Source organism: Bubalus kerabau, chromosome 15, assembly GCF_029407905.1.
Source record: "Bubalus kerabau isolate K-KA32 ecotype Philippines breed swamp buffalo chromosome 15, PCC_UOA_SB_1v2, whole genome shotgun sequence".
NCBI lineage: Eukaryota > Metazoa > Chordata > Mammalia > Artiodactyla > Bovidae > Bubalus > Bubalus kerabau.
The window spans coordinates 78,201,344-78,345,522 of NC_073638.1; the positions used below are offsets into that span (position 1 = coordinate 78,201,344).

Below are 144,179 nucleotides of genomic sequence, written 5' to 3' on the forward strand. Positions count from 1 at the left end.
GAAGTTTGAGCATTACTTTGCTAGCGTGTGAGATGAGTGCAATTGTGCGGTAGTTTGAACATTCTTTGGTGTTGCCTTTACGACTGGAATGAAAACTGAACCTTTTCCAGTCCTGTGGCCACTGCTGAGTTTTCCAAATTTTCTGGCATATTGAGTGCAGCCCTTTCACAGCATTATCTTTTAGGAATTGAAATAGCTCAGCTGTAATTCCATCCACCTCCACTAGCTTTGTTTGTAGTGATGCTTCCTAAGTCCCTCTTGACTTTGCATTCCAGGATGTCTGGCTCTATGTGAGTGATCACACCATCCTGGTTATCTGGGTCATGAAGATCTTTTTGTATAGTTCTTCTGTGTATTCTTGCCACCTCTTCATGATATCTTCTGCTTCTGTTAGGTCCATACCATTTGTGCCCTTTATTGAGCCCATCTTTGCATGAAATGTTCCCTTGGTATCTCTAATTTTCTTGAAGATTTCTAGTCTTACCCATTCTCTTGTTTTCCTCTATTTCTTTGCATTGATCACTGAGGAAGGCTTTCTTATCTCTCCTTGCTATTCTTTGGAACTCTGCATTCAGATGCTTATATTTTTCCTTTTCTCCTTTGCTTTTTGCTTCTCTTCTTTTCTCAGCTATTTGTAAGGCTTCCTCAGACAACCATTTTGCCTTTTTTCATTTCTTTTTCTTGGGGATGGTCTTGATCTCTGTCTCCTGTACAATGTCATGAACCTCTGTCCATAGTTCTTCAGGCATTCTATCAGACCTAATTCCTTGAATTTGTCACTTCCACAGTATAATTATAAGAGATTTGACTTAGGTCATACTTGGAATGGTCTAGTGGCTTTCCCTACTTTCTTCAATTTAAGTCTGAATTTGGCAATAAGGAGTTCATGATCTGAGCCACAGTCAGCTCCCGGTCTTGTTTTTGCTGACTGTATAGAGATTCTCTATCTTTGGCTGCAAAGAATATAATCAATCTGATTTTTGTATTGACCATCTGGTGATGTCCATGTGTAGAGTCATCTAGAAAGTAATTTTTAAAGTTAGTTTTCTCCAAAATTATTTGGAACAAAAAAAAGTATTTCTGAACAACTTTCAAACAAGGTTTGCCCTGAGCAGTTTGTTTTGGGACTTGTCCTTTAACGATATCCTTTTAGTAACAAAAAGTGGGGTTTTTGGTGGGGTGATTTCTAGATAGAATGTTGACTAGATGACTAAAGTTTCAGGGGGTAAGGTGTGGACTAGAAGAAGGCCATTTGCAGACTCCTATGTAAAAAGCAAGGGCAGATATTCCCGAGGGGTTTCGGGGAGGTGGGCAGTATATAGGAACTCTCTGTAGTAAAAAATTTCAATTTCTCGGTAAACCTAGAATGGTTCTCAAAATAAAGTTGCCTGGCCTTCCCTGGTGATCCAGTGGTTAAGAATCCACCTGCCAATGCAGGGGACGTGGGCTCGATGCCTGGTCTGGGAAGTCTCCACATGCCTCGGGACAACCACGCCCAAGTGCCACAACTACTGAGCCCGCGCACCCCAGAGCCCACGCTCTGCAGCAAGAGGAGCCCCCGCGGCGAGAAGCCCGTGTGCCCCCATGGGAGAGCAGCCCCGGCTCTCTGCACCTGGGGACAGCCCACGCACGGCAACAGAGGCCCAGTGCCGCCAACAACACACAAACAGATACATAACCTAAGAGTCGGCTGATTAAAAAAAGAGAGACACTGACACTGGGATTCTAACAGAATATGTTTCCATGTGGTTCTAATCTCTAGTCATCCAGGTAGTGGTGGTGGCTGAAAGGGTTTAAAAGTCATAACACAAAACATACTAGGAAACTTTCAACCCAACATAAAAGGAAACAGGTCAAAGCAGGAAGCCTGGCATGAACTGGAGTGACCCCAGCATGTTGACATGACAGGACGTAGTTGGCAGATGGTGCCTGGGGCCTGCCAAGGACAGAAAATCTAAAGTAGCTATTCACATGAGATTACGCAGTTAACCAATCAAAGGGAATAACTTGTGGGAGAAAAAGAATTTTAATCAATGGGTTAAAAAACTTACATAACCATGCTGAGCATAATATTATGCAACACTGACTTCCAGGTAATAACATGAGTTTTTTCCTCTGTGTGGGAACACCTCACCCTGAACAAACCTGATATACCGCAGCCTGACTGATCATTCGTTGCTAGAAGCTCTGGTGCAAGACTTTTTATTTAATATAGCAAACTCCCAGAGTACGTTTAAAATAGTCTGCTCTTTTAAAGCTTCTTTGCACATAATTTTAAAGAGAATATATAAACTGAGGTATATCTGTGTTGTAGTTTCATGAGCACGCACTTCAATTTCTGATAAGGGAAGCTTTTGGATACATCACAATAAAATTTCATTTCATGAAAAAATAATTTAAGTCGTGAGGTATGCGTCCTGAGATCCTACATGCAGTGTAAGCTCCTGGGGTCAGGTGCATGGTGCATGATGGACGCACAGCACAGAATGCAACACGTGGATGGAGCTCCTGAGCACACAAACGCCTTCGTTACAAAACGTGCCGAGCCCAGAACACAGCAAGGAAGTGCCTGTGTGGCGTGGCCCAGGCACTCTATGGGTAGGTGTATATGTGCAAGGATGGGTATGCCACGGCGGTCCTGTGGCTTCCCCTTATGCCAGGATATCTGTTCCCGGACCAGCTTGGCTTCACTGATGGAGCTGGCTCTTGGCTGGGGTTGGTGCTTCTCTTTGGATTGCAAGACACTGTAAATCCTGGCTTCTCTTTCTGTGCAAACAAGATAGAAGAGTTGAATCACTTTGTGCTGCAATTCCTAAAGCTGCAGTTAGAACTGGGGCTGCTGGTACAAGGAGTTAGAGAGAGGTAGTCGCATTTCTCCTCAAATACCAAAGTAGCCGACATTGTTACAGGGCAGGGGTGAATCAAGCATTCACCCTAGTCCCTGAGATGGCCAAAGAAAAGTCCACGGGTGATAGCTTAATTGCTCCGAGAAGCTCAGGGATTGCATTTTATAAGCTGTTTAGAAACCTTACACAAAGAAAGAGAACTTGACTTACAAGGTTGGAGACTGCCCAGAGTTTTTAAACTCTTCTCTGACATACCATGGAAGTCAAACGCCTACATCTCTGTTACAGAAACATTAAACTAGAAATTTAAAGAAAAATGGAGTAGAAGTAAAGGCTTGGATGGCATTCAGCTACTCTGCTGGGCTTAAATGAACCCCAATTTACATGTTAAGCCTCACCAGCATGTTTCAGTGGGGGGATTCGGCTTTAGCCACCTACATACATCTTGCAGTGGACGCTGTATGAGGAAAGGGGACAGTCATCACTTATCAGCGTGTCAGCACAGAATCCTCTTGGACTTGACTTGATCTCCACCTCTCTTTTCACTGTTCTGTTTCTGTGATATCATGGTGGTTGGACTATTTACTTTGTTACTCCTCCTAGAGGATCATGGCCTTAAGGGAGGGCTCATGTTATACAGCCGTCAGAGGGCCCCACATGGTCGGATCTTCATAAGATACTGATGGGTAAATAAGAGCATCATTCTCAGAATCCCCAAGCAGCAGACTTTGGAAGATGGCAGGGATCTGATCTTGAGAAAACCATCCAATCTCTACCTAGCGCACGTGTGCATACTAAATTCCTTGTCATGTCTGACTCTTTGCGACCCTATGGACTTTATCTGGCCCACCAGGCTCCTCTGTCCATGGGATTCTCCAGGCCAGAATATTGGAGTGGGTTGCCATGGCCTCCTCCAGGGGATCTTCCTGACCCAGGAATCGAACTCTCATCTCTTATGTCTCTTGCTTTGGCAGACAGATTCTTTACCACAAGCGCCATCTAGCCACAGTAATACGGTGGTCCTCAATTTTTGCTCCACCTGGACACATGTGAGTAGCACTTTCCCAGAGACATAGCCAGGGTTATTTGAGACCACGTGTTTTCCTGGTTCCTCTGCCTTTTCTAAATCCAACTTGAACATCTGGAAGTTCATGGTTCATGTACTATTGAAGCCTGGTTTGGAGAATTTTGAGCATTACTTTGCTAGTGTGTGAGATGAGTGCAATTGTGCAGTAGTTTGAATATTCTTTGGCATTGCCAGCTGGTTCACCAGCTCTATTTTTTTCTCCTCCTTCTAAGGAAGAATGGGGCTTCCCTGATGGCTCAGTGGTAAAGAACCCCCCTGGCAATATAGGAGACACAGGTTCGGTCCCTGGGTCAGGAAGATTTCCTGGAGCAGGAAATAGCAACCCACTCCAGTATTCTTGCCTGGGACATCCCATGGACAGAGAAGCCTCGAGGGTTACAGTGTATGGGGTCACAAAAGAGTTGGCTACAACTTAGCAACTAAACAAGGAAAGAATGCCCAGGTACAAATGAGCAAGAGAGATGTTATTATAGGGACAAATATGAATTCATTCAAACTTATTCTTCTAAAAAAGCGGGTCATTCACAAACCTCTGTACTGAACGGTCACTGTAACTGGATGTGAGACACCCCTCACACGTGATGGTCGCACCCCAATTTGTTGTTAACATCTCCTGGGTTGAGAATCGCTGCATTCACTACCACTTTTTACCTGAAGTGTTGCTGTGGAGCTACAAAACAATTAGCTGCCTAACAAGTGTTCACTGACACAAAATAAAATTTGCCATGGAAAGTGTTCAGCCCTGGGTGAGCTTCCCCAGTCCTGAGGTGCCTTGTGGGCTGTGCTCCGGGCTGGTCAGGTGTGTGCAGCCTGAGGAGGCAAACCACCTGAGATGTTCGCCTCAACAGAACAAATCCACAGAGACAACACTGTGTGGACTGTGGATCACCACCCCTCCAATCGTATAATACATTTGAAAAACAAAATCAATGTGGGCATATAGATACACACACACACACACACACACACACACACACACACATATATACACATATACATATATTAGGTGAAATACCTGTATTCTGTCTTTATTCTTAGTCAAAATCAAGGTGGTCATATCTGTTGGGTCCAGGGAGGTGCTTTTGCCTCTTCCGTTTAACTGGGACTAAAATAAAGGACCATATTCTCACTAAATTTTCCACTTGGACAAGTGTGTGATTGTATAAAACACACAGAGGACTTTTTATTCATGCATGTTGATTCATTATGGTTCTCTCACTTTGAAAAGAGAGGCAGAATGCAAATACAGTAATTCAAAGAAAAGAAGGGAACTAATACTTACTGAATGCCTACTATGTGCTGGGCACTTCACTCATGTGTTCATGTAGAATATTCTCAACAACCCCATGGTGTAGATAGTACAACACCAGCATTTTTGATGCAGGAACGGAGCCCCGGGGGGTTAAGAAACTCACAGAGGATGCCACAGTGGGGCTGGGATTTGAGCTGAAGGCAGCCTCCACAGCGTGCGCTCCTGCCGCTATCGCACCTGACGCCGAATGGCCCTCGATACTGAACGAAGAAGGCTGCGCTCTGCTCGGGCTCCGCGCTGTAACGTCGTGGGGCCTCGATCTATCCTCCTCACCCACGGCGCAGCGCTCCCCGCAAGGAAGGCCTCACGCACGCTGTTTGGCTACTACTGTACCCAAACCTACTTTATACATAGTAGAATCGCGGATTTTATAGCCACGCTCCAAAGCACTAAAAAGTCGGTTGGATCTGTCCCTTCTGTTTCCTATCGCATCCTACTCTGGACGCTAACTTCCTGCTTACTTGTTAAAACCCCCAGCAGACGCCAGGGTCCCTGAGGCAGGAGGGTGTTTGGTTCGATGCTGCCCTCCCGGCGTTCAGTAGGTGGCCTGCACGAAGTGTACACTTCAGTTTGTTGAATGGATGGACGCAGCGTCCAGCAGCCTGCTCTTACGATTTGGGTATAAAAATCACAATTCACCGATGCGTGATATCAGACTTCGACGGTGTCCAATGCAGAGCGGTGTCAGTGTCCCACCAATGCTCATGTCCCCCTGCTCCCAGCTGCACTGTCAGGGTGACAAGGGGCCACGGCATTCTTCGCCCTGAGGGGGAGATGCACTAATTGGAAAAATCTGAGCAACTGCGTGACAAAGACTAAAAACGGAACAGAGTAGACAGCCCCAAGCTTAAGCGCTTTCAGGAAAAAAAGTAAATCTTGGAGGTGATGGATGTGTTAATGAACTAAATGGTGACAATCCTTTCTCAATGTATATATGTGTGTGTGCGTGCGTGCATGTGTGTATAAAATCACATTGTACACTTTAAATATATTTCCAAAAAAATTTTTAATAACTTTTCTATGCGTGAGTTAAAAAAAAAAAGGCAAAAATAATACCTTATTCAATCTTGATTTTTCATATTTCATCATTGAAGAACTGGCATTCTCTGAAGTTCTGAAAAAGGCAGTAGGCTTTTGCAGAGTAGAAGGAAATCCTGCCCTTTCCTAGAAGGATTGCAAAGAGAACAGTTTTCAGTTGCTCTGTTATAATTAATCTACTCACAACAGACCCAATTCACCCAAGAGCGAATCTCCCGTCTCTGAAGGCCTTTTCATCTTTGGAGAGCAAGGGGTGTGGCGTGGGTGTGGCCGTGAGGAAGGAGGTGCCCAAGTGACCTTGGCCTGCACCAGGCCTGATCTCTCACCACCCAGCCACTCTGGACTGGCTCTTGCCACCACTTTTCCACCACTACCTCCTTCCTCTACAAATCCAGACTTGGTGGACTCCTGGACTTGCTGTGCTAGAGTCTAGTGTAAGGGCCAAGCTGAAGTATGCTCAGGGATGTCCAGAGGACCCACGTCAGTTGTGTCCAACTCTCTGCGACCCCATGGACTGCAGCACGCCAGGCCTCCCTGTCCATCCCCAACTCCCCGAAGTTTACTCAAACTCATGTCCATTGAGTTGGTGATGCTATCCAACCATCTCATCCTCTGTCATCCCTTCTCCTCCAACCCTCAATCTTTCCCAACATCAGGGTCTTTCTCAATGAGTCAGTTCTTTGCATCAGGTGGCCAAAGTTTTGGGGTTTCAGCTTCAGCATCAGTCCTTCCAATGAATGTTCAGGACTGATTTCCTTTAGGATGGACTGGTTGGATCTCCTTGCAGTCCAAGGGACTCTCAAGAGTCTTCTCCAACACCACAGTTCAAAAGCTTTTGCTTTTGAGGACCCAGGTAAGAGCTCTGAAATCCACATAGAAAACGCCCCCCCCCCCGTCCCATTTCCCATTCCCTTTCTGGTTTAGAGTAAACCTCAGCTCTTTCTTGCACCCACTGAGGAACACTCTAACCAGACAGCAGACGTAGGCATTCTTACTGGGGCATCTTCAGTCAACTTTGACTCCAGCATCAAAGTACGTCTCTGATACTGTTTGTTTCGCTGTTTTCTCGACTTAAGTGCCTTTTTTTTCTTCTTATACATCGTCTTCTTCTGATTCAACTATTTCAGAAAGTACAGAGAAATTAGCCATTGAAGGTTCCAGAGAGACACCCACCCATAGGGAGCACTCTTTTCACACAATGCTTAAGACAACATTGCTAACCCAGTATGTGGGCCCTCACAGAGTGTTGAGTTGTTGTTGGTTTGGAGAACCAAAAAACAGTTCAGTTACCTCATTACTAGGGACCCCTCCCCACTTAACACGCCAAATCCCCCTATTATAGATATACTGCCAAAGAGGCACCTTTACCAATAACCAAATGTCTGTGATATAAAATGAGAAAGCACATTACTTAAGGCAATATTGGCAAGTACAGACGATACTGATTACTAGCTGTGTGATCAACTGATACAGTTTGTTACCACAAGGTAGCTTTAATAGTTAAGCAAATGAAGCTTGGTACTAATTTTCCAGTTACCCATGGTGTGGTGAAGCTTATTCGGATGCTGCTGTTAAATCTAGCTGAAGAAATTGTAGGGTCTAGTCTGATATGGCTGGCTCATCTGACACAGCCTTAAATTCACCCTAGGATGAAGATATTTCTTAATGTAGCTAGGAAATCAAATGCATAATAAGCCACAACAAATATTTTGCTGTCTCTAAAGCTCTTATAATATCTATGTAAAAAAAAGTCTGTGACTAGACAGGGCAAAAATATCAATATACAGAAATATAGAAAACTACCAAAAAAAAAAAAAAGAAAACTACCTAAGACCATGTAAACAAAAACACTTTCCAACACTTTTAAAAATGTGTGTGTCGCTTTTAACAACCTCTACCTCTTAACATGGTTTTCACTTTAAGTTAAACATTTCCCCCTCACTTTTTGTTAATTTTGGAATACATGTGGAGTCCTCGCATTTTTCCTCCCTAGGTTTTAAAGAAGAAAGTTGCAAAGGACAAAAAGAAGGACTCCAGGGCAGGGTAACCAGTTAGGATGCTATTACTATATTTTCTGCAGATCTTAGGACAGTTGAAAATTCCTCCCAACTATTCAGTAGTGTCAGGCTTTTTCTTAGGCTGCTACTTCCTGGGTGTCAGAGTCTCTATAATCTCACCTCATCCGCTATGTTCAGTAGGTGAACAGGGAGGCCATCTGAGAGGGAGCTGTCAGAACCGCTGGTGCTGTTTCCAGAAGGAAAGGAAAAGGGAAAGACCTGTCATTAATTTCCAGGATGTGTAACACTGACCAGAATAGTGGCATGGGGTGAGGACACCTGGTCTGCTATTTGCCCGCAATGTGTATTTCAATTACTAAGAAATCAAGACAAGCACAACCATTCATTCATTGCGAACACCTCGGCATGCCAGGCAGTGCACCAGGCACAGGAAACAGAGATGACCCGTGTGGCAAAATAAATAGTGGCCAGCTGGACAAAGCTGCCCTTGGCAGTGATTGGGAGAGGCTGTGGGATTCTTAAGGAATCCCACAGAGAACAGCCCGAGAGAAGAGCAGGGGGCTGTGGTTTGTCTGAGAGCAGGGGCTCTTTCCAGTGTGCGATGCCCGTCTAGTCAGTACCAGCTCAGAGAGCAAGGATGTGACTAGTTACTCTTTAAGAATGCGTTGAAAATACAAAGAGATACATTTAATAACAAAAGATCTGTAGGTCACAGATTAGGAGCATTACTTTTAACACCCCAAATCCCCCTTGGAAAGCTTCAGATGAACGTCTAGGCTGATCTGAAGTCCCCCCGCAAACCGTCATCTCCCCCTTTCTTCACAGGCTGGGATGAATAAGGACTCAGAGAATGCATCCTCTTCATCATGTCCTCGGTTTCTGAGCCGCGTTCTATTTTCTCCTCTCCTGGGGTGTGGTTGGCGAGAACTGAAAGCTGTGCCCTGTGACACGTCCTCCGTATATGAAAAGCGTCTTAGGCACAAAACTCAGATCTCTTGGGAAAGGACAGCATCCCCAGCCGCTCTTCTGCTCAGCCCTTTCATTCTGTCCGTGCTCCTCTCCCTCCTGTCAGTGCACAATGAGGAGCCCTGCAGCAAAGCAGCGGGAAGGAAGCTCTCGCTTCTCATAATTCCCAGCTCCCTGTTCTCACAGGCTTTTCCAGTCTGAGCAGCAGCCTTTGAGGCCGCCAGATAATAGCCTCTAAAGTCCCTTTTGGAAATAACACAGAACATTAACAAAGGGGATAGAAGCGTGAGACGCGGTATGCCCCAGAAGATGTCTAAAATGACGTGTGTGCACACTGAGACACAGCCACACTGGGCCTGCACACACAGCCCGCTGTTCTGTGTGATGCCGGGAATGGACCGAGCCCCATGGAGGCTGGTGCTGAGGCTGGCAGACTGGATTCAATAATTCTTCACTAAATCCATCAGGGTATCCCTGCTGAGCATGTCAGGATGCAGCCAGGGTGCTTTTGAGTCAGTCCCCACTGGGCCCAATGCGCAGGAGTTGATATGCAGGGAGCGTTTTGTTTTTGAGACTGCAAGTGAAGAGGCCTTGGTGCAGGGGTCCTTGTGAGTCAGGCAGAGGCTTCTGGGAGAGTGCAAGAGGCGACATGGCGAGTGCGACGCCCTGCCTGGCCTGATGGTCTGGTTGTTACGGTTCCTAAAGAGACTGTTGGGAGACTGAGTCGGCAGAACTACTTTGGGGCCACAAATCAGGGCTCTCTAACCCTTTCCAGAGCCGAGAGGAGAGGCTAACAAGGACCAGGCACTTAATACCTAGTTGTTGAAAGAACAACGTGTACCTAAGTGTGCCATGATTTTATTCAATACTTTGCATCCGAGGTTCAAAACCAACACAACAGAGCAAGCAAGACAATAATTTAAAAAAATAGAACCTCTCTGGTTTTACTTTGAAATGAAGTTTGATACCTGGATTCAACATCAGACAAAGAGATGTCACTCCAGCTTCTTTCTAAATCCATATCTTGTCCAAGTTCCTTGAATTTCTTATGGATTTCCTGTTGTAAGAGCTCTTTAAGCTCTGCCAGACACTGCATGAACTATGGAATTGAAAAAAAAAAGCTATTCTTGATTATTCATTTATTTATTCATATACTAACTATGCTGAAAGGCACTTTGTTTATTGCTGGGAACACAGGGATGAGTAACTGTAACCTCTGCTACTACAGGCATGTTAACAGTAAGTTACATGGGCTGTGGGAACAGGCAAAAGCATTTGTAGGGAAGAATGTCAATGAATACTGCTTTAGCCATTCCCTTGGTTATAGTTAATAAACTTCTTGAACAATGCAAAGGTCGGATTTGCTTCATATTTTTGAGTAGCAAAGAAGGAAAAGTTAGAATGGGGTGGTTCAGATTTTGGCCTCTGGCAAATCTGATTTAATAGGCCCTATGCTGAGGTCAAATTCTCCTTTAAGTATTTTTTTATGGTACAGTTGCATCCAGAGTGGTGCATGTCACGTGTTCCCAGGGTGGACATTTCAGAGGGGGCATGAGAGATGAGTTAGGGACCATGAGTTCAGGCTCCCTTTTAAGAAGGCGAACAATAAAGGGAAATAGAAATAAGCTCCTGGAAAAACAAGGCCAAAGGAAGCCTCTGTTTGTGATTTAGGATGGGGGCAGCTTGAGAACATCTGCAGTTAAGAGGAAGAAGAAAAGGTAAAAAAAAACAGAAACAGGCCCAGAAAAGAGAAGAGGTGATTGATAAGGCAAGACCTCAGGGAGACCACGGGGGAGGCTGGCAGGTGCACTGAGGGCAGAGACGGTTTTGGAGAAGAGAAAGGACGCCTGATTTTCTGAGACAGGAGGGAGGGGAGCGAGCTCCGGTGCTGCCACAGGGAGGCCCAGGAGCGAGGGAGAGGCTGCATGGGAGGGGCGCTGCGGCCCCCACTCCCGGGGAAGGACGAGGGCTTACCGTTGGCCGGGAGTGTGCAGACTGAGGTTTCCTCACTGTCTTTGATTATAAAAACTTCAGAAAAATAGGAGGAGGAAAATAAAGATCACCTGTCACCCCACTGGGCTGACTTTGGACCCGTGTGACAACGATCCCAGTGACATCACCGCCTGTCTTGAGAGCCCATTTTTACCTTGGTTCGGTCAGGATCACAGAAATCGAGAAGGGTGTCACAGACGTGATAACCCAGGGACTTCAGATCCTCAGTGGTAAAATGAGTGTCTCTTTTATTGCCTGGGGACAAAAAAAATCCATAGGACTTCTTACTAAGTCTTCATGAGCAAATGCAAATCTAATTTATGAATAATATCTCATTAAAAACACCACCTCTGATTCTAGAATATTATGCTTCTGGTCAGGGTCTCTCTCTTAGTCCATTTCAGGAGAATCTTTGACAATGATCAAGTTTACATCATGATACCTAAATTACTGAGGTTTTACTTTGTGATAAACACTAGGCCAAATGCTTTATGAACACTATCTATCTCATTAGGTAGTACCTGTAATACAAGTACTAATATTATTGCCAGTTAAAGGAAATTCAAAGGGCTTCCCATGTGGCTCAGTGGTAAAGAACCTGCCTGCCAATGCAGAGCCGCAGGAGATGTGGCCTTGATCCCTGCGTCGGGGAGATCCCCTGGAGGAGGAAATGGCAACCCACTCTAGTATTCTTGTCTGGAGACTCCCATGGACAAGGGAGCCTGGCGGGCTACAGACCATGCAATCGCAAAGAGTCAGGCACAACTTGGGTGATTGAGCATGCACGCAAAGGAAACCCAAACTCAGGCCTGCTGTACTTCCAGGCCCTGAGCAACCGCTGTGCTGTACTGCCCCATCAGTATATTTCACACTCATATTTTGGGTTCTCAAATTTAGCATTAAAGCACAGACAAGAAAATCTTCTAGGTCAATTATCTCCCCAACATTCAAAGGGATTTCACCTTGCCAGTGCTTGGCTTGTCTTCCTCTTGCCATAATGGCCCGTGATCTACCAAAGACAGCTTACCCAGGGTGGACCCGCCAAACGTAGACTCCATGGTGTAGCTGTTGAGGATCCCCATCCGCCACATCACCACGCGTCCTGTTCCTTCTTTGCACTTTTGGACTTTAAAGTTACAACTGTGAAAAGAGAACTAAAGAGAAATCCAAACCCTCTGTTAATCATAAACTGGCAAATGTAAGATGTCTAAAATTCACTAATATGGTTAAAAAAAAATGGAAGTATCTATTAGTTTCTAACATATGCTCCATAAAATACCAAGGGGTGTCATAGATATTACAGATGAAAAAATGAGTTCTGCAGTCTTGTTGGTCAGGGAGATGAAGGTTTAATCCAATTAAACAGGCCTTCTCTGCAGGACCTCTCATTTAATGTGTTATTGTGGACTGTGACTCTCACTAGGGGAGAGAGTAGATTCTGATTTTTATTGCCTGTGAACTCTTCCTTTCCTTTCCCACCTTCCCCAGGGACATTCTGTAGGACTAGGGTTCCTTCAACACCTGTTTGGGAATGCTGGCTTACTTTAGTATTCAAGGCACCAGCCAGCCTGAGATTTATTTTCTACCCCTCCCCACCTTGAACCCTTGGATCTAGAACCCTTATCCTCTATCTGTGATTTGTGTATCCCTCACCCCTATAACCTCTGCCCAGACTCTCCCACCTCCTAACACTAATGTGGTCCTGGCTTGGAGTTCAATAGCCTCCATCGTATTTCATGATCACCCCCAACTCTTTTCCTCATTTGGAATTTGTAAACATATATTGGGTTGGCCAAAGAGTTTGTTCAAGTTTTAGATACTGGGTTCTGGATATGATTTCATTTGAAGAAAGAAAGAGATTCCTGGAAAAAATAAGAAGATTAAAAAAAGAAAAGAAAGAAAAGAGGCAGGGAGGGAAACAGGGCAGAAGGAATAAAAGCTTCCGTTTCCTTTTTTAACAAATAAGTCGCAGATATGAAATATTTGTCCTCTGTATATTTTTTCCAGCCACACTGCACAGCTTGTGGGGTCTTAGTTCCCTGACCAGGGATTGAACCCAGGCTACAGCAGGGAAAGAGCCAAGTCCTAAGCACTGGACCCCCAGGGGATTCCTTTGTCCTATACTTTTGTTTGATTTTTTTTCAGGCCTAATTATTTTTAAAGGGCCATTTTTATTCCTATTCTCTTTATTTTGGCTGGACCAGGAAGCATGCAGGATCCTAGTTCCTTGATCAGGGATCAAACCCTCACCCCCTGCAGTGGAAGTGTGGACTTTCAACCACAGGACCACAAGGGAAGTCCCTGTCTTATATCTTTATGTAAGAAAAATCTGTGCTATCATTTAAATACTTTTCTAAACCCAATCTAACGTCTTCTTTCCAATGCCAATTACACGTTGTGACTCTATTTCTGGTGTTGAAAACTGACTTTTAAATCAGCGCAGATACAACTGTCACAGAGCTATTACTCAACCAACCACTAAAGACTCTTAAGCTGTTTTTATGAGTCCTCTACTGCCTTACAGTCATTTGTGATCTTGTATTACATACATGTTTCTGTAGAGGCTCATATAACATGAGCGTTTTGTCTTTCAATTCCTTCTTCCATTGCCAGCCACAGGGTGGAAGATGGTAGAGAATTCTACCTACTATGAGTCTGAACTTACACCCAGGGCAAAGCAGCCAACAGCCATTTAAAAAAAAAAATCATCTTTATGGAGATATTATTCACATACCGTACAATTCACACATTTGAAGTGCACAATTCAGTGGCTTAAATATCTTCACAGAGTTGTGTAACCATTACCACAACCTAAGTTTAGAATATTTTCTTACCCCAAAAAGAAATCCAGGACACATCATTAGCTGTCACACACCCTGCCACCCTCGGCAATCACTCAACCACCTTCTGTCTCTACAGATTTGCCTTTTCTGAATGTTTCCTAGGACAGAATCATATAACATGTGGCCTTTTGTGTCTGGCTTCTTCACTTAGCATAATGTGTTCAAGGTTCATCTGAGTCCGGGTGTATCGCGGTTCAGTTCTTTTTACTGCCAAATAACATTCCATTGTGTGGACATACTACAGTTTTATTTATCTTTTCATTGGTTGATGAACACAGTGTTATTCTCAAAGCCACACTTTTATAAAGTCTTGAAGTCCAGCGCTCTGGGATTTACCCAAGATAATGAAGGGCAACAAAGTGGCAAATCAGACACTGCATACAGGAATGGATGAGTTATCCTCCTCCCTCAGTCAGTGGACAGGAAATTACCTTTCGTGCTTACCTTATCTGGTGCGTTTTTGCTTAACATTAAAGGAAAGACTCGCTCATGAAGCCAGAACTCGCGATTGGTGTTATTGCAACCATACAGGAAGATGTTATTCTTCCGGCTGTGGCCATGGAAATCACAATACAAGAGAACCTCCCTTTCTTCAAGAAGTCTATGGGGGGGTGCAAACACAGGACTTAGTCAGTATACAAAGGCATGAGAATAGTCAAGGATCCCTTGGAGTCTCTTCCTTAAGCATGTCTGTTGATACTTTCCCTCCCAAGAAAATTTCAGCCCGTAATGACCTTCAAAGGACCCCCAACCTCATCCCTGATGTAAACATGTCTCCAGCACTCCTTGCCCTGCCAGCCATGGAAAGCAGAGATGGGCAGGCCTTGTGGAAGGAGAGAAGAAAATCCACTGAAAGAAAACCCACCCTGGTGCCGACCTGTGGAAAGAGGGAGACAGGCAGAGAGGGGAAAGAACCAAAGGCAGCCTTGGTTTCTGACATTCCAGGGTTAGTTCCTCTAAGACTCAGCTCTTGTCTCTGGATGACCAGGACACCTATTCAATCTTCTAAACACAGTTACCTTCTCTGTGATGATGGTAAAAATGCCACACCTTTACAACATGCAGGGGACTGTGCTAAGTAGATAACATGGATTATCTCAGTTAAGCCTCACAGTAACCACCCAAGGCAGGTATTATTATCCCCACTCTACAGATAAGAAAACTGAGGCTTCCGTGGTCACAGAAGCAGTCAGTAGTAAAACCAGGTCTCAGACCCAGGCCTGCCCAACTCCAATATACACTCTGAGCCATTCTGCCTATCAACCCAAAGCTGCTCTCAGCCATTCACACAGATACGGTGAGAAGGTACGTGAGTCCACATATTTTTATGTGCTGCAATTTCAGGTCCAGTGAAATGGAAGCTTCTTTAAGGTGGGTGCTGTTATATCATTAGTCTTCAACTACTTTTACATTGGCTTAGAAAATGCAAATTGATTTATTATTCTTTCTTTATAAGAGGATAACAAGGAATTCTGGAGAAGGCAATGGCACCCCACTCCAGTACTTTTGCCTGGAAAATCCCATGGATGGAGGAGCCTGGTGGGCTGCAGTCCATGGGGTTGCTAAGAGTCGGACACGACTGAGCGACTTCACTTTCACTTTTCACTTTCATGCACTGGAGAAGGAAATGGCAACCCACTCCAGTGTTCTTGCCTGGAGAATCCCAGGGACGGCGGAGCCTGGTGGGCTGCCGTCTATGGGCTTGCACAGAGTCGGACACAACTGAAGCGACTTAGCAGCAGCAGCAGCAACAAGGAATTCAGACTCTGCAACCAGAGAACTAGCTGTACGACCTTGGGCAAGTCTCTTTACTTCTCTGGGCCTTAATTTCCTCATCCTATATAAAATGGGGACATCAACTGTGCCCATCTCACAGGGCGAATGTGAGACTCAATGGGGCATGTGGGAAGCACTGAGAATACTGCCTGTTGTACACAGGAACTGACGAATGGTTAGGTACTATTATTATTATTACACAAATCTCATCATGAAGACCTATGAACTCCCTGACTTTTGACCTTTTACATTCAATCATTTCACTTGTAAGTAAAACACCTCTAGTGAAATACTCCATGTTTAGTTTCAACCCAGAGATAAGACATGATTTAAAAATGTGAAAACTAACAAACCCACATGGCTGCAAAGAGAACATTACAGACTGTCCCCAAAACCATTCCTGACTCCTATGTCATTGGGAAAGAGCTCACACATTAGACAGAGCTGACAGTGTAAGACCAACGGACAGAAGCCTCACCTCTTGATCATATTCCTGGTGTGCCAGATGCAGGGGAAAGAGTCCTTCAGAATGGTCTTATAATGCCGGTTCAAGTCCCTTCCAGCCAGCGAACACCGATAATTCCCCACGATCACTCCGTCTGGATTTAACATGGGGACCACTTTGAAGATAAAGATATCTCTGAGGAGCTGAGCATCTGGGGAGTTGCTTAGGATGAAGTCCAAAAAGCCTTTCATAATCCAGGAGCCATTACTTTCTCCGGGGTGCACGCGGGCAGTCAAGACCACAGCTTTCTTCGCAGCTGCCTCTTGAGGGGTCCGGGCTGGGTTGGTGATGGTGAGCAGGTAGACGGTGTTTCCTGCTAGGCTCCTACACAAAGTCCGGAGCTTGCAGAACTGAGATCTGACGGGGCTGTTTGCCACCGACAGGAGGAAGCGCTGCAAGTCAGTGTAGGTGTATGGGTAGAAGTGTGCGAAGAAGCAAGTGTCCTGGTCATGCGGGAACCGAACGGTCCACGTGAGGCAGTACAAGGGCTGCTGTCCGTCATCCGCGGTGTTCCTGTAGTACCTGATTTCATTTCCTTCTCTCCTCCAGCCAATGCTGTGGGTGCTGGCATCCAACTGGGAGTACATGAGCGGCTTCATCCCTACAGTATAGAGGCTCTTGGGTTTTAGCAAGTTGACGATGGTGAAGCGATAGGTGACATCTTTTCTGGTGTTCTGAACTCGAAAATAAAACCACTGAGTGTGCTTATTTGTGTAGAGGTCAGTTCGCAAGGTGAGTTCATACTCAAAGGTGTTTCTGTAATAGAGAACACAGAAGCACATCTCTGTAACTCCACTCGCCCCTCACAAAACAAATACTGTTTTCTCCTGATAAAAACAGGTCTTACTGCAACAGAAAAGCCTGCTATATCAAACACTTATTTTCTATTTTCCCTAGTTTGCCAATTCATGGATCAGGCCAGCAGGAACTTGGGGAAAGAAAACTTCTTCGGAGTGGGACAGGAAGCACGTCGAGACCGACACTGCCGCGCAGCGTGGTGGGGAGCCCGTGAGCGCCTGGGTGCCTTCCAGGAGTGTCCGACGGCAGTTTCTAACTACTTCAGCAGCTCTCTCTGAAATGCGTGAACAGTAGTGAGGCCACAGCCAGTGCTGCCTGTGAGCTGCACTCTGGATATCATCTCTGTAGAGGAGGCCTGTAAGCCCTCTGTGCTGTCTTTATACCTGATCCTCACTTATTTGAAGATGAGGGGACATTTCTGGAAAGCGTTCACCTTGTTGAACTTGCAGAAGACAGAATACAAATGCCAGAGATCATGGAAGGATGCTCATCCACAAGCAAAACTCATGAAGTGTGGACTAAAATAGGATGTTCCTTCTGCCTCCATCTCATTGGCATTCCAGAGCTGGGAAACAGGCACTCTCACACACTGCTGATGGGGACTGAAATCATGTTGGGAGGACAGCTGGACAACAACTAGCATTACTGAAGTGATCAAACCCTGACCCAACAATGTTATGTCTAGGATTTGTCTCATAACACCACCAATACTTAAAAATACAAAGGCATAAGGGTATTCATTCATTAAGCCAAACACTGTAAACATCTTCATTTCCCATCAGTTGGGGAAAAAGGCGAATAAGATATAGAGTATCCATATGATAGGACAACATGAGCTATTAAAAATAAGGAGATGCATCTGTGGTGCGGCCATAAGAAAACATCTAAAACTTGTTAAGTGGAAAAAAGCAACATGCAAAACAGTATGTATTTAAAAAAACAAACAGTATGCATACTATTTTTAAAAAACATGTAATCTCTACATATTACATCTATCCACAGAGAAAAAAGTTAATGCATATACACAAAAATTAATACATATAAACAGTTGCTGCATCTGGGAGGTATGATTATAGGACTTCAACTTTTTATGTTAGGTATTTATTAAGGAGCTTCCTTGGTGGTTCAGCGGTAAAGAATCCACCTGCTAACATGAGAGATGTGGGTTTGATCCCTGGGTTGGGAAGATCCCTGAAGAAGGAAATGGCAACCCACTTCAGTCTTCTTGACTGGAGAATCCCATGGACAGAGGAGCCTGGCGGGCTAGTAACTAAACAACATTTTTATTAAGATTGTAAAAAGTTAATGAACAGAAACCCTAATTAAATAGAATTGGGAGACCAGAAGGGGGAGCTCTCAAGCCCTGCAATGATAGTGGAGCCCAATAGGAAGAACTCTTTCCTTCCTGGTAAGGATGCAGCCAATGAAAAGCTACGAACCTTTTGTTTACTAAAGCCTCCCAACTCCCTTCTCCTCTCAGCTACCTGTTCTCCCTCCCTTGCATTACAGGACTTTCGTGGCTCCCTGTGGCTGCAGACCCCGAACTGCAATTCTCTGTCGATCTTGAATAAGGGCATGTTTGCTGGAGAAATATCTAACAGTCTATTTCAGGTCCATAAAGCAAATTTCAAATGTGCACTAATTTCTTTTAGAAGTAGAAAAAACAGTTTGGATAATTTTTTTTTTTCTAGAGGAAAATATGAGTCACAATTATTTCATTCTTTTTCATTGTCCTCACAATCATCTCTCATCACTTTTCTCTTTTACAAACACACTCCTGACTCCTTAACATGATTCCTGAAGACACTTCTCAGTCATTTCAGTCATCATCCCTTTGGGAAATTCCTCTCTGTTACTCACACTCTGACAGCTTTCTGCAGGTTCCCACTCTCAAACCTTGATTCAAACAGCAGAGTATTATCTTCTGGTCCTTGTAAGGAGACAGAAAGTTCCTTGATAATTCCCCGTTTGCCTCCCACTCTGGAACTGGTAAAATAGCAATCTTCAGTGGGCACTGTGGATGAGATATATATATTTAGTCCAAGTTCCACTCAGAATCCATTTATCCAGTACATGTTTTGTTAAGCACTATTTTAGTTTAACAACAAGGAATATTTAAATAAGAAATGTCTATATTCTTAGTAGTCAACGGCTTTGCAAGTGAAGCAAGTAGTTATTTAATATTCATTGACTTTATACAATCTTGCATCACTTATATGGATAATTTCACTTTGCAATTATTTTTTACTATACTTGCGTTATGTTGTCAGACATTAGCAATATCTGCCAATCAACAGATGATTGACATCAACAAAGATCCTGACCATGGGGCAGGATGGATACATGCACTAAACAAATAGAAACATGTACAGGGCCTGCTTTTATAAGTAGATAATCTTTCATTAGTAGATAGATTCACATTATGACTTTTGCTTCTATATGCAATCTTGTCACTGTGGAGACTTAGAGAGTAAGTAATTTGGATAATAAATGAAAGCAAAAGAGAAAGTGAGTATAAAATGGGAGTAAAAGCACAGAGGAAGTAAAAGCAGAGAAAGCAGCAGAGTACGTATGATCCATTTAAGAGCTGGAGTCCCATGTTGTTCAATCTTTTCAAGGAACCATAATCAATGTACAGACCAGCAACCAGATGTCGTTAATAAAGGAATTTCAACATTTTCTTGAGCCTCTTAGGTAACATTAAAAATGATCCAATTCATAGCCCACAGTAACATATCTCAAAAACAAAACCTCTTTCTTATTTAACCCACAACATTCTTAGAGCACGTGGTTGCTCTAGGACTCCTAACTTGACAAACTCCCAGATTCTCCCTGGAGCCCCATCTTCTCAGTTTTCGTTTTCTTCATTCCTCCAGGAGGGTGGGCTTAACTCCACTTGATGAATCCAAAGGCAAGATCAAGACAGCTGCCGCAAATGTGTATTAACAGGACAATTCACAAAAGCTGCCGTATCGGGAGAATGAGCTCTCAGCCCCAGGGTTTCTCCCTCTGTAGAAATACGTCTGGATAGAACCAATGAGGCAGTGGGGATCCGTGGTCATCTGGTTTACTGGAAATGACTACAAGGTCACCGACAGGTAAAACAGGCTTATGATACCAAGAATTTCTTGAGGTCCTAGGAGCGATACATCCCCTATTATCACTCAAGTCAACTGACTTACAATCTCAGATTTTATTTAAAAAAATTTTTTTACGTGGACCGTTTTTAAAGTCCTTATTGAATTTGTTACAATATTTTTTTCTGTTTTCTGTTTTGGTGTTTTGGCTATGAAGCATGTGAGAGTTTAGCTCCCCAACCACAGATTGAAACTGCACACCCTACGTTGGAAGGAAAGTCTCAACCCTGGACTGCCTGGGAAGTCCCCTGATCTTAGATTTTAAAGTCTCCCAAAATCCTCCTCAGACGTTCCATAAGGTGGAGCTAGGTAGTTGCTTCATCTTTTCTACCTCACTGAATATAGTAAGTGTTGCCAAAACAGTGAGATGAGAGTCCAAAACCAAGGCAACTGGGAGTAGAGCGTGTATAACCACATCTCAGATGGACCCTCTCTGCTAAAATCCGCTCATTTTATTTTTCCTGTGGTAGGAATGTAAACCCATTGCAGCTTCCTCTTTACTATCTCTTGCTGTTTCTTAACCTTCCCCCCGCGATTTTATTAACTTACATTCCATTTCTACTAATTACACTTGGTACATATTCCTCTTCTAATAAAATTGACTTCTCTTCTGACCATTTCTATCTATTGATTCACAGCTCTTTTTTTTTTTTTTTTTTGTCCTCTGAGGCATTTTATTTGTATTATATCCCTAGAAAAAGAATCCAGGGATTTCCCCTCCTGTATGTTTTCGTCTTGCTTCTTCATGGTCCATGATGCCAGCTGAGGTTGTCAGTACAATGAAACCAAACTGACGGGATGGGAGCAGGTTATTCTGCCATTTTTCTAGATCTTTGAGTTGCACATCAAATCTAGGGCTGATCACTCCACACTTATTTAGCCTGCCTGTGAGGTTCACAACAATTTTCCCAGCCCTGTGATCATCAATGATTTCAAATTCGCCAATGTAACCATGCTTAATCATCACTGTTAGAAACCTGACGATGACTTTGGAGCACGGCCTAATAAGGACCTGCCGTTTGCCTCTCTTTTCAGCATTGTTGATACTCTTGAGAGCATCGGCCAGGACATTCATGCGCACCATTCTGGCAGCACGGAAAGATGGCGGAAAGGGCTGATTCACAGCTCTTTAACATGACATCTCCTTTCTGCCTTCAAGGTTACTATTACCATCTGCTTCACATCCTCCCTGGCACTTGTTACTGTCCCTACTGTTGTTATGGCTGTTTTAGTGAGTTTGAAGTTGATTCTTCCTTTCCATAAATATCCTTTTATCAATAAATATCCAGTATCAATAAAGGATATTGAACAGAGGAAATTCTCGGTTTCCAGTTTTCAGAATGCTATCATGAAAGGCTGGATTTTGTCAAATGCTTCTGCTGCACCGACTGAGATGACTGTGTAGTTTTTTCCCTCTTTGTTCTATTAATGTGGTTTGTCACATCAGTTTTCTTATGTTGAAACACCCTTGGCTTCCTGTAACAAGTCTCCCCTGGTCATGGTGTACAATCCTTTCAATATGCTGCTGAATTTGGTTTGCTGGTATTTGGTTGAGGATTTTTGCATTTATATTCATGAAGAATACTAATCTATAGTTTTCTCGTGATGCCTTTGTCTGGCTTTGAATACTGGCTTCAAAGGAAGAGGTAGGAAGTGTTTCCTCTTCTGTTTTCCGAGTTTTTGAAGAATTAGGGCTATTTCATCCTTAGATGTTTGGTACAATTCAAATAAATCCTGTTAAGCCATCTGCGCCAGGGATTTCTTCCCAGGAAGATTTTGAATTACTAATTCAATTTCTTTGTTATAATCTGTTCAGACTTTTTATTTCTTCCTGAGTCAGTTTTGATAATATGTGTTTTTTCCAGCAACTTTTCCTGTACGTCTGTGTTGCTTAATTTGCTAGCAGAAAGCTGTTAATAGCATTACTCTGTAATTGTTTTGATTTCTGTAGAGTTGATGGCTGTGTCCCCTTTCACTCCTAATTTTGATCATTTGTGTTCTCCTCTCCTTTTTCCTTGGTCGGTTTGGCTACAGTTTTGTCAGTTTTGTTGATGTTTCCAAAGAACCAACCCCTGGTTTGGTTTCCTATATTACTTTTCTATTTCACTGACTTCCATTTTTCTCTCTATTATTTCCTTCCTTTTGCCCACTTTAAAAAAATTATTTATCTACTTAGGGCTGTGCTGGACCTTTGTTGCTACACACGGCTCTCTCCAGCTGCGGTCACAGGGGCTGCTCTCCACTGCGGCGTGTGCGTCTCACTGCGTGGCTGCTCTCGTTGCGGTGCCTGGGCTCTAGACCACAGGCTCAGCACTTGCGGCTCGCAGGCTTAGTTATTCTGTGGCATGTGGGATCTTCCCGGACCGTCAAACCCATGTCCCCTGCATTGGTAGGCAGACTCTTAACCACTGGATCACCAGGGAGTCCCCTTTTGCTCACTTTGGACATAGTTTGCTCTTATTTTTCTAATTTATTATGGTGGAGGCTTAGGTAATTGATTTGGAATCTTTCTTCCTTTTAAATACAGGCATTTAAAGTCATAAACTGACCTTGCAGTGCTTTAGATACATCTCATAAATTCTGATATGTGGTTTTATTTTCAATCAGTTCAAAATATTTTTGAACACTTATGTTTTCTTTAGCCTGTGGGTTACTTAAGAGAAATGTGCTATTCAATTTGCAAATATTCGTAGATTTCCCAGATTTCATTTTGCTGTTGATTTCTAATTTAATTTTTCTGTGGTCAGAGAATATATTTTGTATGACTTCAATCCTTTTCAACATATTAAGACTTGCTTTATAACCTTATACATGGTATATCCTGGGGAATTTACCATGTACCCTTGAAAAGAATATGTATTTTGTTCTTGGGCACAGTGTCCAGCACATTTTTATAAAAGACATGAATTACACCAACAGGATGCCTGCAAATTAATGCAGGAGACTACAGCATAAACGCCAGTCATACACACAAACTACAAAGCACTCACTGTGGCAAAGCAGGTGAGAAAAGACGAGCAATTCCCCAAAGAGCCAAAGTCCGACTTTCAGGAAGAACAATAAGGAAGAAGAGATGAAAGGGACTCAGAACTATTAAGAAAAGGTTCTATATCATTTTTTAAAAAGTGATTACATATTTAAAACTGATCAGTTATGAATTTCAGGGCTACCACTCAGTTTACCACTAAACAATGGATTTTTGAAAATCGTTTTTATTATAGAAAATATGTTTATTGTACTTTGGTCATGACTAATTACTCACTGTTTGGTGTGATAACAATACCTGAATCTAACTGATAGACAACTGTGCCTTTTTCTTCTCCTACAATTTCTGGTATCTTCTCATTTCCTGTAGGTTGATAGAAATATTCTGGTTGAGGTGGAACCCACTCTGAAAGAAGACATTGAAAAAGCACAAAATAAGAAATAATATAAAAGGTACTTTATTAGAACTGATATAAAATAATAATAATGATTATTCAAATGGCTAGTCTGGTTGAATCAAATCAAATTCCAATCCTAAGTTTCCAGTGTGTTTGTAAATTAATTATACCTTGCTTCTTTCTATAAAGACTATGGAGAAATTTTTAACAAAAAGCATATACAACAGAAGTATAACACTTAAAAATAAGCTAGAAAGTTGGTGCAACAACTCTACAAAATGTGTCCCTGAGCTTCCAAGTCAGGACAATACGATCAGCTACATTTTTCTTATTACTGTAAAGGAACAAGTATACCAATTTCTCCAGAGGAAACAAGGTTTTTTCATTAGTACTACGTTCTGAAAGATTTCTCATATGGGACTTGGGCAGCTTCCTACCATTTTAAGTACAGGAGCCACTGATGAAAGCCAAGGGCATAGAAAGACACAACTTAAATTCAACAATACATAAAAGAATCATACACCATGATTAAGTGGGATTTATTCCAGTGTTGCAAGGATGGTTCAACATTCACAAATCAGCCAATGTGATACATGACAGTAACAAAATGAAGGATAAAAATTATATGATTATTTCAACACATGAAGAAAAAGCATCTGAACAAAATCCAACATCCTTTATGACAAAAATTCTCAGCAAAGGGGGTATAGATGGACCACCTCAAAATAATAAAAGCCATGAATTGACAAGCCCACAGCTAACATCATACTCAACAGTGAAAAGCTGAAAGCTTTTCCTTTAAGATCAGGAGCACTACAAGTATGCCTACTCTGATCACTTTATTCAACATAGTACTGGAAATCCTAGCCAGAGCAATCAGGCAAGAAAAAGAAATAAAAGCTCTTTAAACTGCAAAGGAAGAAGTACAACTACCACTGACATATATTATATATAGAAAACCCTAAAGACTCTATCAGAAAACTGTTAGAACTAATAACAAATTCAGAAAACTTGTTAGAACTAATAACAAATTTTGTATTTTTCAAAATACAAAATCAATACACAAAAATCTGTTGCATTTCTATACATGAATAATGAAAGAAAAGACAACATTCTCATTTACAACTGCATCAAAAAGAGTAAAATACCTATGAATAAATTTAAACATTAGTGTGACTTTTGACTTTGGGGAGTGTGTATCAGTTTCTCAGAGCTTAAGCATTTTCGAGTGAGCTAACAGATAGTGAATCTATCCTGCCTTGTACTTTACTATGCACAGAACTTAAAACTGTCATACAGACTATCAGAAGAGCGAGGCCATGACACATAAGTCACATTACCAATATGATGAATGCGCTCCTTGATGACCTCACATTCTATTGGCCACCTTGGAGCCTGTAGCAGCGTGCTGCCAGAGAAAAGAGCAAAGAGATCTCTGGGTTCTCTGAGATGCGGGTTTACTTCGCCAATGTCATCATAAAGAAGCTGTCTGCTCTTAACAAACGGTGAACTCAGCATAAGAGAATCTGCCAAAGGGAAAGGTAAGGAGTGAGCAGTTTCCTTTTCCTTTTGAGCAACAATTTTACTGCTCAACTGTAACAATTAAGGAATTTTAAGCATTGTATTAAAATATTATCACAGATATGCAATCCTATGACATCTTTCTCCTTCAAAGAGATTTAGTCCAGGCTGACAATATTGAAATTATAAAACGTTAAGCTAAAATTACCTTGTAGCTCAGTCGGTAAAGAATCTGCCTGCAGTGCAGGAGACCCGGGTTTTATCCCTGGGTTGGGAAGATCCCCTGGAGGAGGAAATGGCAACCCACTCCAGTATCCTTGCCTGGAAAATGTCATGGACAGAGGAGCCTGGTGAGCTGCAGTCCATGGGGTCCCAAAGAGTCGGGCAGGACTGAGCGACTAACACTAACACTTTTTTTTTTTTTTTTTTAATTTTATTTTATTTTTAAACTTTACATAACTGTATTAGATTTGCCAAGTATCAAAATGAATCCGCCACAGGTATACATGCTTAAGCTAAAATTCTGCTCTAATCTATAAAGTACTTACATGTAAAGGTTTAGAGTAAGTCAGAAGAAACTGTTTTGTCTTTTAAATCAAAGTTAATGGGTTGAAGACATTTCAACAGTGGGTTGGAAATAAAAGTTACTTAATGTATGCTATTTTTGTCTAGAGAGAGAGGCAAAAAAAAAAAAACCAAAAAACCCACAACTTTCAATTTGACCACCAGCATTTTAGAAAAGGACATAAAACTTTATTAACTACAATGTAACAATCTACAAACTGAATTTCAAGTTCTTGCTATAATCATTCAAAGGACAGAGACACTTACAAAACAGAGAGGATGGAGAGAGTAGAGGCAGAGAGGGGCAGGAGAGAGAGAAGAGCTCTTAGGAAATAAAGAAGAGGGAAAAGGGAGGAAAAGAAAGGTTTCAAGGAGAAAGGGCAGAGGAAGGAAATGGGAGGAAGAATGACGAGAAAGGGCAGGGGAAGGAAAGGCTCCAGGGGTGGCGCCTCCCAGCGCTGGTGGGCAGCAGGGAGAAGACACATTCCCACAAGGGAGTGTGCATTTTCTGGCCTGGAAGGACGTGCAGTACCTCTGCTCATAGCTCCTGTCTGTCTGCGCACAGTGGAAGGTAGACAGCTAGGCCCTGGAAAGAGGAAGGAAGAGGCCTGGTTTGTCCTACGGATCTTTCTTTCCTCTGTCCTTTCCCCCCATCCCTTCCGTCCCCCCACCTTTGGGTCCCTGCACTTCTATGTCTACACATTTCCCATACTGTTTAATGGGGGCAGTGGGGGAGGCAACAAACATGTGAAAAGATGGTAAACCTCTCAATCTCACTCAAAGAAATGTAAATCAGAATGACACAGAGATATCAGTTTTTAGCTAATTAAGAGAGGAAAAGCATTTACCTGTTTTACACTCACCCTGACAAGGGTTTAAGTAAACAACTACCCTCAGAACCTCAGGACAAAAAGGCAAATTTGGTGCAATCTTTCTGGAAAGCAAATTTGGCAGTGTCCAGTAAGACTTAGTGGCAGCCCACTCCAGTACTCTTGCCTGGAAAATCCTATGGGCGAAGGAGCCTGGTCGGCTGCAGTCCATGGGGTCGAGAAGAGTCGGACGCGACTGAGCGACTTCACTTTCACTTTTCACTTTCATGCATTGGAGAAGGAAATGGCAACCCACTCCAGTGTTCTTGCCTGGAGAATCCCGGGGACGGGGGAGCCTGGTGGGCTGCCGTCTATGGGGTCGCACAGAGTCGAGCACGACTGAAGTGACTTAGCAGCAGTAAGACTTAAAACACACTAACCCTTGATTCAGCAATCCCACTGCTAGGAATTACCTTATAGATTTTCTTACAAAAGCTCATCAGCATACATATGTAGAGATGCTCCCTGCAGTAATGCTCAAATAGTAAAAATGTGCAAACAACCAAAGCATCCATCAAAAGGGAAGTTAAAATAAGTATGACATATTAACGAGATGGAAAACTCATTAATAGATATTAATAAGTTGGTGCTCTTAAAAAGAGTGAGGTAGATATTTTTTTGTGCTCATAGGGAACGCGTATATTAAACAAAAAAAAAGCCAAAGTAAAGCTTGTGTAGAGGATCCTCTATGAGCAATCAGAAAGAAAAAATATCTAGATACTTGAGGGTATAATTTTTTTCCTGAAAAAAAAAAAGATTACAGTAGTGGCTATATTAAGGGTGGGGCTGGGAGAGCTCTTAATTTCCTTTTGTGTTTTTTTCTACCATTTGGATTTTCTAACCTTATATGTATATTTTCTTTTTCTCTCTCCTCTCCGCCCCCCCCCTGCTTTCTTTCTCCCCTTCTTTTTCCCTTTTTGAAACAAGTATATTGTAACTCATTCCTTTTTTACTTCTTTTGTACTTTTCTGGTTTAAAAAACAACACAATAAATGGTTTGCTACAAAGATAAAGAAAAATATCTTCCTCACTCCAATGACCAAAATGGGGGTGGGGGTTGGAAGATGTCAGGGTACCAATTATACTCTAAAATTCCTTTGCATTGTTGTGTTACTTCTGTAGCTGATTTTGCATTTTATGGTTTTATTACTATATGAAGACAGGCAACTGTTTCTTATTAATGTTATTTCAAGCATCAGAAACTGGGACAGGAGGGGACTGAAGGTGGGGGGTCAGCTGGCCCCTGCGCCACCCCACCCTGACAGTCTTCTTCGCTCATCCTTGGCCTTTCCACTCCCAGCCAGGAGCTCCGGGACGCAGAATGGAAGAGCCTTCTGAGCACAGGGATGAGCAAAAGTGTAAGACACATATTTGAACATGAAAACGGAACTGCTACATCAAAGGTTAAGTACCGTTAATATTTCCCTCCTATTGCCAAACTGCCGTCCTAAAATAGTCCGTCTAGGGGCTTCTCTGGTGGCTCAGTGGTAAAGGATCTGCCTGGCAATGCAGGAGACACAGCTTCCGTCCCTGATGTGGGAAGACCCCACATGCTGCAGAAAGAGCAAGCCTGTGTGCCACAACTATTGAGCCAGGGCTCTAGAGCCCGTGAACCACAACGACGTAAGCCCTCGCGCCCTAGAGCCCACACTCCGAAACAAGAGAAACCCCCACAATGAGAAGCCCACGCACCCCAACTAGAGTGTAGCCCCTGCTTGCCGCAACTAGAGAAAAGCCCGTGCAGCAGTGAAGATCCAGCACAGTCCAAAAGTTAATAATAATAGTCTCCGGCCATATCAGCCTGAAGACGCCGGATCTCATCTGATCTCGGAAGCTAAGCAGGGGCGGGCCTGCTTAGTAAAAAAAAAAAAATAATAATAATAATAATAATAAATAAAAAAATTTAAGTCTATCTATTCACATTCCTAACAGCAGCGTGGGAGGGTGTTCTACCATCTCCTGACCGCTACTAGGTATAATCATAAAAATATTTTTGCCCAAGTCTCATAATTTACAAAATGGTACTTTGACATACTGATTTGTATCTTTAGTTAGGGGTGAAATTGAGCATCTTTTCAAAAAGCTTCCTGACTGTGTTTGCTTTTCTATGAACTCCTTGCTCATGTCCTTTGTCCATCTTGTCTATTTGGTCATCGTTTACATATTGATTTGTAAGAGTTATTTTGTTAAGAAAATTAATCCCTGGACACGCCTGTGTGCTCAGTCGTGTCCAACTCTGCAACCCTAGGGCTGTAGCCCACCAGATTCCCGTGTCCCCGGGATTTCCCAGGCAAGAATACTGCAGTGGGTTGCCATTTCCTCCTCTAGGGGATCTGATCCAGGGGTCGAGCCCGCACCTCCTGAGTCTCCTGCACTAAGGCGGATTCTTCACCACTGAGCCGCCAGGGGAGCCCATGCTGCATGTTGCATTGGCTGTGTTTGCTTTTCTACCAACTCCTTGCTCATGCTCTTTGTCCATTTTTCTATTTGGTCATCTTTTGCTTATTGATTTGTAAGTTATTTTGTTAAGGAAATTAATCCTTTGACAATATTTCTCACGAAAAATTTTTTCAGTTATTTTTCTTTACTAATGGAACTTTTTCCTCAACATAAAGTTTTGCTGTAAAAATTATCAGTGTTATATTTTATAGCTTTTGGGTCTTGTATCATTCAAAGATTTTTAACCAGAAAAGGGATACAATCAGATTTGCACATAAAAAGAAAACAAAACAAAACAAAACACTGCTGTGTGGAAAGTGGATTGGAAGGGGGCATCATGGAACCAGAAACCAATGATGAGGCTGTTTCAATAGTGAGAGGATTGCCGCTGGGGTAGGGGAGGGGGTGTGGGAGGAAGGTTGTGCAGTAAAGGGAAGTGAATTGATGTTTGCTTGGATACGTATTGAGAGAGAAATTTAACTGCATTCCTACCCTCGGATTCTAGAAAAAACTTGTGGAATCCCTGTAAAAAATTGTTTTTGCTTAAGTTAGCTTGGATTGGTTTCCACCACTCCTATGCAAAGAGCCTTAATAAATATATCCATAAAAACTGCATGAAAAAAAATCAACATGTTACTCTTGACAGAAGAGTTTTAACAAATTTTCCAACAATTTGGAGGAAGACCATGCAGAATACACGGTACTTTAAACCTACAATCCAAAGCAGATCTACAGAATATTTTTTTGTTTTGTTATTTTTCTTTTCATTTAAAATTTTTCTTTTTTTTTTAAGATAAACATTTCTGAGTGATGTCAGAAACAGCGTTCAAGGGTGCTGCCCTGGCTTCTCCCACGTCAGGCCATGTTCTCCTCAACCTCAGGAGCAGGTGCTCAAGGGACTAAGCATTCTAGGGACATATGACACCGATTACTACTCACATAGACGCTTCTCCTTTTGCAAGCAGTCCGGTATCAAATCCTCTCTTTTTCCAAAAGAGCCATTCAACAGGTATCGAGGATTATTCTTCCAAATGCACTGGTGCGTAGCAGAGTTTGGTAAACTGCCTCTCTGAGCTAAGAACAGGCAGTTTAGTGAAAGATGCTGAAGGCTAGTTGGTCACATCCAATATTGAGGTCAACACTCAAACAATTACTACTAGCAAACTGCCTTCCAGTCACCACCTGCCAGACCACAGGCCTTTACAACCAATATAGCCCATTTTCCAAAGAGCTTTCGCGTTCCAATTTCTGTGAGTTAAACATAATTTTCTCCATTTCACGTTGAGGAGAAGACTTGAGAGGCATATGCTAAAGTAGAAAGGAAGGGCTGGGGAGGCAGGAAAAACCCAGCAGTTGTATGACCAAGTCAGGGTAAGTGCTCAGAGTGGAAGTGGAGCACTCAGGATAAGAGGTGCCTCGTCCTGAGGCATGTATACCTGTGGCGGATTCATTTTGATATTTGGCAAAACTAATACAATTATGTAAAGTTTAAAAATTAAATTAAATTTAAAAAAAGAGTAAGGTTAGCCAAGACACTTCTGAAAATGACAATATGGGACGACATTTCTTTCCAGATATCAAGACTATTTTAATGCCATGTCATGTCATTAAGAAAGGGTGGTAGTGGTTCAAGGACAGACAGACAGACCTCTGTATAAACGGACACTCAACAGAAGTGACAGAGCATATTAGTGGGGAAAGGAAGTACTTCCCATTAACGCTGCTCAAAAAATTCGTTATTAGTTTATCCAAGCACAACTCTCTCAGTTGATCCAACAATGTACTTCAATGACCCAGGAAAGGTGATGCTGGATTAGAACGAGATATTACCTTTATAGTAGCCATAGTACTGGAGGTGACGGTACATAAAGTCTTCATAGGGATCAGGAAGAGTCTGTGAAAGGACAAACCATCTCAATCAGGAAAATGTTTTCATAATAATCATTATTATAACAGCCTGTTAAAAGAGTGATACTGACTCTTAACAAAGGTACACAAGCATGGTCGCAGAGGACGCCACACCTGAGAACTTCTAAAAACAAACCATGTGAAAGACATTTGTGCACATGATTCTACCTTTGGGATCAAGATCTCTAGCCAGAAAAAGGTGCCAACAGAATATACCTTCTGAGCTAGTACTGGGTTTCTGGAGAGGAGTGGGTACCGACCTCCTGCTTCAGCTCTGGTTCCAATGCTGGGAACATGTTACTTCTGCATGGTATGCTGAAGACCAGTTAGTGACACCCAGCAACAGCCCCTGCCCAATTTCCAAAAGGGCAGTTGATTACATAGGAGGAGCTAAAATAAACCAGAGCAGGACAAATGAAGTCACCTGTCGACATCCACTCCCGTCCCCTCCCTCCGCTCCGCAGCTCCCACGCGGCACCCTCCCTCTAAACCAGGGCCCGCCATGAGGCCCGGGTGGGCACCTGAGGAATCTGGGAGGGTGGTTAGTCTTCCGACCTCCTCCTCCCGAGGCGCCAGGACCCCTGCCGGCTCCATGCTTCCTTTTCCGGGTTGAGGGGGATGCCCACCACCAGGACGCCGCTGGACAGTCAAAGAAAAGGGGAGGGGAGTCCGGAGGAGTCGTCTCGGGGAGGGTGGGAAAAGAAAGGTCAGGGGCTCCGAAAACTGAATTCAGGGGTCCGGGGTTTCCTGGTCAGGGAGAAGGTGGCGGAAGGCAGTTTCCCGGAGAGTCGAGCGATGGGGCGTAGAGATTTCCTGGGAGGCCAGGGGGAAGGGTGCTACCGCCTCGGCGCCCCGGACTGTTCGGGGCAGCAGGGGTTGGGCACGGAGCCGGCCGCGACAGAGGAGCGTGAGTGAGGCGGGGGGTAACCACCCGCAGGCAGAGGCCCCGCCGCGCACCCGGCCGAGGACGCCCTTGCGGAGCTCTCGCCAAGCCAGTTTTCCGCTGGGGCGCCGGTAGCCTAGCAACCGAGAACCGGAAGCGGGAAGGCGGGGCGGCTTGGCGCTTCCGGGAGCCAGGCCTTGCCTCCGAGGCTTGTGTGGGGAACCAGGGGAAAGTGGACGACTGCAGTACCAAGGCTTTGTTGTTACTCTTCACTACAGTATTGCAGCCCGGGTTGTTACTGTTACTCTTTTCATTAGAGTATTGCAGCCCGGACTCGGGGGATTAGAAATTGCATTGATGGGGGCTTCCTTGGCGGTCCTGGGAAGGAAATGGCAACCCATTCCAGCATTCTTGCCTATAGAATTCCATGGACAGAGGAGCCTGGCATGCTGCAGTCCATGGGGTCTCAAGAGTAAGACACGACTGAGTGACTAACACTTCCACTGTTCCTTTCCTTGGCGGTCCAGTGATTAAGAAGAGACCGCGCTTACATTGCAGGGTACAGGTGGGATCCCTGGTGGGTAGCTACGGCATGCTCCATGGGGCAGCCAAAAAAAAAAGTTTCTCAGCTTTAAGGAAACTGTTGGGTATTACTCAAAGGGAGCTGCTTCTCCTCTTCCACCTATTCCCTCCATCCCAGAGCTAGAATTGAAAAATTACCCTCTGCTTTGAAAAATACAAGAAACAAAGTAAAACCCACACTTTGACTATCAAATTGTCAGATTCAAAAAAATGCTTCTGGTCTGGCAGGATAGGGACAAAGGCACTTAGTTCCTGTCAACAATTCCTAGAAATCTGGTTAACTGTTAGGCAGTTAAAAGCAAAAGCTTTAATGACTAGTCAATAGCCTTTTTCCAGAAATGTGCTCTATGACAAGAAAAACAATGTATATACAAAATGGTCACCCCGATTTTTGTATAAATAAAAACCAACACACAAGTATATATGACACTGATTAGTTAGCTGCATATAAATATACTGGAATACAATTTTAACTACTGTTCTTTGGTTAACTTTACATGACTATGAGTTATATATAACTCTTGTAACTAGTGAGAGTATAAAGCACCTTTTTTTTCACACTATTAACCACATTTTGTCATTTCCAGGATTTAAGTAGGCTAAATACAAGCTAATATTATAGACCACAAGCTCCAAAACTTAAGTCACATCATATTTTCTGATACTAGAGTCCTGTTTTCTAACCCCATCCTCCCACCCTGCAACGGGCTCCAGATCCCGACACTCTTCTTTCTCCTAAGAGCTTCTCAATGTTTGCCTTACGCCTACGTGATTAGAAAAAACGACTGACTCAAAGTAAGTCTTGGTGACATCTTCATGGAGTAACAGGCAAAACAGGACCAAAAGGATAACCAATCAGAAGTATAAAAAAGGCTTTATTAGTGCATATATACAAATTTACAAGGTCAGAAACTGGAGAAATACAAACAGCTTTAAAACACAATTTGCTTTTTCTTCAGTTTAAAGTGACTTTTACCTGATTGTGATACAATATAAAGTACAGAACAGTAAACTGCTTTTTTAAATACTGGAATTTTATGGAGAATACATTCACATATAAATGGGAGGTGAACTCTGGACCAAGGCAGGACAATGGAGACACAGCAATACATCCAGTGGCTCGTTGCATTGACTCCCACGTGGGGGGGGGTCTCAAAGGCATGAACACTTGCTGCTGCCTATACTGAAATCTATATATGTCACCTGGTATGTGCAACGACTGAGCTATCTTTATCAGTTCTAGAATTTGTGAGAAACACTCTATAAATTTAGAGAGTGTGGCCGTCTGTTAGCACAACATGGATGAGTTTGTATACCTCAGCACTTTGGGGGTGGCAGACTAAGACAAGAGGTCAGAAGGAAATTCCTATAATCCCAGTTAAGCAAGGTAGAGTATAGAGCTGCCTTCTTAATTGCACTTGTTCTGAAGAAGTTAACGAGAGACAGTGTGCCACACTAGAAACTACAAGAGCCTCTATTAGGCAGGAAAATCCTTCCCTTCTCGTCAATGAGTCCTCTACAGAAGTGTCATGAGCCACACGTCCAGACTGATGATGTACCTAACATGCTGAGTTTGCCAGTGTGAGAATAAAGGCAGCCAGGTCAAATGGCTCAGCCACCTCACCTTTTGGCAAAACAGAATACATTTCACAAATGGGGGAATTTTGTATGCTCTTGCCCAGCAAATTCATATGCTCTCCCTCATAACATTTATAGTTTATTGGAAACAGTAAAACTGGTTAAGACTCTGAACATTAAAAAAAAAAAAGCACACAGTAACAAAAAAGTAAAAAACTATGTGTTTGGAGCCATTTTTCGTCTCTTCAGTCTTGCTCGCCAATCTTCAGGAAGGGCTTCAAAATTAGCATTTCTCTCTGCCATGCCACTGTGAAAACAGACAGATTACTTCACTGAAAAAAAAGAATGGAGCTGTTCATTTCCTAGCAAATAAAAACTGACTAAAGCTGAAAATTGGATCTATCGCATCTATCTTCATGACAAAGTTTCAAATTTTTCAGCTAAGTAACCAGAATAGTTTTCATCAAATTTCTTAATTGATAGGTCAACCACATACAAATACTCTGCTCTACAGCTGTATTTATATTTAAGTGCATATTTATTTTTATGTCTCCCTAGTAACCATTAAAGCTACACTGAAGGAAAATAACACATGCTTGTAGAAGTATTTCTTGGCTCCAAGGAGTTAGGAGTCTTTATCCTAGCTTTATTTACTTAACCTCTAAGAAGATATATTTAACCCTCAACATACCACCAGGGATGGGTAGACCTGATGTTTTTGAGATCCTCTTTCATTAGTTCTAATTAGCATTGATCTTCCACGGCTTATTCAAATTCAATTATTTAAAAAACTGATTAAAACTCAAGATTCACTAGGCGGGCTACAGTCTATGGGGTAGTGAAAGAGTCAGACACTATTTAGGGATTAAACAACAACAATATGCTATCTGTTCACAGGTAAACCATATAGTATGCTATGATTTAAAACAACAACAACAACAAAAACCAAACTCAAGATTCTTGGGAATTTCCTGGCTGTACAGTAGTCAGGACTCTCTGTGCTCTCACTGTGGAGGGCCCAGTCAGGGAACCAAGAGCCCACCAGCTGTGCAGCACAGCAAAGACAAAACAAAAACTCAGATTCTATCTTGCAATAACCAAAATGAGTGCATGAGACCCTTTTATAAATCTAAAATAAGATAAATTACAAGATCTTTGTGACTTCCCATCATCTTGAAATAGTTTACTATTTCATCACTGTAGGAATTAATGATTAATCAATTCCCAGCAACACTAAAAAGGACTAAATAGTAAGAAAACTCAAGAATAATGGAGTCATCTACAAGGATGATACACAAGTAAAACTAAATTATCATTAATACCATCCTGCAGTTTTCTTCCTGTGTTGCCCCAAATCCTGTGCATCACCTTTCAAGGAAGTAAAGTCTGGAGACAACATCTTCACAGTCTCCTCCGGGACAGCCCTCAATATTACATAATTCAGATGGATACAAAGAGATAGCGGCACTGTACATTCAAATTGTGATGGTAAAACTGGATAAGTAAAATTTCAGGCTACGAGTGTTAAGAAGATCATAATCCAGATGAATTTTCTTAAATTCAAGATTAATGAGTGAATATATGGGTCAAAAAGGAAATACAGTATTTGCATAAGTTTTCACGTTTTATGCTACTGTATGCTAAAACGTACTTGATCAAGTTTGTAAGTGGGACAAATGCTAAAAACAGGTGTGCAGTGGCTAGAGAGAAACGTATTTTAGGAACAAAGACTTCACTGGAATAACTATTCCAATTGGTGTTTATGGATCTAAAAATGAAAATGTTTTGAATTATGAAGCAAAGATGGCTATCCTTTCTCAATTTTTCTTTTTTGCCACACCATGGGGGAGATCTTTCCATGACCAGGGACTGAACTTGGGCCCTCAGCAGTGAAAGTGAAAAATCCTGACCATTGGACTGCCAGGGAATTCCTTCAAACACTTCCATAAGTATTGCATTTATGGATGTTGTTAAGTGCCAGAAGGAGCAGTGCTAGAACCTATCGGAGATGAACCTAAAATCTGGCATCACTACCAGTATGCTCCAGGTAATGCACCATAACTGAACAACTGGTTACACTAAAGGAATGTTGGTCATTTCAGTATGTGTACCTTCAAAAATCATGAAAATAAAGAATAAAAACTTAGGTTAGCTATATTTAAATCTTGTTAAATTAAAAATTGGTCTCTTGGAGCTACATGGTAAATGGGGATGACTATTTTCCCCTGTATGCTCAGGGTTAAGATAGCTCTTTGCCTAAGATGAACAATTAGTGGGAAGTAATGCTCAAAATTCTCCAAGCCAGGCTTCAGCAATACATGAACTGTGAACTTCCAAATGTTCAAGCTGGTTTTAGAAAAGGCAGAGGAACCAGAGATCAAATTGCCAATATCCGATGGATCATGGAAAAAGGAAGAGAGTTCCAGAAAAACATCTATTTCTGCTTTACTGACTATGCCAAAGCCTTTGACTGTGTGGATCACAATAAACTGTGGAAAATTCTTCAAGAGATGGGAATACCAGACCACCTGATCTGCCTCTTGAGAAATCTGTATGCAGGTCAGGAAGCAACAGTTAGAACTGGACATGGAACAACAGACTGGTTCCAAATAGGAAAAGGAGTATGTCAAGGCTGCAAATTGTCACCCTGCTTATTTAACTTCTAGGCAGAGTACATCATGAGAAATGCTGGGCTGGATGAAGCACAAGCTGGAATCAAGATTGCTGGGAGAAATATCAATAACCTCAGATATGCAGATGACACCACCCTTATGGCAGAAAGTGAAGAGGAACTCAAAAGCCTCTTGATGAAAGTGAAAGAGGAGAGTGAAAAAGTTGGCTTAAAGCTCAACATTCAGAAGACTAAGATCATGGCATCTGGTCCCATCACTTCATGGGAAATAGATGGGGAAACAGTGGAAACAGAGTCAGACTTTATTTTTGGGGCTCCAAAATCACTGCAGATGGTAACTGCAGCCATGAAATTAAAAGATGCTTACTCCTTGGAAGGAAAGTTATGACCAACCTAGATAGCATATTGAAAAGCAGAGACATTACTTTGCCAACAAAGGTCCGTCTAGTCAAGGCTATGGTTTTTCCAGTGGTCATGTATGGATGTGAGAGTTGGACTGTGAAGAAAGCTGAGTGCTGAAGAATTGATGCTTTTGAACTGTGGTGTTGGAGAAGACTCTTGAGAGTCCCTTGGACTGCAAGGAGATCCACCCAGTCCATTCTAAAGGAGATCAGTCCTGGGTGCTCTTTGGAAGGAATGATGCTAAAGCTGCAACTCCAATACTTTGGCCACCTCATGTGAAGAGCTGACTCATTGGAAAAGACTCTGAAGCTGGGAGGGATTGGGGGCAGGAGAAGGGGACGACAGAGGATGAGATGGCTGGATGGCATCACGGACTTGATGGACATGAGTTTGAGTGAACTCCAGGAGCTGGTGATGGACAGGGAGGCCTGGCGTGCTGCAATTCATGGGGTCGCAAAGAGTCAGACACGACTGAGAGACTGAACTGAACTGATTACAACTCTGATGTCTTTGAAAAAAGCTAGACTGTAATTTTTATAGGAAAAAAACATTTATATGAATTTAAAACTGCTTGGGGGTAAGTTTGTAAAGAAATCAGGGCTAAAAAAAAAAAAAAAAGAAATCAGGGCTATGACTTTAAGAACATGGGGGCTTCCGTGGTTGCTCAGTGATAAAGAATTCGCCTGCCAATGTAGATGATATGAGTTCAAAACCCTGAGCTGGGAAGATCCCACATGCTGCTGCAGAGCAACTAGGCCTGTGCACCACAACTACTGAGCTGTGCTCTAGAACCCGGGAGCTGCAGCTCCTGAGACCCATGTGCCCTGGAGCCCATGCTCTGCAATGAGAGAAGCCACTGCAAGGAGCTGCCCGTACACTGCAACCAGAGGGCAGCCCCTGCACTCTGCAACTAGAGAAACGCTCACGCAGCAGTGAGACCCAGCACGCCGTAAAGAAACAAAATAAAATAAAAACAAACACTTGAAGAATACAACAGTTCTACAAGTACAGCTGCAAGCAGTACAGCCTGCCCGTCTGAGAGCCCTCCTCTTTACCTGACCAGCTGCTGCTGCTTCCACTCTTCAATGCGCTTCTGTGCGGTCGACTCTCTGTCCTCTTCGCTGGAACTAGAGTTTTCCTCTTCATCTAACTCACGCTGGATACTCTGCCACTTCTTTACCAGAGACGGCATTTTGGTTTTACTTTTCTTTGCCTGTAACAAAGGTTAAAGGTCAGAAAGAATATAATACATAAAACAAGAGAACAAGTTCTTCACATGAGATCAAGATCTCTTCCTTAGTTCTAAGGAGTAAGTGAACTTCAAAATCAACCAAACACAAGTACCATTCTAAATTTTTGCCAAAAATTTCTACCAAGCTTGGTTAAAAACCTAAAAACTGTAAATGGGGTATTCTTTCTTTTAAAAAAGAAGAAGAAAAAAAAAACTATTTTAGTTGGAGGCTAATTACAACATTCTAAAGGAGATCAGTCCTGGGTGTTGTTTGGAAGGAATGATGCTAAAGCTGAAACTCCAGTACTTTGGCCACCTCATGTGAAGAGCTGACTCTTTGGAAAAGACTCTGATGCTGGGAGGGATTGGGGGCAGGAGGAGAAGGGGACGACAGAGGATGAGATGGCTGGATGGCATCACTGACTCGATGGACATGAGTTTGGGTAAACTCTGGGAGCTGGTGATGGACAGTGAGGCCTGGCGTGCTGCGATTCATGGGGTCGCAAAGAGTTGGACACGACTGAGCGACTGAACTGAACTGAACTGAATTACAACACTGTGATGGTTTTTTGCCATATGACAACATGAACTGGCCATAGGCATACATGTGTCCCCTGTCTGTAAATGGGGTATTTTACGAAATCAGGTCAGAAAAATTTCCTTTAGCCTTATTCTATGGAATTCAAAACTCTTGCCCTTATCTTCTCAGAATTACAATGTACCCTTTTATGAGTTTAAATGGATGTAGTGTTCCTATCAATTGAAACACAGTGCTGAGAAACAAATGATAACTTTTCTGGAAAAAGCCAACAGAGTCAAACACGACTACTAAATATGAAAAAAAAAAAAAAACAAAGAGGAATATTAAAACATTAATTATAAGATCAGTTCTAAGAGAAGATACTACTTACAATTCAATTTTCTCCTATTAGCTTACCTTCAGTTTCTAAATTGCCTATAATAAACACAGAATCTCACAGTTAAGGAAAAAAACCTTGTGATATTTGCTATATATACAATATGGCTTGCTCTATCATTACCTTCAGAGTTCTGATCAATGGCGCTCTAGCAAAGATGCCTTCTCTGACCAGACTATATGAAACAGTACTGCCTCCCAAAGCCCACTCACTTTCAGTCCTCTGACACTTTTTTCTTCATTGCATTTTTAAACGTTAAACATATATTTGCTTATCTGTTTCTGCAACCCAGTTGCCCCCTACCCTCTCCAAGCCCAACAGAAAAGCTCTACAAAAGCAGAGATTTTGATAGTTACTGAATATGAAGTTCTTAGAATGCTTGACAGATAGTATGTATTCAAAATAAACCTTCTAATATTTGTGATTAGTTCATTGAATTTAGAGAAATATTATATTAGACACTGATAAAAACTAATTTTCACCCCCTGTGTTTTTGAAGACTTGGCCACCAGGGAAGATCCTGGCCAAGTTACACTCTAAATACAACAAGCAGGCCCTCAAGCGGCAGGTATGAAGGAGTGCTGTGCTCTTACGAGGTCTACGTATAGTGGCCCAAACTGTTTTCCAAGCCTACAGTTAAAACAAACAGATTTCGTGATTAACCACCCGAAAGAGTTGAGAAAACAAGCTTATCTTTTCAGTCTTTTAAAATTACTTGCCTCCCTGGCTCAATACCCTATTCTGACTATCAATAACAGGTTTTTAACATTCTGGGGAAATGCCCGTGTACAATGCTTAAGCCTTCTGCTGCACACACCTTCCACATCCCATCCTGTTATTGCGCCTGTGGTCCAATCTGACCCACTGCACACACGCCCGTCCAGGAAGCTCCAAGCACAGCCTATTCTGGGTCAGAATGCAACCAACTGAGTAAGAAGTAACAAGAATTATTGTCGTAATGGTCACTATGAATAGAGGGCTCACTGCAGTACAACCTCTCGCCAGATTTCTGCAAATATGATTAGAAACAACATAGATCTAGGTAGAGTCATGGCGGTTTCATTTTGACTTCCATACGATTTTGTAAATTCAAAGTGTATTTGATTCCTATCTGTCATGGGAAAGTAAGTTATGCTTTAGAAGTTAGGCATTGTTTGTTACATTCAAAACCATGGATCCAGAGTTGCACTGGCTGTTTGAACACATTTTAAATAGGGGAACCTTGCAGTCAGAGGAAAAGATTAAATGGCTAGAATTCTTTTCTAGTAAACTGCATACAAAACCTGAGCAAAAAGATTGAAAAAATATATAGGTCTCAGATATTCTTGAAATCAGGTATTTCAAGTAAGCACATATCGTGCATTTTAAAAAATGGCCTGTCACACCAAAGAGATGCAACATTGCTTTCAAATAAGTCCATAAAAATGACATGTTAACATAGAATACTAGATTTTTGAAACTATTATTTAGGGACTTCCCTGATGGTCCAGTGGTTGGGAATCTGCTGTGCAATGCAGGGGATGCAGGTTTGATCCCACATGCTGTGGAGCAACCGGGCCCACGTGTCCCAACTACTGATGTCACGCGCCACAGTGCAGATCTCATGTGCCACAACTGAGACCCAACACAGCCAAAAAATAAGTAAACGTATTTTTAAAAAAACTATTATTTATATGACCGTAAGAGTATGATTGTCTAAAAAATTACTTGAACGAATGGAGGTGGAGATGATTATCTCTCTTGGAAGACTGAAGAAAGAGCGGCAAGGAAGGCTTCATAAGAGAAATGATTCCTGAGCACTGAACACTCTAACCTTGATTCCATAAAAATGAACAGTAGGGGGACCGGTAAACACAGACAAGGCATGTAGGTGGTCGACAGTACGCTGGCTCGGGAGAGCTGCATGGGGCACAGTGAGCTGGACAGCAATTCATTCAAGACACTATCCTGGCACTGTTGAGTTTTCAGAGCACTTCATTTCCAGATAATTTCTGGAACCATGGTACCAACTTGTCCAAGCGGGTCAATCCAGAAATACTCTATTTTTTGTGTAACTCAAACTTCTTCAAGAAGGTCCCTTGAACCATGTAAAGCAAAGAATTTGCCCCACTGACCCCTGGAGCAAAAGATGACAGCTGAGACAATGGAGTAGCAGCACTGGGAAGGGAAAAGCTGATGAGGAAGTTTCTTTAGGTGATTTAGGGAATTCAAAGGGTCTGTGAGGGTGATGTCAGAAAGCTGGCAGACTATGAAGCTCCAAGCTCTTGCTGATCCCATGAAAATATTATATAAACAAATAAGAAACGGACTAAGATGGTTTTGTGGGAACTCTAGAAACCAGTCAAAGCTCTGCAGCAACTAAGAGAACAGCCAATCGAGAAAAACCTGCACCAAGAGCAGCAGGAGATTCTGGGGCAGGTTTGCGTGCCCTCGTTCCACACTCTCCCCAGCATGGCTGGAACGAAATGGCCCAAGGCTCAGTTCCCTCACTCCAGATGGAAGGAAATGAGTGGGGTGTCTGAAATGTTCCAGACTGTGGTTGCCTTCAGGACTGGTTCAGTGTTGTCTGACTTCAAGGTCAGCTAGGAATGGTGGTATATGTTGGATCTCGGGTTAGAAGCCATGAAAGGTAGCGGCAGTCGCGGCCTGTGAAAACCACAGCGGGACAGATGTCATCTGGACAGTTGGGGGCAAATGCTTCTGTGCACAGGAATACAACAGAACATAAAAAGCTCATAGAAGAAGTGTGAAATCCTTAGGAAAATTAAAAGTAAATATACAAGAGGAAAGGAGGGAAAAAAAAAAACCAACCACATACAAGTCCACGTCCAGGGAACATATAGGCCTAGAAAAGGCCCGAAAAGATCTTGTACCTTCATGGTGGGCGCATTGATGAAGGATGCAAATGAAAGATGCTGAACATACTCACTCACTCGCTAAAGAAACAGAAATTAAAACCACAATGAGATACCACTTCATACCTGCCACAACTGGTATGGTAACCTTCAGAAAATGGCAAGTAACTAGTATTGGTGAGCCCTTGGAGATATTAGTGCCCCTCAACACTGCTGGTGGTAATGGAAAATGGCTCATTCACTGCAGGAAAATGGTTCCTCCAACAGTTATCAGAACTACCATATGCTCCTGCAATTTCACTTCTAAATACACACAGACACACACCCCCAAAAGAAACGGGAACAAGTACTCAACAGCAGAGAGAAAAAAAAAAACAGCAAAGAGGTATGAAACAACCCAAATGTCCATCAATGGATGGATGGATAAGCAAACTGTGGTACATACACACAACAGAAGGTTATTCAGCCATAAAAAGAACAAAGTATTGATGAAAGCTACAACATGGATGAACCCGGAAAACACTGTGCTAAGTGAAGGAAGCCAGACATGCACCACTGCAGCGTGGGTAACCTGGTGGAGATGGAAAGCTGACTGGTAGGCCCGAGGCCAAGGGAAGGGGTACTGAGGTGTGGCTGCGTAATGGGCGCAGGTGCTCTCCTTTGGAGTAATGAAAATGTTACATAACCAGCGAGGCTGGGTGGTTGCAGCACAGTGTGAATATACTAAATGCTACTGAATGTAAACTTTAAATATCACCTCAACAGAACAAAATTTTTAAATACAAATTTAAAGAGCTATGTACTCTACCTTATCTTTCTTTCCTTTTTTCGTCTTCTCAGGTGGTGGCATTTTGGGAGCTGGTGGTGGTGGTGGTGGAGGAGGAGGAGGTGGAGGAGGAGGAGGTTCAATAATGGCAGTGGTGGGCACAGCAGCTCGGGCCTGGACCGGCTGCAGCGTGGGAGCGGTCACTGCCAGCGGCACAGAACATTCAGCATAGCCCATAAGTGCAGGAGCCGACGCCAGGCCGAGGTAATTCGACTGCAGGTTCATTCCTCTGGCCTGATGACCCATTCCTGTTGCCGGATGGCTAACTGCTATTGCTTGGTGTCCAACTCCTGCAGTCTGGTGTCCAACCCCTGCCGCTTGTTGACCTAACATAGAAAATATAAAATGAAACAACTATAAAAAGGACATTGTGACAAAGCCAAAAACAAGAAAAGAAGGAAAAGGAAAGTGGGAGTCAGATTATCTACAAAGCGATTCTAATGTACCTTTCCCCTTTAGAAAAACCAAACCTAAAAAAAAAGTCACATTTTCTGGTGGCAAATTATGAATTTCTGAATGTTTCAGCATTAAGGTACTTAACATCGAAATCACTGTTATGTAAATGCACAAAGAAGAACCTGGAAGGATGCATGTAAACTATTAATAGTGGTTTTCAGTAACTGAAAGAAACAGCATATAAACAGTCTTTGCATAGAGAAGTCTTTAATTTATGACATCTAGTTCTGGAAACAAAGAAAATACACTGGGAGAAGGCAATGGCACCCCACTCCAGTACTCTTGCCTGGAGAATCCCATGGATGGAGGAGCCTGGTAGGCTGCAGTCCTCGGGGTCGCTGGGGGTCGGACACGACTGAGCGACCTTTCACTTTTCATGCATTGGAGCAGGAGGTGGCGGCCCACTCCAGTGTTCTTGTCTGGACAGGGATAGGGGAACCTGGTGGGCTTCCGTCTATGGGGTCGCACAGGGTCAGGCACGACTGAAGCGACTTAGCAGCAGCAGCAGTAGTCCCTGGCTGTGGCTCTTGTGACCCAGACAGCATTCCCGTTGACTTTCAGTGGAAATGTTCTCTATTACTCACCATATTTGTTGGCACTGATGCAGGTTTGACAACCACCCCCACCCCCCAGGGCATAAAGAGAGATGGAGTGTATGGTTGCCATACTTCTCTGTCAAAAAGACTGGGGCATAGAGATCTTTAAGTTGAGCTATTTTTTAAAGCTTTACTAAGGTATAATATCTCTGGCTTTCCTGATGGCTCAGCGGTAAAGAATCTGCATGCAGTGCAGGAGATGCAGGAGATACAGGAGGCCAGGGTTTGATCCCTGGGTTGGGAAGATCCCCTGGAAGAGGAAATGGCAACACACTAGAGTATTCTTGCCTGGAAAATTCCATGGACAGAGCAACCCCGCGGGCTACAGTCTGGGTCACAAAGGGTCAGATACGACTGAGCTATGAACACACACACACAATGTATAACTTACATTTGCTAAACCGAGTGTATTTAAAGTACAACTTGACAAGTTTTGACACAGGTGTGAACCTCTGAGACTATCACATAGTCCTGATAGTGACCATATCTGTCATGGTGTATTTACCTCATTTGTTCTATAATCTCCTTGCCTTTCTCACCTTTCCAAGTAACCACTGATTTACTTTCCTTAAAATAGATAACTTGCATTTTCTTGAATTGATATTATTGGAATCATATGCTATTTACCATATTTTTCTTTCCTTTATATATCATAATTACTTTGAGATTCATCAGTGATATATAGTGCTTTTTGTTTTTTGACTGACAAAAATATGACATTTTTCAATATGCCACGGTTAGTTTATCCATTCTCTTTATGGTTATTTGACTTGTTTCTAGAATTTGACTTCTGAAAATAAAGCTAGTATAAAAATTAAAAAAAAAACAAAAAACAAAGAAAATACACTGATGAAAACACACTTTAGCCACAGTGCTAACCTGTAGCTACAGCTGACTGGCTGTAGAGGACTGGAGAACTGCCAATGGTGGCTGATCGCTGGACTACCGCAGTGCTCATCTCTGTAGCTTTTCTCTTTATCGCTTTAGTGGAAGGAGAACTAGAGATGGTAGAATCGGCTGAACTCTGAAATGAAGAGATTCCAGTCAGTGGCTGAAGGCCCTGGTTAAGTATCCTCTTCTAAAAGAAGCCTTACCAGTCACGCCCCAGCGCCCCACACTCTTCCGAGCGCCAAGCGGCGGTTCTCACCTGGCTAGTGGCAACTGTGGCTTGTGCCGCGGGCTTCAGTGGAGGGTCCTCCTCCGTTCCCGGAGCAGGCGGCTCCTCACTCCCCTCGTCTTCCATCTCCACCTCCTGGATCTCACCATCTTCCACGGGCGGAGGAGGGGGCGGAGGCGGCGGAGGAGGGGACTCAGGGGGTGGAGGCGGAGGGGGCGGCACCTCCAGAGGTAACGGAGGCTGCAGCACAGGCACATTTGACTGAAGGACAGTCCAGAACGGAGTGAGTGGCATGAGTGATGAAGAAGATACTTGGCCGGAAAAGGACTCTTTACAAAGAGAACCTATGAAAACAAACAGGAATCAGGGAAACATCAAGACTAAAACTCCCATGAACTGACTGCTGACACATGTCCCCAAGACATCTATTCTATACTGATGTCACTGAAATATTAAACTCACTTCAAAAATGACTTCCAAGGAAAGATAAATTCATAGAATTTACAGTTAGCACTTGCCCCAGCTGTGTTACACTAGTCTTGTTTTCTGGGTCCAGATTTATGGCTGAGTAAATGAAGCACATCACATTACTCAAGGAGAAACTCAAATCATCTGAACCGGAAGTTTTTTTTATTCCAAAGATACGCAACTAGAGAAGGCAATATTCTGGGGTCTTCTTTAAGTGAAAAAGTGAGTGAATGATGTGCATTTGCAATATTAATTCCACATATTTTATTTTTTAGTGAGCTAGGTAAGTGATTAGGATTACCTAGAGAAGCACCCATTCAAAACACTCAAATTCTACCCATTTCAATTAATCTGGGTTACTAAGTTCAGAAAAATCCATTGGCAAGGTGATACTGTCAACCCTATCATTCCTTCACATCTTTGTGTGAACTACTCATTTGCTAAATCACAGCAACAAACCCGGGAGGGTAATGTTTTATTTCAGTGATGATAAAGGGGAAATTAGAATGAATCTTCAAGGTAAATGATGAATAATAATAAATATAACCCAGAAAAGAGCTGTCTGAAGATATGGAGAATTTGAAATTGCTGCTGAAGAAATTAAGAGTTGAGGAGCTGCAAGGTTTGCTTTCCTCAAAAGCTGCAGAAGTCAGTTAATTACTGTCCCTTCTCTGCCGGGAAAAGCTTTAAAGATTAGAGAAAATAGGAAGATATACTTACTTGTAGCCTTCCCCATCCCTCTTTATCGTCAATAGGGAAGTTTCACATTATTTGGGACTATTAGATATATATCCCAGGAATGCTGAAGGGGATTTTCTCCCTAAAAATCATAGAATTTAGGAGTAGAAGAGACATGAGAAATCATCTAGTTTAACCCTCTCCTTTTAAAGGTAATGAAACCCAGGAGGGAAATGACTTGCCCAAGAACCCATCTCTCTGTGGCCGGTCCTGCCCCCTAGTCTAGTGTTACTTTTTTTGCTAACGCTGTATGGCTTACATGCGGGATCTCAGTTTCTCCACCAGAACTGAACCCAGGCCACAGCCGTTAAAATCCCAGTACCCTAAACACTGGGCCACCAGGGAACTCCCCTACTGCTCTCACGGAGCAGAGGTCCAGAAGCCATCACCTGTCAAATGTCATGGGCAAAGCAGTCGATTAAATAAGAACTCTATCATAAAAGGCTGAGAACAAAGATAAGGCCTTTTACCTTACTTTGCACAAAATACACCACACTGGCACACAACAACGCAAAACTAAAGCAACTGTGAACCACTAGGCTTCTAGAACAGCTTCAGTTTTTATGGAACAGATACACTATGTAAAAGACCTTAAGATGATTCACATGACTACTCTAATTATTGAGAAATTGCTTACTACCAAGGAAAAGGGAACTGAAAAAATTCACCAGAAAACAAGACTGCAGTTTTCTAGCTAAAAGACTTCAAATGTCTCATTAACCTTTTCATTGTGCCGTATCACAACACAAATTTTTACATGAACTTAGACAGTCTGAGTATGGGCAAGCAGTCTACTACATTAGAGTACATCAAGATTACATCAGAACTAAGGTAATAAGCACTGGGGATTATAGCTTATTAAACCTCCTTTTACTAAACCAACCACAATATGCGGTAGGTAAATAAATGGGTCAGATTTTTGTATTGGCAGGTGTCTCATCTAGCAGCATAATGCAGCACTGATGCTTTTATGATGGTGGAAGTGCTATGCAGAGAAATCGAGACACAGTACGTTTAAGATTAACAATGTGGTTTACAACCTTCAACAAAGTTTTAATCAGCAGTAACTGAACTCTGTGTAAATATGAAACACACTAGACTCGATAAATTTAGATCACACAAGTAGCTCTTTCACAGTTAATGTCTGAATCCTAAGTTTACTCAAAACATAAAAACTGTGTCTTAACATTGATAATTATCTCCTTCAGCTTAAATATAGAAACTTCCAAGAAATGCTAGTCTGAATACCCATGGATGCCGTATTACATGATGCTTCTCTTCATTCCTACATTTAACCCAGTTGGTGTACTTCGCCATTTACGAGAACATGAAGTCTGAAGTCCAAGGAGAGATTCATATGGTATATACATGGCTTTTAGGCTTCCGTGATGGCTCAGATGGTAAAGAATCCACCTGCAATGCAGGAGACCCAGGTCCAATCACTGGGTCAGGAAGTACCCTGGAGAAGGGAATGGCAACCCACTCCAGTATTCTTGCCTGGAGAAGTCCATGGACAGAGAAGCCTGGCAGGATACAATCCATGGGATCGCAAAGAGTTGGACAAGACTGAGAAACTAACACTTCACTTAACTTTTAAAGTATTAAGCTAAAAGACAGAATCCTGTGGGGATACAAATTTTTAATTCCCCAAGAACATATGTTTTTCTATGCATCTTCATTTCTATATAAATAGAAAGACAAGCTTTCTTTCTTATGAAGGCAGGCTTCCGTTATTCTTTTCCTATATTCCCCTGAAAAATATTACTACTTAGTATTTTGAAGCAGGACGGCAGTTTATCAGTTTAAATCAAGAAGCTATTATACAAATAATAGGTCCATAGAGACTTTTTGGTTAAGCAGCAGAAACCTGCTTTAACCTGACAAAAGCCCAACACTCAAATATGTTGGATACCCTGAAATTGGCTTTTCTTAGAGATATAATGTCAAATTCAAACATGGAACAATGAACAAGGATTAAAAATGAGCAGAACTGTGAAACTTCCTTACTCCTCAGTGGAGTTTTTCTACTTTAAAAGATGATTTTAACCATTGTTGGGTTGACAGAAAGCATATACATTATCAACTTTATTGGCTTAAAATAGTTATTGTCATTGCTCTCCAATTCCAAAGACCTCAGTACAAGACTTGGATTTGATTTATATCATGTTTTTCGTATGGTTTTAGTAGTTCCTAATCAAGAGGCTGAGAATATATTCAACAGAATAATATCAGCTGTTTACCAGTGGCATCTTCCTTGACCAGACAGTAGCCAGCTGTGTGTGTCACCAACAAAGGGAGAAACAGGTATCTAATGCTAAGGTATGCACACAACGCTTGGCACTGGCAATTCCAGAATATTCAGCTTTGGAATAGATACAAAGGGACATTAAACAGTGGTCAGGAAAAGAATCACCAAACCAGAAACACCATCCAATCTCTTCGGTTCACTAACTACTAAAAAGTAAAAAAAGCAATGTATCTATCATTGCTGCCCAAAGAATGACGAATCTAAAGGAAATCTCTTCATGAAACGGCACACCTTGTAACAGGGTATTTTTTCCCCTGAAATATGAAGTAGAATACCACCTTTTTTCTTTTCTATGTTCTAAAATTATCACTGCTGTCATACATGTCTTTTTACTTTGAGTGACTAGGGATTCTCGGGATTCTTAGGTTATTTAAGAAGTTAACAAAACCACTGGTACATGCCCAGTTTCATCTGGCATACAATCAGAACTTTTCTACTGGGACTGGGGAGCCAGTAGACTATAATAACATCATTTTTGATAGGCAGAGGACATGAGAACACAGCTCTTTATGCCCCACCTTACAAAAAATTTCTTTTTATCCTCAAGGTTTAAGACTTATTCAGTTTTATACATGTTTTTAATATTCTTTTCCATCATAAGTTATTACAAAATATCAAATATAGTTCCCTAAAGTTTATGACTTTAGAAACCATTCCATACACTCTTACCTTAATATAGCATTTAAACAAATATGTAAGTTTTTCAGATCAAAAGGTTGTTTGTTCACCACAGTCTTGACTATGCCTCACTTCCTACTTATTTTTGTCATTCCACAAAAGATGGAGTTAGAGAAAAAAAAAAGTATCTTCTTTCATAATGTATAAATCAAGTGATGGCTCCTTAGATTTTCAGAGTAACCGAGAAACTATGAAAGTCTTTCTTTTTAAAATCTGTATAACCAAACTGAAGTTCTTTAAGAGTACTTTAACTGGACTGAGCCATCTCGATTATTTTATACTAGAACAGATGATTTGCAATCATCGATTATTGTGCTTCTCTGAAACAAGCATGGTCCTAGTTTCAGTGTTTATTCACATTATTTTGGTTTGTAACAAACATGCTTCCTAGGAGACTAGTGGAGTAGAAACATGAAGTTGCAAAATCAACAGACTATTTTGTAAAAAGGCAGAACATATTTCTTATCTCCACATAAACACTGACAACTTAACTATCCAATTCCTTACCATTAATTAGAATTTCTGTTATTGGAAATTCACAGCTGTCTGTGGCATGACAGAATACTTATGCAAGTCACAATACACTGGCTCATAATTTTATTTTTTAGCAGATAACATGGTTATTTCCGACTAACACTAACTTTAGTTTCTCTCAGTATAAATCCTGAAATTTTTCAGTTAGAAATTCATGACTATATTTTCTTTTATATGTTAATACAAGTCTCCACCCCCCCCACCCCAAATCATCTCTCTCCAATTAATACCAGGTAAATTGTCCCACCTGTGGAATTCTCAGAAGATTCTGTAGAATTTGAATCAGTGCCAGTTTTGTCTTTCAAGCTCTGCTTAGGAAGAGTCTCGTCTCTACTTTCTTGGGCTTGGCTTTCTTCCTCTTCCTCCTCACCATCTGGGAACTCCCACTGAGACTCGCCCGACTGTTCGTTTACATAGAAATATCGTCTATGATCCCTAAATTACAAGAAAGAAAACACATGTTTTAAGACCCATTTTCCTACAAAGACACTTCCATTTGGTCCTGTCCCAGGACAGCAGTCTGCTCTCACAGGGACGAACCGCTTCTTAATGGACTGCTATTCACAAAGGCAACAAAGAGCTTTGACAACTGAGGATGGAGAACCAAGGATAATTCAAAGCTATTTGCACTGCCAGCAGCTCTGTGAATACAGCCCTGAACCCTCTTACTCCAACAGATGACTTAGAAAAACACCTCTCATATGTTTTTTTTTCTTTTTTTTTTTTGCCAATGCTTAACAGGGTTTTCAAGTTTCATTAGTGAAGGGACTCAATCTCCTAGAACACTAAGTTCCCTTCCACAGAAGAGAACAACGAAGTTTGCGAAAGGTGACTCTTCCCCTCTTGAACCGTGGCATTCACATTTCATACTCTTGATATCAAACACAGTGAAAGCTAAAGAGAGGGAGAGGATCTGGGAGCTGAAAAATAAAAGAGCAAAGATTTCAAATAACGAAAAAAAAAAATCAAGAAAAGCCAAATATAAAAAGAAATGTTTTCATCTGACCTGCTGGCAGAAGATAGTAATCTTGTTCTTCATTCACATCTTCAGCCACGAAGCTTTCCTTAACTTCACCGAGGTTAATCAGGAGTAGTTGCTTCCAGAGGTCCTGTAAAGCGCACAGAGCTCTCGCATGCGCTTAACCCCCAAGCCCGCCCTACTCCGTGCAACAACGCTCTGGAGTAAAAACCAGCTTGGTCCAATCTTGGGAAAAAATCCGTTACATGGAACACTTTAAACACTGCTTCTGGTTCCTCCGCCGTGTGGCTGGCCCAAACTCTGTGAGTGCTCGCGGTGCTCTGCCCGCCCGGCACCGCTCAGGCCGCTGCCCTCAGTCTCCAGACAGGCTGTTAGGTCGTCAGGCGGTGGCGATCACAAATCAAGTCTGAGATGTCAAAGGTGAAAGGTGAAAAGGGGAGAAGAGTGCGTACCTGTCCCAGTGGCAGGACCAGCCTTTAGGAGTGGCGTTTATTTCATATTGTTTTAGCTGTTCTGCGGCATCCTGAAGTTTTCGTTTAAGGTAGTTTCCATTGAGAGCCCCTTCCCGCCAGTCCGCAATCCGAGTCTAAAATCAAAGAGCAGCTTACGTTAGAGACTTGTTCTTATGTCAACAGGAAGAGGAAAAGGGACTTAAGTCTTCTGGTCCATGACTATATACTCTGGCAGAACAGACCAAAGAGGAAGAGAAATCCCATCCTAAATTTCCTAAGAAGTCTTGTTTGCTCTGTAGAGTTCTGAAAAATGAGACTGGAACCCAATACTGCCAAAGCTCCAACATCTGTGAAAATGAGTAGCAGTATAGTTTTGTTTTTCCCTGTGAACTATATTAGGATGGTTCCCCAGTAACTTTACATTTTTGGTAGATACTTGATTCAATTAAGTCATGTAATAAATAAAAAATAAATTGGGCTTCCCAGGTGGTGTTGGTGGTTTAAAAAAAGAAAAAAGTTTTGCAGGGGAACGCAGGAGATTTAAAAAACCTAGGTTTCATCCCTGGGTTGGAAAGATCCCCTGGAGAGGGAACTGGCAGCCCACTGCAGTGTTCTTGTCTAGAGAATCCCATGGACAGAGAAGACTTGTGGCAGGCTACAGCCTGTTGGGGTCACAGAGTCAAACACAACTGAGCACGCACGTACGATTAATCAAGATTAAAGGTTTAGTTCTTAGGGAAATTGGTTAACTTCCTACAGGAATTCCTTACCTAATCCTACCCTGCTACTACTGTAAAGTACACAGGTTACTCATAGGACTCGGAATTCCCTGGCAATTCAGCAGTATGACTCCTCCTTTACACTGCCGAGGGCCTGGGTTTGACCCCTGGACGGGGAACCAAGATCCCACAGGCCTCAGGGAGAGGCCAAATTAAAAAAGGTCTATAATGTTAGAATACTTTAAAAGTACATTCAATATTATTTTGGGGGGGGGGGGGTCTCATCACTATGAATAGAATTTTAGTTTCTTATAAAAAAATATTAAAATATACACCTATTGAAGGAGTCAAGTATCATCCTTACACACGAACTCTCAGTTATTTATTTCCATGATTATGTTTTGCTTTGGCCAAGACACAGTTTTGTTTCCTGTGTTGGTTGTTCAAATATATATCAAGATTAGTAATTTAAATTTAGGACTGAAACATAAATAAGACAGATTCCTCAAACAAAATGCATTTCGTTCAAACACTGACTGTTTATATTAAGAATGGCTTAATTACCTCAGTTTGTAAAAGCAGCACATGAAAGTTGGAGATGGACTGTCTATTAATGCCTAAAAATTCAAATTTACTTGTCAGGGTATTTGCCAGTTCTCCAATCTGAAACTGTAATGCAGGAAAGAAAAAAATGAAAAATTAAGAGTCAGAATATTTTAAGTAAAGTCTTTCATTTTTCATTACAGATACTAGAAAAATGGATCTGCCTATAAGGCCTTTCTCATATACTGCAACTAGTTATGTAGAAGATAAAATCCTAACTTATAGTAAAATAATTCACATTAAAAATTATGTGAAGAAAGAAAGAATAATGACACAAGGTCTAGAGAAACTGTATGCAATATCTACTCTAAAACAACATGGAATTTGAAGAGAGATCCTAAATGACAGGACTCCTCAATATTGTCCAAACCATCACTCATCCATTACTAACTGCTTATGCCAGCAATACACTAAACAAAACGAATTCTCCCAATTCCACCTGCACAGTTGTACTAGCTGCTGCCTGGATAGACTTTTTAAAGTTGAAACAATAGGCAAAGTGGTTTTTCCAAAAGCACACTTAAAGAGCCACATACTTACTTGGTCCAATTCTTCTCATGACATTAGGAACAGAAATGAATGGAACCAAGCATGCCTTTTGTGTAAAGGCAAGTATTGGGTTGGACACAAAGTTCGTTCTGGTTTTTCCGTAAGCTGTTATAGAAAAATCTGAATGAACTTTTTGGCCAACCCAATAGTTCATGCTGGTTAAATTTGTTATTTAAATTTGTGACTTTAGTTTCTTTTAAAGCTTCCAAACTAGAGGCCTATATTTGGTAAGCTACTGCTTTCCAATGGAGACTTACTTATAAATAGTTAAGCATTCAGAATTTATTTTTATATTTCCTTACATCAAGTCAGTCTCCTTATTTCAGCCTTAAATATAACTTTTTCACTCAACCAAATTATTTATATTTAAAGACAACAAAGATTACTTTTTTACTATTATCCAGAAGAAAAAGTTTACTACTTTCTAGAAAAAAAAGTAGTCGGCCTATTTAAAATGGTTGGCCAATTAAAAAATATTCATCAAGCTGCATTTATAAGTAATGTACATACTTTCAAGTCCTGTTCTTCTTCTACTTTAGGTACTGTCTGTACTTTTAATTTTTCTGGAGATTCTTCTGCTTCCATCTCTTTGTCTGAGTTTTCATCCATTTTTTCTGAATTTTCAGCACCAACTGCTGTAAAAGAAAATATGTGAAATTAAATCAAAAGGACCATAAAAAGGTCTTACAGTGCAGGAAATTATACTCCACATCCCATAATAAACCATAATGGAAAATATTAAGGAAAAAAAAAGAATGTCTCCATGTATATAACTGAGTCACTTTCCTGGATAGGAGAGGTTTACACAAAACTGTAGATCAACTATATTTCAAAAAAATATTAAAAAAAAAAAAAAAATCAAACAGACCAGTACTAATAGAGCCCCAAATATACTTTCTTATCCCTAGAGCAAAGGTATCTGAAGGTTATTAGTGCTCTCCTTTGCCTATGTGTTCCTTACATGTTAAGGAAGCTCTAATGACTTACCAACCTACTGTCTTTAAAAGCCAAAAAAAAAAAATTATTCCTTTATAACAGGGGTCCCCTATCTTTGAGGGTCTAATGCCTGATGATCTGAGGTGGAGCTGATGTTAACAGTATTAGAAATAAAGTACACAATAAATATAATTTGTTTGAATCATCCCGAAACCATCCCTCACCCTCCCCACCCCCAACCGGGTCCAAGGAAAAATTGTCTTCCACAAAACGGTCCCTGGTGTCAAGAGCTGGAGACCACTACTTTACAATCACATTTCCTAAAATGTATCTACATATAGGATTTACTTGTTTTATCACATTACCCAAAAGTTTCTGCTTTTCCTTTCTCCATCTATTAATCTTTTCTGATCTTTTTATTTTTTTGGTCACGTCTAGTGGCTTGTGGGATGTTAGTTTCCTGAACAAGGATCAAACCTGTGGTCCCCTGCAGCAGAAGTGCAGAGTCCTAACCACTGGACCACCAGGGAAGCTCCTTTTCTGATCTCTTCCAAACACTCATGGCTTCAATTACTTATGAAAGCTAGATATCAAACCTGGAATATGTGAGGATTCTTTATCAAGAGGATTTTGATAAAAAGGCTTTCATAATCAGAGCAGTGTATTAAACTACTAAATAACTCCCTTCTTGGTTAACACCTGTAGACAACCTTTATTGGACCTACTTATTCCTCTGGTTAGTGCCATCTGTTGGTAGTGGGAATCTCCATAAGAGAACAGGTTTACCACATAATTAAATGGACTAAAAGTTCATAAAAGACATGAACTCTTTGTTATATCTGATTAACACCTGCTTATCAAACTAACCCATATATCCAGTATAAATCACTCTCATGAGGATCACAGATAAAAAGAAAAAGAACAAATTTGAGTACTCTTTCTTAACTTCAGTTAATCTTTGATCTAAAGAAGAAATGTGACTTTAACACCACTCTCAACAGCTTTCATAAAAAGTTTGAAATTTAGTATTAAGTACTAAACCTTATTATACAATGGCCTTTTTCTTTTTATTTGTTCATTAATATCGCTTCTGCATTTTCAAATTGTCTAAATCTTTCTACTCTCCCATTGACTAGTTTCTACTTTTTTTATATATCAGACATCTTACATTTAATGACAGGTTTAAGAATTTAACTATTTCAAAGAACTGCTAGAGCTCTAAGATATGATTATTTTGGAGGGCAATTAGGCAGGATTTATCAAATTAAAATGCACATACCCCTTAACCTAGCAATATACCACTAGCAGTCTATACTATGATACTAAAACCTGCATAAAGACAGATGTCCCAAGATGTTTGCTAAGCTTGATTTTAATTGTGAAGTATCATAACGAGTATAATGTATAAAGAACATGAGCACTCCAGTAACTACATCCCAGCTTAACAGAAGACCATCAGTAACACCTTGAAGCTCCCTGTGCCCCTCTCCCATCATGCTCACACCAGACACACCCTGGTCATGTTAATAAGCGCCTGTACTTTCATCATGGCTAAATCCTGAAGCACAGTAGTTTTGCTTATTTTCCAATTTACATACATGGAATTCTAACATATGCATTCTCCTGTGGCTTTTAAAATTCAACCTTATTGTTTCTGGTGATAATTCATGTTGATGCATGTAACAAAGGACCATTCACTGTTCACTGCTATTCTGTATTCAATTTCAAAAATACATCACAATTTATCCACTATTCTTTGACATTTGAATGGCTAATACTTTTTTTGGATAATATGAATGCAGTATTACTTTTAACCGTGGAACGAGGATACAGATGGCAATCAGTGAGGGAAGAGTTAAATGAAGACGTCTGTAACACGCAGTAGTGAAAAACAACTTTATCTAGACAGTTAATGTTGTCTACATTAAAATTCACATATGCCCACTTCACAAACGCACATAAAAAACAAAACAGAAAGTCTATAATATATGTAGACAAAAAACACAGAAAATGGACCTCAGAGTAGGGAATGAGAATAGTGAAATGACAAAGGAGGGAGGGGGGCCCTTAGAATTCTACTTTATATTCTTCTGTATTGTTCATTGGAAAGAAAAATTCAAACAAGGATGTTTGCATTCATTACCTGTGTTTTTGTTTTCTTATAATTAAAAAATCATAACCTGTAAGGTATCTTCTACTTGGTACACTCAACTCAGATTTTGGTGATTAAAACTAGTCCATTCTGGTAACAGATTGGAAGAATGCAGCAGGTTCTCTTCTATATCACCCTGAAGATAACTGGGATCCTCATGGTAGTACCAAACTATCTACACACCCAACCAAAGACTGGCCAACTTGGGGACATCCCAGTGGTCCAGTGGTTGAGAATCTGCCTTGCAATGTTGGGGGGGTGCAGGTTCGATCCCTGGTCGGGCAACTGGGATCTCACATGCCCCAGAGCGACCAAGCCCTCAGGCTGCAACTAGACAGCCCGCACACCACAATGAAAGATCCCTCATGACACAACAAAAACCTCAAGCAGTCAAAAAATAAAAAAAAAAAAAGACTGAGCGACTTGTACATACAGAGAGAAGATGAGGCTGGGATTCCCAGAGGTGGTCCCTGCCTGCTTTGCTTACCAGCTGGAAAGAGAGAGATAAGGAGAACCCATGGTCTTCATGCAGATTATAAGATAACTGTAGCAAGTGATTAAAACAAAAGGGAAGGAGGGACCCAATCTTATTTTTTTTTGTTTTTGAGGGAGAAGTTATCTCCAATCAGCAGCGACTGCACAACCCACTGGATTCCAGCCTCTCGAATTCCTACTGCTCCATTAGAGGTGGAGCAGGAAAGGGTAGAAGCTTCCTTCCCCATATTTCCCTAAAAGGGTAGAAGCACGATATCGGTCTATTTGCCCCAGAGGGAACAAAAAAGGGGTAAGAAGGATTGCTCCTCTAAATCTCTCAACTCTCAAGTTTAATTAAAGCACCAATTACCAGTTTCTCCATTTTCTGGAGTCTCTCGTCCAGTTTTGCTAGAACTCCGGCTGGTAGACTCTGGACTGGTTGCGCGAACAAACATCTTCCATTTTCCTCTTTTAGACATAAGTCTACGTATTCCATCCTGAGATGCTGGCTGGCTGATATCAGAACATGGACTAGACCCTGACACACTACCATCTCCTTCCTCCAAGGCTCGCAATTCTGCCTACAACGAACATGAAAATGGAGTGTCATTAACTGTTTACCAACACTTATTTGTGAGTAGCAAGAATGACAGCCATGTGTTTTTGGAATTTAAGTACTTTGAGGACAAGAAGTATTTCTTAATACATCTCTCCATCAGGACTGAGCATTAAGCTTCACATTCTTTTGCTCCTCTGTCCATGGCATTTTCCAGGCAAGAATACTGGAGTGGATTGCCACGTCCTACTTCAGGCGATTCTCCCAACCCAGGGATCAAACCTGAGTCTCCTGAACTGACAGGCAGATTCTTTACCACTGGGCTACCTGGGAAGCCCAGCCGCTCTCCAAAGCTTCAAATTTTTCAAAAGGGGGAAGCTTCGAAGTTGTATTACTGTTACAACACCTGTTGAGACTCTGCTTCACACTCAGGGCATCAGTAGATCAACTTCAGAGTTCAGGTTTTTATTACATAGGCTTAAACATATCTACGTGAAAGGATAAGAAGAACAGACTCCCTGCCCCACCAATGGAGTAAATGAAGCACAACGATCCCAGAGTATGACAGTCCTGAAGGAGGAAAATATATTTCACAAAAACTTACTTTTTTCCTTTCCAAAACCAGCTCCAGCTCAAGGGTATCTTGTTCTTCTTCCTCTTCACTCTCTCCCGACTGAACAACACTGCAGAGATCCTCCTGAGTCGGGTCTTCCACACTGTCCAACAGAACTTCCTGTGGCTTTACTGCTGCTGCTTCTTCTGTTGTACTTGTTTCTTTCTCTTCTGAAACTGGCTCTACTTCTTTACAAATTACTTTTCTTCTCCATCTCTCTTCTTCCTCTTTTATTCCCTCAGGCAGTAGAGGAGCAAGCAGTGACGCTGCCACCCCTTTCTTCTCCTCCTCATTATTTGAGAGAGCCTGAATTCCTTCATTTACTTCCTATAAAGAATTAAATAATCTTGCTTAACTTTCAAAGAAATTTCACCTGAATAAAAACCACTGATCCCCATCAGATTAGTACATGTTTGCACCATTTTTCTTACACATGTGTAATGGAAATGTTACTTTAGGAAGGCAGTATTATTGTTCTGGGTGGAACGCAAACGTATCTTTTCTCCTCTGTATGTCAAAGGACTAGTAAGAAACAGAAGCAGATTAAAATAAAATCCTAATTTTGTCAGTTCAACACATAAGTGGATAAACTTTCACCTTCCTCTTCTGTATGATGAGATAACTTCATAAATATGCTGTGAAGGTGATTGAGAGGTAAGTGAAATATTTCGAAAATGAAATATGTGATTATATTTCAAGTGTCTACTTCCTCCACTGGAATATTTACTCTACCTCCCTCTTAGAGTTGTACAGATTATTTTATAAAAGCATTTTTTTTTGATACACCTCCCACCATTTAAAAATTCAAGATAAATTAAAATTCACCCCCACACACTCTCTCAGTTGAGTACAACTTACTTACTTTCCTTATTGATGAGGCTAAAAAAATGCCTGTTTCACTATCAGTAATTTTTAAGGTAGCTCATCTTTGTATTAAAGTAAAAAAAAAAAACAACACAAAAAACTCAAGTGGAATCACCAAATCCCTAAAGCCGTCCCTGCTTGCTTAGCTGCTCCCATTTCCTTCACAATGACCCAAGGGACCTTTACGGCACCCTCAAGCTCCAGAAGAACCACTGAACTGGGGAACTGCTATAAATGCCACACAATAAACAGAAACAGATTAAGTAAAATTTCAAGAAACAAAATGTATCCTGTTTTACATCTATGTTGCAAAATATTAACAGAAGGATAATACACCTGTGACAAAGTAGCGTTCAAGCTCTTTAGATCTGAAAATAAGCAGAAGAGGTAAGTTGTAACACTGACCTTTTTAACTTCTCGCTTGGCTATGACTGGTCCACTTTTACTACTAGAAACAGAAGTATTTTTCTCCTTAGCATACATGTCGGTATTTACCACAAAACTAGCTTCAGCACCTGTTACACAACTAAAAAAAACATATACTTAGCAAAAGCAACAGAAGGCGAATATGAGCAAAAGACAAGACTGATTTTCTTCTAGGTTAACTTCTTTTTCAAGTCTGTTCTTACCTAGGCTGGTAATGTTGTAATCCTTGTACCTGAGTGGCAAGATACTGGGGTAATTCCCAAGTCACTTCATTTGTTTGTGTGTTCCAATAATAATAGCATCCTGTGTTCTCATCCCAGACCTCCTGCCAATCTCCCATCTCAATTCCAACTAGAAGAAAATGAAACAAATTTCAAGCAGCACGTATTTCTGCACAATTCTGACCTTGTATCTCAAGTCATAACCATCTAACCCAGGGTTTTTCAACCTTAGCTCTGTTACTGGGCAGGACAGTCCTGAGCAGTATTCAGCAGCATCCTGGCCACTACCCACTGGATGCAGCAACGCTCCCCCGCCCCCACCCTCTGCTGTGACCATCAAACCCTCTCCAGACACTGTTCAACGTCCCCTGGAGGGGGCAACTCCTCCCTCCTGAGCTGTCTTTGCAAACATGGTTTAAAAAAGCAGTTTGATGGTTGAAAGATAAATTGCAAACCCCAAAAGACTTTTAAAAATAATGGCTTTTATTATTTACTGAGCACAATCTGCCACTGGTTAAAAGGCAAACAATCATCTTCTGATAAAAATATAACCGAGCAGTTAGTTATTTTCCAAGTACTGTATTTAAAAAGCCAGAATTCTAAAGTCTGGGGCTAAGGTATATAGGCTTTCACCTTTGGGAACCTCAATGCCTAGAACAACTTTAAGAACCACACTTTAGGTTTATTTAAAACTCAAAGACTCAAGCTTACCTCCTGCCAGTGAACACTGAGTATCATATTGCCACCCTGCGGTCTGGGTTGAGTCTGTCCCATTAGGAGTAGTGGAAGAAAGGGCAGGTGCCGATTCCTTTGGCTCTGGTCGGGGTGGAGTCGGGGGTGGAGCAGAAGCTGCTCCAGGAGCCGCAGGCTGAGGAGCTGTTATTGCATCAATTTCCTTCAGGGTGAAAACAACAAGCATTACTGAGGTGAAACCCAAAAAATAGCAATAATGAAAACAAACAAACCAACCAACCCTCCATTGTACAGGGTTTTGACTTAAGAAGCTTGAGTCTCTGCTTCTCAAGTTAAAACTCTCCTCTTCTCCATTTCTGTCCTTACAACTAGCACAAAAGGAGAAGTTGAGAGTGATGGGGAGGGACTAAGGAAGAAAAGTGGAGCGGGAGATACAGACTGACAAGTGGGGGAAATGCAAATTCCAAAGTGGCTTCAATAACTAAAAACCCAAACACAAAAGCACTTCTAACCGCTAGGAAGTTGGCCAATGTACTATCAATATCGGTTGACTGGTTTCCATTTGCTTCCTTAGACTGTGCTGGCTTTTCTGAAATATCATTCTCTTCATCATCACTGTCAGCATATGCACCAAGCAAGCACAGACCTCCTGGGAACAAAAAGGTAAAACAACATTTCTAACAATGCCAAAGTCCTAGGAAGTATCCAACAGAAAATATGATTCTTTAGCCATTTAGTTTACTTACAGAACCTCAAGAAATCTGCAGCTAACCAAGAGAGGTACAAAATAATTATGCACTTAGAACTAATAAAATCAACCTGCATAGCAATTTGACATCCTTTTCAAAATATGTGCTCAATTATTCATCTACTACTCCCTCTGTCAAAATAACACATAATATATATCCTGATTTTAGAATCTGTTGATTTAGGTCTCTATCTCAAACAAGTAAACCAATTAGAGTTTAGTAAATGAAACAAGGAGATTTTTCAAAGTGGGAAACAAAGCTCTCTTTAATAATTTTTCCCCCCTCAAACATGTGATGAATTAAAACAGAACATAAGATGCTACAACCAAAACAAAGAAAACAAAAATCACAGCTAAAACTGAAAATATTAAGCATGGCCTCTGTAATGCTGCAATGCAATTCCCTTAAAAAAAAAACAAACCTGAAACTGTTTATTAGTTGATCGATGTTTATTACTCTAATGTTACAATTAAGTGAGCGTATATACTCTCTTTATATATTTTATCACAACAGGCACATGAACTATCTAAGTCTAACTTGACTTTTTATTTAATAACAGGACTAAATTTTCCAGTGTTGTGGAAACTGAAAAGATTTATCAGGAGGTAAAATCTAGTTTTCTTTGTTATAATTCCATAAACAAATTCATAGATTCACCTAGGTGTGAACATAAATTGCTTCATTTATATACAAAAGTTCACATTCAATACTTTAGTCACATAAATCATGCCTTCATTATTTTTTAGTATATAGCTAAGTTGTTACGCTATCAATTCCCAAAATACTATTTTAAACTGATTAGGAATATTTTAAAGTGGATATTTATTAGACAGTATCTCCCCTTTCCAGTTTCTAAATATATCTCATTTGGGGAAGGGGTGGCGTAGATACCAGTCAATTTTCCATATTTCCTGAACAACAGGTAAGGGCAAGAACTACCTAAGACATTTCTGTACAGAAAAAATCTGCACCTTAGAATTCAGCACTGATGGGTTTCTGGGGGAAAGCAGAGGATAGGAAATTTATATTTTCACATAGAAACCCTTTCTAGTTTAGAGACAATAATAAACACTGGCTTTCGTTCTATATACTTTGGTAAAAGGTTCCAGCCAGGTGAGCTGTGGGGAATTTGGATTACAAAATTCCCCGGCAGGGTTAATTACCCAGGCTCAGAGCGGATCTTATAGGCAATAGGTTTATTCAAGGCTCTATATAGTCTTTTTCTCTTCAGAGTCTTTCATACTAAATACATAAAACCTCTTCCAACTCTTGAACACATAGTGCTACTTCCTAGTTCTGAAATTTCTTCCCCGTGTTCTACTTTCCCGTGTGTGTGTTAGTCGCTCAGTCGTGTCCGACTCTTTGTGACCCAATGGACTGCAGCCACCAGGCTCCTCCGTCCACAGGATTCTCCAGGCAAGAATACTGGAGTGGGTTGCCATTCCCTTCTCCTAATTTTCCAGGTTTCTAATTCACAGTTTTAAGTGGTAAATGGGGTATGGGGAGGAGCAAGCATCTGTTACTTCAGGTACATAGTTCAAAAAGTCCCTCAAATTCAGAAGATCAAAGTTATTACAATTATAGAATATTTAGTATGAAAACACACTTTAATCTCTCAAGATATATAGAGAAAACGAACATTTTCAGCACTTGTGGGTTAGAAATTTATATGTTATTCAATGTAATTATCAAAACAACTTAGGGCTGAAAGATCTGTTTTACAGATGAATGATGTCGTGAGGTCTTAGTATATGAATGCTAGAGTGGAGATCTGAACCACAGTGGTCTGTCTACAAAACCACTGTTGCAAATATTCTTTCATGCTTAAAAAATATTCAGTAAGAGCAATTTTCAGCTGTGCAAACATTTGCTAGGTACCAATCAGAGCAGTTTCTTAAAGAAAAAGACAAAAAGACATCATTAGCATTCCCTAAAGAATGCCAAGATACTGGGGAAGCCAGAAAACAAGTTACCAAATAGCATTAGTAGGATAAAGAAGCTGTGGTATATATACACAATGGAATGTTACTCAGCCATAAAAAGAAATGTATTTGAGTGGGTTCTAATGAGGTGGATGAACCTAGAGCCTATTATACAGAGTGAAGTGAGTCAGAAAGAGAAAGATAAACACAGTATTCTAAGACGTATATACGGAATCTAGAAAAATGGTACTGAAGAATTTATTTACAGGGCAACAATGGAGAAAAAGACATACAGAATAGACTTATGGACATGGTAGGGGAGAGAGAGTGAGATGTATGGGAAGAGTAACATGGAAACTTACATTACCATGTGTACAACAGATAACCAATGGGAATTTGCTGTATGGCTCAGGAAACTCAAATAGGGGCTCTGTATCAACCTAGAGGGTTGGGATGGGGAGGCGGGTGGGAGGGAGGTTCAAAAGGGAGGGGATATATGTATACCTAATGGCTGATTCATGTTGAGGTTTGACAGAAAACAGCAAAATTCTGTAAAGCAATTATCCTTCAATAAAAAATAAATTTAAAAAATAACATTAGTAGAAAAAGTAGTAGAAATTAATTTGGGTACAGAGAGACAAGAACAGCAAATTTTACACCGGTTAAAGTGTATACATACAACTACAAGCCCTCACAAAGATGTTAAATTTCCATTTAACGGGAGTATAAATTTGCTGAAACATTCATCAAAACACCATATACAAACACAATTTGATCCTAAAGAAAGATACTGTAGACAATGAATTAAGAAAAACCAAAAAAACACAACTATACCTGTTGCTTTAACAGCAGTGGGCCTGGTGGTCATGACTGGTTTGGGAGGATTCTGAACAACTCTGGGAACCTCCACCACCACCTCCTGTTCATCTGGATCTAGAACAGCGAAAAGCAAACAGCCAGATGACCGAACAGAGAAAAAACTACACAGGTGACAAAACCATCTCTGACTTGACCTCTCAAGTCTAGATTTCATCAATTTCAAAACAAAGTGGCTATAACCCATCAATGACCCAAATAACTGAGAGGCGAGAAACAAACATAGCTAGAATCTTCACTCTGCCTCGTGGCGTTAACATTTAAGAATGTGAACACCATACTTAAAAATTATCTGAAATAATCCAAAGTTAAAACACATTCACGCACACGTTCAATTCTCTCCAGGTTAACCATACGGCTTTTACTATAAGCATAACTAGAGCATTTTTTCCCCCAAAGTGATCTTTATTATTATTATTATTATTTTTTAGCACCTGAAAAGGTCGGGGCTTTTCCGGCATATGTCTCCTAAAGTAATTCTGTCTGGTTCATCTTAATCCAAGTACCATTCTGGGGATAAACACAAGAGATTGGGAAGCCACGAGCTCCACCTCTCCAGGAATGTTGCGGAAACCTGCCAACTAGGAGGAACTTACACTTGAGCTGGCGTAACAGAAGTATGGTTACTTCTAAAGCACCTCTCTCAATTTCAACAAAAACGAAAGGAAAAGCACATGACGTGTAGGAAACGGCAGGTTCCACGGTCACTGAGGCTAGGACAAGGAAACGCACCGTCTCCATTTATCCCGTGAAGTTATTCAAAACCGAGAGCAGACGATAAGGAAGGAGACGGGGCGGCCGGGCCAAGCCCTGCACCCGAGATGGCGCCTCTGGGTCGGCTCCGGCCGAGCGCACACGGCTCCGCGGCCCCTTCCGCCCCTCCGGGCCCACAGCCGTCCGGCCCGCAGGCCCCGCGCAGCAGGCCTCGGAGGCGGACGCCGCCCGCCCGGGCTTCTCGTTCCTCGCAGGCCCAGTCTGACAGACCTAGGCCGCAGCCCCCGAGCTCGAGTTTCGGATTGGCCCCACCTCGGCGCCAGGGCCCTCGCGCACGCTTTACCTTCTGAGGGCGAGTCCTCTGAGGCCGCCGCGGCGGCAGTCACCGCGGTTGTCGTCGTCGACACCGCTGCCGGGGCCGGCTGGCTGGGCGCCGCCGCCGCCGTCGAGTCCGGTTCGGCGTCGGGTTCCGGCTCCGGGTCCCTGCTCGGCGTGCTGCTCCGGGGACCTGGCGGAGAGAGCTGCAGGATGGGCCTTCGGCCGGGTACCGCCCGGGACTTCTTCCCCATCGCGAGCCCGAGCGCGAGCCGCGAGCGTCGGACAGCCGAGAGGGGCGGGCGCTCGGCGCGGCGATGCGTAATCAATATTCATACGCTGCGACACCGCCCCCTGCAGGGATCCACTTTTAACCGGCGGAGAGCGCGCTCGCGCAAGCGCAGTGGGCCTGGTGTGCTTTTCTGGCCCCGCCCCCAGGAAGGGAGGGCGGACTTTACCCATGGGGTTAAGCGATTGGTTATTTTGACACATTGACGGAGCCGGGAGCCAATGGAAAACGAAAAAGGTTAGCGTTAAGCCAATAGTACCGAAGAGTGTGAGTTTAGACTACCTTCCAAATTACGTCACGCTCCACCCCTGCGTTTTTTGCGGAGTCTTTTCTCTGCCGCCCTGTCCTCCATTTTGAGCCCGTCTTGGCTATGTTTCTTATCGTTTGTCATCTAGGATGCTATGCTGCTTTCCTGGTCTTTCACCTAGTTTCGCCTTGTTTATTGGGGTTTAATTTGGGTCTAGCATTGAACACTAAATAGAATAGGGGGGGTCTCTTAATGGTTTTGTAAATTTTTTCTTGGAGCACAAAGATGATGCCTCATATTGTTGCTTATCAGCTGAAAAAAAAATCACTTGTACTGCATAGGAGGAAAGAGCCTAAATTTTTGCGATGGGGCCCAGGAACCTTCCCAATCTAGTCGCTTTATTAGGTTTAATCTTTCTTTAGCACTTTCTCCCCTCCCCTGTTTCAGAGGCAGCCACACAGAGCATTTCTCTCACCTTTATTCTTTCAGACTAGCTGGAATAACTACTGCATCACGTGGCAAAATTGTTTTCCTTCCTCAAGACCCATTGCAGGGGTTACATCTCTGAATCTTATTTCATTGCTGAGTTCCTCACCAGCACTTAACCTACCACTGAGTTTAAGAAATCCAGGGTTCATGTATAAAAGAGTAATATGATCTATAAACTAGAAATAATGGTATAGATATCTATCCTATAAGGTTGTGAAAATCAAATGCAGTTCTGCATATGAACTGCTTATATGGTACCTCACACATAATAAATGCTCAGTGTTACAAAGTAGAGAAGACTCTTGAGAGCTCTTTTGACAGCAAGGAGATCAAAGGAGACTCTTGAGAGTCCCTTGGACAGCAAGGAGATCAAACCAGTCAATCCTAAAGGAAGTCAATACCGAAGAGTCATTGGAAGGGCTGATGCTGAAGCTGAAGCTGGAATACTTTGGTCACTTGATGTGGAGAACTGACTCATTGGAAAAGCTCCTGATGCTGGGCAAGATTGAAGGCAGGAGGAGAAGGGGATAACAGAGGATGAGATGGTTGGATGGCATCACAGATTTGATAGACATGAGTTTGAGCAAGCTCTGGGAATTGGTCATGGAAGCCTGGTGTGCTGCAGTCCATGGGGTCACAAAGAGTCCGACACGACTGAAGAATTCCAATGGTATATGTTTTCGTGTCCCTAAGGCCCACTCAATTCTTGCTTGAGCATACACTAATAATTTGTCATGTTGAACACATAACTATGTGTGACATACCATTTAAGCAGTTTATGTGTAGAATTACGTTTGATTTTCACAATAACTGTATAAGATAGATATCTATATGGTTATTTCTAATTTTTAGATCATATTCCTCATTTATAGATGAACCCTTGGATTGGTTGTTGAGTACAAAAGCCATGAAAGCAGTGACTTGTCTGTTTTGTTCCCTGGGTTGAAATGTACTTTCTGGAACATAAGCACTCAGAGTTTTTGAATGAATATAGCACATTAATATATGCAAACAATATAAGTAGCAATGTTTGTTTGTTTTTCCTTTGACTATGGGAGGAATAACTGGATTAGAGTGTCTTGAGGTTAGACTTCCAAAACTTCTGAAAAATTAACAACTAGAAGCAAGTGTATATGCTGTTTTGAAGCTGTCATCAAAGTTTATTATTATTTTGGCTGCACTGGATGTTCCTTGCGCCTGAAAGGCTCTTCATTGTGAAGTGAGGGCTTAGTTGTCGTATGTGAAATTTTAGTTCCCTGACCAGGGGTCGAACCTGTGTCCCCTGAATAGGGAGTATGGAACTTTACCTGCTGGACTGCCAGGGAAGTCCCTGTCACCAATTTTCTGATTTGTTTCTTTTTTTCTCATTTATTTCTTAAGAGAAACATTGAAATATGGTAGTTGTACATAAGGAGTTTTGAAGTCAAACATTTGGATATAGTACCTTCCAGATATAATTGCTAGACTTTTTTTTAGAACTAACACCCAAAAAAGATGTCCTTTTCATTATAGGGGACTGGAATGCAAAAGCAGGAAGTCAAGAAACACCTGGAGTAACAGGCAAATTTGGCCTTGGAATACAGAATGAAGCAGGGCAAAGACCAATAGAGTTTTGCCGAGAAAATGCACTGGTCATAACAAACACCCTCTTCCAACAACACAAGAGAAGACTCTATACATGGACATCACCAGATGGTCAACACCAAAATCAGATTAATTATATTCTTTGCAGCCAAAGATGAAGAAGCTCTACACAGTCAGCAAAAACAAGACCAGGAGCTGACTGTGGCTCAGATCATGAACTCCTTATTGCCAAATTCAGACTTAAATTGAAGAAGGTAGGGACAACCATTCAGGTATGACCTAAATCAAATCCCTTATGATTATACAGTAGAAGTGAGAAATAGATTTAAGGGCTTAGATCTGATAGATAGAGTGCCTGATGAACTATGGACGGAGGTTCGTGACATTGTACAGGAGACAGGGATCAAGACCATCCCCATGGAAAAGAAATGCAAAAAAGCAAAATGGCTGTTTGGGGAGGCTTTACAAATAGCTGTGAAAAGAAGAGAAGCGAAAAGCAAAGGAGAAAAGGAAAGATATAAGCATCTGAATGCAGAGTTCCAAGGAATAGCAAGAAGAGATAAGAAAGCCTTTTTCAGCGATCAATGGAAAGAAATAGAGGAAAACAAAAGAATGGGAAAGACTAGAGATCTCTTCAAGAAAATTAGAGATACCAAAGGAACATTTCATTCAAAGATGGGCTCGATAAAGAACAGAAATGGTATGGACCTAACAGAAGCAGAAGATATTAAGAAGAGATGGCAAGAATACACAGAAGAACTGTATAAAAAAGATCTTCACGACCCAGATAATCACGATGGTGTGATCACTAACCTAGAGCCAGACATCCTGGAATATGAAGTCAAGTGGCCTTAGAAAACATCACTACGAACAAAGCTAGTGGAGGTGATGGAATTCCAGTTGAGCTATTTCAAATCCTGAAAGATGATGCTGTGAAAGTGCTGCATTCAATATGCCAGCACATTTGGAAAACTCAGCAGCGGCCACAGGACTGGAAAAGGTCAGTTTTCATTCCAATCCCTAAGAAAGGCAATGCCAAAGAATGCTCAAACTACCACACAATTGCACTCATCTCACACGCTAGTAAAGTAATGCTCAAAATTCTCCAAGCCAGGCTTCAGCAATATGTGAACCGTGAACTTCCTGATGTTCAAGCTGGTTTTAGAAAAGGCAGAGGAACCAGAGATCAAATTGCCAACATCTGCTGGATCATCAAAAAAAGCAAGAGAGTTCCAGAAAAACATCTATTTCTGCTTTACTGACTATGCCAAAGCCTTTGACTGTGTGGATCACAATAAACTGTGGAAAATTCTTCAAGAGATGGGAATACCAGACCACCTGACCTGCCTCTTGAGAAATTTGTATGCAGGTCAGGAAGCAACAGTTAGAACTGGACATGGAACAACAGACTGGTTCCAAATAGGAAAAGGAGTTCGTCAAGGCTGTATATTGTCACCCTGCTTATTTAACTTATATGCAGAGTACATCATGAGAAACGCTGGACTGGAAGAAGCACAAGCTGGAATCAAGATTGCCAGGAGAAATATCAATAACCTCAGATATGCAGATACCACCACCCTTATGGCAGAAAGTGAAGAGGAACTCAAAAGCCTCTTGATGAAAGTGAAAGTGGAGAGTGAAAAAGTTGGCTTAAAGCTCAACATTCAGAAAACGAAGATCATGGCATCTGGTCCCATCACTTCATGGGAAATAGATGGGGAATCAGTGGAAACAGTGTCAGACTTTATTTTTTGGGCTCCAAAATCACTGCAGATGGTGATTGCACCCATGAAATTAAAAGACGCTTACTCCTTGGAAGAAAAGTTATGACCAACCTAGACAGCCTATTCAAAAGCAGAGACATTACTTTGTCAACAAAGGTCCATCTAGTCAATGCTATGGTTTTTCCAGTGGTCATGTATGGATGTGAGAGTTGGACTGTGAAGAAAGCTGAGTGCCAAAGAATTGATGCTTTTGAACTGTGGTGTTGGAGAAGACTCTTGAGAGTCCCTTGGACTTCAAGGAGATCCAACCAGTCCTTTCTGAAGGAGATCAGCCCTGGGATTTCTTTGGAAGGACTGATGCTAAAGCTGAAACTCCAGTACTTTGGCCACCTCATGTGAAGAGTTGACTCATTGGAAAAGACTCTGATGCTGGGAGGGATTGGGGGCAGGAGGAGAAGGGGATGACAGAGGATGAGATGGCTGGATGGCATCACTGACTCAATGGATGTAAGTCTGGGTGAACTCTGGGAGTTGGTGATGAACAGGGAGGCCTGGCATGCTGTGATTCATGGGGTTGCAAAGAGTCGGACATGACTGAGTGACTGAACTGAACTGAACTGAAACTTGTTTTTGCAACTGTTAAAATGTGTTAGTAACAGTACCCATAGGGTTGTTAATCATAATTTTAAGCTCTTTGCATTAGGCCAGGAACAAAATAAGCAATTATTATATAGTAGCTATTATTATTAATATTATTAATTATTTTGGCTGCCCTGGGTCTTCCATGCTGCATGCGGGCTTTCTTTAGTTGTGACGAGTTGGGGGTTACTCTCTGGTTGCAGTGCATGGGCTTCTCATCGCAATGACTTCTTGTGGAGAACGGGCTCTAGGGCATGTGAGCTTCAGTAGTTGTGGACAGGCAGGCCCGGTTGCCCCTTGGCACGTGGGATCCTCCCACACAAAGGATTGAATCCTTGTCCCCTGTGTTGGCAGGCAAACTCTCCACCACTGGACCAACAGGGAGGCCCTATGGTAGCTATTGCTACCGTTAATGAGCATTTTGTTTATACAAAAGTCCGGGCCCTATTACAAAACTAGCTAGAACCAAGATGGGGTTATGAACTAAACCACAATGTGTAGAAATGTGAAAGGCTGTTTTCCTTGGGGGAAATTCCCAATTCTGGAGGTGGCTGTTACTGTTTGTAACTAGGGTTCTCAATCCTGTCTGTCCATAGAACCATCTGGAACAGCAGCAATTTTTTCAAGGAAGAGGGTGATGGGGATGGTTTAGGATGATTCAAATGCAGTATGTTTTGCATACTGAATCTGAATGCTGCCACTGATCTGACAGGAAGCAGAGCTCAGGTGGTAATAACCATAGGAAGCCGTGGCTGAAAATACAGATGAAGCTTCTTTAACTCACTGGCCACTCACCTCTGGCTGTACGGCCCGGTTCCTCACAGTCCACAGACCCAGACAGGTCTGTGACCTGGAGGTTGGGGATCCCTGATCCAGAGAACATTAAAGCAACATAAGAATCTGAATCAGTGGTGGAAATGCAAGGCTCATATCAGTTTTCTTTTTAAAAGCTCTTTAGATAATTTTAATGCTTAGCCAGGGTTGAGAACCACTGATTTTAGAGACATATTTTGTTGTTTTGGGCCTCAGAGGAGGTATTCGGAAGTGGGGAGGCGGTTTCCCTGGGTGGCATAAACAACCCACCTGCCAATGAGAGATTTGGATTCAAGGCTTTGGTCAGGAAGAAGACAACCCACTCCAGTATTCTTGCCTGGAGAATCCCATGGACAGAGGAGCCTGGCGGGCTAGAGCCGATAGGGTTGCAAGGAGTGGGACGCGACTGAAGCGACTTAGTACGCAGGCACTCATGAAGGTATCAGGATCTGAACTAGGGATGGGCAAACCATGGTTAAATCAGGTTTACTTTTTAAAGGGTTAAACAAACAAGACTATGTAAAAAGAGACCTGTGTAGACAACAAATCCTATTATCTGGCTTTTTACGGGAAGGTTTTTTACGGGAAGGTTTGACTATGTCTCCACACAGAGTGAATAAACATAGAGTTACTCCTTTTAAAGAAAAATCGGGCCTGATCTCCAAGGGCCTAACCACCTCAGGAATTACTGAGGATGTTTTGGTTGTGGTGATGATATTATTTCAGTAAAATCAGATTATGAGGAGTTACATTTGTCAAGTAAAATACCCATTTAAAAATATATTTAGTTAGAATCACAATTGGTGGGCGATGCCTTACTCTGTATCTGATGTTATTTCTTTTTTATTAATAATTTTAAAAAATTTGGTCTGCACTGGGCCTTCCCTGCTGCATGTGGGCTCTCTCTTGTTGCTGTGAGCAGGGGCTACTCTTCATCGTGGAGTTTTTGTTACAGTGGCTTCTCTTGCTGCAGAACACGGGCTCTCGGGCATACAGGCTTCAGTAGCTGTGGCTTGATAGTTGTGCACAGGCTTAAGTGCTCTGTGGCCTGTGGGATCTTCCTGGAACAGGGATCAAACCCATGGCCCCTGCATTGGTAGATTCTTTCCTCTCTGCCACCAGGGAACCCCCTGATTTAATTTCAAAAGCTGACCTTCCCAATCCATATTAAAACTCTAGCTTTTGGAACTTCAACAGGAGGTATGCTGCAGAGAGGGACTGTCCATAGAAGTCCCAGCTTCATTTCATTTCAATTCAGTTCAGTCGCTCAGTCGTATCTGACTCTTTGTGACCCCATGGCCTGTAGCCCACCAGGCTTCCCTGTTCATCACCAGCTCCCGGAGCTTACTCAAACTCATGTCCATTGAATTGGTGATGCCATTCAACCATCTCATCCTCTGTCGTCCCCTTCTCCTCCCACCTTCAATCTTTCCCAGCATCAGGGTCTTTTCCAGTGAGTCAGCTCTTCGCATCAGGTGGCCAAAGTATTGGAGTTTCAGCTTCAATATCAGTCCTTCCACTGAACACCCAGGACTGATTTCCTTTAGGATGGACTGGTTGGATCTCCCTGCAGTCCAAAGGACTCTCAAGAGTCTTCTCCAATACCACAGTTCAAAAACATCAATACTTTGGCGCTCAGCTTTCTTGTTAGTCCAACTCTCACATCCATACTTGACTACTGGAAAAACCATAGCTTTGACTAGATGGATCTTTGTTGGCAAAATAATGTTTCTGCTTTTTAATATGCCGTCTAGGTTAGTCATAGCTTTTCTTCTAAGGAGCAAGTGTCTTCTAATTTCATGGCTGCAGTCACCATCTGCAGTGATTTTGGAGCCCAAAAAATAAAGTCTGACACTGTTTCCACTGATTCCCCATCTATTTCCCATGAAGTGATGGGACCAGATGCCATGATCTTCGTTTTCTGAATGTTGAGTTTTAAGCCAACTGTTTTACTCTCATCTTTCATTTTCATCAACAGGCTCTTTAGTTCTTCACTTTCTGCCATAAGGGTGGTGGTATCTGCATATCTGAGGTTATTGATATTTCTCCCAGCAATCTTGAATCCAGGTTGTGCTTCAGCCAGCCCAGTTTCAGAAGCATAAAATAGTTTTAGGGTTGTGTGTGTTTATTCATCTAAGTGTTTTATATAAAAAATTTTATAAATAGAAATATCAATTAAGTAGAGACCAGGACAGGAATCTTTCACACCCTGTGATGATATCCCAATAGGAAGAAGATTCCTCTTCTTTCCTGGTAAGGGCTCAGCCAATGAAAAGCCCTGTGCTCTTTACTATAGTTCTCCCAACTTCTTTAGAAAAGCAGCTACGGAGTCTTCCTGGTGGTCCAGTGGTTAAGACTCTGCTCTCCCAATGTAGTGGGCGTGGGTTCCATCCCTCGTCAGGGAACTAGATCCTACGTGGCACAACTTAAGATCCTCTGTGTTGCAACTAAGACCCAGCACAGCCCTACCCCCCCAAAAAAAGCAGCGACTTCCCTTGCCCTGAGGGAACTTGCACATGGCTTGCCAAAGTTGCAAGATCCTGAATTGCCAATTCTCTGATGCTTCAGAATAAACTCATCTTTGCTGGAGAAATAATGGGGCAGAATATTTGTTTTGGGTCAACAATCAATTCCAACTGGGCATGTCTTGAGCATTCAGTTTTGAGGATTACCCCTAGGAGTTGCAATCAGACACCACAGGCTTAAGGGCTCAGTCTCCCAGAAAGCAATGTCAGTCACTTAGTCGTGTCCAACTGTTTGCAACCCCATGGACTGTAGCCCGCCAGGTTCCTCTGTCCATGGGATTCTCCAGGGAAGAATACTGGAGTGGGTTGCCCTGCCCTCCTCTAGAGGATCTTCCCGACCCAGGGATCAAACCCCGGTCTCTTGCATCACAGGCAGATTCTTTACCGTCTGAGCCACCAGGGAAGCCTTGGTGTCCCCAGAGCTGCCTTTACATTAGAGGTCAGCTTCAAGGGAGACCCCCATGCCACCCACACTTCTGGTTGGCTACATAATGAGGTTTCCACAACCCTCTCAAATTTTATAATTCTCCAGAAACATTCATGGAACTCAGGAAAGCACTCTACTTATGATTTCAGTTTTACTACAAAGGACGCAAGGTGAGGTCTGGGAGGGAGCACAGAGTTCCCACACTGCCGCTCTGTGAGGTCAGCACTTCTCCCTCCGAGCTCATCGTCTTCTCAGTCCAGGACGTCCTATTCAGTCTTGCTGTCCGGTTTTCACTTGGCGTGGTTGATTGGCTTACTGGCCACTGTGGCTCAACTTAATCTCCAGCCCCCTGGTCCAGTCTTCCCAGGAGGTTTGAACGTGAACGTCACTCAGTTGTGTCCAACTCTTTGTGACCCCATGGACTACAGTCCATGGAATTCTCCAAGCCAGAATACTGGAGTGGGTAGCTGTTCCCTTCTTTAGAGGATCTTCCAATGCAGGTAACCCACACTGGAGGCAGATTCTTTACCAGCTGAGCCACCAGGGAAGCACTCATTTTACTTACAAGTGAGCAGTTAAGCGAAGAACTAAAGAGTCTCTTGATGAAGGTGAAAGAGGAGAGTGAAACAGTTGGCTTAAAACTCAACATTCAGAAAACTAAGATCATGGCATCTGGTCCCATCACTTCATGGCAAATAGATGGGGAAACAATGGAAACAGTGAGAGACTTAATTTTTGGGCTCCAAAATCACTGCAGATGGTGATTGCAGCCATGAAATTAGAAGACGCTTGCTCCTTAGAAGAAAAGCTATGACCAACCTAGACAGTATATTAAAAGGCAGGGACAGTACTTTGCCAACAAAGGTCTGTCTAGTCAAAGCTATGACTACTATTTCCAGTGGTCATGTATGGATGTGAGAGTTGGACTAACAAGAAAGCTGAGCGCCAAAGAATTGATGCTTTTGAACTGTGGTGTTGGAGAAGACTCTTGAGAGTTCCTTGGACTGCAAGGAGATCCAACCAGTCCATCCTAAAGGAAATCAGTTCTGAATATACATTGGAAGGACTGATGCAGAAGCTGAAACTCCAGTACTTTGGCCACCTAATGCAAAGAGCTGACTCATTGGAAAAGACCCTGATGCTGGGAAAGATTGAAGGTTGGGGGAGAAGGGGACAACAGAGGATGAGATGGTTGGATGGCATCACCGACTCAATGGACATGAGTTTGAGTAAGCTCCGGGGAGTTGATGATGGACGGGGAGGCCTGGCGTGCTGCAGTCCATGGAGTTGCAAAGAGTTGGACAGGACTGAGCGACTGAACTGAACTGAACTGAGCAGTTACGGATGATCAAGGGCTGACTCTCCTCTAGCAGCTTCCTTTGCTTAAGCAAAAGGGAAAAAGGGAAAGGAACACTCTCATACTGAGGTGGATGTCACCAGAGTTAACCCCACCATTCTGGATGAGGCCACTTGGAAATATTAGCAAGCCTGAGGGGCTCAGAGACTTGCGTTGCTCGGGACAGGATGCAGGTAGTCAACATCCAGGAGCAGAGTCAGGAAACCTGCATTCAAGTCCTATCTACACTGTGCATTGGCAGCAGAAGCCAGGGCAAGATGCTTTACTCTGCTGACCCTCACTGTGTTTATAAACATGGGATCGTGCCTATCTCAAAGGATGCTGGCAAGATTAAATGAGATGTTTGCAAATGTCCTAAAACTGGACACACACGGCACTCAGCAGGCCTTCAATGAATGGTACCTATTATATGCTTGCTTTAGAGTATATGAAAGACAGAAGTCTTTTCAAGTTCTAAATAAGCAGGAAGCTAGTGGGGATAAGAGAAAGCAAAATGAATGCAGAGCTGGCTAGAATCAGAGAAGGAGGGGCTATGTAGGAAGTTTAGAAACCACCCAAGCTACTCTTTGTGCCTAGCTTTGATGGAACCTCGTGTGTGGCAGTAGAAACAAAACTAGAGAGATCCCTTTAATTTTATCTTGGTCAAAACATTTTCAAGAAAATTTTATTTTTTGTGCAAAATCATTGAAGGAAAAACTAGACTTTGTTGAAGGAAACGAGAAACAGTTTTTAGGGCTACTCAGTTCAGTTCAGTCGCTCAGTTGTGTCCGACTCTTTGCGACCCCATGAATTACAGCACGCCAGGCCTCCCTGTCCATCACCAACTCCCAGAGTTCACTTAAACTCACGTCCATCAAGTTGGTGATGCCATCCAGCCATCTCATCCTCTGTCGACCCCTTTTCCTCCTGCCCCCAATCCCTCCCAGCATCAGTCTTTTCCAATGAGTCAACTCTTCGCATGAGGTGGCCAAAGTACTGGAGTTTCAGCTTTAGCATCATTCCTTCCGAAGAACACCCAGGGCTGATCTCGTTTAGGCTACTGAACATCATCAAACAAGCATCATCTTTCAAAAGCCCATGAAAAGTGTTTGGCTTTCATCTCTATTGCAGGGCAACCTCAGAAATAGCGCACACTATTGAGATGCATTGAACTACTCTGACGCTGGCTTTAAGTGTCTATTTTGCTGGAAGGGAGAAGGGAGGGAAGGATGAAGGAGAAGGGGTCACCTGGGCCATTTCCCATACCTCTTCCCCAAACTCCAAAGCCTGTGATTACACTGGAGCATCTGCTAAACATCAAAAGTGAGGAAGAGTTTTAAATATTTTTCTGCTTCCAAAAAATACACTTTCCTCTCCTGAATGATCCCTATAATAACCTTAACTTTTTACTTTTCCTACTTTATGGAAATTGTCTCCATGGCAAAACTAAATTGTGCAATTCAACTCATATATATAAGTCTTGTTTTTCTCCCTGCCTGGTTCCCCTGGAAACCTGAGTTGTATCTGCATGTCTGATTTTCACCGTACCCCCATCAACTGGCATTCAAACATGACTCCTCTCAAAACCTGAGTTGTATCTGCATGTCTGATTTTCACCGTACCCCCATCAACTGGCATTCAAACATGACTCCTCTCAAAAGTCACTAGCTTGTGCTGATGTTTCACATATCTGAACTGGGCATTTTAGCTGCATACACCAAAAAGTAAATAATCATACTTTCACTTGGATTCAGAGGATGAGGAGCAAACTGGTCTGTGTTTCCACTAAGGTAGCCAAAGAACATTCACATGAAGAGACAAAGCGAGGGGGACTGGCCAGAGTGGGGGCAGTGGGAGGAGAAGATGCGAGGCTACCTTACAGAATCCATGGGTCAGTAAGTGACTGGGGATTCACTGTGACAGCTTCAGAAAATAATGTGCTCCATCACCACCGATGCGGAAAGGCTGGCTGTTGGGCTGAAAGGCGGGAGGTTGGGCTGGCCCGAAGTTTTAAGCCTATATTCACCTTCACAGGATGGATCTCCCCAGGGACTAATCCCCATCTTAAAGCTATGTCAGGGCCCCCATTCACAGTCACCTTATTAGCATAACAAGGATTTCTTTCACTCAGGGTTCCACAAGGATTTATAAGCTATTTGCCAGGAATGGGGACAAACAAGAAATATATTTTTTGTTATATCACATTATTTGACCTTATGTGTTCCATGGAAGTTCATTTAAATCACTAAGCCTCATTTACTGGAAGAAACACCTTTTAGTCTATAGAAACTGGCATAGGTCATGTAAGCAATAAACTGATCTTTTGCTGATGGCATTCTAAGCAGATACAGGTATATTCTTGTGGCTTAGGGTTAACGATGAGCTACTGATTATATTAAAAGTAATACAAGACTATCTTTGTTTTCAGGTACAAAGAGCTCTAAAAAGTAAAAGAAACTTTAGAACTTTCTATAATATATACTGTGTTCTAGCAGAAAAAAAGAAGTATTAATCAGGTTGAAGTAAATTAGGTTAATTGTTACCTAGAATGTGTTCACTGATGGACAGCTTTGTAGAACAAATGAGCTTTGTTAGATCACAAAAAGAATGGTTGGTATGAAACTGTGTGCTATATATATATTCTGTTATTAATAGAAATGATGCTTGCTTTTATCGTCACAGGCTGGAAAAGTGCAACCTTGTTTGTCATATTTTGTTATATTTTTTTAAGAACTATGAAGTTTTCCTTGAGTCACATGTTTAATGGTGCATGCTATGCTAAGTGGCTTCAGCCATGTCTGACTCCTTGTGACCCTATGGACTGTAGCCCACCAGGCTCCTCTGCCCATGGGATTCTCCAGGCAAGAATACTGGAGAGGGTTGCCATTCCCTTCTCCAGGGGCTCTTCCTGACTGAGGCATTGAACCCATGTCTCTTATGTCTCCTGCATTGAAAGGTGGGTCCTTTACCCCTGGTATTTAATGGTAGTTAAGTACTAAAAGAGAAGGGAGTCCTTTTAAAAGCAATTTATAATCAGAAAATTGTCAGAGTTGGAAGAAACAAGGAAAGATGATGCTATTAATACATCACATGGTCCAGAAAACAAAACTGCAGACTCAAAGCGAGGTGAAAAGTGAAGTGAAAGAATGTGCGCACCTTCTCTCTGCTCCGGTTGGAAATCAAAGTGAGGAAGGTGGAAGAAAACGGACAGAAGAGCTGGTCAGTGTCTCATGAACTGCTACCATGGAAACCACTGCTTTGCTCTTCTATGCAAATGAGGAGCTTTCTGGAACAGGGCCAGTCTTGAGCTACTTCTCCTCCAGAAATGGCTACAACAGGGTTTGATAGTTTTCAGACTGCAGGTTATCATCCATTAGTCACTCATGAAAATGTAAGTGAGAAAGCTTTCTCTTGGTTATATATGTATATACAGGTCAAAATATATTCTGTGCTATAAGTGGAAGTCACATGCTTATGGAGCTGGGAGGGCGAGGCCGCGTGCTCCCTGTAACTGCATCCAGCACTTCCCATTAATCATGGTCGAGACGAAGCGGAAGAAGAACCATACACCGCAGCGTCCACAACAGCAGTACCACCGGGAAACTCAGTGTTATTTAAAATATATAATGTAAATAGGATTTTGACAGTATAAAAATTAAATGCTTATGAAAAACTCAAGGAAGGTCAAAGGGCATACAAGCAAGTACTATACAGATAGTTTCCTTAAAAGATAAATTTTAATATACAGCATAAAATTCAAGAGTTTATTTTTTCATGTTTCCCCAAATTTGTGGCCATGAATGCCTCTAAATCTGACCAGGAGAGTTTATATTTTGGTCCAATACATTATTAGACTACTTGTATGATCAAGTCCGGCTTGATTATCATAAATCATAGCAGTTTATGGAATTTACCTGGAAAATATTATTTTTATAGATGATAAATTTTCAATTTTTTCTTAGCTAAGAGTTTATTCCACTTTAGCCTCAGAATCAGATTCAAGATATCTTCCTTAACAGCTGGTCATCATGTTAGGGTTAATCTAGGAAAATTATTTACTACTTTATTGAAGATCATAAAAAAAAAAATTCCACAATAAATAATGAAAAGAGTACGCAAAATCATTAGCCTCTGTCTGCAATACAGAAAATACATGTCAATTCTGGACCAAAATAATTCCATTGAAATACAAAAAGCGATAGGGAAGAATGCAAGGATTTGCACTGACTGCTTTTGGTGGTCAGCTACAACAAACCAACAACCCTCAGCTATTTTGGAAAGTGAAGGTGGGGTTTAATTTGCAGATAAAGAATGTCTTCGGTAGTTTAAAAAAATATAAACTCTAAAAACGCTTGTGAATCATATAAAAAAGCAGCTGTCTGAGACCAAGGTTGAAACCCAGAAATCTGTGTGTTAGCACCACCAGCAAGCACAGGTCCTGTGACTCATCCACCCTTCTCTCTCATGCAGAATGCAGACGGGATGTTGTACACGTCATTTACAGGTGTAAAGGCCGGCCCGGAGTCTAGGTTTCCTGTAGGGTAAAGTCTCAAGCCCAAAGAGGCACCAAGCGGTCACAAAGCCTGGGCAACCGTCCAGGTCACAAGTTCCGACGATACAACAAATCCCGTGTTGCCTTATCAACTTTTTGCTGGTAGTCCTCTAATTTGTCAAGTATTTTCTGGGACAGCTGTAGGAGAAAAGAAGGGAATTGTTAGAGATAGGTCAAGGACTGAAAAAGACTAAAGTTATCACTTTGATGTCACCAACCAGATGTCCCCTGATAAAGCTGTCAGCCACTGTGCTTCATTTAATCACCGTTCAGTACAGGAGTCTGCTCTGTGGCTCCACTGCTAAAACTGGACTTTTCTATTATATACAATACTCCAAACTTGTTTTCTTAATGAATTTCTAAATATGCAAATCATACCAGTATTTTTAATAAAAGCTTCATTAGCTCTTGTCCCAGGACCAGAAAGCTTACACGTGATTTAACTAATCATTTCGTAAAGGGGTAGAATTCCCTGGTGGCTCAGACGGTGGAGAGTCTGCCTGCAATTTGGGAGACCCAGGTTCAATCCCTGGGTTGGGAAGATCCCCTGGAGAAGGAAATGGCAACCCACTCCAGTATTCTTGCCTGGAAAATCCCATGGATGGAGGAGCCTGGAAGGCTACAGCCCATGGGGTCGCAAAGAGTCAGACACGACTGAGCGACTTCCCTTTCAGTTTTTCACAGAGGGACTGGGCAGCACGTGAAGGGCAATGCATGGCTTCGGCCCCTCTCTTAATCCCTGAGAACCAAAAGAGCAGGCTTTGCAACTGCTAGTGCAAGGACTTAGGGAATCTAAGGTGCCTCAGGAGAGGGTTTACTCACCGCGATGTTGTGACTGTTGGCAGTGTTCTCTCCCAGAGCCTGGAGAAGCTGATCAATGGAGGAGTATGGGAGCCACACCATTGGAGCCGTGGCGGACAGTGGGAACTGAAAGGAAAAATATGGATCATTTGAAGAAAATCTGAAAAGTTGACCCTTTCTTCTGGGCAGTTACTTCCATAGGATTCAATAACATGAAACACTTTTTCTTTTCACAACAAGGGATTGTGTGTGTATGCATGCAAGTGCATCCATGCACACACACACGTGTGCACATAGGTACATGACTGGACCCCTCCTCCCCCAACTCTTTTCAACTGGGGAACTAGTGCTTTTCTTAGTTAAATCAAATGCGTAGTTTTAAATTCATGTCATCTTTTATCTTAAAGCAGGCCTAAGGCCAATTATCTATTTCTGCTTTATTGACTATGCCAAAGCCTCTGACTGTGTGGATCACAATAAACTGTGGAAAATTCTTCAAGAGATGGGAATACCAGACCACCTGATCTGCCTCTTGAGAAACCTGTATGCAGGTCAGGAAGCAACAGTTAGAACTGGACATGGAACAACAGACTGGTTCCAAATAGGAAAAGAAGTACGTCAAGGCTGTATATTGTCACCCTGCTTATTTAACTTCTATGCAGAGTAAATCATGAGAAACGCTGGGCTGGAAGAAGCACAAGCTGGAATCAAGATTGCCGGGAGAAATATCAATAACCTCAGATATGCAGATGACACCACCCTTATGGCAGAAAGTAAAGAGGAACTAAAAAGCCTCTTGATGAAAGTGAAAGAGGAGAGTGAAAAAGTTGGCTTATAGCTCAACATTCAGAAGACTAAGATCATGGCATCCGGTCCCACCACTTCATGGGAAATAGATGGGGAAACAGTGGAAACAGTGTCAGACTTTAGTTTTTGGGCTCCAAAATCACTGCAGATGGTGACTGCAGCCATGAAATTAAAAGACTCTTACTCCTTGGAAGAAAAGTTATGACCAACCTAGATAGCATATTCAAAAGAAGAGACATTACTGTGCCAACAAAGGTCTGTCTAGTCAAGGCTATGGTTTTTCCAGTGGTCATGTATGGATGTGAGAGTTGGACTGTGAAGAAAGCTGAGTGCCGAAGAATTGATGCTTTTGAACTGTGGTGTTGGAGAAGACTCTTGAGAGTCCCTTGGACTGCAAGGAGATCCACCCAGTCCATTCTGAAGGAGATCAGCCCTGAGATTTCTTTGGAAGGACTGATGCTAACCCTGAAATTCCAGTACTTTGGCCACCTCATGCGAAGAGTTGACTCATTGGAAAAGACTCTGATGCTGGGAAGGATTGGGGGCAAGAGGAGAAGGGGATGACAGAGGATGAGATGACTGGATGGCATCACTGACTTGATGGACGTGAGTCTGAGTGAGCTCCGGGAGTTGGTGATGGACAGGGAGGCCTGGCGTGCTGCGATTTATGGGGTTGCAAAGAGTCGGACATGACTGAGCGATTGAACTGAACTGAACTGAAGGCCAATTAAGGATAAACACACTCAACACAACTTTTCTCTAAATTGTTAATAAATGATACTGTTTCCAGTCTGAAATTTTAATTCAAGTTATCTGGAAAAACCTTTGGAAAAAGCAAGTATGATAATACAGAATTAAAGGAAATGTGGAGACAAGCCTACCTCAATTCCAAAGTACTGATGTCCTTTTCCCAGTACAGCGTCCACATATTCTGAAACCAACTCCACAGCTTCTTCTAAAAGGTCATAGTTTAAGTACAGACGGAGCAACTCAGCTGCATCAACTTTCTGTAAAAAGTCAGTGGTCAAAAACATTTACCTGTTTCCATCTAACCCAGGCACTATCCAAAGAATGTTGAGTGTCCGATTCCCTGGCATTGATCCTTTTCTTTATAAATAGACCAACACCATGGTTTGCTTATCTTGGGATGAGGGCTGGATTCTCAAGAGCCTAGTTGCCTCCGGGCACCTTGAGAGGCCCTTTCTGTTAAGTGGCCTTCCTCACCTGTTTTTTGACCTAAGACACATTTTCATTCTTTCCTACTTTGTTTTGACAGCAGTAAAAGTCAACAAAGCTTCCCAGAAATGCTGAGTACCAGTGACAATATAGTCACATTAATTCTAAGAAATACATGAAGACTCACCAACTTTCAATGCTTGAATTATATTTGTGTTGAACTCAGGGTGAGAGAGAAATGAATATAGCTTCAGTTAGGAAGGTTCTCCTAATTATCCCAACTATGCTTTCTATATTCTGATTTGATCACAATCTTAACCGTTAACAACTTAGCTGCCTTCTCTACTTTCTAACTTAAGAAAACAGACTAACTTTCTTGATTTTAAGCTTTGTATTCTTTTTTCCTATTCTTCCCAATGTATTTCAGAAACAGTAGTCCTCAACTTTAGGCAAACATCAAATCAAATTAGGACCTTGTTAAAAATGCATATCCTGGATCTTAACTCCAGGCAATTTGATTCTGGAAGTCTTGGATGGAACCCAAGAATCAGATATTTCAAAGAAGCCCACCATCCAAATAATTTAATGCAGGTGGCCCAAGAACCCAATTTTGACAAAACCTGAAAGAAACACTGTTGTAGTATTTGAAAACTATTCCAGCCACTCCTGTGATTTCTTGAGTAATGAATAGTAAATGCAATGTCCCACATAAACTCTTTGTTCTAAAATACTCATTGTTCGTTGGGCACACCAGCACATATTAACTTAATCAACAACCGAGTGAACTTTAAATCTCACACCCAGTACTTCATAGGGACTGAAGAAACTGTTTTTATATTTCCATAAATTATCTCTTTTTCTTTTTAATCATCTCATAAAGTTATTCAGGATGATAAAGACCAGGTTCCTACTCTCTACAAGCTAAGGTGCCACTTACCTTGTAACTGTTTATTAGCCAGTTAGGCAGAGGAACTCCATGAGATAAGAGCTTGTTGATTACACAGTGGTGATATAAGTTGTTTTGGACTTTGTACCTTTCCAGGTAAGCTGATAATAGCCGCCACGCTTCATCTGTAGCACTTGATGAAAAGAGAGGACTTATGAGTTCCAGATTCTTAATAGATAATTACAGTACCATTCAAAACATGTATTTACAAGGAAAACAATCTTTAGACATAACGAATTGACAATACAGCTAAATGATAACTAACATTATTAGGGCCAATGTGACTTAGAGGTGGCATTAGAATTTCCCAACAACCACATATGAACTCAACAATTTAGTTTACTTATTTGTTCCAGATTTCTAAAATAATGAAATTGGCTCAGACTCCTGTTTCCAAACCTGACCAAGCATTAGAATCATGTAGAAGTTCTGATTTAGAAGATTAGAGTGATGTTTTGTAATCTGTATCTTGATAGTAATTCCGGTGTGAATTTAGGGGCTGAAAAATAATGTCAAAGGACTTCATCACTGCAAAATGCTGTAATTCTAAAGTGCTAAGCTGCAGAATACAAATTATATATGCAACTCAGGGAAGGGAAGTGTACTGAGGCTTGTTAGAGAAGGATCTGAAGACACTGGAATACATTCAGGTAGCCACTTATTGGGTGCACTGGGGCCAGATGTGGAGGGTACGCCCTTGCAGGGCTGGCTGGAGTCTGGGGCGGTACCTAGACTCCTTAGTGGTGATGACTGACGAGAGCTGGTTGGCTGCTAGCCAGGCCCAGGCTTCTGCTTGCGCTGCCTCTCCTCCAAACTGCAATTTGATGCATCTGAAAGGAGAATGGTTCCACACACAGTAAGTCAATTTGCTGAAATGCACATTATGTTGCTACTAAACCTGGAGATAAGATGACAACTTTAGCTCCAATCTATTACTGAATTCCCTGCTGGGATATTGGCTTTCTCTCTCCTCACAGTCAAGTAACTGGATGACCCATAAGGCCATTAAGAAGTGTTAAGAGATCATTTACTTATAAGAGATCATTTACTTACAAGAGAAAACTGATGATGAACAATTCTGAAAGTTTATTTCTAACTCACAAACAACCTGACCAATATTTAGGTGTGACGTAACATCAGTAAGAAGCACTTTTAAACAGTGTGTGGGCCAAGAGATGCCCTAAAGGACTGAAGAGAACACATGTCTTGTCTAAGTGGGCACACAGGTTACCTACTGTCATGCGGGCATGTGGGCTGGGCAATGCCAGATCTGATTTCTCAAAAGACGCTATAAACCAAGATTAATTCCCCGCCCCCACACAAAAACCTCACAGTCAACTACCAAAAAAAAAAAAAATTCAGACTACACAAAAACTTATTTAAAGTTGGCTTGTAAGATGCTGGCTTGTGTGATCACTGCTTTATACTAAGCAACAGTAAGAAGTAAATAGAAAATTAAGAATATTTTAGAAATTTAAGACTAGAAGATTAGACTATGTTAGAAAATTTAAGACTACAGAAAAGCAATTTTATACATACTTGAAAGCAAGTCCTTCAAAGACTGGCGTTAAGGGAAGCTTGAAAGTCTGACACAGTGATATGGCAGTGTCAAAAAGGCCAGCCTGAACCAAGAGAGTGACCATCTCCTCTGCGGATGAACTTCCTGCAGAAGTGGGAAACAGCTATTTAGTGCAACCACTGGGACATGCCAATGAACTGAACCCAAAGACCACGTCCTTGGTGAATGCCCAGAGTAACAACGACACGCTCCACACCCACGTGGCACACTACGTCTGCTGCCCGGTCCTAAAATGTGCTGTTGGTGCTGAATGCCCACCTGCAACGGCGGCTGCCGAGGGGTCATGCTGAACCAGGGTGAGGCGAATGCGGGCCAAGGAGCACTCCTTCTCCAGATCTTCCAGTTCCAGGATTTCAATCTGTCTATTCGCTATAAGCCAAAGGAAAACACTGTCAATTCCCAGAGCACAAAGGAAGTGCCTGTCAGACAAACGCAAGCCGTCAGTTTCCACTACACACTAAGTCACTGTCAGTTTAATGTTAAGAAGATGGGGTGAAAACAAGGGGCTCAATAAAACAAACGACCCTGCTTCACTCTAGAGCCGAGTCAAGTCAAAGTACTCTAATAACAGCTTCAAGGAGGCGCTTGCAAGGAATTAACTCTTACAACTGTGAAATACTGTCATCTTTATCGGTAAGGAACATGCCCAAAGTGAGAGGCAGAATTAAAACCAAGTGTGTCCAACTCTAGAGCCCAGGCTCTTTAAGGAAGGAAATCATGGTCCAAGACTCTGAGCTCCTACGGCAGGGGATGGGGGTTCAACCCCTGGTTGGAAAACTCAGAGACTACTTGCCTCGAGGCACTGTCATGGAAAAAAGGAAAAAAGAGAAGGGAAATCATGCTTCTATAGAGACACTAAAGGAATCCAATTTAAAAAAGTATGCAGCTTAAGCTGACTCGAACACAACAAGCAACAAACATACACACACCCTTTTTTAAGGATTTTCATTTCACACACAGGCACACAAAGTTTTCAAAGGGCAACCAGACAGAATACTGATAAGAAACTTTATTATATTTTAACAAAGTAACTACCATACATATACAATATGCTACAATATGAGTACTTATACTATAATAAGTACTATAAAAAAACAAGTAAATATAAACACAACTAGTGTAACACGTGCCATTCAGCGAAAGTCGGCCTGAGTTCCCCAACTCACTTGGGGCAGCTGTGCATTCTCCATCATGATTCCTCTTAGGGGATGCTCCAGGGCGATCATACTGAAAAGACGAGAGATTTAACTATGAAAAATCAGTACTTTATTTTAATATCATTAACTATGATCCAGGGCTTTCATGCTTAAATTCTCTCAGCGTAAATTACGTCCATTTCAACTAGCACAGCTCTTCTCACAAAGTTACTGTGACTACTTGACAAAGAAACGCGGCTCACTTAGCTAAAATTTTACTGAGTCCAAAGACACTGATTTGATGTCCATATAAACCACCCGACCTTCCTTGGTTTACAAAACTACATTCTCCACTCATAACCCTGGAAAATAGAACAGTATATGCAGGAACTATACAAGTAACTGGAGTACCCCATCAGCATGATAAGAAAAACTCAAGGTTCACCTCCTTTAAAACAATAGCAATACATTAAATTAACAAAAATGAATGAAATAAAAACAGCTAGCACTTACTGAGCACTTTCTGCAGGCCAGGCACTGTCACTATTCTATGCAATCTTAGATGGGTTATCTCATTTAATACCCAAATAATCCTAGAAGGTAGATATTATTATCATCATCATTCCTATTTTATGCAAGAGGCTAACTGGACAATAAAAGATACAGTAATTTGCCTGAAGTTAGGTTGTCTAATTCCAAAACCACTCTGTAATACTTATTCAGAGAACTGATGATTTTACACTGTGGGGCTGGAGAAGACTCTCAAGAGTCCCTTGGACTGCAAGGAGATCAAACCAGTCAATCCTAAAGGAAATCAATCCTGAATATTCAATGGAAAGACTGATGCTGAAGTTGAAGCTCCAATACTTTGGCCACCTGACATAAAGAGCTGACTCACTGATGCTGGGAAAGATTGACGGTGGGAGGAGAAGGGGATGACAGAGGATGAGATGATTGGATGACATCACCGATGCGATGGACATGAGTTTGAGCAAGCTCCGGGAGATAGTAAAGGACAGGGAAGCCTGGCATTCCGCAGTCCATGGGATCACAAAGAGTCCGACATGACTTAGCACCTAAACAACAATACTTATTCCTACAGTAATTCTGAACTTGGAAACCAAAGGGGTAGTAACATAAAACAAATGAATCACTGCAAAAACAGATTAAGTTCACAAATATCCTAGTGGAAGTTTTAAATGAAATGAAGCAAAATGAGGTATTTTTAAAGGACCAAACAAAATAAGTTAAATGATCCCCAAATTCCAGGATACAAAGTTTTCATACCACTGCACCAGATGCTGGCTGAACAATCCACGCATATTCTGGGCGAATAAGTCGTAAGCAATTAATAGCAGCCAGATAACAGTTGCCTTGCTTCTCAAGTCCCCGGATAGTTCGAACCTCTCTGCCAAGACGCATTCCGTACTCAAACATCACTGTGCCAGCTATAAGGCAATAACAGATATAAGGATTTCAAAAATGTGACTCTTTAGAGACACAGAGAAAATCTGTCACACTTACCAAATGTTAAAAATTTAAAAAAAAAAATCAAGTTTAACTTAAAACAACAAAAAATCACATGTTGCTAAGAATGTGGAAAAACTGGAACCCCTGTATCGTGCTGGAGGGAATATAAATTGGTATAGCCACTAAGGAAAACAGTTCTTCAAAAAATCAGAATTACTTTATAATTCACCAATTCTACTTTTGGGTGTATAAACCACTCCCTCCCCCCCAAAAAACCAACTGAAAGCAGTCTTAAAGAATTATTTGTACATCCCTGTTCATTGCAGTGTTATTCATAACAAACAAAAGATGGAAACATCCAAGGTTCCATCAAAGTTATCAATACATCCATAGAGTATCATAAATTCTGATGGATGCTACAACACGGATGAACCTTGAAGTTCATGCTAAGTTAAACATGCCAGTCATGAAAAGTCAAATGCTAGACGATTCTGGTAGCCAAATTTGTTGACAGAGAGTGGAATGGTGGTTGCCAGGAGATGGGGAAGGAGGGGATGAGAAGTTGGTGTTTAAGGAGTATAGTTTCCATTTGGCAAGGTGAAAAGAATTCTGGAGACTGGCTGTGTACACAGTCATGTGAAGGTGCTTAGCACTACTAAACACGTAAAACGGTTACGACAGTAGGTTATGCTACATGTACTTTTATAATCCCGAAGAAAGGCAGAAAAAAAAAAGTTCTGCAAACATCTAAAATGTTACTTTTGAAGTTTAGATACTACATACCCAGGTAGCACAGAACACTAGCTTGGAGAACTAGTTTCAATTCTGTGGTCACCTATCACCACCCAGGATCTGAGTGTCTGTTCAAGGTCATAAACTCTTTTTTCTTTTTTCTGGCCGAGTCGCATGGCATGTCGGATCTTTGCTCCCCAACCAGGGACTGAACATGCGTCCCCCGTGTTGGAAGCTCAGAGTCTTAACCACTGGATTGCCACGGAAGACCCCCCAAGATCATACTCTCATCATTGTTCTAAGACAGCATGGGACTCCAGAAACTAAACAGATTTAAAAATTCTCTTTCAGTTTTCAAACCCAATCAAACTCTTTTTCATCCCAACAAATACTTTTGAGTGCCTGGAATATGTAAGATGTTTTTGTCAGAAAAACAGCCTTGCTCCAGAAAGATCTGAACATTAATCCAGCTAAACTGGTCTTAATCGGGTGGATGTAACGGATGCTGTCATTGTGAAAGCAGTGAGAGATGTTGAATAGTCTACACTGCCTTTCTTGTATTCGTCAAAGAACACACAAACACACTTTAGCATTAGGAATATGAAGAACAGGCCTATGGACTATTTCCATCTATTCTTTCCAATGAAAATCAATAAGAAATCTAAAAAAAATTCCTGAGTGAAAATAGTATAAAAATGTTAGTGGTTCGAAAGGATAACCACAATGATTATCTTGTAAAATATGATCTTAAAACAGCCATGTAATCCCTTAATTTTAGCTGACCTGATAAAGATCACATTGTCATCAAATAAATCCAAATTCAGAAACATTCTACAAAAATGATTGGCCGGTCCTCTTCAAACATATCAGTGTCATCAAAGGCAAAGTAGGGCTGATGGAATGCTCCGGATAAAAGGAGACTAAACCAACAGGCCAATTAAATCCAAGACGTGATCCCAGATCAGGGGGTGAGGACAGTATGGGAGAAATGTACTAGCCGTGTTTGGCAATATTTAAACATGAATAAGAGCACGTCGGATAAGAGCACTACATCTACATTTAGTTCACAAAATTAGTTATTTTCTCAATTTGCGGTTATATAAAAAATGTCCTTGAAATGCATCTGAAGTGTTTATGCATTGAGTCATGATGTCCACAACTTACTCTCTAAAGGATCAGCACAAGTAAGAGAAAAGAAAGGCCAAAGGCTTCCCTGGTGGCTCATTGCTAGAGAATCTGCCTGCCAATGAAGGAGACACAGGTTTGGTCCCTGGTCTGGGAAGATCCCACAAGCCATGGGGCGATTCGAAGCCCGTGTGCCACAGCTACTGAGGCTGTGCTCTAGAGCCGGGAGCCACAACTACTGAAGCCCGCGTGCCCAAGAGCCCGTGCTCCACAGCAAGAGAAGCCCAAACACTGCAGTCAGAGCGTATCTGCTGCTCACCGTAACTGTAGAAAATCGGAAGGCTCCGCACAGCCAAAAATAAATATATAAATTAGTAAATCAACAACAACAACAAAGAGCAGAAAGAAAGGCCAAAGGCAAAATTGTACAGGAACTTAAAAACCAGCCACAAAAAAACCCCAAAAAAACCCAAAAAACCAGCCACAAAAATTCAAAGTGCCTTTAGTGAAATAAAGTTGCTTTTAAAATTAGATGAAAGATACACATAGAACACCATCTCAATGGAAAAGCTTCAGGAATGTTCTAAAATGGGAGAAATATATATCTTTTTTGGCTGCACCAACCTGCTTATGGGGATCTTAGTTCCCTGACCAGGGATTAAACCCAGGCCCTTTGCAGTAAAAGCATGGAATCCTAATAACCACTGGACTGCCAGGGAATTCTGGCAGAGAAGTGTCTATCTTTAAGATTAACAGGTAATCTACAAAGAGGTGAAGCAAATCTTGAACTTAAATATAAATTCCCCAAATGCTTGTAGAGAACACTTGTCCAGTGGTAAAAGTAAGGTAAAAATTATGTAAGTCAAACAGATAATATTTTTTTGTAAAGCATGAAAAACCACTGATGAGGCTGCCTCCCACAGAGACGACACGCTTCAAGTGCTCACCCTTCCGGTAATTGTGACGATAGATGTGAAAGGCATACAGAAGCTCATAGTAATTGTGAGTCATAAGGTCCACAGCTCTTGCCCGGGATTCAATTATTCCCACCACCTAAAGGAGGGGAAGCAGTCAGATATCAACGTTAGCAGCCATCACGACAACCACCAGAACTGCGTCCAGCCATCAGTGGATAAATAAGATGACCTCATTATGCAGATTCACATAGGGAAACTCCACAAGATCCTGAAGTTGGGAACGTTCACAAAGAACTACCACCAGCTGCCGCAGACAATCCAACTGCCTAGAAGGAAAGAAAGGGATACGAGTGTACATTTTCCTTGTGGATTACACAGGGCTGGTAAAATGCCTCCTCTAAGTAAGACTGTGGGTTTGATTACCTGCTGGAATCAGGAATTTGGGTTAATGCTTCATAGGCTTGGCTATTGTGACCTAAATCCAAATGATGTTTGAAAATGCATGTCCTTAAAGTGGCCTAAGTATCAAATACAGGGGAAAAAAGAACAGAAATTAAAACACCGTACCCATGATAAAGCTCCAGGGTAATAAACAGAATACAGTTAGTCCTCACCTGACTTTTCCAGTCATCACCTGCTTCAGTTATTGCTGATGTGGCCAACTGAATAACCAGTTCAGGCAAACCTACGACATCCAGCAGACGCAAAACCTAGGGAGAAATATAACAGTACTTCAGATTGGAATACAATTTATTTCATGTTTTGGCTTCCCTGGGGATCCAGTGCTTAAGAGTCCACCTGCCAATGCAGAAGACAGATTCGATCCCTGGCCCAGGAAGATCCCACATGCAACTAAGCTCATGAGGCACAACCATTGAGCCTGCGCCTCCAAGAGAAGCCACTGCGGTGAGAAGGCCGAGCACCGCAAGTAGAGGGGCCACCGCTCCATGCAGCTGGAGAAAGCCTATGAGCGGCTACAAAGACCCAGTGGAGTCAAAACTGAGACATTGAGTACAGTTCCTCAGAAAATCCCATGGACTGAGAAGCCTGGTAGGCTACAGTCCATGGGGTCGCAAAGTGTTGGACATGACTGAGCGACTTCACTTTCACTGTCTACCTATTTTATATATTTTAAGTGTGTATGTTAACCCCAAACTCTCATTTATCTGCCTCCCTGCCTCTATTACATTTTTACCCAGTGTGGTGTAAGAAGGACCAAACCATGCCAGAACCTTATCATAATACTGCAGCCGGGGGGTGGACACAATCTCTCCATCCTCGGAACGGATCAAGCGATCTAAGAATTCCTCTTTGCCCACTTCGGATGCTGCCTGGCAGAAACACTCCAGAGCCTGGAGGAATAGAAGGATATAAAATGACTTATAATAGATTGTTCCACTTCCAGATACTATGAGCCAAGAGTTCTTGTACCGAGAAAAGCCGGAAAAAAGAAAGAAAATTATTTAAGTAATTATTAGGTAAGTAAATGACTGTATTTACTGTTTGTTGTATCTAAATTCTCTCTGATGCATTATTTAATATTTTAACTTATCTAACTTTTTAACTTAAATGTTGCTAATTACAAAGCAAACTTTAAGAAGATACCTGATGGATACCTGTAATACAGCAACTATAGCACCATGCTAATTTTTGTAGCATCTGAGTGGGGGATTTAGTATCAAAGTCTTGGGACTTTTATGTCTGCAAGTTTACAAAACAGGATGTCAGGGAAAAAATCAGAAATGTAAACTACCATAATGGGAAAAAAAAACAGCATAAAAAAACATGCTATAAAAACAATGTATCTACACCAATACAGTATACTAACGCATATATATGGAATTTAGAAAGATGGTAACAATAACCCTGTATACGAGACAGCAAAAGAGACACTGATGTATAGAACAGTCTTTTGGACTCTGTGGGAGAGGGAGAGGGTGGGATGATTTGGGAGAATGGCATTGAAACATGTATAATATCATATATGAAACGAGTAGCCAGTCCAGGTTCGATGCACGATACTGGATGCTTGGGGCTGGTGCACTGGGATGACCCAGAGGGATGGGGAGGGAGGAGGGAGGAGGGTTCAGGATGGGGAACACGTGTATATCTGTGGCGGATTCACTTCGATATATGGCAAAACCAATACAATATTGTAAAGTTAAACAATAAAATTAAATTAAAAAAAAATTCATATTTGTAGTATTAAAAAAAAACCAAAAAAACAACAATGTATCTAAGAAATATTTTAGTCACAAAAATGTATCCTTAAAAGCACTGCACAGGGGCAGGAGGGTTTTAAAGTATTTTTCTTCATATTTTCTTGTGTCCTAAATAATCTGTAAAGTACATGAAGCTAAACGGTCCCCACGGGTAGATCATGCCCCTTGCTGGCACTGTTAGTCTTCTTTAACCTTATCTGGGGGATTCTATGCCTCCAATCCCCTCCCTGAGATGGAAACTGAGTGTCCTCCTTGTTCTAAAGTTTGCTCATCTTTCAGATGCAGTTTACCTTCTGTCCCTCTCCCGTAACCAGGTAACACCGTCCCAGCATAAATCTGCAGGAACCAACGTTGACTTGACACCAGGGATGCAGCAACTGAATATAATCCTTAAAGGCAAAAAAGATGGTTTCTGATTTGAGGATAAATATCCCTTAAGGAGATATTCATTTCCATGTTCTTCAGAGGGAGAGAAGATAGTGGTCATTCGACACAAAAGCTGTATTTTCAGAAAGCATCTGGAGGTTAAAACCAAATCCTGTTAATCCATTCTTAAACTATTAATAAGTTATTAGACACTCTAAGAAAGCAAACGGGACTCTAATAACACTATCTCATGAAAACAAACGCACACTTTCCATCTTGGCAATCTCCAACTTTTGGTATTTACTGGCTCAACTGACTAGATTCCAGTGAAGGAGTTATATGAAGACAATGATACATTTTCTTTCTATAAAGAGAACCCAATAGAGAGAATTAACAAAAACAGTACTTTATAAAACACTGTGTTAGGAATCATACTGCCAAGAATGAAGTAAAGAAAATCTCTCTGGTGTATGTTTCCGTGTAATCCAGTGTAAATTACTGTGGGTCTTATCAGCCCAATTAAAATGCAGAAAACATTTACAAAGAAAAAAGTTCTAGAAATCCCCTTCTTTACAAGACTAACTGTCCTGAAATGTTCAACGGTACTCACCTGCAATTGTACATACTGACAATTTCCCATCAAACATTCTAGAAAGAGACAACCAGGATTGCTAGGCCACCTAGTCATTGGTTAAGGAGAGTATTTACTGCTTTGGTAAAGCTTAAATACACACACTGGGCACCCAAACTCCACGAAATGGCTTAGTTTTTAAAAAGAAGGTAAAGACAAGGTGGTATAACACATGTTCTTCCCACATAACTATATAACTTTAATATTAAGCACAGTGGAAAGGTTATAGACTAGGAGCCTAATCACCTGCATTAGAGCAACCAACAAAGAACTAGAGCAGGTGTCTCACCTCTTGGCGCTCGCTTCTAATTTCAGCTAGTATATTGCCCAAGCATACTATGCCAATGGATACTCAGTACCTAACACAGGGCTTGGCATACAAAACCATTCAATAAATATTTGATAAATGTATGTTTTAAAAGCAATCTGGGTATTAACTGTGTGTGCACCAATAAAATCTGGCTCAACCCCTGAGCAAAAAAACAAATTAAAAAAAAAAAAGGGGGGGATACCTGAAAATAACTATCATTTCTTATTGGGATGAGGGGGTAAACATCCAACCTCATTAAAATTTTTCATTATACAGGCAGAATATTCCTGAATCTTAGACTATTTGGATAGAAAAAAAAACCTTTAATTAGCTTTTAAATCAAAGGATACAAGAGCTGCAATAAATAATTGGTAACTGCAGTGATCATCTCTGGCCAGTTCAATCCAGTTTGGCTTAGAGGTGCCTTTGGTTGAGAGAACAGATGAGATATAATGTGTTTTCTTGCAACTTCTTGGAAGAATAATTCCACAATTGTCTGAGGGCTAGATACTTAAAAATAAAAAGTTTTAACAGTCACCAACTTGTGACAGTAGCATCAATTTTCAGTTAAGACAGCCTCCCAATTCATTTTACACCTGTCACAGAGAGCATTTATTAATTAAAAACATAAAATGCATCACTGGTATAATCAATGGCAATATAAATAAAAGCAATCTGTAAACTATGAAGCACTACATAAATGCAATAAAAAAGCCACTAAATAAACATGACAGTCATGCCATTCCTCTCGAAGTGTTTCCAATAAACATAGTCCTAAGAGTCTAAATTTTATACCAAAACACAAATAAATTCTCCAGAATGGTTCTCAAGCATGAGAGAGGACTCCTTTTGAATATTTGTTGTTGAAGACAAGATTACAAAAGCTATATGAACTTAGTAAATTTAAAAAATGATTAATCACTGGAGTATCAGTATACAACGGAAAAGCAGTTGTACACATGTATATGCGGGGGTGTGTGTACATACATATATACATGCCTTCGCAGGTGGCTCAGTGGTAGAGAATCTGCCTGCCAATACCAGAGAGATGGATTCAGTCCCTGGGTTGGGAAGATCCCCCGGAGACGGGAATGACAACCTACTCTAATATTCTTGCCTGGGAAATCCCATGGACAGAGGAGCCTGGGGGTCACAGGGTGTCGGACACGACTGAGAACACACATGTGCGCATATACATAGGCAACACCCTTCATTTCAGTCTGATCTGATACTACTTGTCACAACCAGAGAGGTCTCAGGACACAGCTTGCTCACACCCTCTCAAACCAAAAGCACAGCCGAGGCACCTTTTCTAAAGCAAAGGTGGCAAAAGACCACCTTAATGAACACGCAATAAATGCCAAACTTAAAATCAAATGCATACACAGTCCAATCCTTACCAAACTTATTTGCCGTTAAAGCACCAGAGTCAGTCAGTTCCAGTACTGATAAATGTTGAAGATTAGACTCCCTGTGAGGAAGGGAGAAAAAAACAAAAAAGCTCAATAAAATTTCCTATGACAACATTACTTCAGGAAGTTAGCTAATTAAAACACTGTCAATTTCACTAACAAATTACACATGAAAGCTCCACTGAAAGCACAAAAGTATCTGGAAAATGACCTATGGTTTAGACTGTTTCCCATCATGTCACCCAGTGATCCTTCAAGGAAAAGCCAGAGCAGAAACTTCTTAGGCCTCCATGCTGTGAAAAGCCTTCCCTTGCCAGAAAACAAAGTGGCTTATCTAACTGAAACGTCAGTCTTTTAGGTAGACATTAAATTTTCTTTCTTACTTTGGTTATAAAGACTCTCAGTCTTCTCTTGATAATTAGCATATGTTCGTGTGTGGCCTAACTTTCTCTGTGACCTCAACTTAAAAAAAATATTTATTTATCTTTAACTGAAGGATAATTGTTACAATATTGCACTGGTTTCTGCCGCGTCAACGTGAAGCAGCCACAGGTGAAGAAACGGCCCGCCCTCCCGCTCCTGCCGCCCTCCCGCGCCTGCCGCCCTCCCGCGCCTGCCGCCCTCCCGCGCCTGCCGCCCTCCCGCGCCTGCCGCCCTCCCGCGCCTGCCGCCCTCCCCCCACCCGGGCTGTCCCAGCCCCGGGCGGAGCTCCCGAGTCACAGGCACGCTGCCCGCGTCTTCTGTTGCTTTCCACAGCATTTGTCTTCACATCATTCATGCACACATATAATAATGCATATTTATTGCTTTCATTCTTTTTTTTATATTATTTTCATTCTTATAACTTGCCTTTAACCTTTAGAAAATGGAGTTATCTGAAAGCTCTGAATTTTAAAGGCATGTCATGCTACAGCATAATATTTAATTTGCTTTTCTATCAGACAATGGAAAAGAATCATTAAGCTCACAATTTATTTTTAAAATAAGCAGAACACTGAAACTCACAATGTATCAACTGGAACATCAGTTGCCAAGCATTGACTTCCCCACTTTATGAGGTAATAAGATAAGAGTAGGGGAGCTGTTCGATGCAGTAGGTCTTGCTGGGCTTGAAAGAGCTGGCCAGCTCCCAAGATTACCTATATGTCATGGGTGGGTGGGTGAGACAGGAAATAGCATTTAGTAATGATAACCCTTAGGTTCAGGTGGCAGTAAAATAACAAACACAGTTACACAGGGCATACATAAAAGCAACACACCCATTACATTTTGGGGTAGCAGGCAGCAAAAGGATCTACCCACTTAACAGTACAAAATAATAAAAAAACAGCTCACCAGGTCACAGGAGCTGATGGCGAAAAAGAAAATAGTAACAGACTGCTTAACGTGCACCAAATTTGTAGGTTCAGGACTCAAGAAGAGGAACAGGGAAATCTAAGACATTTCTTAATCTTCTGGTTTGGGGTAAAAATAAATACGAGCATTAGAGGAAAGCTCGACAAGAATATCAGTAGCCTTAAAAACGAGTGTCACTTTGGGACTCTCTGTTGGCCTGGTGGTTAAGACTCCACGCTTCTACTTTAGGGGCATGGGTTCAATCCCTGATCAGGGAACAGACCCCACAGGTACCTGCTATGACTGGATGCAGCCAAATAAATAAATATTAAAATACAACAGACTCAAAAAACAAAACCACAAAGGGAACTCCATGGTGGTCCAGTGGCTGGGACTTGGGCTTTCACTGCCAAAGCCTGGGTTCAATCCCTGGTCAAGTAACTAAGATCCCATGAGCTGTGAGGCAGACAGACAGACAACTTTCAGGAAAGGGTCCTGCTTCTCCTTGGTGGTCCTAAACCAATCATCTTCCAGAATGTTTTCTCCTTATCTTTTACCTGAAATTCTGCCATTAGCCATGTACTTGAGTTAATGAATTCTGATTTAAAAAGTATAAGCACCCCCAGGAGCTTCAAAGGGCTTTCAGTTTATTTATATATTAATATGAATTAGTTTAATCAGATTACTTCCTTGTCAGGCTCAGATGAGTGACATAAATGGGTCTTCTGATGGTGGGCAGAAAGGTTAACTTTGGAATGTGAAACATTCAAGGTGGGGAGGAGGGGGAGAGACAAGGACAGCAGTCTGGCAACAGAAGTCTGGTGGCTAAAAGGCGAGGATGGGAAGGGAGGTACAGAATGGAGCTGGGAGGACCCCAAAACCAACTCTACAATTTCAAAACGGCTTAGGGAAAATCCTGCACTGGAGAAATAGAGAAGCTCTTTTTCTCTTTCTTCCTCTCTCCTCCGTCCTAAATGGTACTCTGTGATCACATCCAGAGCTGTACTAATACTACATTTTGGGAGAGCATCCTAGAAAATTATCCCACCATCATATACACAAAGGTTAAGAGTAAAACAACCTGCTTCATATACATTCTTTTTTTTTCCCCCATATACATTCTTAATCTGCAATTTAGGCTCTCTCATTCTTAAATCAGCATGCATTCACAGAGGACCCCCGAAGGGCCAAGCACGTGGGACAGAGCAGTAAACAAAGACACATGTCTCTGTGCTCTCGGAGCTGATGCTCTGCCACGTGCCTGCAGGTCAAGACCAGGTTTCAGATTTGACAAGCTTTCCCTCAAGTAGTACTTACGGCATCTCCTAGCCTCATTAGTAGCTGCTGTAAGATCAAAAGGTCTCGGCAGATGAGGAAGCGCGTGCTGGCAATTTTACACACACTTCGGCAAACAATATGCCCTGACGTGCTACTACCGTAGAGCTGAGAAAGATTCATTCGAATATTCAAAGGCTGAGCTGTAAATTAAAAAATAATAATAATTAAAAAAATTTAACTGTATTACTGTTTTCTCTAAATCAAAAGGTATATCTGTTACTTTGTCATTTACCTGGACTGAATCCCTTTTCCATTTCTACTTCTGTTTCATAATCCATTTCCCGTATTAGAAGTCCGATGGCATGGATTGGGTTCCTAATCTCCTGCAGTTTACTACAAATATCCTCCATCACATTGTCTCTGTAAGGAAGTTAGAAACCCATTACTTCTGAGAATGTATATGATAGACTCTTTACGCCCCTGTAAGGTAAATGCTCTATGAAACAGGAAAACCAGCCATGTAATACAGGAGTGAAGTAATCACTCTGGTATATAAGATACTTTCATGCCATGTAGCAAATTGTCTTTCATTTTTTTCCAGAAATGACAGACAAAATGTATTAGAGGAAAATATGTTTACATTTTAGAATTTACAGCTCAGTTCCCTGGTGGCTCAGATGGTAAAAGCATCTGCCTACAATGCGGGAGACTGAGGTTCGATCCCTGGGTTGGGAAGATCCCCTGGAGAAGGAAATGGCAACCCACTCCAGTTTTCTTGCCTGGAAAATTCCATGGACAGAGGAGCCTGGCAGGCTATAGTCCATGGGGTCGCAAAGAGTCAGACACGACTGAGCGACTTCACTTCATAGTTAACAGCTAGACTATAATTCATGAGTCTTGTTTCCAGACTTGAATCCATGTGTTAGATTTTCTGTTTAAAAGCTGAAAACAGCTACTTAGAATCATGACAACTCACTTTAAGCCACTACTTTGTACATATCTGAATTACATTCAAACCTGATATTGACACTAAGATTTGCTAAATTTCCATTAGGAAATGGACTTTACCCTAAATTCTCCTTACACATCAATAGTGATCAAATCTTCCAGAATCTGTTCTGCAGCCTTTTCTGGAGACTGTAGGCTGTAACAGCTCATTTCCATCATTACTGACATATCCATAGTTACTGACTCTCCAATCAGCCGGAGGCATTTTATAAGACACATGACATCCCGAGCAACATCCACGTCTGTAAGAGGAAGGTGACATTCACGTCTCAGGTCAATGAAGAGCTGCTAGTTAATATTATACTAAAAAAATATTAAGAATACATGACAGGTAGCTATCTGAAGTCTTGGAGATGCTTAGGCCTCTTCAGTTTTTTTTTTTTAATGTACAATGAGGTACACTGACCAGGAAAGGTCACAGTGGCCGTCGATGTTTTTTGTATCTGTTTGAATGAAAGTATAGGGCTTATGGAGAAAGGAGCCTGAATGTGGACATAATAATCACTCTTACCATCAGATATGGTTGTCTCATCCTCTGTCAAAAGATTATCATCAGGGAGGAGATACAAATGATCCACTAAGGAAGAAGGCACAAGGAAAGACAGGTACCCCTGCAAATACAAAAAATATATTATTTTTTTCAGTGTTTAAAGGTATAGAATAGTTGAGACCTGAATCTTATCATGAGGAGACCCCAGACAAATCCAAACTGAAGGACACTCTACCAAATAACAGGTGTAACCTTCAAAGAGGATCAACGTCAGGACTTCCCTTAAGAATCTGCCTTGCAATGCAGGGCACGAGGGCTTGATTCCTGGCCGGAGAACTAAGATCCCACATGGCCTGGAGCAACTAAGCCCTCTCACCACTTCTAGGGAGTATGCACGTGGCAACGAAAGACACTACAGGATGCACCTAAGACCAGATGCAGCCAAATAAATAAATAAATAGTTTAAAAAGTTAGTGTCATGAAAGACAGAGAAAGGCTGACAACAGTTAGAGATTAAGTAAAGAAATATGACAACTCAATATATGCAAGACCTTGAATTGGATCCTAGATCAAGGAAGAAAAATTCTAGGCACAACTAGTAAAATCTGAATATAAACCAATATCAAACTGCCTGATCTTTAAATTGTGCTGCAGTTATGAAAGAATGCTGCTGTGCTTAGATACATGCTAAAATGTGTCAGGACCAAGGGGCATGATATTTACAACTAACTCTCAAGTGGCTCAAGAGGAAAAGCAAATGAAAGTTAATAAATGGTGAATCTGGGTGAAGGGGATTTAGAAGTGCTTTGTGCTATTCTCATAACTTTCAAATTAGGAATCATTTCAATGTAACAGGTGAACAAGATGCAGAAAAGTGTAAATACTGCAGAAGACTATTTAAACACAAATTAACCATAATTCTGAGGTTGCCCTCCCCCCGCCCAGAGAAAACCCACCAAAGTCCTAAAAGCTAACTACAGTATACAACAGACACTGCACTCTGAAAGACCCACTGAACAGCCTACAGGAGTTCTTCCGTGCGTTTCCGCTCTCTTACTTTCTTCAACAGGCACACCATGTTTGTGTGTGGGTTCAAATGCAGGGCAAGAGGATGGGAAAGGGCTTCCTGATACTGAAGACAGCAGGCATAGAACTTGCACCAGAATTCCTGCTGTAAACTTCGGAACTCTTCCTGGGAGAATTCATACTCTGTTACACTTCCTTGGAGCTGGGAAAGAAGAAAAAAAAGAAAAAAGAAACTCTTGATACCATTTGGGATATTTTCTTCCACCAAACATAAATGTTTAATATCATTTTATTAAACTATAGGGAAGTGAATATTCCTTAAACTATAGGAAAGTATATATGCCATAGACTCTGTAAATATGTATCTAATTCTTTAATTAAAAGGTCTAGAATTTTACATTTCTTACAACAAGGTCCAATGAACAATTTGAACAATTTCTTGGTACCAATCTGCCCCACAGTGAGATGAAAGAAATTGTCTTTCTTTCTTTAATCAAACCTCACCTCACTTTCAACAGCTAAAGTAACTTCTTTCTTTAGTTCCGTCCAGGAAAGATCTAAATTCCTCTCAGTTCCTCGACAGAAAATCTGAAAAGAGACACAAAGAGACACTTCAGAGTGCCACATAATACTAAAAACTAAATGAAAAATACTCCAGAGGACGCTGAGGCAATATATAACAATACAATAGACACTGGACATGTCTGAAATAACACATTTACTCTTAACAGTGTGCAAATAACTTCTAATTGTGAGATCACAGCAAGTTGAAATAGTTTATATAGTCCAGGAAGAACTATAAAAACTCATGAGCCTGCAAGAATTATAATAAGGTATATTTGGGTCATTACAAAAAACAAAAGGAAACATAACATCTACTGTTCAGCTGGAAGGAAGATGATGCCAAATAATATACATCCTGACAGGCGCAAAGGTGAGCGAGAGTAGTGCTGGAGGTAGGTCACTCTACTGGGAAAGACTCTCCTAAAGTAAAGCTCGTGATCGGTGCCTTACTGATTATTCAGGATCTCAGTCTGCAAGAGACACCATGAGAAATCGTACACTGATTACTGTTAACAAGAAGCGCTGATGAGATGAAAGAAATAATGCCTTAGAAGTAAGTGATTGTGTCATCCTGGAGTTTTATTAGAAAAAAGAAAACACAGAACAGCCAGATATTCAAGAATGTACCCAGAAGAGAAGTCAAGGATCTGGAAACCACATCACCTGGGAGCAAGTTAAAGGACTGGGTGTACTGAGCCTGGAGAAAGATAACACGGAAAACGCTTAAAATACTTGAAGAGCTGCTTTATAGAAAAGAGCCATGTTCTATGAAGTTCACAAAGAAAGATGCCACCTAAATGATGCAGGATTAAATCTGATCTAATACCAGGATGCACTTTTCTTTGGCTGTACCACGTGGCTTGTGGGATTTTAGTTCCCCAAACAGGGACTGAACCTGGGCCCCAAGAGTGAAGGTGCCGAGTCCTAACCACAGGACTGGCAGGAATACCCTGGGATAAACTTTCAGATGGCACAGTTCTGAACGATAAGTCACACAGGAGGAGCTGAGATACTTGTCACTGGAGGCAGAGACAACTAGAAGCTGACTAGCTGTCTGTCAGAGAAGCCTCACAATGTATTTCTGCTTTGTGTGGGAGGTCAGATCAGGAGATTCTAAGGGATTTTTTAATTCTATGAGTGATTATTTCAAATTCATGAAGCTAAGTGGCAATTTAATGAAGTCTAAGTGACTTGCATCTCTTATACCCTGTAACTTTGAAGCTTAGATTTTTTTTTTTTTAGAGTTTCCTTGAACCTGAACCAAGTCAGACCTTTGCTGTACTAACAAAAGGGTAAAAACTGTACCAGCAAACCTATCCAAGAAAACATTTAAAATTTCTTTCTAGTATAGAGTGTATATGCAGTGTAGTAAGGTATGTTTTTACAACGGTATAGGTGCAAGTTTCTCCTTTACTATCAGTGGGAAAGTGCCCTTAATCCTCTCTCCACACTGGGACTCTTGATATTCTTATGGAAAGAACAGTAAAAAAAAAAATTACAACAGTATTTATAAACGCCTGTATATACAATCACAAAACTATGTTGGGGTTAGTACGTGCAAAACAACAAAAATTAACAGTAATCATTAACTATATAATGATAGCAATAGGAGAGTCTTGGATCAACACGAAATATTTTTTCACTGACCTGTAAAGCTTTACATAAAGCTGCATTAATGAATCGCCCTGGTGTAAAAAGACTCTGCAAATACATCTCCTGTTAGAACATTGAAGCAAGAATTAGCATCATTCTAAAAAAGATAAAATTTGGAAAAATTTGAATGAGGAATCCAACACATTAAAACCAAAGTCTGCATTTCTATTACGTGAACGTAGAAATTCTGCCCTCTGCACAGAGCAGAGGGGCGGAGCAGTCATATATTTTCACACTGAGAGTGAAGCCTCTAGCATTCTGAACCAACTGGTTGTACTACACTGAGAATGCTGTGTTCCTCACGGGGCACTTCAGTGGGTCAGCTTATCAAACGCCAATCTTAAAAGTGAAGAGTTCTTATCTAGGTTATTAGTCATAAACACCAGTAAAAGAACAATTAAACTAAGCTGGTTTCTACACCATCCACAAAAGGCCTCATTTATGGTTCACATATAAAAAGGAAAGGAACCAATAAGAACAGGCATTATATATATAAAAAACAAGCAAAACTGCAATAAGCTCTAACAAGTGGGGACATGAAGTAGGGAGAACAAAACGGAAAGTCTCATATTGTCTAATTATTTTGATCAAATTTTATAAACCAGATTTGCCAATAAGCAGCAAATTTGGTTGACCTTCATTCAAATTTCCTTCCTTCCACTGAGGTTCTGAGCGACATTTATAAAATGACCAAAATGGAGAAAAACAAGAACTTTTTTACCAGCATGTGATTTTGACTTCTAGATCAAAGTTAAATGCCAATAAACTCTTGGGATTAAAAATATAGCAATATTCAATTTCAGATACTCAAAATGGGTTTCCCAATCTTACAAAGAGTTAATGTCTTAGACCCAGAGCCCATAATCTTTAAGTTCATTTTAACAGTAAAGAATCAAGTTTTTCTTCTGTTTACCGTGAGGATGTCCCTGAAAAACAGGGAGCCTGGCCTGTTTTGTTCTCTACAGCACTACCTTTTAAAGTTGTGTTCTTCATAGCATATACCTCAATCAGAATTTATTTTGTTTCTAGTTTTTATGCATCTATTCACACGGTTAGTATAGTGGACACCCATGGTCTGTGCCTGCCCAGAATCCATTTCCCTTTCTTTTACTAACAAGCCCCTTACCTTTCTCTGAAGAATCACTCCTCCTATACCCACACCCAACTGAACTTCACCCTCCACAATAAGAAGGTCCAGGCTGGACATGTTTCTCATGCCAAGCCAGAATATTCTATTCCTTCTGATCCGAGTGACCATGCCAGGCCAAGGTCAACTCCATGACCTAGAACAGAAACGCTCTTTTTTCTGAACAAGCGCAAGCTTGTTCAGAAAACCTGCCCAACAATAAACCCAAAAAGGAGGAAAGCAGAATAGAGACAAAGGAGAGATGAAGCCCTAAAGGCATTATTCCAGCCATGGCTGAAACCAGGTAACTCTGAACTTCTCAGCAGCACAAGCCAATATGTTCAGCTTAAGGCAGTTTGAGGTGGGTTTCTTTCATCTGCAGCTTAAAGAGTTCTGCTAATACAACTGGTTCTTCTCAAACTGATGATCAGGGTAAATCATCTCCTTATATAAAACTTCAGTGTTGCTTACTCTGGGGTCTTGATCATCTCTGATGACGATTTCTTCCTCTGGCAGAGGCTGCATAAAAACTGGACTCCACTGACCTGCAACGTTACTAGAGAGAGAAAAAAGTCCATCGGTCTATGTAAAGATGATGAATAAAAATGAAGCTTATGCGGTTAGCACTATCTGGGCAGGAAGGGTCCCACTGCTGACCTCTGCAACTACTGTTCGATCAGTTCTATTTTTTTCCGGCTGCAGCAGGCAACATGCGGAATTTCCCTGACCAGGGACTGGACCCGTGCACCCTGCAGCGACAGCATGGAATCTTAACCACTGGACACCAGGAAGTGCTCGATCGATTCTATTTAAAATAGTCCCCAAAAGAGAAGCATATTCATAGCAAAGTCTGCATTATAGAGGTGCTCTTACTTCTTTTAATAGGCATCTTCCTGAATTAAAACTCTAGACACAAATCTACAAATAATAGCCAACTTTCATCCTACATTTACCATATGCTACACCTTCTGCAGGTGTAATTCTGGATATACTTCATGTATGTGCTTAGTTGCTCAGTTGTGTCCAACTCTTTGTGACCCCGTGAACTGTAGCCTGCCAGGCTCCTCTGTCCATGGGGATTCTTCAGGCCAGGATACTGGAGAGGGTAGCCTTTCCCTTCTCCAGGGGATGTTCCCAACCCAGGGATCGAACCCAGGTCTCCCGCATTGCAGGTGGATTCTTTACCATCTGAGCCAAAAGGGAAGTCCAAGAATACTGGAGTGGGTAGCCTATCCCTTCCCCAGGGGACATTCCCAACTCAGGTCAAACTGGGGTCTCCTGCATTGAAGGCGAATTCTTTATCAGCTGAGCTACCAGGGAATCCCACACTTCATTTATACCTTATGATAATTCTTTGAAGGACACACTGCCCTCATTTTAAGATGTCGAAAGTGAGGTTTAGGGTATCTCACAGCTAGTAAGTTGGAGAACCAGGTTTCAAACTCACCCAACACTGGATTCTTTGCTTTTTTAACCCACTTTGCCTGAATGCCATCTATGAGGAGTATGCTCTGTTTTCTGAGGTGTGGTTCAGGGTCAACCTGGGGGCGACCACTCCTAGAATTCTAATCTAGAATATGGGTTTCATGAGGGACCCCTTGGGTACAATTACTTTATAGTTGACCCTTGAACAACATGGGGGTTTACAGGTGCCGACCCTCAAAAACCCAGGTACAGCTTATTCAAGCAACTGTAGATCCAACAGTACTAGCGTAACTACTATGAAAAAAATCGATGTATTGAATGCACCCCACAGTTCAAAATCCATGCTGTTCAAAGGTCAACTGCAGTTCTAGGAGCATCAAAATAGGATCCAGGGAATCCTTCAGACGTTTCAGGAATTACACAAGTGTCTGACTCAAAACTGGTTCTTAAATGTGTTTGTAACTGTTAAAAATCTTAAAATGAATATCATGTAAATAAAAATAACAGATATACCAAACATATCTAATATTAGAGATTATCAACATGTTAAATTGTGTTATAATTTTATACTCATAAAATATTGGTTTTGTTATATACTGGAGTTCATTGTCTTTGGAGGAAAAAAAAAGGGTTTCCTGTTCAAAAAACAAAGCTTGAGAAGCACTGTTGTTATAGAATTTACTTTTTATCTTAGGGTGAGGACACTGAGACCTCAAAGGGACTGCAGTGACTTTTGGAAGTTGTGGGTATCAGAAACGGCCTTTGCTTAAAACAAAGGAAATGTGCAGATTACAAGTATTTGGGACTTTTCTCGCTCCCCAGCCTTTTTGAAGGCTGCCCTTGGCTGGGGGCATCCCGCATGTAAGGCAGTAAGATGGTGAACGTGAAAAAGTCGCTGGAGTTGCTCAACTCTAGGCTCCAACCCGTCATGAAAAGTGGAAAGTAGGTGCTGGGGTACGAGCAAACGCTGAAAACGATCAGACAAGGCAAAACGAAACTGGCCATCCTTGCCAAGCACCCAGCCTCGGGGAAATCTGAAGTACAGTACTAGGCCATATTAGCTGGAACAGGCCTCCATCGCTATAGGGGTATTAACACAGAACTGGCAGAGCATGTGGAAAATACGAGAGCTTGTACACTGGCTGTCATGGGTGCAGGGGAACGGGTGCAGGTGATTCGGGTCGTGCCAGAACAGGCTGGTAAAAAGTCAATCATGTACAACTTTTCTGTAATAAAACCACCCAGAGCTTGTTTGAAAAACAAACCAAAAAAGAAGTATTTTGGATATGTGCTGTCTCTCCCAATAAAGATGGTATATATGCATATTTTTCTGTGTCATTTCAACTCTAAGAATCCTTTTTTCTGTCCTAAAACCGTTAAGGTAAGAATGCAAAATGAAATAGAAGGTATGTCAGAAAACAGGCAAACCCAAGGCTGAATCCTTTAAATGTACACATTTGACTTGTGTCCTACACAAGGAGCTCCCTTCTTTTCTGAGTGTGACTCTGCCTGGGGCAAGGTAGGAGGACAGAGGAGAGGGACCCCTACTGTTCAAAGTTGATGTATTTCACAGCTGTCTGGTTCTCAGCGTCGTGCCACAGGGCCCAGATATCCGTGGAGGTTAAGGCAAAGTCAATCAGTGTCTCCTGGAAAGAAATGTAGGGAGGAAACAAACAAAAAGAGGTTAAAATAAGACAGAAAAGGTACTACTTTATGGTGAGTTACACTTGTATAAGCAGGAGAGGTAAAAACATGAAAACTGAAGATGGTGCCATGTGAACCGGGTGAAATCCAAATCAAATTTTGTTTGGACGAAGTTTCATTAAATATTCCACTTTAAGATTACAATCCCATTACAACAGGTAAATTAGCCAGTACTTCTTTCCGGTACTTGTGTGATATGCAAAGCATGATTCAACCTACCTGAGAAGTGAACAGTGAGGAGATGTGATCTAGGCTATAGCGGTTATTCTCAGCGCTCACCAACTGGAAAACGCAGAACTGATAAAAAACAAGTTGCTAAGTTAATACTTGAAATAACCAACATGCCATTTTTCTAAGCAAGCAAGACTTATTAGCATTCAAAAACCTATTTTTAAAAAATATGTGTGATAAAATATATGTAGCACTTAACTATTTTTAACTGTACAGCTTAGTAGTATTAAGTACATTTATACTTGTGCAACCAATCTTCAAAACTTTTTTTTGTTTTTCAGAAGAGAAACCCTGTATTCGTTAAATCCCCCATTCCCCCCTCCCCGACCCTTCCCACTGCCCAGCTCTGGGCAACCAGCATCCTATCGTCTATCTCTAGGATCTTGACTCTTTTACATAATGGTACCTGTCTTTTAGGGGCTGTGTTTTCACTTAGGACAATATCCTCAAGGTTTACCCACGCTGCAGCATGTGTCAGAATTTCTTTCCTCTTAAAGTTGAATCATATTCCGTTTTATGTAAACACCACATCTTGTTCATCCACTCAGTCATCGATGGAGACTTAGGTTGCTTTCATTTTGTGGCTATTGGGAATATTGTTGCTAAGAACGTGGGTGTACAAATATCAAGACCCTACTTTGAATTCTTTGGGGTATATATCCAGAAGAGGAATTGCTTGATCATACGGAAATTGAAGAGTTGCCAAGCTGTACCCCATAGTGGCTGTAGCATTTTACATCCCCACTGGTAATGCACAAGGGTTCCAATGTCTCCACATCCTCCCTAACACTTGATATTTACTATTTCCCCCTGCCATGGTAGCTATCCTTGGGTATGAAGTAGAATCTATGGTCAGAAACCTATTTTTAATGCTTTTACCAAAAACAATTTAAAACATACACATGGTAAAAATCAACTCGAGTCAATCTTCACTACAAACAAAAACCTACAAAATAATTCATGTTTCATATTTAACTCTACTGCCAAAACAAAAAAGATGTCAAACTCAAAAATAATATTTAATGAACATTATTTTAAATAATTTTTTGACAAAGAAAATATACTATAAACTAATAAGAGCCATGAAGATTCTATCCTGGTACCATAAGCAACTGCTCACAAGAAGCTTTAAAAAAAATACAGTGATTCTCTTTGAGAGAAAAATAGACTGTACGAAGTATGAGAAAAATATGTAGTGGTCACATTCATGCCCGCCTCCAGCTACATTTCACAAGCTACATATCTCAAAGCACTACCGAGACATGAATCAACTTAGTAGGTCTCAACCAGCATTTAAGAAAAAAAAAAAGATTGAGAGTTTATCAGTTGATCACCCACGGTGAACACGTTTCATGAAAACTGTTTTTCTGTTATATGTCCATCGCCACATAAGGGTGTCCGGATAGCAATGTAAACTATTTGTTGTATCTTCCAGCCAAAAAGTTGGAAGAATGCTGGTCTAGTGCAGCGCTTCTCAAACGACCTGTGGTAAAGGAACAAAGGAACGCTTTTTTTTTTCTTTCATTTTTTAACCTGCTCCAGACTAATATTCTTCTTCTTTTTTTTGGGGGGGGGGAGGGGGGTGGTGCTCCACTGGGTGGCATGTGGGAATCTTAATTCCCCAAGCAGGGACTGAACCTGCACACTCTGCAGGGGAATCGTGGAGTCTTATATCACTGGACTGCTAGAGAAGTCCCTCAGAAAGATACTTTCATGACATACAGAAACCATGAATGTCTGTGGCAAAGTCAAATCACTTATGCTTCTGTTCTCTCAGTTTCTGTATTTATTTTACTGCTAACTAGTAACAATTTGTGGCCCAGGACCATTCTACAGACCACATCACAGGTCTACCGCACTTCTGTTTGAGATTTTCATTAGTGTCCTAGATGGAAACTATTATTGTTATTGTGTAGTGGCTAAGTCCTGTCTGACTCTTTTTCGACCCCATGGACTATAGTCCACCAGGCTCCTCTGTCCATGGGATTTCCCACGCAAGAATACTGGAGCAGGTTGCCATTTTTTCCTCCAGGGGATCTTCCAAACCCAAGGATCAAACCCATGTCTCCTGCATTGAAGGTGGATTCTTAACCATTGAGCCCAAGGAAGCCCAGATGGAAATACATACGGCATAATATAACACTGAGGACATGATGCTGAGAATGATTAAATTAATGCACTTAACAGAATTAGTGTCCAAAGAACCAAAAGAAAACCAAGAAGAAACAAATGAAACTAACAGGAATGGATGTAAACTACTACAGAGATTAAAAAGACCAAACAGGGCTTCCTTGGTGGTCCAGTGGTTAAGAATCTGCTTTGCAATGCAAGGGACACCGGTTCGATCCCTGGTCCAGGAAGATCCTAGAGGCCTCCGAGCAACAGAGACTGTGCTCCACAACAAGAGACACCATCACAACAAGAAGCCCACGCGTCCAAACTAAGAATGGCCCCAACTCACCCCAACTAAAAGAAAGCTGTAGTGCAGCAACAAAGACCCACCACAACCAACAAATAAATCGGTAAAAAACACCACCAAACTTCAAATGTGCAGGTTAGGGAGAAAAAAACATTCTGAAGAGCAGCTTTTGTTTAGAAAAAGAAAAAAAAAAAAGACCTCAACTTCATTATACTCTGAACAGGCACACCAGCATTACATGGCTGCTAAAAATGAAGTGTATCTGATTTTAGGCTTCATTAATAGAACCTTAATGCTTAAACCAAAGGAGATAGTAGCTCTGCTCACTTTGACCCTAATCCTAGAATAACACATCCGATCTCAGTGTAATCTTTAGAGCAGAGATTCTCAAAATGTGGTCCACAGACACCTAGAGGTCCCCAAGACTAATCTCAGGGGGTCAGTGAGGTCAAAACTCTTCACAGTAATTCTACATCATTTGCCCTTTTCATTGTGTTAATATTTGCACTGATTATGCAAAAAAGCAACAGTGGGTGAAATTACTGATCTCCTAATGTCACAGTGGCACCAACCTGAATACTCTTTCATGATAAAAATTCAACAAGCTAGGAATAGACAGGAACTTCCTCAACACAAAAAATACACAGCTAACATCATACTCAGTGGTGAAACACCCGAAGCTTTCTCTCTTAAACTGGGAATAAGACAAGGGTGTTAACTCTTGTCACTTCTATCCAACATTATACTGGAGGATCTGTTCAAGGAAATTAAGACAAAAAAAGAAAAGGCACATAAATTGGAAAAGAAGTAATAAAACTATCTTTATTTGCAGATGTTGCTGTCCTATAAATAGGAAGTCCCAAGGATTCCACTATAACACTACTAGAACTAAAAAGAGTTCAGTATATATAAAATCAATATAAAAAAGTGAATTATATTTCTATAAACCTGCAATGAGGAACCTGAAATGAAATTAAGATAACTTCACTTACAATAGTATCAAAAGGAATAAAATACATAGGAATAAGTTAATTAAAAAGCCCCTACAAAACCTGTATCATGAAAACTATAAAACATTAAATGGAAAAGCATCCCATTTTCATGAAGCAGAAACCTTAATACTGCTAAGATGGCGATGCTTTTCAGTATGATCTAGAGTTAACAAATCGCTATCAGAGTCTTCGACGTAGCAATGAACATACATGTCGGTCTCTGGCTCCTGACACGGAGCTCCTAAAATACCTGCAATCTTCTGAGTGGTGACAGAGGTGCTAGGAGCATCTTTTGTTATAGTAGCTGGTCTTTGACCCTGGTTCCCGGCACAGACTCCTAAATCCCTGTGCATTTCCTAAGTGACAGGAACACCTTTTGCTCCAAGAGCTGACTGCTGGATAGCTTCAGGATGGCAACTGGTCACCAGAAAGAGGAAGCCTGAATAGAATCTTGCAACTTTCAGCCCAGACCCCTATTTTCTACAAAGGGAAGAAAGGCCACTGGCTTCATAATCCATCATGCCTATGAGATGAAGCCTCCTTAAAAACCCCTATCCCTATGGGATGTGGGGAGCGCCCAGGCTGGGGAACACATCCATGTGCTGGACGGTGGTGCGCCTCAATGCCTTGAGACCCTTCTGGACCTTGCCCTACCTACGTCTTCAGCATTTATTGTATAATAAACCAGTAACTGTAAGTGTTTCCCTGAGTTCTGTGGGCCATTCTAACAAATTTCTGAGCCTAGGGAGGGGGTGGCATGAATCAAGAACCCAAGGACAAATGACTTCTCTTGTGGTCCAGTGGTTGAGACTCTGTGCTTCCAATGCAGGGGGCATGGGTCTGATCCCTGGTCAGGGAACTAAGATTCCGCACACGAGACAGCTTGGCCAAAAAGGTAAAAAATGAAACAAAAAAAGAACCCAAGGGGGTAAGAAGAGTCTCTGTATTGGGCAGCAGCCTAGCTTTGGGAGATGAGCATGAGCAGGGTGAGGAAGCGTCCACCTATGTGGAAAGCCTGGGGCAGGGTGGAAACTCACGCAGGGCGAGGAGGGTCCACACAGAGAGACAGCCCGCGCTGGAGACTAGAGCCCAAGGAGGCGGGGAGGGTGTCCACTGCACGGGGGTGGACCAGCGCAGTGTCAGCGCTGAGGGGGTGTGGAGGGCATCCACGTGAAAGGGCACCCTGGAGTGGGACCGCCCTCATTTAGTCGCTCAGTTGTGCCTGACTCATGGACTGCAGCACGCTGGGCTCCTCTGTCCTTCACTGTCTCCCGGAGTTTGCTGATGGACTGGGACCCCAGAGCCCAACGGGAGTGAGGAGGGGACCCAGACAGATCAGCACCCAGCATGGGGAATCAGAGCTCCAGTGGAGGGAGGAGGACAAACCCGACCTCGCTGGGATGTCACTAGGATTAAATGGATGGTATGTGTGGTGTGTGAGTCCAGAGGAAGCACACAGTCCAGGCATTTGCTGTTAATGTACATAAAGGGCCCGGAACCGTGCCAAACACAATATCCAACAATCTATTTATTTATTTATTTGGCTGTGCCACAGGGCTTAGTTCTTGTTGCTCTCTACCATAAGGGTTGTGTCATCTGCATATCTGAGGTTACTGATATTTCTCCCAGCAATCCTGATTCCAGCTTGGGCTTCATCCAGCCCAGTGTTTCTCATGATGTACTCTGCATGGAAGTTAAATAAGCAGGGTGACAATATACAGCCTTGACGTACTCCTTTTCCTATTTGGAACCAGTCTGTTGTTCCATGTCCAGTTCTAACTGTTGCTTCTTGACCTGCATACAGATCTCTCAGGAGGCAGGTAAGGAGGTCTGGTATTCCCATCTTTTTAAGAATTTTCCAGTCTGTGACCCACACCGTCAAAGGCTTCAGTATAGTCAATAAAGCAGAAGTAGATGTTTTTCTGGAACTCTCTTGCTTTTTCCATGAATCAATGGATGCTGGCAATTTGATCTCTGGTTCCTCTGCCTTTTCTAAATCCAGCTTGAACATCTGGAATTTCATGGTTCATGTACTGTTGAAGCCTGGCTTGGAGAATTTTCAGTATTACTTTACTAGCGTGTGAGATGAGTACAATCGTGTGGTAGTTTGAACATTCTTTGGCATTGCCTTTCTTAGGGACTGGAACAAAAACCGACCTTTTCCAGTCCAGTGGCCACTGCTGAGTTTTCCAAATTTGCTGGCATACTGAATGCAGCACTTTCACAGCATCATCTTTTACGATTTGAAATAGCTCAGCTCTTCCAACACCTCCACTAGCTTTGTTTGTAGTGATGCTTCCTAAGGCCCATTTGACTTTGTATTCCAGGATGTCTGGCTCTAGGTGAGTGATCACACCATCGTGATTATCTTGGTCGTGAATATCTTTTTTGTACAGTTCTTCTGTGTATTCTTGCCATCTTTTCTTAATATCTTCTGCTTTTGTTAGGTCCATACTGTTTCTGTCCTTTATTGTGCCCATCTTTGCATGAAATGCTCCCTTGGTATCTCTAATCTTGAAGAGATCTCTAATCTTTCCCATTCTGTTGTTTTCCTCTATTTCTTTCCACTGATCACTGAGGAAGGCTTTCTTATTTCTCCTTGCTATTCTTTGGAACTCTGCATTCAAATGGTTGTATCTTTCCTTTTCTCCTTTGCCTTTAGCTTCTCTTCTCTTCTCAGCTTTTTGTAAGGCCTCCTCAGACAACCATTATACCACTGTACTGTATCCCAAATACCTCATCGACATACAACAGCTAATGTTTGAATGATGAACAAAATCATTTCGTAAAATTAACTTCCCCTGCACCACTTAATAACACCTACAGCCCGTTCACAACTCCATTTTCTTCACTCAGAAGAAACTAGCTCTTTCTAGTTTAGAAAGAGCTTTCAAACTAGCTCTTTCTTGTTTAGTTTTGGTTAACTTCTCCTTCCACGGACTTCCCCTGTGGCTCAGCTGGTAAAGAATCCACCTGCAATGTGGGAGACCTGGGTTTGCTCCCTGGAGAAGGGAAAAGCTACCCACTCTAGTATTCTGGCCTACAGAATTCCATGGACTGTATAGTCCACGGGGTTGTAAAGAGTCGGACACGACTGAGCGACTTTCACTTCACTTTCCTTCCACGTTCCTTTAAACTCTCTACTTTCATCCTGAATTTTCCTTTAAGATCTTTGAATTCACATAGTAGCACAAAAAGTGGAAACATTTTTTTGTGTGGAAACACTGCAAGATACATCTAGAGGCTGATGTGAGAGCTGAAGAGACTCGAGTCTGCAGCTACTGCTCCACGCCAGTACACACAGAATAACTCGATACGCGTCTTATCTGTCTCGTACCTGTCCTCGCTTTGGTGCATGCAGGTATACTCCCAGGTAGAGTCCCATGGAAGGGGAATAAGCAAGTCGCAATTTGTGTCCAGTCCCAGCAGTGAGCCGGAGATCTTTATTTACGGGGACAAACTCCAGCATGTCAGCCACCATCAGGCACATTTGGTCCTGTCAAGAAAAGAATTAGTAAGTGATATTAAAGAACATTCAAGATGGAAAAAAAACTCCTTCCCTTTTTAAAGAATGCATATCCATCATATCTAGGACTGTATGTAATTTATCTGCTGAAGGGCCCTACAGGTTTTTTTGTTTTTTTTTTTAAAGGGCTGAGATGAAAACATTTCTTTGGTCTGATAGATAAAATGATTAGCTGTTTCGTATTCAAAGGTTGAACACTATTTTACCAACTTGCATTTTATTTTTTTAAGTTTTTATTTAAAAAAAAAAAAAAAAAGGTTTTGACCACACTGTGTGGCATGTGGGATCTTAGTTCCCCAACCAAGGATCAAACATGCAACCCCTGCACTGGGAGCACTGGACCACCAGCAGAAGCCTCTCAACTTGCGTTTCAAAACCACATTTGTCGTGAAGTGAAGAGTATACTTGGTATCACGTCAACGTTTCTGTAAGACTTAATTTTCCAAAATAAAAATACAAAAATTTAGGGGAGAAGTGTATGAAAAATAAAGTTAAACAAAACTGTCTGAATCTGGAAATGGCCCATCATTTTCAAAGTAAGAGATCTGATCATCTTTACGAGAGGAAACAAGACTTATTTCAATTTCTCTACAATTCACAATCCTATTTTAACTTACAGTAACTATCAATGTAGCATTTACCTTGTAAGACCACATTCGTAGTTTATGATCTTGACACAGAGCAAAGATGAAGGCATTGTGCTCGACACAATGCACAGCAAGGCTCAGGGGACGATCTGAAGGCCCCTGGTCACCTCTGAAAACGGAAGGCTGAGCATTAGCGTTTTATTGGTGCCAATTACCTGATCATTAGAGTTTGCAATTTAAGAGACAAAATAAAATTATAAATATACACTCTTAACGGAAGGAGCAAGAGTTTCCAGGCTGGTGTGCAGTAGCACACTTTCTGTCTGGCTCATGTCCGGTTACTATAGATGGAATGCGGTGTTGTATAGACCCTTCTCCTTTCCAGCGTAACATTTATTTGTCTTGGAGTCAGACTGGAAGCACTAATCGCCGCTGACCAGGGCAAAAGCTCACACTCTTGGGCCCTCTGATTCACTGGCTAGAGACACTCACCTGATAGCTGTGGGCATCCAGCCTATAAGCAGGCGCTGCATCACTGAGCTTTGTTTCAGCTCCACGACTGACACCACCCCTGCAAGACGGAAAACAGGCTAGTGATACCCAAGGCACCCCATGACATACTTGGCGAAACCCAAAGACAAGAGCATGCAACCGTAAACAAGGAATTTATAACAGGTGAGCTTTCTATACCAAGGAAGTCTTAGGCTGTACCTTTTCCATAGATCTGTCCTAACTAAAATATTCTGAATCATTACTGGATCAATAGCAACAGCAGTTTTACATTCCAAGGGGAAATTTTTGCCATTTACAAATGGTAACCCATGTTGCTGCTCAGAAGCAGCACTTCATTCTTTCCAAAAGCAACACTCAGTACCTTTCCTGAGCTAGGCGCAGTTCTAGACGCGAGAGATACAGCAGAAAATACAAGTGAAAACAGTCTTGTCCTCCTGGAACTTAATATTCCATTGAGAGGAAGGGAGAAGCAGACAGTTAACGAAGTAAACAGAATGCCATAAGTGGAGAAAAAGAAAACACAGAAAGGGTACAGTGAATGGGGGGAGGGGGTGGCGCGCGTTACAATTTTAAAAAGTGGTCAGATCACCCACTGAAAAAGGACCTAAAGGAGTTGAGAGAATGAGCCACAATGGTAGCTGGGGACAGACTATTCCTACCAAAGCCTTGGAATCAAGATTGCCGGGAGAAACATCAACAACCTCAGATATGCAGATGACACCACCCTTATGGAAGAAAGCGAAGAAGAGCCTCTTGATGAAGATGAAAGAAGAGAGTGAAAAAGCTGGCTTAAAATTCAACATTCAAAATACTAAGATCATGGCATCCGGTCCCATTCCTTCATGCCAAACAGACGGGGAAACAATGGAAACAGTGAGACACTATTTTCTTGGGCTCCAGAATCACTGAGGTCAGTGACTGAAGCCATGAAGTTAAAAGACGCTTACTCCTTGGAAGACAAGCTATGATCAACCTAGACAATATATTAAAAAGCAGAGACATTACTGTGCTAACAAAGGTCTGTATAGTCAGAGCTATAGTTCTTCCAGTAGTCATGCATGGATTTATGAATGGAACATAAAGAAGGCAGGGCACTGAAGAATTTATGCTTTTTAACTGTGTTGGAGAAGACTCGAGAGCCCCTTGGATGATCAAAGGAGATCAAACCAGTCAATCCTGAAGGAAATCAATCCTGAATATTCATTGGAAGGACTGATGCTGAAACTGAAGCTCCAATCCTTTGGCCACCAGATGTGAAGAGCCGACTCACTGAAAACACCCTGATGCTGGGAAAGACTGAAGGCAGAAGGGGACAACAGAGGACGAGATGGTTGGACGGCATCACTGCCTCAATGGACATGAGTGTGAGCAAGCACTGGAAGATGGTGAGGGACCAGGAAGCCCGGTGCGCTGCAGTCCATTGGGTCGCAAAGAGTCGGACACAACTGAGCGACTGAACACCACCAAAGCCCTTAGGCAGATGCGCCTGGTATGTTCAAGGAACTGCCAGAAGACATGTGGCTGGTTTGGAGAAGGAGGGGAGAAAGAATGAGAAGATGCAGTTAGAGAGGCAGCAGGGCGTTGCCATAGGACGCTAGGTTTATTGGAGTGAGATGAAGAACAGCCCTGACCCGAAGGCTTCAAGCAGTGGAATGGCATGACTCAACATAGGTTTTAAATGTCTTGGTCTGCCTGAGAAGTTTCTGCAGAGGGCTAAGGACAGATCTGGGAAGATAATTAGGAAGCAAATACAATAGTTCAGGTTAAGAGAAGGTGGTAACCTGGAGCATGGTAGCAGCACTGAGCTTCCTTGTTTCAGGTAAACTTGTTTTAGTTACAGCACCTCAAACTGAAAATAGACATCAGTCAACTCATCCCTACTAAAGGCCTTAGAATAGGCCACCTTACAGCCACCTGTTTTCCTACGTTCCAGTAAGCTGCAGTTCCTCATTCACTGTATAAAATCCCACCCTCTTGGGAAAAACTGTAAAGTGTTAGGGACTCATTAGGCAAGCAATAATGAATAACCATTTTAGGGTGGTTTGGAAGCAGTTCCTGCACTGGATAATGGCCTTGGACTTCTAATGTCTGTCTTAATGCCAATGTTTGTTTAAAATGAAATCCATGCTGCATTCCTGTTCTTACCAGGTACGTCATAAGGAGGTAGTTTAAGAACAAAGATTCCCCCGGAGGCAGATGGCAGAGCAAACAGAGCCTCCCCATCGTTGCTCAGCCAGGCTGCTGAGGTGGCAGAACCAGGGGAGAGGCCAGGCACTGATGGGATCGGCTGATAGTTGCAAGGATCCCTAAAATCAACTTTTCCAATGTCAGTGAATATTGACTGCATCTGACTTTCGATTGCCAGCTCCTGTGGAGAAATGAAAAAGAAAAATCTGTTAAAATCAAAATAAACGAATTTTGTTCAGTTCCTCCCAATTGCTATCAATGTTTTTAAAGTAAAAAAATTGTTGAGTTGAAAAAGGAAGCTGTTCTTTTTAATGAAACTATTTTTGCAACTTAAAATGTATTTGATCATTTAAAATAGTAACTAGGAAAGTATGAGGCTTCCCCAGTGGCTCCTCGGGAAAGAATCTGCCTGCAGTGCAGGAGATGTGGGGTCGATCCCTAGGTGGAGAAGATCCCCTGGAGGTGGAAATGGCAACCCACTCCAGTATTCCTGCCTGGGCAATTCCATGGACAGAGGAGCCTGGCGGGCTATACTCCATAGGGTCGCAAAAGAGCTGATCACGACTTACGGAGTAAACAATAACAACATGAACGTATGCTTGGTTAGGGCTAGCAAGGAATCCATCCTTCCTTCAATTCCAAAGGACACTGCTCTAATACTAAATTTGTGACCGAGTAACTTGAGAAATAAAGGACATTATACTTAACCAACTTACACTCCTATACATCCGGGAAGGGTGTGGTAAAAGCAACCTATGCACTGTCTGATTGGTTAATATCAAGATTATCACATGGTTCTGAGTCTCAGAGACATGAACTCCTCCGGGTAGAAGGACGCAGTTTTGGAATTTGAGGCGAACTGCATTATTCAACAGATTTATGTCCAATGACTCTTCCACCAGCTCCAATGTATCTCCAGAGGTTTTCCTATTAAAAAGAGACATTTGTAAAAAACAACAAAAAAAAGAGTTTACGCTTTTCTTTCTGATTGTTGCATGGAAATGTATGACAATAGTTTTCAGGTGAACTCTCCTAATTCAAAAATTTTGGATAAGCAAACTCAAATCAATTCTGCCATTCCAAACCACATTGTATAGTCTACAAAACACAGTATTATATACAATTCAACTATTATTATATGATTCTCTGTTAAATGGAGACATTTCCAAACTTGATAGTATGTTTAGAACAAAGTGTTAAGTTGCTTCAGTTAGTTCAGACTCTTTGCAACCCTATGGACTGCAGCCCTCCAGGCTCCTCTGTCCCCAGGATTCTCCAGGCAAGAATACTGGAGTGGGTTGCCATGCCCTCCTCCAGGGGGGATCTTCCCGACCCAGGGATTGAACCCAGGTCTATTTTGTCTCCCTCATTGGCAGACGCGTTCTTTACCACTAGCGCCACCTGGGAAACCTTTAGAACAATAGTCAATTCAATTAAACTCCGCTAGGATGCAACCCACTCCAGTACTCTTGCCTGGAAAATCCCATGGATGGAGGAGCCTGGTAGGCCACAGTCCATGGGGTAGCGAAGAGTCAGACATGACTGAGCGACTTCACTTTCACTTTTTCACTTTCATGCACTGGAGAAAGAAATGGCAACCCGCTCCAGTATTCTTGCCTGGAGAATCCCAGGGACGGTAGCCTGGTGGGCTGCCGTCTCTGGGGTCGCACAGAGTCGGACACGACTGACATGACTTAGCAGCAGGATTAAAATTCACACCACACACTCACACCTTATAGTGTAATGTGGCCTCTACATATAATTACTATAGCATCAAACTACAGTGATCTTATAAATGTGGGTGTTTCCCTTCTAAAGCTTCCTCCTGCTAGGAAGCAGGGTAGGCTCCTCCTCACGTACAACTCTGCTATGTGGTAGCTTCGGAACCACAGACGGCACCATGCTGGGAGTGTCCTAACCAGCGCCATCTCATCTAGCGAACCACCCGAATCTCCTCTCTGCGTCAGCGGGCTTCCGCCTCCGGGATCTAACGCCTCATGATCTGAGGTGGAGCTGATGGCACAATAACCAAGGGCACAGCAGATGTAACATGCTGAATCGTTCTGAAACCAGTCCCCCCACCCCAGGTCTGTGGGAAAATGGTCTTCCGTGCAACTGGTCCTTGGTGCCAAGAAGCCTGCCGACCACTGCTATAGGCGATCATCTTTGGTTTAACAGCTTTGACTGACAATAATTTCTAAATCTGTATCTTTTTCAGCCCACACTCTCCACTCACCTGACCACTGCCTCAAACTTGCACTTGTGTATCAGGGATCTCAAACTACACCTGTCCGAAACAGAATTCCTGGACCCAGCAAACCAGAAAAAACATCCGCTTCACCTGCACTTCTTTCCAACTCATGGATGGCGTCTCTGTAACTTCCAGTTGCTCAAGCCAAAAATCTGGGCTTCACCCTTGGATTTTTTTCTTTCAATATACCCTACATCTGATCTGATACTAAATGCTAACAAAATCACCTTTAAAACATATCCACTATTAGAACATTTCTCACAGCCTCTAACAATACCAAACTCATTTTAAGCCATCGTCTTTTGTGTGGATTGTGGCACCAACCTCTAATTGGTCTCCCTGCTCCCACCCCTTCCTACTACACTCTGTTCTCAACACAGCAGACAAGCAATCTTTTAAAAACACTGTTTTTCATTATACCTCTTCATTTAAAACCCTCCTCTCACTCAAAGTAAAAGTCACAGCCTTGAAATAACTGACAAAGCCCTAATCTGCCCCTTGGTTACCTTATTCCTCTATCCTGCATTCTCCCAAGAGGCAGACTTCTGGCCCTTTGCCATTCTTTGAAAACAACACACAAGCTCCTGCCTCAGCATTTTTGCCCTTTTTCTTCGAAGGCTCTACCTGAAATCTCATCCCTTGGGTACCCTTATTTCCTCTGCTCAAATGTTAACTTATCACTGAGTCTTGCCCAACTACCCTATGTGAAATATTAAACATAATAATTCCCCTTCTCCCTTCCCTGTTCTCCATTCCACGTATTACCTGATGAACTACTGTTTTTTGGGTTTACTGTTGTTGATCAGCTCCCTCTGAGAGCAAGGACTGTCTGCTCTGTTCCCTGCTATGTTCCCAGTCCCTAAACGTCCACTGGAACACATTGTGTGTGTGCAAAGTCACTTCAGTCTGACTCTTTGCAACCCAAAGCCCTACATAGCTTGCCAGGATCCTCTGTCCATGGGATTCTCCAGGCAAGAATATTGCAGTGGGTTGCCATGCCCTCCTCTAGGGGATTTTCCTGACCTAGGGATGGAACTCACATCTCTTGTGTCCCCTGTACTGGCAGGTGGATTCTTTAGCTCTAGCGTCGGAACATATTAGGCACTCAAAAATATTTCTGAAATCAATGAGATTTGCACCTCTAACATAGGTCTTTCTTCTGAGCCTATAAAGTTCAATGCCTACTTGACACTGTCAAAGAGCAACTACACAGACACTTTAATAGCACGTCTAAAAGAATGACTTAACATCTGTCCAAAACCCATCTTCTATATCTCAGAAGATGGCAATCCTTCTGCAGGATATCTGGTCAGTCACACCAAAAGACAGGAACTTGTCCTTGCTCCCTCCTTTTCCCTTACCATCCTTTATCCAATAGTCAGTCTATCACCTGGTCCTAATGAAGCTACCCTGTAAGTGTATCTCGAATCCATCTATTTCTGTTTTTCTAGCCACTCCCACAGCTGAGTCACCAACATGTCTTACTTTGTCCATCATAAAAGCAAACTGTTCTTTTGTATTTTACCCATCCATCCCAAATCTACTTTACACAAAGCAGACTGATTATTTTAAAATGTGATTTTGATCATGTTGCCAAGTCACTTCAGTCGTGTCCAACTCTGTGTGACCCCATAGATGGCAGCCCACCAGGCTCCCCTGTCCCTGGGATTCTCCAAGCAAGAACACTGGAGTGGGTTGCCATTTCCTTCTCCATTTGATCATGTTAGTAATCCTTTATAGACTTTCAGTGATTGCTCAACATACTCAGGATAAAATTCACATATCTTGGGGCTTCCCTGGTAGTCTAGTGGTTAAGAATCTGCTTGCCAACTCTCAGGACACCAGTTCGATCCCTGGCCTAGGAAGATTACACACGCTATGCAGTACCTAAGCCCATGCTCTAGAGCCTGTGCTTTGCAACAAGAGAAGCCGCAGTAATGAGAAGCCCGTGCACCATAACAAAGACCAAGCACAGCCTGAGGTCCTTCATGATGAGTCCGGCCCAGCTACCTAGTCTCAGCATCTCTCACGTCCTTATCCGTTTTGCCCATTTGCAGTTAAGCCGCATAGATCTTTAGTCAGTTCCTCAAACCTGTCAAATTCTTTTCACCTCATGGATTTTGGAGATAGTGATCCCACTTGCTCAAATGCCCTCTCTCGCAACACCTTGCCTGGCTAACCTTTCCCCCTTCTAATCTCAGGTGAAATGTGACTTACTTTAGGCCTTTCCAGCCCCACCAATGATACTTGGTCTTCCCATTAGCCTCTCAAAGCCCTATTCTTCTCCTCTGAGGCAAGAATGAAAAATCTGTATTGATATACCTATGTATGAACATTAGCTTAATGCCTTTTTCCTTCTCAAAACTGCCCCATGAAAGGTAGGTCCACTTCTCTTACACTGCCACACCCTGCATGATGAAAACGGTGATTGTTTTTGTTAGTCATTTTGTCCCCAGGACACCTAGCAGTGCCTGACAAGTAAAGGCTCAAACACATTCATAGGATGAAGGAAGCTTCATTCACAGAATGAATGTAAAGCACTACAAACACATAATGGGCTCATGTTTTAAAACTGGTCTTTGGGGCTTTAGCCCCTATGCTACATTTATTCTGCTTTTAGTGTTGCCTGGGAGGGTACCTCTTCCAGAACTCTGGGTCTCCTTAATTCTCCACTGATTAAGACATAAACAGAAAGCAGGCTTTTCTTCTTTGCTTGTCTACAACCACTCGGAAAATGAATGACACCTTAGGGACAGACACGCAAATTCAGCCGCCAAACGACCCGACCTTCCAGAGGGTTTGCCAAACACAGCACTCACCAATGAATGAATCTGTTCCTGGTGACGGAGAACAGCTTGCCACTTTCCACATAGTAGAAGCCTCCCGCGCTCTCACCATATTTTACGGCTCCGGCCGCTGCATTTGCAGTTCCTGCAAAAGGTCAGTGGTCAGCCTGCACACGTGGTTCTCTGGGGATGACACGGACTGAGGTCGCTGAGAAAGCAGAGGAGGACGGACTGACAGTCCATACAGAATGAAAGGGGAGGAAAGAGGAGGCAGCAGGACACTAAGGTAGCTCTGATTCCTGTGCTAATAGGCATGTGGGCTCAGAAGGGTAACGGGGGCGGTTAGGGATTGAGGAATCCACAGGAGAGGCCCGAGAGGAAGGTTCGGATCGCGCTCTGCTGGGATGCTGCCGTACCAATGCCGCAAACAGTGAACTCCCGAAAGTGCCTCGGCCTTTCGCGCTCAGCGCCGACGACCTCCACGAAGCTCCGTTCCACGGCTCCCGCCGCCGCCATCTTCCCGCGCCGCCGCGAGGCCCGACGGGACACCAGCAGGGCCGGGCGGGTGTCGTCACTTCCGGGGGAGGAGCAGGCGGGCAGGTGGAGAAGCCCGGAGAGGTCGAGGGCGGCCGGATCCTGCGTTGTGAGGCGTCCACCGAGTTAGCTGGCGACCAGGTGCGCAGGGAGGGAGCCGAGGGAGAAGGGGCTAGGGGAAGCCTGCGGACTCCACCTGAGGAAACCTTTGCGTGGCCGACTAGGAAGCCCCAAGGGGCGGCGCCATTTTCCCGGCGGCCTCGGGGCAGGGGGCGTGGCCGGGTTTGTTTCCATTTTAAAAACGCCGGCGCGGGCATAGGGCCTCATCCTGCCGCGAGGGGCGAGGTCCAGGGAGGCCCGGCAGACGGGCGCCCTCTGCTGGGTTTCGAGCTTGCGGTCACCTCTCCCTGCGTCGTAGTGTCTGTCAGTGCATCTCCGCTCTGTCTCCTTTTATTCACCCTTAAGCGAGCCTTGGAATGGGATGGTGGGTGATGGGGGCGGGGGCAGTGAAGGGCAGAGTGTCCTTTTGTGTTGGAATTTTTCTGAGAGACTGTATACGAGTATTTTTGTATAACGAACCGTAATGTATTCTGGTATTCACGCATCTGGAATGGGTGAATTTAACTCAGATGACCATTATATCTACTACTGTGGGCAAGAATCCCTTAGAAGAAATGGAGTAGCCATCATGGTCAACAAGAGAGTCCGAAATGCAGTACTTGGATGCAATCTCAAAAACGACAGAGTGATCTCTGTTTGTTTCCAAGGCAAACCATTCAATATCACAGTAATCCAAGCCTGTGCCCCAACCAATAACGCTGAAGAAGCTGAAGTTGAACGGTTCTATGAAGACCTACAAGACCTTTTAGAACTAACACCCAAAAAAGGTGTCCTTTTCATTATAGGGGACTGGAATGCAAAAGTAGGAAGTCAAGAAACACCTGGAGTAACAGGCAAATTTGGCCTTGGAGTATGGAATGAAGCAGGGCAAAGGCTATTAGAGTTTTGCCAAGAGAATGCACTGGTCATAGCAAACACCCTCTTCCAACAACACAAGAGAAGACTCTACACATGGACATCACCAGATGGTCAACACCGAAATCAGATTAATTATATTCTTTGCAGCCAAAGATGGAGAAGCTCTATACAGTCAGCAAAAACAAGACCAGGAGCTGACTGTGGCTCAGATCATGAACTCCTTATTGCCAAATTCAGACTTAAATTGAAGAAAGTAGGGAAAACCACTAGACCATTCAGGTATGACCTAAATCAAATCCCTTATGATTATACAGTGGAAGTGAGCAATAGATTTAAGGGACTAGATCTGATAGAGTGCCTGATGAACTATGGATGGAGGTTCGTGACATTGTACAGGAGACAGGGATCAAGACCATCCCCATGGAAAAGAAATGCAAAAAAGCAAAATGGCTGTCTGAGGAGGGCTTACAAATAGCTTTGAAAAGAAGAGAAGTGAAAAGGAAAGATATAAGCATCTGAATGCAGTGTTCCAAAGAATAGCAAGAAGAGATAAGAAGGCCTTCCTCAGTGATCAGTGCAAAAAAATAGAGGAAAACAACAAAATGGGAAAGACTAGAGATCTCTTCAAGAAAATTAGAGATACCAAGGGAACATTTCATGCAAAGATGGGCTCGATAAAGGACAGAAATGGTATGGACCTAACAGAAGCAGAAGATACTAAGAAGAGGTGGCAAGAATACACAGAAGAACTGTACAAAAAAGATCTTCACGACCCAGATAATCACGATGGTGTAATCACTCACCTAGAGCCAGACATCCTGGAATGTGAAGTCAAGTGGGCCTTAGCATCACTGCAAACAAAGCTAGTGGAGGTGATGGAATTCCAGTTGAGCTATTTCAAATCCTGAAAGATGATGCTATGAAAGTGCTGCACTCAATATGCCAGCAAACTTGGAAAACTCAGCTGTGGCCACAGGATTGGAAAAGGTCAGTTTTCATTCCAATCCTAAAGAAAGGCAATGCCAAAGAATGCTCAAATTACTGCAAAATTGTACGCATCTCACACACTAGTAAAGTAATGCTCAAAATTCTCCAAGCCAGGCTTCAGCAGTACATGAACTGAGAACTTCCATGTTCAAGCTGGTTTTAGAAAAGGCAGAGGAACCAGAGATCAAATTGCCAACATCTGCTGGATCATCAAAAAAAGCAAGAGAGTTCCAGAAAAACATCTATTTCTGCTTTATTGATTATGCCAAAGCTTTTGACTGTGTGGATCACAATAAACTGTGGAAAATTCTGAAAGAGATGGGAATACCAGACCACCTGACCTGCCTCTTGAGAAACCTATATGCAGGTCAGGAAGCAACCGTTAGAACTGGACATGGAACAACAGACTGGTTCCAAATAGAAAAAGGAGTATGTCAAGGCTGCATATTGTTACCCTGCTTATTGAACTTACATGCAGAGTACATCATGAGAAACGCTGGGCTGGAAGAAGCACAAGCTGGAATCAAGATTGCCGGGAGAAATATCAGTAACCTCAGATATGCAGATGACACCACCCTTATGGCAGAAAGTGAAGAACTAAAAAGCCTCTTGATGAAAGTGAAAGAGGACAGTGAAAAAGTTGGCTTAAAGCTCAACATTCAGAAAACGAAGATCATGGCATCTGGTCCCATCACTTTATGGGAAATAGATGGGGAAACAGTAGAAACAGTGTCAGACTTTATTTTTTTGGGCTCCAAAATCACTACAGATGGTGACTGCAGCCATGAAATTAAAAGACGCTTACTCCTTGGAAGGAAAGTTCTGATCAACCTAGATAGCATATTGAAAAGCAGAGATGTTACCTTGCCAACAAAGTTCCATCTAGTCAAGGCTATGGTTTTTCCAGAGGTCATGTATGGATGTGAGAGTTGGACTGTGAAGAAAGCTGAGTGCCGAAGAATTGATGCTTTTGAACTGTGGTGTTGGAGAAGACTCTTGTGAGTCCCTTGGACTGTTAGGAGATCCAACCAGTCCATCCTAAAGGAGATCAGTCCTGGGTGTTCATTGGGAGGACTGATGCTGAAGCTGAAACTCCAATACTTTGGCCACCTGATGTGAAGAGTTGACTCATTGGAAAATACCCTGATGCTGGGAGGGATTTGGGGCAGGAGGAGAAGGGGACGACAGAGGATGAGATGGCTGGATGGCATCACTGACTCGATGGACATGAGTTTGGGTGAACTCCGGGAGTTGGTGATGGACAGGGAGACCTGGTGTGCTGCGATTCATGGGGTCGCAAAGAGTCGGACACAACTGAGCGACTGAACTGAACTGAACTGAATGTATTCAGGTAAACATTGATGCTGCTCCCTGCTGGAATTACGTAAATGCTGCTCACTTGCATAGGTGAAAGGAATTTGCCTTTCTTCTATTTGTGATTTGGGTGTTTGGAAGATACTCCAGCTTTAGTCATATGTAGGACAGAGTAGGGGCTTACCCAGTGGCTCAGCGGTGAAGAATCCACCTGCAATGCAAGGAGGTAAGGGTTTCATCCCTGGGTTGGGAAGATCCCCTGGAGGAGGACATGGCAACCGACTCCAGTATTCTTGCCTAGAGAATTCTATGGACAGAAGATCCTGATTTGCTGCAGTCCATAGGGTCACAATGGGGTAAGGTTGTCCATGGGGTCACAGTGGGATAAGTCCATGGGTTCACAATGGGGTAAGGTTGTCAATGGGATCACAATGGGCTAAGTCCATGGGGTAAGGTCCACCTTACCTGTCTCCTGAAAAATCTGTATGCAGGTCAAGAAGCAGCAGTTAGAACCGGACATGGAACAAACAACTGGTTCAAAATTGGGAAAGGAATAGGTCAAGGCTTTGTTTTGTCATCCGGCTTATTTAACTTACATGCAGAGTACATCATGCGAAATGCTGGGCTGGATGAAGCACAAGCTAGAATCAAGATTTCTAGGAGAAATATCAATAACCTCAGATATGCAGATGACACCACCCTTATGGCAGAAAGTGAAGAAGAACTAAAGAGCCTCTTGATGAAAGTGAAAGAGGAGAGTGAAAAAGTTGGCTTAAAACTCAACATTCAAAAAATGAAGCTCATGGCATCTGGTCCCATCCCTTCATGGCAAATAGATGGGGAAACAATGGAAACAGTGACAGACTTTATTTTGGGGGGCTCCAGAATCACTGCAGATGGTGACTGCAGCCATGAAATTAAAAGGCGCTTGCTCTTTGGAAGAAAAGCTATGACCAACCTAGACAGCATATTAAAAAGCAGAGATATTATTTTGCCAACAAAGGTCTGTCTAGTCAAGGCTATGGTTTTTCCAGTGGTCATGTATGGATGTGAGAGTTGGACTGTGAAGAAAGCTGAGCGCTGAAGAATTGATGCTTTTGAACTGTGGTGTTGGAGAAGACTCTTGCGAGTCCCTTGGACTGCAAGGAAATCCAACCAGTCCATCCTAAAGGAGATCAGTCCTGGGTGTTCATTGGAAGGACTGATGCTGAAGCTGCAGCTCCAGTACTTTGGCCACCTGATGGGAAGAGCTGACTCTGGATAAGACCCTGATGCTGGGAAAGATTGAAGGAAGGAGGAAAAGGGGATGACAGAGGATAAGATGGTTGGATGGCATGATTGATTCAATGGACATGGGTTTAAGTAAGCTCTGGGAGTTGGTGATGGTCAGGGAAGCCTGGTGTGCTGCAGTCCATGGGGTCACAAAGAGTTAGACATGACAACTGAGCTGAACTGATGGAGTCACAAGAGTGAGACAACTGAACACAGCACAGGGCAGAGTAGATGTTCTGTGGGGGGAATTGGGATCTATTGGGGGGGAAATAGTTCTTTGCAGGGGGAAAAGGTATTTTTGTCCCCTGCTAGTTATCATTTGTTAAGCACTTCTGTTGTTTCTTGTTGTTAACAGTGGCCGCAACCCTTCACTGGCATTCCCTGTTTCATTCCTCTGTTCTAACTGCTCTCCACTGTTTTTCCAGCTCAGTCCTGCTAGTGAGATGGAGCAGGACCCTATGTTCCTTACCATAGCCCCCGCCTCCCCCAACTATGTCCTGTGCCTGCCTTTTGACTGAAAAACTTTAGTCAAAAAATAAGTTTAATCAGAGAAGTGAGAAATGCAGAAACAAAGGAAAACAGTTAAAGGAGACTAAATAATAATGTAGTTGTTAAGCATAGTCAAGGACCTTTAGTTCTTTCTCAAGGGCTAACTATTCTGAGCCATATCCTGTACCAGGGGGAGAAGTTAGGGACACAATGACCAGACCATACCCAGGACATGAGTTGCCACAATTCCAAGAATTGGCCACAAAGAAATGAGAACAAAGGGACCCTGGACCTGAAGATTAACGGTACTGAAAACAATCAAGGTGATGCTGGTCAGACCACTGATGACCAATCTGAAGATGACTGTTAGAGATGACTGTGCTCTTTCTGCATGTAGCCACCGCCCCCCTCTGTCTATAAAAGCTCTCACCCCATTCTCGTGGAGGGGGTGGGGGGAGTTGGCCTTTGGACAGATGTCTGCCACCCTCCCCTAACAGTTGCCAGAATCTGAAACAAAGCAAACTTTCTTTTCCGCCATCCTGGCCTGTTTGTTGTCTTTTGAGCGGCAAGCAGCTGGGCCTGCAAACTCCTTTCAGTAACCCCAGGACACCCACTCCAGCAGTGCAGCCCCTCCATCCCACCTGGAGTCCACTGTTCCAGTCACCTTTTCACTGCCTTTCACTTCTTGTTCTTCAAACCTGTTTGCCAGGGGACTGAAAAGAGTCTTGGGAAACAAACTTGCTTTGGGAGAGAAGGAACCTGTTACTGCCTAATGCCATAGGATCTAACTGTAGTGGCGAGGGGAGTATTCTGGGTGTGGTGTGATTTATCTCCCTCCCCACTCCCACTGGACTGAACTCTGAGGCCTGTGGAGGCAGAATGGGGGACTACAATGAGAAAGAGACCAAGTTCATTACCAATTCTATGAACCATTGAGGGTTCACAGATGCTGCACTGAGACTGCTCTCACGGAGAGAGCCAGCATTCCCTCCCCCACAAAATGAATGACCCCAGAGCAGTTTTGCCCATTTAAAGGCTTTCCAGAAATCTGGTGATCAAAGGGGTGGAATGAGTCCCTGGCAAGAGCTGGGGTCTAGTGTAGCAGGGGTGGTCCCCAAAGGAGACTGGAGCCTATCCAGTACAGCATCTCTTTTATGGGGGGAGTATTTTAATCCCCTTTTAAAAAAATTATTAAAGTATAGTTGATTTATAATGTGCTAATTTCTGATATACAGCAAAGTGATTCACTTATACATATGAAAAAAGTTTTAGTTGCTCAGTCGTGTCTGACTCTTTGCGACCCCATGGACTGTAACCCACCAGGCTCCTCTGTCCATGGCATTCTCCAGGCAGGAATACTGGAGTGGGTAGCTTTTCCTTTCTCCAGAGGATCTTCCTGACCCAGGAATGGAACCTAGGTCTCTGGCATTGCAGGCGGATCCCTTACTGTCTGAACTACCAGGGAAGCTCATTTATTATAAGCTCATTCTTATTCTTTTCTGTTATGGTTCATCATAGGATATTGAATATAGTTCCCCATGCTATACAGTAAGACATTGCTGTTTATTAGCAGTTTTAAACAGTTGATAGAGTACTTGTACTGTTTAGAAATGGATTATTTCAGAAGCAGATTATTTCATGAATATAGAGATCCCCTGATGTCTGTAGGGCTATATTCTTCCTGGAGACAAAAAAGAGAATCTCTTTTCTTGTCTTTTCCAGCTTCTAGAGGTCAGCACGTTCTTTGGCTGTTGACACCCTTCTTTCATCTTGAAAGCCAACAATGTCATCTCTGTCTCTGATCTCCGAGAAAGGTTCTCTGCATCTAAGGACTCATGTGGTTAGGTTGAGCTCACCCAGATAATCCAAATTAATCTCTGCATCTCTAAATACATAAACTGAATCATGTCTGCAAGGTTCCTTTTGCCACGTCAGGTAGCATAACCACAGGTTCCAGGGGTTAGGGTGTGGACATCTTTCTTGGGAGGGGACATTATTTATGATTTTACTAATTATATCATGTTCTAATTTCGTTTTCATCACATCTCTTGTGAAGTAGTATTATCCCTGTAAGGTAGATGACTTTTCTGAAGTGCTTGTTAAAAATATAGTTTCCATCCATTGGCATCACCTTAACCCAGAATTCAGTCTTAGTGTTGCTCACTAATAAGGACAACCAGATGTAAAGTGCCTGCTTCTGAGATGTTATATGGGAGACCTTTTGTTTATATCAATGGCCTCTTTCTAGATCCAGAGACTCAAAGCCTCTGATCTTACACTATGGCCATTGGGCACTTCCAACAAGAAATACACTTGGAGGGTGTCAACCAGGACCCAGAAGGACTCTGAGGGACTGCCACTATAAGCCCCAGGGATTCAAGTACTAACTAGGGTTTGGAAAGGTGGGTCCCTAAAGGCTCAACTCCAGCCCACATGGACGACCCCTACCCTGTAATACTTTCTACGCCTAAAGAAGTTGTCCTACCCATCCCTCTTGGCTTCCCCCTTTTTATCCCTCCTGTCTCCTCTTGGTTGTGTCCTGTGCAAAACAGGGCTTGTACCCACCATCAGTCAAGAAAGGAAATGGGCATATGCTCAAGGCCAGTTGACAGTTGCAAGTTATATAACTATAGGCTCTGTTGTGCATATCTTCCCATAATTCAGTCTATTATAATCAGATGTATGTACATATAGAATATTAGTGAACCCTTAGTGGGCTCCTAGCTGCCTAAGTTTACTTGAGGAAGCCCCTGTGGTTAGTTTATATCCACTGTGTGCCCAGGGTGCATATGCAGGAGTTGGAAAAGGCTCTGTGGTTATTTGTAGCATATCTGTGAGCTCTCCTGGATGTGTCTGGGATGGGGTTTAGAGATCAGCTTGCATCCTGTTGGCCAGGCTAGGCTACCCCTGTTGCTCATGCCTAAATGTCTTGATATAAAATGAAAGACACATTACTTCTAAGGCATCTTTTGTTCTTTTGGCTGCACTTGCAGGCTTGCAGGATCTTAGTCCCCCAACCAGGGATTGAACCTGGGCCCTTGGCAGTGAAAGCATGGAGTCCTAACCACTGGACCATCAGGGAATCCCCTGTAAGGCAGTTTTAAACAACTTTTTAAAATAATTTTTTTGTTTATTTATTTTTTGGCTGTGCTGAATCTTTGTTCCTGTGTGGGCTTTCTCTGGTTGTGGTGCTCGGTCTTCTCATTGCAGTGGCGTCTCTTGTTTCAGAGCACGGGCTCCGGGGCACACTGGCTTCGGTAGTTGTGGTTCTCGGCTGTAGGCTATAGGGCTCCAGGGCATGCCGGCTTTGGTAGCTGTGGTTCTTGGCTGTAGAGCACGGTTTCCAGGGCACACCGGCTTCAGAGGCTGTGGTTCTCGGTTGTAGAGTGAAGGCTGAGTAGTTGTGGCACATGGGCTTAGTTGTTCTGAGGCACGTGGGATCTTCCCAGACTGGGATCAAATCTGTGTCCCCTGCCCTGCAAGGCAGACTCTTAACCTCTGGACCACCACGGAAGCCCCACAACTTTCTTAAGATAGTCTTCACGTACCGTAAAATCCCACCTCTAAATTGTGCCATTCAGTGACTTTGGTATATTCATATAGTCCTGTAACAGTCACCACTCACCACAATCTCATTTGGGAACATTTTTATCACCCCTAAAAGTCATTGACCATTTCTGCCCCCTCAGCCCTTGGAACTGCTAATCTACTTAGGTTTCTATAAATTTAGCTATACTACATTTATATATTTCTCCTGGCAATCTTGATTCCAGCTTGTAACTCATCCAGCCCGGCATTTCACATGATGTGCTCTGCATGTAAGTTAAATAAACAGGATGACAATAAACAGTCTTGTCATACTCCTTTCTCAATCCTGAATCAGTCAGTTGTTCCATACAAGGTTCTAACTATTGTTTCTAAAGAACCTCTTGGTAAGGGTGAAGAATGAGAGTGAAAAAGCTGGCTTAAAACTCAGTATTAAAAAAACTAAGATCATGGCATTGGGTCGCATCACTTCATGACAGATAGAAGGGAGAAAGTAGAAGCAGTGACAGAGTCCTTCTTCTTGGGCTCTAAAAATCACTGTGGGTGGTGACTGTAGCCCTGAATTAGAAGACAGTTGCTTCTTGGCAGGAAAGCTATGACAAACCTAGACAATGTATTGAAAAGCAAAGACATCACTTTGCCAACAGAGGTCCGTATAGTTGAAAGGTTGTTGCTAAACCACGAAAGATGCCGGGATTCTTGGCCTCTGGAGGAGAATTCAATCCAGGGCCAGAGACGAGGCTTGATCGCTCAGAGCTTTGGTGTAATAAAGTTTTATTAAAGTATAAAAGAGATAGAGAAAGCTTCTGACATAGAGTTCAGAAGGGGGCAGAAAGAGTGCCTCCCCCCCACCCCCCGCTAGTCTTTAGCTGGATGTTACATAGCTACTAGCAGTCTGCTAATTAAAGAAAGGAAATGTCTCAAAACTCAGAGAATGGCACCAGCCCTCTCACCCACAAGATGCATTTTGAAATAACCTTGGCACCAGGTGGGTCATCCTGGGCCATAAAACGATTGACATGAATCTTGAAGAAAGGTAGATTTCCATACAAATACATAGTTTCATTAACATGGATTAGGAGAACAATGCATGAGTATCACATACTGGTTTGTCAAGTCAGTTCTGAGCCTTTAGGCAGAACCGGAACCAACTTGAAGACAGAGTCTGGGGTAAATACACAGCACATTAACATAGCTTAAGACAAACATTTCCATAAGAAAAATGCGTTGGTTAGCTCAAGCTTTGAGAAAAGTTAAGCTCAGGTAGAACCAGGTGTCATTATGGCAACACAGAATTTTAAGAGAAACCTCTTTTTAAATTTGTATAGAGAAGGGGAAAAAATGTAACACTAGCTTGTTTCCTCCTGCTGCTTAAGAGAGAGATAAGAAATGTCTGACACTTGCAGCCTATTTCCCCCATTTGGAAACCCCTGGCCTTCCTGCCTGTTACCGTCTGATAGTCAAGGCTATGGTCTTTCCAGTAGTCATGTATGGATGTGAGAACTGGACTGTAAAGAAGGCTGAGAACTGAAGAATTGATGCTTTTGAACTGAGGTGTTAGAGAAGACTCTTGAGTCCTCTGGACAGGAAGGAGATCAAACGAGTCAATCTTAAAGGAAATCAACCCTGAATACTCCTTGGAAGGACTGATACTGAAGCTGAAGCTCCAATCCTTTTGTCACCTGATGTGAAGGGCCGACTCATTGGAAAAGATCCTAAAGGTGGGAAGGATTGAAAGCTGAGAAGAGGGCGACAGAGGCTGAAATGATTGGATGGCATCACTGATTCAATGGGCAAGAACTTGGGCAAACTCCAGGAGATGGTAAGGGACAGGGAGGCCTGGTGTGCTGCACTCCATGGGGTCTTGAAAAGTCGGACTTGGCAACTGAACAACATTATATATATACACATACATACACACACATCAGTTGCTGGACATTTGGGTTATTTTCACTTTTTGGCTACTATGAATAATGCTGCTATGAACATATGAAGTATTCTTATAAATATATTTAATTCATATTGTGGCAGGCAGAATAATGCCCCCGCCCCATATGTCTACTTCCTTATCCCTGGAACCTGTGACCTTACATGGCAGGACTTTGTACTACGTATGAGTACAGTAAGGATCTAGAGATGGAAAGGCGAGCCTGGATCATGCAGGTGGGCCCTGTCTAATCACATAGTCCTTAAAAAGAGAGAACACGTCCCTGCTGAGGTTGGAAAGATGAGAGGACCAAAGAAAGGTCAGAGTTACATGAAATGACTGGCATGTAAAGGTGGAGAAAGGGGGCCATGGGCAATGAGTGTGGTCAGTCTCCGGAGGCTGCAAAAAGCAGACACAGATTCTCACCTCGAGTCTCCAAAAAGGAATGAAACCCTGCACACCCTGATGTTAGCTCACTGAGTTTTGCTCTCAGCTAAAGGGAGCTGCCTGGCCTATGGTTATGCCCCCTGCATCCAGTGAGTGGTCAGTGTGGGGAGTGTGAAGGTCGCACCCCCTGGGTTGGATCTGGAACGACCCTGAAGGACCATCTGCACTCCAGAGCAGTGACTGGAAATATCTGAGGCTTCAGCTTCTCTTTCTGCCTGTCCTGCCCCTCTCTGTCCCTTCAAGGTGCTCGTTCTGGGAGCACTCTCCAGCAAACGTCCTGCATGCAGGTCTCTGCCTCTGAGTATCTCCTCAGGGAATCCTGTGGGAGACTTTCACTCACACATCAGCTCTTGGCTGATGGATCATCTGAGGATGAGCAGCCAACTGGGACCAGCTGGGAAAAAGTAGTTGCAAAAGGAGGATCTTTTCTAAATTCCAAAATTGATGATACAGTACTGGAAAGAACCTCAGCTGGACGGTAGAAGACCGGGGTTCAAGGTCTAGCTCTGTCCCAGCTCACCTCTTGTCATTTGGGAAGTCCCCTCAAGTTACTTGAGTCCCCCAAGATCTCTGTCTCGGTTACTTAGGAGAGGGTGTTGCACTCATTGACCTTCCAAGTTCTTTCCTGGCACTAAAGCTCTGGTGTCTGTGGTCTGAAAGTCAGAGAGAGGCTGGATCTTCAGCTTCATCTCTCCTTAATTTCAAAGCTCAGAACTGAGCCCACCCCAGGCGCTCCCAGGGTCTGAGCACTGGCATGTCCTCCCTGAGTCAAAATTGACTTCAGAGTCACACAACCTGTGACCTTTGTGCCACTTAGTACAGACAATGATAATTTCTTAGGTACTTGTCTATCCATACACTGCATTTTCTCACTCCTATGATGTATACTTAAATTTTTTTTATGTATAAAAAAATTAAAAAAATTTGTTACATTGTAAATGGCATAACAGAAAAATTAATAAAATACTTTAAAAAATAAGAATGTGTCACACAATCCACATGCCTATTTAATGTAGTCTTTTTTTTTTTTTTTTCCGAAAACAGTAGTTGTTCTTTCAATATGGTGAAGTGGAAAAGCCTTGAGCTTAACCTCTTCTCATGGACACACCAAAATCACAACTAACTGCTGGACAGCCATCGATAAAAAAGGCCGGAACCTGCCAAAACAGATCGTCTACATCTGAAGGCATAAAGAAGTGGCAACAAGATGTTATGAGGGGTGTACCTGCAAGATAATCAACCCCTTGTCAGCTAAAGGGAGCTGCCTGGCCTATGGTTATGCCCCCTGCATCCAATGAGTGGTCAGTGTGGGGGAGTGTGAAGGTCTCACCCCCTGGGTTGGACCCACACACTGGAGAATAATTATATTACAGACGCTCTCCCACAGGAGTGAGAGTCCTTTTCCTAACCCGAGGGTCTGGCATTGGGAAGAGGAGCTCCCCAGAGCATTAGGATATGAAGGCCAGCAGGGCTTAATTGCAGGAGCGCCACAGGGCCGGGGGAGACACACTTAACTCTTAAAGGGATTGCACAAAATCTCATGTGCAAGGGGATTGAGGACAAAAGCAGTGATCTCATAGGAGCCTAGAGCAGACCTCCCTGCTGGTCTTGGAAGGTCTCATGGGGTGGTGGGGCGCAGCTGTGGCTCCTGCTGGGGTCCAAAAGCTGGTGGCAGATATTTGGGGGGTTATTCTGCATGAACTCTCCTTGAGGCAGGCATCTTGCTTGGGTCCTTAGCAGCAACACCTGGCCCCACTCAGCAGCCTGTAGGCTTCAGAGCCGGATGCCTCAGGCCAGACAACTAACCTGGCAGGAACACGGCTCCGCCTGTTAGCAGACAGGTTGCCGAAAGACTTCCTGATCCCACAGTCACCTCTGGACGCAACCCTAGACACCATCCTGCCTACCAGAGGGCCAGGACCCAGCTCCACCCACCCATTAGCAGGCATCAGCTCTTTCCACTAGGAAGCCTACACAAGCTTCTAGACCAGCCTCTCACCCACCAGGGAGCAGAAACTAGAAGGAAGAAAGCTACAATCCAGCAGCCTGTAGTCTGCAAATGCAGGCTAGACACTGCCCTGGGACCGCTGGCCCTGGCCCTTGGGTGATGAGAGAGGAGGGCACTTCTGGGACCCATAGGACCTCTCCTACTGAAGGCTGCTTCTCCAGAGTTGAGAAACACAATTAACCCAAAATGAGGTGGCAGGGGAATCTGTTTCAGATGAAGAATCAAGATAAAACTCCAGCAAATCCAAGTGATGTGGAGATAGGCAGTCTACCGAAGAAAGAGTTCAGACTAACAATGGTAATGAGTTACATGAGTTAGTCACTCAGTCGTGCCCGACTCTTTGCAACCCCATGGACTGCAGCCCACCAAACGACCCCCATGGACTGCAGCCCACCAAGCTCCTCTGTCCATGAGATTTTCCAGGCAAGAGTAGTGGAGTGGGTTGCCATTTCCTTCTCCAGGAGATCTTCCCAACCCAGGGATCGAACCTGGGTCTCCTGCACTACAGGCAGATTCTTTACCGACTGAGCTACAAGGGAAGCCCTTGTAAACAGTGGTAAAGTAACAGTGGTAAAGGTGATCCAAGAACTAGGGAGAAAAATGGATGCACAGATCCATAAGTTAGAAGGATTTTTTAAACAAAGAGGAAGTATAAAGAACAACCAAAACAATTGAACAATGCAATAACTGGAATGAAAAGCACACTGGAAGGAACCAATAGTAGAGTAAATGAAGCAGAGCAGACTAGGGAGCTGGAAGGCTGAGTAGGGGAAATCACTATGGTGGAGCAGAAAAAAGAAAGAAAAGAGGACAGTTTAAGAAACCTCTGGACCAACAGTAAGCACCCTAAGATTCACATTATCGGGGTCTCAGAAGGAGAAGAGAGAGAGAGGGCCTGAGAAAATATTTGAAGAGAGAATAGCTGAAAACTTCCCTAACCTGGGAAAGGAAACAGTCACCCATAGGAAACACAGAGCGTTCCAAACAGGATAAACCCACAGAAGAACACACCATGACACACTGTAATCAAAATGACAACAATTTAAAGTAGAAGATATTAAAAGCAATGGGAAAAGCAACTGATAACATACAAGGTAACTCCCATAAGGTTATCAGCTGGTTTTTCAGCAAAAACTGCAGAGGAGAAGGGAGTCACATAATATGTTTAAAATAAAAACTAAACAGAATATCCATCAGGCAAGAGCTGCTGTAGGGTTTAAGATGATGCCAGTAAAAAGTGGGTGCCAGCTGGCGGTTCTGCTGGGTTCAGCAGAGTTCATATATATCATACAGACAGCAACACATTTGGAGAGGTGGGCAGGAAGATTCAGGACCATCATCAGATCATGATAAATTGTATTGTTCTAAAGGGTTGAAGTACAATCAAGCTACTCAGACCCTCCACCCAGGGCAGGATGCTAGACAGGTGTAGGGTCTCAACTTTGGCAGCAAAGAAGATGCTAGTGTCCACAAGTGCCCCGATGCATGCCTTAGAAGTGTTGAATTCATAGGAAACAGGGACAAAATTCCCGACTACCTGCCCAAGTTCACAATGGCCCATCACAATTTGGAAATTCAAAGAAGGCAGCTACAAGCTCAGCAGCCATAAAAGGAGCTGGCATGGGAAAGGCTGGAGAGAGAAAGAAGGGAAAGGGTGAGATTGGAGAGGGAGAGGGTAGAAAGGGAGAGGCCGGGGAGGGAGCGAATGGAACAGGAGCAGTTGGAGAGAGAGAAGAGGGAATGTCAGGATCACTGGAGCAGGAGAGAGGAGTGGGAGAGGCTTCAGAGACTGGACCTGGTGAGGGGACGGTAACAGCACAGGAGCAGCTAGAGAGGGCGCGAGAGCAGTGAATATCAAATGCCCCCACCTCTGCCTCTGTGGAGAGTCCTCTGAACTCTGTGCCGGGGGCCTCCTCAGCTTTGGAGCCAGGCTTTCAGGCAGCTGCTCAGGGCATTGTCATGGGACCACCTGCACCCCAGCCACCCCTCCACTCCCCGCCCAGGTCCTGCCCAGGCATCAGCCGCACCCCCTCCTCCCCCAGGGTCTCCTCCACCCACTCCACTTCCATCCTCAGGGCCTCCACCTCCTCCACCACCTCTTCCTAGTCAAGTACGCCCTCCTCCTCCACCCCCCCCTTCCTACTCCTCACCTCCCTGCATCTGGATTCCACCCCCGACCCACCCCCCCTGGGATTCACGTCTGAAGACAATTGCCCTTTAACTGGACTTGCAGCTGCAGTTGCTGGCCCAAAACTTAGCAAAGTGTCACGGATGGAGACTGCCTCTTTCCAAGCGGAGGAAGTTTGATTGGTGTGAATTTGGCCTCATCTAAAAGAGATACTGGTCGTGGAAAGGGACCCCTTCCTCTAGAGGGTACTGATTTAGTGGAAGAAATGAGTGCCCTGCTGGCCAGGAGGAAAAGAATTGCTGAAAAGGGATCAACAATAGAACAAAAAGAGGACAAAAATGAAGATTCAGAGCCTGTAACTTCTAAGGCCTCTTCAACCAGTACACCTGAACCGACAGGAAAACCTTGGGAAAGAACAAATACAAGGAATGGCAGCAAGTCACCTGTTGTTTCCAGATGTGATTCTCCGAAGGAAAATCAGATCTTTTTGACCAGAGGCCCTATGACTCATTACACAGACCAGACTCTGCACCCTGGTTACAGGGCAGTGCCGGCAGAGTCCAGACGGAGGGCCTGGACCAGGACAGATTGAAGCAGGACATTTTAGATGAAACGAGAAAAGAATTAAGCCAAAAGAAAAGCTCACTGATGCAATCAAGCCGGAAGTGAGCAAGTCAAATGCTCCCTAGAGAAACAAAGGAGAGATAGGACTTTAATCTGGAGAGAGAAAAAAAAACAAAAAAACCAACCCCTGCAAAGAACACTAACAACAATGAAACCTTTACATTTTGTGAGCTGTAAGATGATGGAGACAAACAGTTGGAAAGGAGGGAAAAAACCAACATACTTTGAAAGCCTTCAGATGTTATTACTCTGGCTGTTTCTCTCCCAGCTTGCCGCTTTTTCCCCCCTGACCTTTATAGCAAGATGGAAGACAATCGTATAGGAGTTCCTGTATCAGTTACATAGAAAATACGAAACCCATCAGGTAAGATCACCGTGCCGTGAAATATTTTCATGTCAAGACAAAATCGCACATTTTCCATAATCCATTGCTAAAATAAAGAAGAGAGGGCTTCCCTGCCTGCTCAGTGGTTAAGAATCTGCCTGCCAATGCAGGAGATATGGGTTCGATCCCTGATCTGGGAAGATCCCACCTGCTGTGGAGCAACTAAGCCCGTGTGCCACAACTATTGAAGCCCGAGTGCCCTACAGCCCTTGCTCTGCAACAAGAGAAACCCCTGCTGTGGGAAGCCCCAGCGCTGCAACTCGAGTTAAACTCCGCTCGCTGCAGCTAGAGAAAAGCTTGAGCAGCAACACAGACCCAGCACAGCCAAAAATAATAAAATTATTTTAAAAAAAGGAGAGAAAGACTTGAGAATTCTCGTTTTTTTCAGAGAATGTTGGTGAAGAATTTGGCAAGTTGCAAACGCAACGAAGAGTAGCCCCCACTCGCTGCAACTGGAAAAAGCCCACACATGGCAGCGAATACCCAGCACAGCCAGAAGTAAATAACTAAATAAATAAAAAAGGATTTGGCAAGTTATACTGTTGTAAGTGTTTCAGGTTTGTCTCCCTGTCATATTTGATGTTGCGATAATAATTGAGATCAGCCCTATGTAGGTTAAGATCATAAAATACAGAATAAGTGGAACTGTATATGCTTTTAGAGGGTGATATTTACAAGAAAGCGTCCTAAAAATGGTTTGTCCAGAGTGAGGAATTTTAGAATGATAGGAAGTTTCTCAAGTTTAGTCCTCATGCAATGTCATAGATTCAAGCATAAAATTCATCCAGAATTAAAAGATGTAGATGCCTTCCTAAATTATTACAATGCTTTACCAAATTATGACTCCTACAAATACGAACCAGTGGTCAAATGTAAAACAATATATTGTAGATTTGGGACGTCCCTGCTGGTCCAGTGGTTAATAATCGCCTTGTGATGCAGGGGACTAGGGTTCAATGCCTGGTCTGGGAGCTAAGATTCCACCTAAGCCTGTGAGTCGCAACTATCGAACCCGAGTACCTCAACTAGGAAGCCTGCCACTGCAATGAAAGATCCCTCGTGATGCAGTGAGACCTGATGCAGCAAAATAAATTCATAAAAATAAAGTGTTTAAAAAGTATGTTGTAGATTCATTGTAGGTTTTCAACCTTTTTTACATTTATGCATGTGGACATGTTTATAATGTAATTACAAGCACCACAAAACTAGCTTTTTAAATTGCACACCGTAGTGCATGTCATACTGATATGTAGTGACCTTTTCAAGGCCTTGTCATTGCTGTTTAGTTGCTAAGTCACGTCTGACTCTGCGACCCCGTGGACTGCAGCACGCCAGGCTCTTCTGTCCTCCACTACCTCCCGGAGTTTGCTCAAATGCATGTCCATTGAGTTGGTGATGCTATCTAACCATCTCATCCTCTGCCACCCCTTTCCCCTTTCTCCTTTTGCCTTCAGTCTTTCCCAGGATCAGAGTCTTTTCCAATGAGTCAGCTCTTCTGATTTTAGACTATAGAGTGGTTCCAAAAATAGTGTTATACAAAGGATTTCTGTACTCTATTAATCCCTAATGTTAACATTTAACATAACCATAGTACAGTTACCAAAAATAGGGTTAAAAATGGTACAAAACTATAAACCAGGTGTTGGCAAGCTTTTACTGTAAAAGGCAAGATAGTAACTATTTTAGATATTTGCCAGTACTTTGTAACCACCATTATAGCACAAAAATAGCCATAGACAATTGTAGCAAAGGAGAGTATATCCAATCAAACTTTTTTCAAGAGCAGGTGGCAGACCAGATGAGATCCATGGGCTGTGTAGTGGGCTAACACCTGCAGAGCTGCTTTTAAATTTTAAGTTGCAATACTAGTAAAGGAACAGTGATGATGGCAATTACGGTGACAGAAATCATTAGACAAAGGGGAAAGAGTAAATAAAATGAGACTTACGTGGTAGGGAGAAGGAGCTAGATCCTCTACTCATCACCCTGTGTGTGCCCTCAGGTGTGTGCATATAATCCATTCCCCTTTCTCTGAAGCTTCTGAGATTAAAACGGGAGAAAGCCTGTATGCTGCAATGATAGAGTTTTTTGAAAATGTAGGAAATCAGAAATTTTCCAGGCTCTTCATTTTGATTTATGCTTGAGTTATTTTGTGCCTTATTTTCAGGCAGCAAGTGTCAATCAAAACTGAAGATTGAACACGAATGTCGAGTTCTTATGCTTCGGGTGTACTTCCTTTTTAGAGTTTTTGGCTCTCTGCTATTTTTATCATACTGTGTCATTTAAATTTCCTACATGCTACCTTCATTTGTGCAGTTGAAGTAAAATTTCAATAAAAAATATGGTTTTTAAATTGATGGGACATCCTAATTTCCCAGGAATCCAGGGATTATTGGGTTTTTCCCTATTTTTATCCATATTTTATTTTTCCCTGTTGCCATCACATCTGTAGTTACCAAAACCAGTCAACTGTGTAAGATCAATTTAGTGGGAAACAAACTCTCATTTATGAAAGAATGTTCTGAGTCTTAGAAGAAAACATTGCTCTTACATGGATCTCAATCTGGAATTCACAAATGCTAGTCAGTCAGTTTTTAAATGTTTTAAAGTTTAACCCACATTGACATCATAGGAAATCCACTGAGAAATGCTTTTCTAGGCTGAACACCTGTTTCCCCTTAGTCTCCCCCAACAGAGCGTGTGCATGTTACGACCATGCGCATTCAGTCGCGTCCAACTCTGTGGCGCCCTGGACTGTAGCCCACCGAGCTGCTCTGGCCACATGGGATTCTCCAGGCAAGAATACTGGAGCAGGTTGCCATTTCCTTCTCCAGGGGTTCTTCCTGACCTAGGGATTGAACCCAAGTCTCTTGCATCTCCTGCACTGACAGGTGGGTTCTTTGCCACTGAGCCATCTGGGAATCCCAGTGTACATGTTAATTATCTTCATTTTACAATCACTGCTCTCCCACCACTATACCAATATCACCTAAACTGTGTGTGTTGCATTCTGGATGTTCTTAGTTATGTATTAACTGCAAAAGATTTTCTGCGTTAACCTGTCACTTGAATTATTTAGCTACTATTGGAGATGAAGTCCAAATAATTCTCCCCCCCACAAAGAACTCTTAAATGACACTCCTCTGGAGGCGGTTATTTTTATAGAAATTAGCAACCAGCACCTGTATCTGTGCTGATCCCACCTGGGAGACAACTTGTAAGACTAAAGAATCATTTGGTGCAACAGCCAACTCAGTGACTCAAAACCGAAGGTTAAGTTTAAAGAAAATTGAGGATAAGAGGAAATCCTGGGGGAACTCATTCTAGGCAATCAATCATTGTGCCTCTATGTGTGCGTCTGTGTGTGTGGAAGGCATTAGGAGATTGATTCAGGGCAGGCTGGCAGGGTCCCAGACGGCTCTCTTTTTTGGGTGACAGTGATCTGAGGGAGCAGAATCTGGCAAGTGGCACGTAAAGAGCAGCAGTAAAGAGCTGGGGGTTTATATTCAACCCCCTCTGGAGTCAAGGCTTCCCTGGTGGCTCAGCAATAAGGAATCCACCTGCAATGCAGGAGCTGCAGGAGACATGAGTTTGATCCCTGGGTCGGGTAGACCCCCTGGAGGAGGGCATGGCAACCCACTCCAGTATTCTTGCCTGGAGAATCCAGTGGGCAGAGGAGCCTGGGGGGCTACAGTCCATAGGGTCGCAAAGTGTCAGACACGGCTGAAGCGACTTAGCACGCACAGTGGAGTCAAGCCTACCGCGTGGGGAATTCCCTGGCGGTCTAGTGGTAAGGGGTCCCCTCTCACTGCCAAGGGCTGGGGTTCATGCACCAGCGTCACAGGCTCGTGGGACTTCTTTGGGACACGTAAGATGGAAACAGCTCACACACAACAGGACAGGAATCGTTTCACTTGATTCAGGTGTAGCAGTTCAGCTGTCCCTCACTGCAGGCACACAAGAGAAATTCCGCCTTGGGTCCAGGGCAGTGACCGGGCACCGCTGCCAGTGTCTCCTGGAGCGTCCTTTCTGGCTTCAAACTCTCAAAACGCTCTCCTGGAGCGTCCTTTCTGGCTTCAAACTCTCAAAACGCTCTCCTGGAGCGTCCTTTCTGGCTTCAAACTGAGGCCGAGACTGTACTGGTCATGTAAATTTCATCACGCAGATTCTTACCTCTTTGGATGATGGTTTTCATGTAACTTTTCAAAGTCCGCAGCTAACATCTTTAACCCATTGCCAAGCTCCATTTGTTCCTTTTAAACTTCAACCTGCAGCTCTCTTCTCACATCTCCGCAGATGCCGAAGAAAGACCCCGTACCCCAGCGAGTCCTCTGAGCAACAGTCAGCTGTCGCGTTTTTCCTCTTATTTTCAACATTCATCAGAGCTTAAAAGTTCCTAATAAGTGTTTGGACGAATGACTAAAAGTGAATAAATGCACATGTACATTCTTAGAAAACTTAAATATTCTTTTTGGTGTGGTTGTAACATAAATGGGGCTTCCCTGGTGGCTCAGCTGGTAAAGAACTCACCTGCCAATGCAGGAAACGTGAGACATGGATTCGCTCCCTGGGTCAGGAAGATCCCCCAGAGAAGGAAATGGCAACCTGCTCCAGTATTCTTGTCTGGAAAATTCTATGGACAGGTGAGCCTGGCAGGCTACAGTCCCTGGGGTTGTAAAGAGTGAGACACAAAGGAAAACACACACACACACACACCACACCACACCACACCACACCACACCACACACACACACACACACACACACACACACACACAGAGTAACTTAAATGGAGTTATGTTGCCATCTAGTGGTGAGGTGATGACTCATTTAGAAATAAAATGCAGAATGTTACTAAGATTGTTGTTTGTGCAGCATGTTTTATTTACAAATACTTTCATAGGAAAAATAGTTTTATTGCTTGACACTATTATCTTGCTTTACCTCGAGAATGTCTTGATTTGCCAGATCACCACTAAGTAGAAGAGTTTTATAAATTGAACTTCAAAGCAGATTTTCCTACACTAACTGAATAGCTGTTCCTTCAAAGAAGAATTCAGTGGTTGAAATAAGTATGGGAGATGATGACAAAGTTCAACACGTTTCTTTCCTGCAGAACTTTTCAGAGACATTAATGTGATAGTGTGCTTTGTAAAACTCCAAGAGGGCCTTACGAGCGGTGCGTTTCCCAGACTCTATGTTCTTTTCATTGGAAGGACTGATGCTGAAGCTGAAGCTCCAGTCCTTTCACCACCTGATTTGAAGAGCCGACTCATTGGAAAAGACGCTGAACCTGGGAAAGATTGAGGGCAGGGGGAGAAGGGGGTGAGATGGTTGGATGGCATCACTGACTCAATGGACATGAATTTGAGCAAACTCCAGGAGATAGTGAAGGCCAGGGAAGCCTGGCATGCTGCAGCCCATGGGGTCGCAAAGAATCGGACATGACTTAGTGACTGAACAACAACAAATACTCTTTACGAGGAACAACTCATTGGACCATTGTTCTATGGGGAAAAAATTGGGGGGAACACTGCTGTATTTTAATTTTCCTCATATATTAAAATAT

The 144,179-nt window shown here is 42.4% G+C and overlaps 4 protein-coding genes, 1 non-coding gene and 2 pseudogenes across 13 annotated transcripts; 2 read left to right on the forward strand and 5 right to left on the reverse strand.

Moving 5' to 3' along the window:
* Nucleotides 1-2,007: 2,007 nt before the first annotated feature.
* Nucleotides 2,008-32,104, reverse strand: AGBL2 (AGBL carboxypeptidase 2). 8 transcript variants are annotated; one of them, XM_055547116.1, is made up of 18 exons: nt 31,960-32,104; nt 31,263-31,392; nt 30,925-30,988; nt 30,034-30,168; nt 26,319-26,372; nt 25,042-25,227; nt 23,602-23,709; nt 19,042-19,195; nt 16,357-17,139; nt 14,547-14,703; nt 12,287-12,413; nt 11,414-11,514; nt 10,236-10,366; nt 8,461-8,527; nt 7,279-7,401; nt 6,302-6,409; nt 4,949-5,038; nt 2,008-2,766 (listed from the first exon to the last, which is right to left on the reverse strand). In XM_055547116.1, the coding sequence occupies exons 2-18, from the start codon at nt 31,296-31,298 to the stop codon at nt 2,593-2,595; spliced, it is 2,598 nt and encodes an 865-aa protein (XP_055403091.1). In that variant the 5' UTR covers nt 31,299-31,392; nt 31,960-32,104; the 3' UTR covers nt 2,008-2,592. The 8 variants fall into 8 exon arrangements, with proteins under 8 accessions (XP_055403091.1, XP_055403090.1, XP_055403095.1 ...); XM_055547115.1 differs by having other exon boundaries at nt 31,524-32,075; XM_055547120.1 differs by lacking the exon at nt 4,949-5,038 and having other exon boundaries at nt 31,524-32,083.
* Nucleotides 20,995-21,441, reverse strand: LOC129627668 (40S ribosomal protein S15a-like). The gene has a single exon (XM_055547124.1). The coding sequence runs from the start codon at nt 21,400-21,402 to the stop codon at nt 21,010-21,012; it is 393 nt and encodes a 130-aa protein (XP_055403099.1). The 5' UTR covers nt 21,403-21,441; the 3' UTR covers nt 20,995-21,009.
* Nucleotides 32,105-33,322: 1,218 nt separating the features above from the next.
* On the reverse strand, nt 33,323-64,978 carry FNBP4 (formin binding protein 4). The gene is made up of 17 exons (XM_055547125.1): nt 64,645-64,978; nt 63,546-63,644; nt 60,553-60,689; nt 60,059-60,242; nt 59,330-59,477; nt 59,106-59,226; nt 57,828-58,163; nt 57,038-57,248; nt 53,616-53,740; nt 52,518-52,622; nt 51,235-51,368; nt 50,051-50,238; nt 45,108-45,421; nt 44,840-44,984; nt 42,891-43,234; nt 38,135-38,292; nt 33,323-34,352 (listed from the first exon to the last, which is right to left on the reverse strand). Exons 1-17 carry the CDS (start codon nt 64,868-64,870, stop codon nt 34,262-34,264), a joined length of 3,066 nt encoding a protein of 1,021 aa, XP_055403100.1. The 5' UTR covers nt 64,871-64,978; the 3' UTR covers nt 33,323-34,261.
* Nucleotides 64,979-78,282: 13,304 nt separating this feature from the next.
* On the reverse strand, nt 78,283-122,535 carry NUP160 (nucleoporin 160). 2 transcript variants are annotated; one of them, XM_055547127.1, is made up of 36 exons: nt 122,389-122,535; nt 122,006-122,117; nt 117,652-117,862; nt 116,894-117,116; nt 114,728-114,806; nt 114,290-114,404; nt 113,460-113,618; nt 106,700-106,777; nt 106,325-106,422; nt 103,823-103,907; nt 102,220-102,288; nt 100,513-100,596; nt 100,040-100,210; nt 99,004-99,103; nt 98,569-98,734; nt 97,777-97,904; nt 97,524-97,684; nt 95,877-96,010; nt 94,860-94,930; nt 93,810-93,969; nt 93,129-93,198; nt 92,443-92,541; nt 91,163-91,282; nt 90,545-90,640; nt 90,354-90,448; nt 90,160-90,256; nt 89,961-90,066; nt 86,974-87,134; nt 85,717-85,777; nt 84,809-84,919; nt 84,511-84,634; nt 83,700-83,801; nt 82,963-83,104; nt 81,731-81,856; nt 80,064-80,168; nt 78,283-79,379 (listed from the first exon to the last, which is right to left on the reverse strand). In XM_055547127.1, exons 1-36 carry the CDS (start codon nt 122,486-122,488, stop codon nt 79,290-79,292), a joined length of 4,209 nt encoding a protein of 1,402 aa, XP_055403102.1. In that variant the 5' UTR covers nt 122,489-122,535; the 3' UTR covers nt 78,283-79,289. The 2 variants fall into 2 exon arrangements, with proteins under 2 accessions (XP_055403102.1, XP_055403101.1); XM_055547126.1 differs by having other exon boundaries at nt 85,681-85,777.
* On the forward strand, nt 105,547-106,311 carry LOC129627671 (60S ribosomal protein L30-like; annotated as a pseudogene).
* Nucleotides 122,536-135,941: 13,406 nt separating the features above from the next.
* TRNAY-GUA (transfer RNA tyrosine (anticodon GUA)) lies at nt 135,942-136,013 on the reverse strand. Its single transcript has one exon. It is a non-coding gene; the product is annotated as a tRNA-Tyr (tRNA).
* Nucleotides 136,014-136,635: 622 nt separating this feature from the next.
* On the forward strand, nt 136,636-138,291 carry LOC129627871 (protein enabled homolog; annotated as a pseudogene).
* The last annotated feature ends 5,888 nt before the right edge of the window (nt 138,292-144,179 follow it).

Bases quoted from the DNA above. Each gene is read 5' to 3' on its own strand.
- FNBP4 (XM_055547125.1), bottom strand. From the start codon at position 64,870: ATGGGGAAGAAGTCCCGGGCGGTACCCGGCCGAAGGCCCATCCTGCAG. The intron at 60,690-63,545 runs GTATAGTTGTGT...TTTTGTTCCCAG, and splicing joins CACTGCTGTTAAAGCAACAG to GAGGTCTGTGCTTGCTTGGT. The intron at 44,985-45,107 runs GTGAGAACCGCC...TCTTCATTTCAG, and splicing joins CCACAGTTGCCACTAGCCAG to AGTTCAGCCGATTCTACCAT.
- LOC129627668 (XM_055547124.1), bottom strand. From the start codon at position 21,402: ATGGTGCGCATGAATGTCCTGGCCGATGCTCTCAAGAGTATCAACAAT.
- NUP160 (XM_055547126.1), bottom strand. From the start codon at position 122,488: ATGGCGGCGGCGGGAGCCGTGGAACGGAGCTTCGTGGAGGTCGTCGGC. The intron at 106,423-106,699 runs GTAGGTTGAATC...ATTTCTTTCCAG, and splicing joins CCTCACTGTTCACTTCTCAG to GAGACACTGATTGACTTTGC. The intron at 84,920-85,680 runs GCACGTGTTACA...TTTGGCTTATAG, and splicing joins AGGCCGACTTTCGCTGAATG to CGAATAGACAGATTGAAATC.
- AGBL2 (XM_055547116.1), bottom strand. From the start codon at position 31,298: ATGTTCCCAGCATTGGAACCAGAGCTGAAGCAGGAG. The intron at 6,410-7,278 runs GTAAGAATGCCT...CAATCCTTCTAG, and splicing joins AGTTGACTGAAGATGCCCCA to GAAAGGGCAGGATTTCCTTC. The intron at 5,039-6,301 runs GTATTATTTTTG...CCTTTATTTTAG, and splicing joins AAAAATCAAGATTGAATAAG to TCCCAGTTAAACGGAAGAGG.